Source organism: Salvelinus alpinus, chromosome 9, assembly GCF_045679555.1.
Source record: "Salvelinus alpinus chromosome 9, SLU_Salpinus.1, whole genome shotgun sequence".
NCBI classification, from domain to species: domain Eukaryota; kingdom Metazoa; phylum Chordata; class Actinopteri; order Salmoniformes; family Salmonidae; genus Salvelinus; species Salvelinus alpinus.
Window position 1 is genome coordinate 14,192,080 of NC_092094.1, and position 144,179 is coordinate 14,336,258.

The following is a 144,179-nucleotide window of genomic DNA, read 5'->3' on the forward strand; positions in this document are numbered from 1 at the left end:
CCGTCACATTGGAATCCCCCTCCTCCCACCGGCTTAAACTTTTAGAGCTTAATTATTGCCAGCTACATTTGGAAATCCCCACATTTTACTAGCTCGTTCCGTATAATACCCGAGTTCTTCCTTTTGGTGAACAGTGGAGTTTTGTCCTCCGCCCAAATCTAATAGGATCACTTACAGACAATTGAAGCCATGCCAGGAGCATCATGACTCGTTTAAGGAAGACATTCCAGCTGCCAACCTCCAGGCCAGCAGGCAGTAATTCAATATGATGTACTTTTGGGCACAGTAAAGCTGGATAAAGGTGCTTAACATAGCCCAAGAGGTACAGTAGTTAAGGCAACAGCAGCCCAATGTTTTAAGTGTTGTTCTACTGCCCTGTAAATATGTTGTTCACCTGCATTCGATGGCAGGTTATCTTCCTCATTGTGGTTTTAGAGACATGTGTAATACGGTTTATGTATGAACTCCTATTTGAATATTTATGAAATGCACATTCTTATAATTGGCAACACGTTTCTTTTTCTTTTGACTCCAGACCTACTGTATTCGCTGCACTAAACGGATGTGGGTGGAGCAATACCTACTTATGGGTGCAAATAAAAAACACTCACAAAAGCTCAGACGAATGCCAAGAGGCTGACATACATTTTTAATAAAGTAAGTGATACTAGTAAGAGTAGTGTGTAGGTTTCTCTGTTCTTAGAAGTGGTCCCATGTGTACTGTACATAACAATAAGGTGGAAATGGTAACTTATGACATGCTCTGAATTATTGATTTCATGTATGGTATGTAACAATTGTTTGCCTGCTGCCATCCCGGAAATAGGTATTTTATATGACAGATATATTTCAATGTAACATATTGAAATAGCTTGATTCAATCTAATATTCATGATGAACTTTCTCTAATACCTCATGTTCCAAACTCTATTTTCATATTGTGGCAGGAGGTTCTTCACTTAATGAACCTATGCATCTGTCGACAGGGCACAATCCTGTACATCTATTTCTGATTAGGAGGGCTATAATCCTGTTAGATTTGTGCCAGCACTGCTGCTAGGCTGGACAACCAGGCGCCACCATGAAGTGGAGGTGGCAGTGCTGGGAACGAGGCTAAGAAACACACCAGCTACGTAAATCAAGGCAAATTGTCTAATCTGTATAAGCATTGTAGAGAAAAGCTGAGAGAACTAAGAGAAGACTGAATCCTAAAATGCGCGTAACTCTAATGTTTGCACCATTTTCCCCCAATGTCCTGCATAATATACACAAAAGTCAGATACAACACAATATATTCCTAAATTGTCCAATGTAGCCATTTTTACCTTAATATCAAATCACTTCTGGGTAACAATTAAGTACCTTACTGCGATTGTTTTCAATTAAAATGGTCAAAAATAAACAAAAATATGCTAGGACTGTCTGGGAGTGGTCTGAGAGAGTGGCCTAATTGAAGGAGCCTAATAGGGGGATGTGTAACCTGAAAATGAGCTGTAATTGGCAGAGAGCAGACTCACTTTTTTACTGGTCTATTAACTTATACCAGGCGGTCCAAAAACACCAGCCAGCCAAACAAGCTGAAATTTCAGGCGGCCTTTTCAAACTGCTACTGCACTAAAAGTGCATTATCATAATTTTCACAATTTCACAGTATTATTCCAACCTCATAGTGTGGAAATATATATAAAACACAGCAAAATCATGTTTTTGACATGACTGCTCCTTTAAGCAATGAATTGGCAATGTAAGACCTCACACTTCATCCCTTTGCCAAGCATGCATTGCAAAATCAGTGTGTATGCTTTTATGACAAAACCAATTAAGCAATATTTATCGGCGGCCTGGATAGATTGTACAAGGGTGTGCACTCTTGATTGCATGTTCATTGATATTTTTTGCCAGTTTATTCTTTGTATTAGGATTAAGTAAGATATAATAATTGGGTCGCTTATAAAAAATCCCGCTACGATGATCCATTCAACAGGCAAAGTGTCAATAGAGGACTAAGATCGAATCTTATTAAGCTGGCTCTGACACTCGACGGATGTGGCAGGACTTGCAAACTATCACGGATTACAAAGGGAAACCCAGCTGTGAGCTGTCCAGCAATCCGAGCCTACCAGACGAGCTTAATGACTTCAATGCTCGCTTCAAGCATGAGACCACCAGCTGTTCCGGATGACACAAGACAGCGGGGCCAGACGGAATACCAGGACGCATACTCAGAGCATGCGCTGAACAGCTGGCAAGTGTCTTCACTGACATTTTTAACCTATCCCTGACTCGGACTGTAATACCGACTTGTTTCAAGCAGACCACCATAGTCCCTGTGCCCAAGAACGCCAAGGTAACCTGTGGCCGCACATGATTCCAACACCATTATCAAGTTGCTGACGATACAACGTTGGTAGGAGTGAGCACCGATGACGATGTGGCAGCTAATATAGAGGAGGTCAGAGACCTGGTAGTGTAGTGCCAGTCAACCAACCTCTCCCTCAATGTCAGAAAGACAAAGGAGCTGATCGTGGACTACAGGCAATGGAGAGGCAAGCACGCCCACATCCGCATCGATGGGGCTTTAGTGGAGCGGGTTGAGTACTTCAAGTTCCTCAGTGTCCACATCACTAAGGAATTAACATGGTCCACACACCCACACAGTTGTGAACAGCGCCTCTTCCCCCGCAGGAGGCTGAACAGATTTGGTATGGGTCCTCAGATCCTCAAAGAGTTTTACAGCTGCACCATTGAAAGCATATTGACTGGCTGCATCATCGCTTGGCGCTGAGGCCGAGCTCCCTGCCTTTCAGGACCTCTATACAAAATTGTCAAAGACTCCAGCCACCCAAGTCATATACTGTTCTCTCTGCTACCGCAAGGGAAGCGGTAGCAGTGCACTAAGTCTGGAACCAACAGGACCCTGAACAGCTTCTAACCCCAAGCCATAAGACTGCTAAACAAGACTGCTAAATAGCTAATCAAATGGCTACCCGGACTACCTGCACTGACCTTTTTGTGCACTACCTCCAGGGGTTTCTTACCGGTACTGGACACCCAAGTGCACGCAAGCATTTTATTTATACTACTAAATTTACAGGGTAGTCTACTCTGCTGACATGGACAAACAGATCAATAAAAACAATGTTGTCTGATCCATTTAATTGGGCTACATAAAGGCGAGACATAATGGTGAAATAGCCAATCGTTTTACCGGTACTGCGTTCCCCCGCTATTTATTTTGATGGGAGGCCATACCTGACCGTACAGCCTTACTTTCACCCCTGACTAACTCTCTTGCACTGACTCTATGCACACACACTGGACTCTACCCACACACTCATACATACTTACACGGACACCCCAACACACACATGCACACACACAACATACATCCACACACACACACACACACTTTCACACTCACCACACATGCTGCTACTGTCTACTGTCTATCCTGTTGCCTAGTGACTTTACCCCTACTATATGTACAGTACATAGCTAACTCAATTACCTAATATCACTGCACATCGACTCATACTGGTGTTCCCTGTATACAGCCATGTTATTTGTACTCGTTATTGCTATTCGTTATAGACTCGTGTCACTCTTTCTATTTTAATTTTTATCTTTAACTCTGCATTGTTGGAACAGCCTATAAGTAAGCATTTCATTTTTAGTCTACACCTGTTCTTTACAAAGCATGTGACAAATAAAATGTGATTTGATTTGATTTGGTAATTGCATTTTGTAAGATCATTTGTTCCATATCTTCAACGCACACACGCACACACACACACATTTTTTTATTTATTTGTATTTTATTTGATTTATTTCACCTTTATTTAACCAGGTAGGCTAGTTGAGAACAAGTTCTCATTTACAACTGCGAGCTGGCCAAGAATAAAGCAAAGCAGTGCGACACAAACAACAACACAGAGTTACACATGGAACAAACAAGCGAACAGTCAATAACACAATAGAAAAAAAGAAAGTCTATATACAGTGTGTGCAGATGGCGTGAGGAGGTAAGGCAATAAATAGGCCATAGTAGCGAAGTAATTACAATTTAGCATTTTTTTATTGATACCCAATGGTAGAAAGGAACCCCACAAGTGCCAGTAAAAGAATGGAACAGCCTACAAGAACCTGACAATGTATGGTAGATTGTGTGAAGGCTAGAGACCTGTGGGGTTTAAGTCCTGCATATAGCTCAGTTCACAAGAATAATGTAATGAGGAAAGCATGCAGTCAGAAAGATGTTTTGTAATTTTAATGACACTATATATGCAAAGTATGTGGACACCCCTTCAAATGAGTGGGTTCCACTATTTCAACCACACCCATTGCTGACAGGTGTATAAAAGGTGTATACATTCGAGCACATAGCCATGCAATCTCCATAGACAAACATTGGCAGTAGAATGACCTTACTGAAGAGCTCAGTGACTTTCAATGTGGCACCGTCACAGGATTCCACCTTTCCAACAAGTCAGTTCGTAAAATTTCTGCCCTGCTAGAGCTGCTCCGGTCAACTGTAAGAGCTGTTATTGTGAAGTGAAAAGTCTAGGAGCAACAACGGCTCAGCCATGAAGTGGTAGGTGTAGCGCATAAAAATTGTCTATCCTCGGTTGCAACATTGACTATCAAGTTCCAAACTGCCTCTGGATGCAATGTCAGCACAAGAACTGTTCGTCGGGCGCATCATGAAAGGGGTATCCATGTCTGAGCAACCGCACACAAGCCTAAGATCACCATGCGCAATGCCAAGCGTCGGCTGGTGTGGTGTAACGCTCCGCTGGCCATTGGACTCTGGAGCAGTAGAAACGCGTTCTCTGAAATTATGAATCACGCTTCACCATCTGGCAGTCCGACCGGCGAATCTGGGCTTGGCGGATGTCAGCAAAACGCTACCTGCACGAATGCATAGTGCCAGCTGTAAAGTTTGCTTGAGGAGGAATAATGGTCTGGGTTTGTTTTTCATGGTTCAGGCCCCTTAGTTCCAGAGAAGGGAAATCTTAACGCTACAGCCTTCAATGACATATCAGATAATTCTGTGCTTCCAACTTTGTGGCGACAGTTTGGGGAAAGCCAATACAACGAGGTCAATCCAAATATTGTTTGTTGAGATCAGTGTGGAATAACTTGACTGGCCTGAACAGAGCCCTGACCTCAACCCCATCAAACACTTTTGGGATGAATTGGAACGCAGACTGCGAGCCAGGCCTAATCGCCCAACATCATTGCCTTTTCTCACTCATGCTCTTGTGGCTGAATGGAAGCAAGTCCCCCCAGCAATGTTCCAACATCTAGCGGAAAGCCTTCCCAGAAGAGTGGAGGTTGTTATAGCAGCAAACGGGTACCAACGACCATGTGTCCACATACTCTTGGTCATGTAGTGTATCTGTAGGCCCCCGTCTCTCAGGAAATTAGCCTCTGCATGTACAGGTTAATTTACAGTAATAGATCCTGCTCCCTGCTGGCTGCATTTCCTCCCTTACTGGTTCCTATTAGCTTAAAAAATGCAAAACTACAGGAGTAGGTCATAAAGCCTCAGGAAGCAGTAGCTTCTTTAGGAAAGGCAAAACATGACTGAGGAATGTGTGCGCTGTAGGCCAAAAAAAGACAAGTCTACTGATTGCAAACCTTGAGTCGCTAACTTCTCAGGTTGCAGGATGAATCATGTATCTTTTTTGCGGGGTCCAGTGACGTCAAGTGCAAACTTCAAGGATCCACATTGAATTTAGAAATTTGACACAGCCGCCCTCAACAGCCACATCCAATTTGCTGGGATGTTTGTATTTTCTGGAAACAATATAATCATAGTTCTTTTAGAAGATTTTACCTACCTACTTGGGTCTGTCAGAAACCCCTAAATGTTTTTGTTGCTGTTGTTTTATGCGGTCAATGTCAAGAGTAGATATCAGATGCCAGTGCTAGTAGGGCCTGCCTTTTGGGATGTTTGATTAGCTCTATTGATATAATTATTGTGACCTGACTAACTTTGCTTTGTTACATATCTTCACGTTATGCCCTATGAATCAACTTTAGTTTAGTTTAGCCTTGTGATACTGGAGGCCTATGCAGGCACAAAATCAGACGAGTCAAGAGACTTTCTAAAAATACAATTGTGCATTTGTCTTGAGACAGAGATGAAAGGTTTTGCAGACTCTCGGATGTCACACTAGATTTTGGAATCAGGGACAAAATATTCCATTGCATCCAAGAGCGCTTGTTTGATAAGTAACCTTGCCTAAGAACTGAAGACGCGCGCTAACGCAAACTCGCGCCTATTCATACAGGAGAGCCAAATTCAAATAAACATTGGCACAATAAGCATTGACACAATACGTTCCATTATTCGTTGAATATGATTCCCTTTTCCTTTGAAGATGAATGGTTTGGTCCATGGTCCATTTTCACCAACAATAAGGCAAAGTATATCGAATGCATATGTTTTGGATACTGGAGACTGTGACAGAAACCAACTGATCTGTCATCAAAAAGCCCCCCACCCTGTCAAACTGCAGTCAAGCATCATGTCACCAGAATAAGACCCTCAATATTTATTGGAAAGGAGCATCAAGATCACCGTGCACCTTCACCGCCCTGTGAATTTCATCATCATTTATTTCATCTGTATCCTAATAAACTATGTGGTTTCCCGAGTCATAGTGGGAGGAGCAAACACCATATCATCACGTGACTCCATTTTTACTTGGATATGATGGTTATTATATCAATATTTGTGCATGATGTCGCTTCTACCGCCATTTCTTGCATAATTAATTTTACTGACACAAAAATATTTTTTGCCATTTATACAATTTTACCAAAACTTCTTGTTTCCATTACAGCTGTCATGACTTTTTTGAATATGGTATGACTTTACTCGTATAAAAACTATGGATGAAAACGTGGATTATGTCTTCATTATAAGCTAATATAGTTTTGATAAATCTGTACAGTATGTATGATTACTGCATCATAATGCAATATATCAGCACAGATATCCTATTTAATCATAATTCATGTAAAAATCATGGCATGATTCTGTATGTGATTCTATCCCTATCAGTTTTAAATAAAGCGAGCTTATTCCTATGGTTTACGACTGAACTGCTGACAAGGTAGGCCCACTGAATGATGTGTGTCTTGATAAATCCCTGGTTTTCATCCTCCTAACTGTTCCTAAAACCTAATACATTTAGCTAGGCTCATAGGCCCCAAGCAGAGTTGATGGTGCTAGTAGATAAATCCTTTCAAATCCAACCTTCTTCCTGCAGCTTAGAAAACATGGAAAGCATGAAAGAAAGTCTTAAATACCTGTGAAGATTGAGGGATGTGACCTGAATGGGCTACATGTTGTAACAAATACTGACATCAACTCATTAATACTTTTCAATGATATTAAACAAGAGTGGCACTTTTCTTTTCTAAACATCCAATATTTTGTGACGTCTCATGTAAAAACAGAGATTTGTGAAGAACACTTGTCATGACATAATGCCAACTCAGTGGCTTTGTGGTTAGAGTGTCTGCCCTGTGATTAGAAGGTTGGGAGTTTGATCCATAGCCAAGTCATACTAAAGACTGTAAAAATGGGTCCTAATATGTCTCTTCCTGGCACTCAGCAAAAGGAGATGGATTGGGGGTGTACTTGAACATCATGCTACAGTTGTGTCAAGTTGGCAAGATATCCTTTGGGTGGTGGACCATTCTTGATTTGAAATAGGCTCTGGCTTGTACAATGCTATTTACTTACTTTACTTGTCATAACATAAGGCATATATAGTATATCAAGTTTATTGATGACACATGTATTAGTTAACCAATCCCCTTCCATCTTGTTAGGCTCAGTTCTAAAACATATACAAAGGTCATTTGGAAGAGTAAAGTAAAACGGTATAAGAACTCAGCTGTACAAAATAAGCTGCAATGATAAAATCCCCAATGGAATGTTTAGAGCAGTGTTTATTATGGCTGGATTCAACCCTTATCGCAGAAGATCCACGTTAAAACATTTCATTTCTGATTGAGCTGACATATGCAGCGTTTACCATGAATGCAGTCTGTGCGAACGTGGGAACATTGCATTTGTATTTCGAGCTATAACGCGGATCTTCCGCAATACTTCTGCGATACGGATTGAATCCCGTCCTTAATCCTGGTCCTGGGGACCCAAAGAGGTGCACATTTTTGTTTTTACCTTAGCACTACCCACCTGATTCAAATCATCAAAGCTTGATGATGATGATGATGATGATGATGGATGGATACTTGTGATGATGATCAAAGTTGGATGATGATAATGGATACATCTGTCTTCAAGTCACGTAAAGGGCTCAGATTGGTGCACCTAAAATGTGCCGAGTATTAATGTCGAACATTGACTTGACATTTGGGTAGAGGATACAAATCCTGAAATCTTGGTATTGTTAGAAACTTGTCTAAATTATTTGATCGCTGATAATGACAGCTAAATTCTTATAATGTATTTACATGTTATAAGATAAAAAGTGGGTGGAGTGTCCATCTACACTAATTGTACAAAACAAGCTCTTTCCATGACGTAGACTGACCAGGTGAATCCAGGTGAAAGCTATGATCCCTTATTCATGTAACCTGTTAAATCCACTTCAATCAGTATAGATGAAGTGAAGGAGACAGGTTAAAGAAGGATTTCTAAGCCTTGGGGCAGTTGAGGCATGGATCGTGTACGTGTGCCATTCAGAGGGTGAATGAGCAAGACAAAAGATTTAAGTGCCTTTGAACAGGGTATGGTAGTAGGTGCCAGGCGCACCAGTTTGAGTGTGTCAAGAACTGCAACGTTTCTGGATTTTTCACGCTCAACAGTTTCTCGTGTGAATCAACAATGGTCCACCACCCAAAGGACATCAAGCCAACTTGACACAACTGAGGGAAGCATTGGAGTCAACATGGGCCAGCATGCCTCTGGAACGCTATCGACACTTTGTAGAGTCCATGCCCTGACAAATTAAGGCTGTTCTTGGAGCAACAGGGCGTGCAACTCAATAGTAGGAAGATGTTCCTAATGTTTTGTACACTCAGTGTGTTTTATATAATGTTGAGAAAACATCCCATTAAAGAGGACTGAACTGGCTGATTTAGCCTCGGTTTCAATTATCCTCAATGAGAAATGCGACTGAACGAGATTTGGGACAGTATTTTCTTTTAATTTTCTCATTAAATGCTTTCAATATTTGTATACGAAATCTTACAATTTATAGTTGGTTTGATGTTTTAATATTGTCCCATGTACATTGTGTAATTTACTGATCGTCCCTAACTAGCCCCATAGGGATATCCAAAGTCAAACCAAATTTACCACGGGCATTACGATCGGGTTGCTTGCAGCTGTGCTCCGAAATCATATCAAAGTTTATTGGTGGCGTACCCAGTTTAGCAGGTGTTATAGTGGGTGCAGCGAAATGCTTATGTTACTAGCTCCTAACAATGCAATAGAATGTCAAACAAGTACACAAATAATTAAAACGTTAAAAAATATATAATAATACAAAAGAAACAAGAAATCAAGAACGGTGGGACGAATCCAATTAACAACCCAAATAACACTGTAGCAGTTGTCAAAATGCAATCTACACATATGTACACCGGGAGAATTTACACAAGATATACAAAGAATGATAGGTACAGCTACAGTATGTCAAGAATCCAGTATATAAATAAATATGCAGTGTGTATAAACAGTGTAACTAAAATACAATGTACAGTAGTAGAAATATTAGAAACAGCTTTGTCGGGGATTCAGTATTTCAATACACAATGTGAAACAGGAAGTGTCCAGTAGTTTCTATTATATGTGACATGTCTCTATTATATATGACACGAGCATCGGCTGTGTGTGTGTGTGTGTGTGTGTATGTTAGTGTGTTTGTGATTATGAGGTGTGTGTGTGTGTGTGTGATAGCTTGTGTGTTCTGTGTGAGTGAGTGTGTATCACCTGGCTAGTGATGGCTGTTGAAAAGTCCGATGGCCTGATAATAGAAGCTGTTTTTTTGTCTCTCTGTCTTGGCTCTGATGAACCTGTACTGTCTCCGTCTGTCAGACAGTAGCCGAGTGAACAGTCCGTGGATCAAGTTATTGAGGTCCTTAATGATGTTCTTGGCCTTCCTTTGACATGAGTGCTGTAGATGTCTTGGAGGGCAGGCAGAGTGCCCCTGGTGATGCATTGGGCTAATGGCACCACCCTCTGGACAGCCATGCGGTTGATGGCGGTGCAGTTGCCGTACCAGGCGGTGATGCAGCCCGACAGAATGCGCTCAATGGTGCATCTGTAGACGTTTGTGAGGGTCTTAGGGGCCATGCTGAATTTCTTCAGCCACCTAAGGTTGTAGAGGCGCTGTTGCGCCTTCTTCACCACGGTGTCAGTGTGGCGAGACCATTACAGGTCCTCAGTGATGTGCACGTAGAGGAAGCTTTTGACCCTATCCAACTCGGCCCGTCGATGAGGTCCACTGTGGTCCACAATAAGCTCCTTTGTTTTGTTGATGTTGAAGGAGAGGTTATTTTCCTGGCACCACTCTGCCAGTGCTCTAACCTCCTCACTGTCATGTCGTCAGCAAACTTGATGATTGAGTTATGAAGTCATGGGTGAACAGGAAATACAGGAGTGGGCTGAGCACACACCCCTGGTGGGCCCCCGTGTTGAGGATCAGTGTGGCGGAGGTGTTGTTGCCTACCCTCATCACCTGGGGTCGGCCTGTCAGGAAATCTAGGATCCAGTTGCACAGGGAGGAGTTCAGACCCAGGGCCCTGAGCTTAGTGACGAGTTTGGATGGGAACTATGGTGTTAAAAGCTGAGCTGTAGTCAACAAACAGCATTCTCACGTAGGTATTCCTCTTGTCCAGGTGAGATAGGGCGGTATGCAGTGCAACGCCGATTGCGTCGTACGTGGATCTGTTGGAGTGGTATGCAAATTGTAGTGGGTCCGGGTGTTGGGTACGGTGGAGGTGATATGGTCCTTGACTTTCAAATAACATCATGATGACAGACGTGCATGCTACAAGGTGATAGTCATTCAGTTCAGTTACCTTAGCTTGCTTGGGTACAGGAATAATGGTGGCCATCTTGAAGCAAGTGGGGACGACAGACTGGGATAGTAATAGGTTGAAAATGCCCATAAAGGAAAAAGAGGACCGAGCACGCCCCCATTCTCATCGACGGGGATGTAGTGGAGCAGGTTGAGAGCTTCAAGTTCCTTGGTTTCGACATCACCAACAAACTAACATGGTCCAAGCACACCAAGACAGTTGTGAAGAGGGCACGACAAAACCTATTCCCCCTCAGGAGACTGAAAAGATTTGGCATGGGTCCTCAGATCCTCAAAAAGTTCTATAGCTGCACCATCGAGAGCATCCTGACTGGTTGCATCACTGCCTGGTATGGCAACTGCTCGGCCTCCGACTGCAAGGCACTACAGAGGGTACATCACTGGGGCCAACTTCCTGCCATCCAGGACCTCTATACCAGGCGGTGTCAGAGGAAGGCCCTAAAAATAGTCAAAGACTCCAACCACCCTAGTCATAGACTGTTCTCTCTGCTACCGCAAGGCAAGCGGTACCGGAGTGCCAAGTCTATGTCCAAGAGACTTCTAAACAGCTTCTACCCCCAAGCCATAAGACTCATGAACATCTAATCAAATGGCTACCCAGACTATTTGCATTGCCCCCCCCCCCCCCCCCCTCTTTACACCACTGATACTCTCTGTTGTTATTGTCACTTTAATAATTCTACCTACATGTACATATTACCTCAATTACCTCGACTAACCGGTGCCCCCGCACATTGACTCTGTACCGGTACCCCTGTGTGTATAGTCTCACTATTGTTATTTTACTGCTTCTCTTTAACTTTGATTTCTTATTCTTAATCATATCTTTTTTAACTGCATTGTTGGTTAGGGGATCGTAAGTAAGCATTTCACTGTTGTAATCGGCGCTTGTGACTAATAAAATTAGATTTGAAACACTCCAGCCAGCCGGTTTGCACATGGTCTGAGAACGCGGCTTGGGATGCCGCCCGGGCCAACAGCCTTTCGAGGGTTAACACGGTTGAAGGTCCTACTCACGTCGGCTACAGAGATCGGAAGCCCACAGCCCTCGTGGGCAGCAGGGGCCCACTTGTAGCTGAATGCATTGCTTATACCGCCCCAAAAACATTGCCATTCCCATGCTGTTTCATTCTGTGTATCGCATTAAATATTTACATAAACGTCTGTGTGTGCAGCATTGTGGTATTTCTGTGTTGACAGTTGCAATGGTGAGATTAACAAGCAAAAAAATAACAATAACATTGAAATCTGAAGTTTATTTTGAAATTGGAAATCCCAGAACTTTTATTTTGGCATGGCAAAGCGAGCCTCTTATTTTGATCTCGGAAATTGCAGGACTTTTATTTTGGCATGACATATCGGGGGACTCTGATTTTGAAGTATGTTCAGAGTTGCATCCATCATCCAGACAGATCAAATCAAATGTTATTGTTACATACACATGGTTAGCAGATGTTATTTAGAGTGTAGAGAAACGCTTATGCTTCTAGAGCCGACAGTGCAGCAGTATCTAACAGATAATATCTAATAATTCCACAACAAAACCTAATACACACAATCTAGTAAAGGAATGGGATGAGAATATATAGGTATAAAATATATGGATGAGCAGTGACAGAGCGGCTAAGATGCAATAGATACTAAAGAATAGATAGTGAAGGATACAGTATACAGTATATACATGAGATGAGTAATGTGAGATATGTAAACATTCTTAAAGTGGCATTATTATAAGTGACTAGTGTTCCATTTATTAAAGTGGCCAATGATATCAAGTCTGTGTGTAGGCAACAGCCTCTCTGTGCTAGTGGTGGCTGTTTAACAATCTGATGGCCTTGATATAGAAGCTGTTTTTCAATCTCTCTGTCCCAGCGTTGATACACCTGTACTGACATCGCCTTCTGGATGGAAGCGGGGTGATCAGGTAGTGGCTCGGGTGGTTATTGTCCTTGATGATCTTTTTTGCCTTCCTGTGACATCGGGTGTTGTAGGTGTCCTGGAGGGCAGGTAGTTTGCCCCTAGTGATGCGTTGTGCAGATCACACTACCCTCTGGAGAGCCTTGCAGTTGTGGGCGGTGCAGTTGCCGTTCCAGGCGGTGATACAGCCCGACAGGATGCTCTCAATTGTGCACCTATAAAAGTTTTAGATGACAAGTCACATTTTTTCAGCCTCCTGAGGTTGAAGAGGCGCTGTTGCGCCTTCTTCACCACACTGTCTGTGTGCGTGGAACATTTCAGTTTGTCGGTGATATGTACACAGAGGAACTTCTCCGCTCCTGTCCTGTTGATGTGGATAGGGAAATACAGAATAGTTTACCTTTGTTGTACCACAATTATAGACGCTATCCCTTTGCTGTTTCCTGAAGTCCACGATCATCTATTTTGTTTTGCTGACATTGAGGGAGAGGTTATTTTCCTGTCACCACACTCCAAGGGCCCTCACCTCCTCCCTGTAGGCCGTCTCGTCGTTGTTGGTAATGAAGCCTACCACTGTAGTGTCGTCTGCAAACTTGATGATTGAGTTGGAGGCTGGCATTGGCCATGCAGTCATGGGTGAACAGGGAGTACAGGAGAGGGCTGAGAATGCACCCTTGTGGGGCCCCAGTGATGAGGATCAGCGGAGTGGAGATGTTGTTTCCTACCTTCACTAACTGGGGGCTGCCCGTCAGGAAGTCCAGGACACAAATGCACAAGGCGGGGTCGAGACCCAGTGTCTCGAGCTTAATGATGAGTTTGGAGGGTACTATGGTGTTGAATGCTGAGCTGTAGTCAATGAACAGCATTCTTACATAGGTATTCCTCTTGCCCAGATGGGATAGGGCAGTGTGATAGCGATTGCATTGTCTATGGACCTATTGGGGCGGTAAGCAAATTGGAGTGGGTCTAGGTTATCAGGTAGGGTGGAGGTGATATGATCCTTGACTATTCTCTCAAAGCACTTCATGATGACGGAAGTGGGTGCTACGGGGCGATAGTCATTTAGTTCAGTTACCTTTGCCTTATGGAGGTCATGTTTCCCGTCGCCTTGCCATGATTAAATGCGGTGGTACGTGCTTTCAGTTTTGCACGAATGCTTCCATCAATCCACGGTTTCTGGTTAGGGAAGATTTTAACAGTGACAGTGGGTACAACATCTCCTATACACTTCCTTTTTAAACTCGCTCACCGAGTCAGCGTATACGTCAATGTTATTGTCTGAGGCTATCCAGAACATATCCCAGTCCACGTGATCGAAGCAATCTTGAAGTGTGTAATCCAATTGGTCAGACCAGCATTGGATAGACCTAAGCATGGGCACTTCCTGTTTTAGTTTCTGCTTATAGGAGGGGAGCAACAAGATGGAGTCATGGTCAGATATGCCGAAGGGAGGGCGGGGTAGGGCCTTGTATGTATTGCGGATGTTAGAGTAGCAGTGGTCGAGTGTGTTACTCGCTCGTGTACTGCAATCGACATGCTGATAGAATTTAGGTAGCCTTGTTCTCAGATTAGCTTTGTTAAAATCCCCAGCTACAATAAATGCAACCTCAGGATATATGGTTTCCAGTTTGCATAAAGTCCAGTGAAGTTCCTTGACGGCTGTCTTGGTATCCGCTTGCGCAGTGGTGTGGACTCGAGTCACATAACTTGGACTCGAATCAGATTCGAGTCACAAATATGATGACTTGCAATTCGACTTTGACATTAACCCCAATGACTCGTGACTTAACTTGAACCTGAGCCTTTTGACTCGACCTGACTTGATACCCTCCCCAAGCCCAAATATAAAACATTATGCTATTCTGGATGCTCGATGTAACGCTGAGCCGGATGCTGAATGTATCTGAGCTGGATGCTGGATATAGGTCTGAGCTGGATGCTGGATGTAACTCTGAGCCAGATGCTGGATGTAACTCTGAGCCTGATGCTGGATGTAACTCTGAGCTGGATGCTGGATGTAAATCTGGATTTAACTCTGAGCTGGATGCTGGATGTAACTCTGAGCCGGATGCCGGATGTAACTCTGAGCCTGATGCTGGATGTAACTCTGAGCAAGATACTGGATGTAACTCTGAGCAAGATACTGGATGTAACTCTGAGCAAGATGCTGGATGTAACTCTGAGCAAGATACTGGATGTAACTCTGAGCAAGATACCGGATGTAACTCTGAGCAAGATACTGGATGTAACTCTGAGCAAGATACCGGATGTAACGCTGAGCAAGATGCCGGATGTAACTCTGAGCCGGATGCCGGATGTAACTCTGAGCTGGATGCCGGATGTAACTCTGGATTTAACTCTGAGCTGGATGCCAGATGTAACTCTGAGCCGTTTGCCGGATGTAACTCTGAGCCGGATGCTGGATGTAACTCTGAGCTGGATGTAACTCTGAGCAAGATACTGGATGTAACTCTGAGCAAGATACTGGATGTAACTCTGAGCAAGATACTGGATGTAACTCTGAACAAGATACTGGATGTAACTCTGAGCAAGATGCTGGATGTAACTCTGAGCAAGATGCTGGATGTAACTCTGAGCCAGATGCTGGATGTAACTCTGAGCCAGATGCTGGATGTAACTCTGAGCAAGATGCTGGATGTAACTCTGAGCCAGATGCTGGATGTAACTCTGAGCCGGATGCCGGATGTAACGCTGAGCCGGATGTAACGCTGAGCCGGATGCCGGATGTAACTCTGAGCTGGATGCCGGATGTAACTCTGAGCTGGATGCCGGATGTAACTCTGAGCCAGATGCTCGATGTAACGCTGAGCCGGATGCTGAATGTATCTGAGCCAGATGCTCGATGTAACGCTGAGCCGGATGCTGAATGTATCTGAGCTGGATGCTGGATATAGGTCTGAGCTGGATGTAACTCTGAGCTGGATGTAACTCTGAGCAAGATACTGGATGTAACTCTGAGCAAGATACTGGATGTAACTCTGAGCAAGATACTGGATGTAACTCTGAACAAGATACTGGATGTAACTCTGAGCAAGATGCTGGATGTAACTCTGAGCCAGATGCTGGATGTAACTCTGAGCCTGATGCTGGATGTAACTCTGAGCCTGATGCTGGATTTAACTCTGAGGCTGATGCTGGATGTAACTTTGCGCCAGATGCTGGATGTAACGCTGAGCCGGATGCTGAATGTATCTGAGCTGGATGCTTGATGTAACGCTGAGCCGGATGCTGAATGTATCTGAGCCGGATGCAACTCTGAGCTGGATGCAGGATGTAACTCTGAGCTGGATGCTGGATGTAACTCTGAGCTGAATGTTGGATGTAACTCTGAGCTGAATGTTGGATGTAACTCTGGATTTAACTCTGAGCCGGATGCTGGATGTAACTCTGAGCTGTACAAGGCTCTATGTGATCTCTAGTCTGCTTTAAGTGATTTTGAAAAAACTATTATTGACTTTAAATTAGTATTGAACGTGGGAAAAACGAAGTATATGTTGTTTTCCGGACCGCATAAAAAAATGACACAAACTATGGTGCACTGAGATTGTGTCCATGCTTACAAATAACTGGGCATCTGGATAGACAACGGGCTGTCTTTTAGAAGGCATATTGATGAGTTAGTGAAGAAATTAAGAATAAAAACGGGCTTCTTCTATATAAATATGTCCTGCCACTCATTTAACCGTAGAAAGAAGGTCATTCAATCGACGTTCCAGCCGGTTCTAGACTATGGTGACATCATCTATATGAATGCAGATGCCGCTTCATTAAAGCCATTAGATGCAGTTCACCATAGCACTCTTCGTTTTATTACGGGCGACAAATTCAGTACACATCATTGCATTCTTTACCAAAAAGTAGGCTGGCCCTCTTTGAAGTCATATGTTGATCATCATCAAGCTGGTATGGTATCCAAATGGTATCCATCATCATCATCATCATCGTCATCAAGCTTTGATGATTTGAATCAGGTGTGTAGTGCTAAGGGTCCCCAGGAACAGGGTTGAGAAGCACTATTTAGAAGAATAGCCCTTTATCAGCGAAGTTGATCAATTGCAGAAATAATGTGCAATGTCAAGCTGACTAGTACATATAATATACACACTAGCATATTACTAAGTATACATCACTTAATACTATGTAGTGAACGAGTTTGGATATTGGGAGAGTTTCTTTTTTTTTGTGTTTCAGGTTCAACAAGCTTCAGTTAGTTGGCGGACGCCTTCTTTTCACAAAGATTTTGTTGATAAGGCACATTCATCTTTGAGGTATATGACAACAAACATAACAAAATGAAATTGACAAAGGACCAGTCTTGACTTAAATATGTAATTCATATGCATTTACGAATTCTCCTTCGCTTCCAGTGTAATGGAATGTAATTGCATTCGATTTTGACAAATAAGAGAGAAGAGCACCAGGTGTGGGACAGTTCCAAGTCTGTACCCACCTCCCTGTGTTATGATGCCATTGGCAGTAAAGCCACAGCTGCTGGCAGACTCAGTCTAAAAGTGTGGTGGAGAATGCTAATGGTGCTAACAGTGTGCTAATCACAAGTTCTTTGTTCTTTATTCTTCAGATCTCCATTAGTTGGCACCTTAGCCACCGCTAGTCTACCTGGGGTCCAGTTAAGACTGGAGACATTCTTATGTTCTAAGTTCTGGAGACTTGTAAGACGGAAGGAAAGGCAGGTACTGGAAGAACTTGAACCTCTGTAAACAGTTAGTACAAAAAGGTATATCGTAGCAGGACCGGTCTGTCATCATTGTGCTGCCTTCCTCTGTCACCTTCTTACGCCAACTTTTAATGCCCCTCTCTTTTTCGGTGCCTGTAAAAATTAAAATGATTGAAACCTCCTCATGAATCCATGTGAATCCAATTGTGGCCATAACCTGACTGTGAAATCAGTGTCTGGATGAGCGTTTAAGCTTGCACATGTGGAATGTATATACTGTATATGTATATGAATATGAATATACTGAATGTATATGTATGTACTGTTGTTGTATTGGCTCACCTGGAATCGTATTGTCCAATACAAATCCAAAGAACCCACCGATGAACATGTGCGTAGTGAAGAGAACAACTATAACTTGGTCCAGTTCTTTTACCCCTGTGAATACAAATACAGTGGGGAGAACAAGTATTTGATACACTGCCGATTTTGCAGGTTTTCCTACTTACAAAGCATGTAGAGGTCTGTAATTTTTATCATAGGTACACTTCAACTATGAGAGACGGAATCTAAAACAAAAATCCAGAAAATCACATTGTATGATTTTTAAGTAATTAATTTGCATTTTATTGCATGACATAAGTATTTGATACATCAGAAAAGCAGAACTTAATATTTGGTACAGAAACCTTTGTTTGCAATTACAGAGATCATACGTTTCCTGTAGTTCTTGACTAGGTTTGCACACACTGCAGCAGGGATTTTGGCCCACTCCTCCCTACAGATCTTCTCCAGATCCTTCAGGTTTCGGGGCTGTCGCTGGGCAATACGGACTTTCAGCTCCCTCCAAAGATTTTCTATTGGGTTCAGGTCTGGAGACTGGCTAGGCCACTCCAGGACCTTGAGATGCTTCTTACGGAGCCACTCCTTAGTTGCCATGGCTGTGTGCTTCGTGTCGTTGTCATGCTGGAAGACCCAGCCACGACCCATCTTCAATGCTCTTACTGAGGGAAGGAGGTTGTTGGCCAAGATCTCGCGATACATGGCCCCATCCATCCTCCCCTCAATACGGTGCAGTCGTCCTGTCCCCTTTGCAGAAAAGCATCCCCAAAGAACGATGTTTCCACCTCCATGCTTCACGGTTGGGATGGTGTTCTTGGGGTTGTACTCATCCTTCTTCTTCCTCCAAACACGGCGAGTGGAGTTTAGACCAAAAAGCTCTATTTTTGTCTCATCAGACCACATGACCTTCTCCCATTCCTCCTCTGGATCATCCAGATGGTCATTGGCAAACTTCAGACAGGCCTGTACATGCACTGGCTTAAGCAGGGGGACCTTGCGTGCGCTGCAGGATTTTAATCCATGACGGCGTAGTGTGTTACTAATGGTTTTCTTTGAGACTGTGGTCCCAGCTCTCTTCAGGTCATTGACCAGGTCCCGCCGTGTAGTTCTGGGCTGATCCCTCACCTTCCTCATGATCATTGATGCCCCACGAGGTGAAATCTTGCATGGAGCCCCAGACCGAGGGTGATTGACCGTCATCTTGAACTTCTTCCATTTTCTAATAATTGCGCCAACAGTTGTTTCCTTCTCACCAAGCTGCTTGCCTATTGTCCTGTAGCCCATCCCAGCCTTGTGCAGGTCTACAATTTTATCCCTGATGTCCTTACACAGCTCTCTGGTCTTGGCCATTGTGGAGAGGTTGGAATCTGTTTGATTGTGTGTGGACAGGTGTCTTTTATACAGGTAACGAGTTCAAACAGGTGCAGTTAATACAGGTAATGAGTGGAGAACAGGAGGGCTTCTTAAAGAAAAACTAACAGGTCTGTGAGAGCCGGAATTCTTACTGGTTGGTAGGTGATCAAATACTTATGTCATGCAATAAAATGCAAATTAATTATTTAAAAATCATACAATGTGATTTTCTGGATTTTTGTTTTAGATTCCGTCTCTCACAGTTGAAGTGTACCTATGATAAAAATTACAGACCTCTACATGCTTTGTAAGTAGGAAAACCTGCAAAATCGGCAGTGTATCAAATACTTGTTCTCCCCACTGTATATGGTTATCTACAGTAGAAATACAGTACAAACCAGCTATGTTTCACCTGTCATTGCATGGTTCTCCGCCTTTTCTGGTTTCAATAGATGATTTTGGTACAAGAGAACCAGGATATTGCTTCGGGGGCATTTGTGCCTTACCTGGAAATCAATCTAGCAGAATGTCTAATGTGGACAACATGTACAGTGCCTTCAGAAAGTATTCACACCCCTTGAATTTACAGCCTGAATTTCAAATTGATTAAATTGAGATGTGGTGTCACTGGACTACACACAATACCCCATAACGTAAAAGTGTAATTATGTTTTCAGAAATGTTTACAAAACAATTAAATGAAAGCTGAAATGTGTTGAATCATAAGTATTCAACCCCTTTCTTATGGCAAGCCTAAATAAGTACAGGAGTAAACATTTGCTTAACAAGTCACATAAGTTGCATGGACTGACTGTGTGCAATAAAACTGTCTTAACATGATTTTTGAATGACTACCTAATCTCTGTACCCCACACATACAACTATCTGTAAGGTCCCTCAGTTGAGCAGTGAAATTCAAATACAGATTCAACCACAAAGACCAGGGAGGTTTTCCAATGTCTCGCAAAGAAGGGCACCTATTGGTAGATGGGTAAAAATAAATAGAGAAAACATGGAATATTCATTTGAGCATGGTGAAGTTATTACTTACCCGTTGGATGGTGTATCAACACACTCAGTTACTACAAAGATACAGGCGCCTTTCCTAACTCAGTTGTCGGAGAGGAAGGAAACCACTCAGGGATTTTAAAACTGTTACAGAGTTTATGGCTGTGATGGAGAAAACTGAGGATGGATCAACAACATTGTGGTTACTCCACAATACTAACCTAAATGACAGAGTAAAAAGATGGAAGCCTGTACAGAATAAAAATATTCCTAAACATGCATCTTGTTTGCAATAAGGCACTAAAGTAAAACTGAAAAACATGTGGCAAAGAAATGAACTTTATGTCCTGAATACATATAATTGTGTTTGGGGCAAATCCAACACAACACATCCCTGAGTACCACTCCTGATATTCTCAAGCATGGTGGTGGCTGCATCATCTTATGGGTATGCTTGTCATTGGCAAGGACTAGAGAGTTTTGTAGGATAAAAAGAAAAAGAATAGAGCTAAGCATAGGTAAAATCCTAGAGGAAAACCTGATTCAGTCTGCTTTCCAATAGACACCGGGAGACAAATTCACCTTTAGCCAGACAATAACCTAAAACACAAGGCCAAATATACACTGGAGTTGCTTACCAACATGACATTGAATGTTCCTGAGTGACCTAGTTACAGTTTTTACTTAAATCGGCTAGAAAACCTATGGCAAGACTTCGCTGTCTAGCAATGATCAACAACCAACTTGACAGAGCTTGAAGAAGTATTTTAAGAATAATGTGTAAATATTGTACAATCCCGGTTTGCAAAGCTCTTAGAGACATATCTAGAAAGACTCACAGCTGAAATTGTTGCCAAAGGTAATTCTAATGTATTGACTCATGGATGTGAATACTTCTCTATTTAATTTTCAAAAGATTTGCTACAAAAAACATTTTGGGTTATTGAGTGTAGATTAGTGAGAAAAAAACACATCAAAACAGACCTGTACAGTAAACAATAATCCGGGAAGGTGGTGAGGCATCAGTCAATAGTTCAGATACACGGCTTAGCTCCTGTAATTCCCAGGGGTGTACTTTGTGCATGTAACAAGATCCTGTATAATAACCACCATGTTTAACCAATGCAGCAGCTGTGCTGTAAGAATCCTAACAGGAAGGGGAAGGGGGAGGGAGGTGAGGACAGGTGAAGTCAATAAGTAGCCCTAGTAAGCCGGCTGGTTGTCGTAGCCGACTGTCCAGGTGGAGCCTAAACCGAGTCATCTGCCAGATTTTTGTCACGCAGTGACACTGAGGTTGGCCAAGAGGATTTGGAGGTAAGCAGTCCTGACCTGATGAAATCAGACAAGACTGGTGCGTATGTGTGTCATCGCATACAGTTAGCTTATCCCATATATTTATCCCATATACTACAGTGATAAGATGGCGCCAAAGAGGATGGCTGACGTTTTTACATGCCCGTAACGAATTATGCTATTTTGTTCTTTTTTTTTGCGATGTTTGTAACTTATTTTTTAACTTATTTTGTATATAATGTTGCTGCTACCGTCTCTTATGACCGAAAATAACTTCTTGACATCAGAACAGCGATTACTCACCACGAACTGGAAGAAGCTTTTTCCTTTAACGAGTCCGATGAGAAAGATATACTGCTTTCCCTCGAACAGGCCCAGATCCCTGTCATTTGCGTGAAGAAAAGACGGAGGAAAAGAGGACGCCGATCGGGCTGCCTTTTGAGAATCAGTAGGCGAGCGAGTAAACTCCCACTGCTATCAATTCTACTTGCTAACATGCAATCATTGGAAAATAAAATTGATGACCTACAATTACGATTATCCTAAAAACGGGACATTAAGAACTGTAATATCTTATGAACGACGACACGGATAATATAGAGCTGGAGGGATTTTCAATGCACCGGCAGAACAGAGAATCTCTGGTAAGACGAGAGATGGAGGTTTTTTGTCTTTTTGTCAATAACAGCTGGTGCACGATGTCTAATATTAAAGATATCTTGAGGTATTGCTCGACTGAGGTAGAGACATTAATGTCACGTTCCTGACCTTTATTTCCTTATTTCCTTTAAATTAACGTTAATTTTAAAAATCTAACACAGCGGTTGCATTAATAACTAATGCATCTTTCATTTGCTGTCCAACCTGTATTTTTTAGTCAAGTTTACGATTATTTATCGATTAGATTAGGTGCCTCTCCAAGATGGCGCCGGCCAGAATGCCTGAAATGTTGCTACTGATCACATTGTATAACCACGATTTGTGCTGCTAAATATGCAAATTTTCGAACAAAACCTATATGCATTGTGTAATATGATGTTACAGGACTGTCATCTGATGAAGTTTATCAAGGTTAGTCAAATTATATATCTTTGCTGGATTGTTACGATCGCTAACCTTTGCTGCTGGTAAATGCGGTTGTGTTTCTGGCTATTGTGGTAAGCTAATATAATGCTATATTGTGTTTTCGCTGTAAAACACTTAAAAAATCTGACATATTGGCTGGATTCACAAGATGTTAGGCTTTCATTTGCTGTACGCTGTGTATTTTTCAGAAATGATTTATGATGAGTAATTAGGTATTTGACGTTGGTCTCTGTAATTATTCTGGCTGCATCGACGCTATTTCAGATTGCAGCTGCAATGTAGAACTGTGATTTATACCTGAAATATGCAAATTTTTCTAACAAAACATATGCTATACCATAAATATGTTATCAGACTGTCATCTGATGAAGTTATTTCTTGGTTAGTGACTATTTATATCTTTATTTGGTCGAAATTGTGATAGCTACCTATGCAGGAAAAAAATTGTGGGAAAAAAAAGTTGTGTCTTTTGCTATCGTGGTTAGCTAATAGATTTACATATTGTGTCTTCCCTGTAAAACATTTTAAAAATCAGAAATGATGGCTGGATTCACAAGATCTGTATCTTTCATCTGGTGTCTTGGACTTGTGATTTAGATGCTAGTATTTACTTGTGGCGCTATGCTAGGCTATGCTAGTCAGCTTTTTTTACTGATGGGGGTGCTCCCGGATCCGGGATGCGTAGCAAGTAGAAGTTAAACATGTTGAACACTGGCCGCGCTGCGTTTTGGTCCTCTCCTTCATCCCAGGAAGAAAGCCGTTACAGAAATACCCACCAAACTCGGACCAAGCAGCGTGGTAAGCGGCAGCAGCAGCAGCAGGAGCAGCGAAGTCAGGAGGAATGGACTTGGGAAGACGTGTTGGACGGAAAGGGTTGCTACACATGGGAGGAGATCCTGGCTGGAAGGGATCTCCTTCCATGGGAACAGGTGGAGGCAGCTAGGAGAGCGGAGGCAGCTGCGAGAGGGAACCGGTGTCTCGAGGGAACACGACTGGCCAGGAAGCCCGCGGAAGAGCGCACGGTGTCTCCTGTACGTGTGCTTAGCCCGGTGCGGTACATTCCAGCTCCACGTATCGGCCGGGCTAGAGTGGGCATCGAGCCAGGTGCCATGAAGCCGGCTCAACATATCTGGTCTCCAGTGCGTCTACTCGGGCCGGTGTACATGGCACCAGCCTTACGCATGGTGTCCCTATTCCACCTCGCCGCACTGGCCTGGCTACGGGGAGCATTCAACCAGGTAAGGTTGGGCTTCAACCAGGTAAGGTAAGAGCTCCTGTACGCCTTCACGGTCCGGTATATCCGGCGCCACCTCCTCGCCCCAGCCCAGTACCACCAGTGCCTACACCACGCACCAGGCTTCCTGTGCGTCTCCAGAGCCCTGTTCCTCCTCCACGCACTCACCCTGTGGTGCGTGTCTCCAGCCCGGTACCACCAGTTCCGGCACCACGCACCAAGCCTCCTGTGCGTCTCCAGAGGCCAGAGTCTGCTGTCTGCCCAGCGCCACCTGCGCTGCCTGTCTGCCCAGCGCCGCCTGCGCTGCCTGTCTGCCCAGCGTCGCCTGCGCTGCCTGTCTGCCCAGCGCCGCCTGCGCTGCCCGTCTGCCCAGCACCGTCTGAACTGCCCGTCTGCCCAGCGCCATCTGGGCTGCCCGTCTGTCCTGAGCCTTCAGAGCCGCCCGTCTGTCCTGAGCCTTCAAAGCCGCCCGTCTGTCCTGAGCCTTCAGAGCCGTCCGTCAGTCAGGAGCCGCTAGAGCCGTCCGTCAGTCAGAAGCCGCTAGAGCCGTCCGTCAGTCAGGAGCCGCCAGAGTCGCCCGCCAGTCAGGAGCCGCCAGAGCCGCCCGCCAGGCAGGAGCCGCCAGAGCCGTCCGCCAGACAGGAGCTGCCAGAGCCGTCCGCCAGACAGGAGCTGCCAGAGCCGCCCGCCAGACAAGAGCTGCCAGAGCCGTCAGTCAGCCAGGACCTGCCAGAGCCGTCAGCCAGCCAGGAGCTGCCAGAGCCGTCAGTCAGCCAGGAGCCGTCAGTCAGCCGGGAGCTGCCAGAGCCGCCCGCCAGACAGGAGCTGCCAGAGCCGTCCGCCAGACAGGAGCTGCCAGAGCCGTCAGTCAGCCTGGACCTGCCAGAGCCGTCAGTCAACCAGGACCTGCTAGAGCCGTCAGTCAGCCAGGACCTGCCAGAGCCGTCAGTCAGCCAGGAGCGGCCAGAGCCGTCAGCCAGCCAGGAGCTGCCAGAGCCGTCAGCCAGCCAGGACCTGCCGGAGCCGTCAGTCAGCCAGGACCTGCCAGAGTCGTCAGTCAGCCAGGAGCTGCCAGAGCTGCCTGTCACGCCGGCGATGCCGGAATTGCTCCTCAGTCCGGTATTGCTCCTCAGTCCGGAGCTGCCCCTCAGCCCGGAGCTGCCCCTCAGTCCGGAGCTGCCCCTCAGTCCGGTGCTGCCCCTCAGTCCGGTGCCGCCCCTCAGTTCGGTGCTGCCCCTCAGTCCGGTGCTGCCCCTCCGTCCAGAGGCGCCCATCAGTCTAGTGGGGTTAATTTGGAGGGTCGCCGTTAAGAGGAGGCCATGGAAGCGGGGATTAACTATGGTGGGGTGGGGGCCACGTCCAGCGCCAGAGCCGCCACCATGGACAGATGCCCACCCAGACCCTCCCCTATAGGTTCAGGTTTTGGGGGGGGGGGGGGGGGGGTGTACTGTCACGTTCCTAACCTTATTTCCTTTGTTTAGTCTTTGTTTAGTTGGTCAGGACGTGAGCTGGGTGGGCATTCTATGTTTTGTGTTTCTATGTTGGGTTTGTTGTTTGGCCTAATATGGTTCTCAATCAGAGGCAGGTGTTTGTCATTGTCTCTGATTTCGGAACCATATTAAGGTAGCCTGTTCACTGTTTGTTTGTGGGTGATTGTTTCTGTCTTTGTGTTCTGCACCAGATAGGACTGTTTTCGGTTTTCACATTTATTGTTTTGTAGCTTGTAGTGTTCACGTTATTATTCTTTATTAAACATGTTGAACACTGGCCGTGCTGCGTTTTGGTCCTCTCCTTCATCCCAGGAAGAAAGCCGTTACAATTAAGCTGACCATAATCTGACCATAATTCTGTCCTCCTGATTCCTGCTTACAAGCAAAAACTAAAGCAGGAAGTACCAGTGACTTGCTCAATACGGAAGTGGTCAGATGACGTGAATGCTACGCTACAGGACAGTTTTGCTAGCACAGTCTGGAATACGTTCTGGGATTCATCCAATGGCATTGAGGAGTATACCATCTCAGTCATCAATAAACGCATCAACGACATCGTCCCCACAGTGACCGTATGTACATATCTCAAACAGAAGCCATGGATTGCAGGCAACATCCGCATTGAGCTAAAGGCAAGAGCTGCAGCTTTCAAGGAGCGGGACACTATTCCAGATGCCTATAGGAAATCCCTCTATGCCCTCAGACAAACCATCAAACAAGCAAAGCGTCAATACAGGATTAAGATTGAATCCCACTACACCGGCTCTGATGCTTGTCGGATGTGGCTGGGCTTGAGAAATATTATGGACTACAAAGGGAAATGCAGACACGAGCTGCCCAGTGATGCGAGCCTACCAGATGAGCTAAATGCCTTTTATGCTCGCTTTGAGGCAAGCAACACTGAAGCATGTACGAGAGCACCAGCTGTTCTGGATGACTGTGTGATAACGCTCTCGGTAGCTGATGTGAGCCAGACCTTTGAACAGGTCAACATTCACAAAGCCGCTGGGCCAGATGTATTTTTTTTTTCAACCTCTCACTGACTGAGTCTGTAATACCTACATGTTTCAAGCAGACCACCATAGTACCTGTGCCCAAGGAAGCAAAGGCCACCTGCCTAAATGATTACCGCCCCGTAGCCATGAAGTGCTTTGAAAGGCTGGTCATAGCTCACATCAACAGCATCGTCCTGGATACCCTAGACCCACTCCAATTCGCATACCGCCCCAACAGATCCACAGATGACGCAATCTCAATTGCACTCCACACTGCCCATTCCCAACAGGACAAAAGGAAGACCTATGTGAGAATGCTGTTCATTGACTACAGCTCAGCGTTAAACACCGGCATCTGACCATAAGGTGCTACAGAGGGTAATGCGTACAGCCCAGTACATCACTGGGGCCAAGCTTCCTGCAATCCAGGACCTATATAATAGGCAGTGTCAGAGCAAAGCCCATAAAATTGTCAGAGACTCCAGTCACCCAAGTCATAGACTGTTGTCACGATCGTCTTTATGTGGAAGAGAGGACCAAGGCGCAGCGTGATACGAATACATCTTCCTTTTTATTGTGAGAAGATGAACACGAAACGAAACACTTTTACAAACTAACAAAAACAACAAACGACCGTGAAGCTACAAAACGAAAGTGCAGACACAAGCTACTAACGTTTAGACATAGACAATTACCCACAACCTGTCTAATGCCTATGGCTGCCTTAAATATGGCTCCCAATCAGAGACAACGATAGACAGCTGTCTCTGATTGAGAACCACTCAGGCAACCATAGACATACCTAGACACCTACACTGAACACAACCCCATAAACTCTACCAAAACCCCCTAGACACTACAAACACCCTCGACTAGACAAAAACACACAAACATCCCCCCATGTCACACCCTGACCTAACTAAAATAATAAAGAAAACAAAGATAACTAAGGCCAGGGCGTGACAACTGTTTTAACTGCTACCGCATGGCAAGCGGTACCGGAGCGTCAAGTCTAGGACCAAAAGGGTCCTTAACAGCTACTACAGCCAAGCCATAAGACTGCTGAACAATTAATCAAATGGCCACCGGACTATTACATTGACACCCCCCCCCATTTGTTTTGTACACTGCTGCTACTCTCTGTTTATTATCTATGCATATTCACTTCACCCCTACCTACATGTACAAATTACCTCAACTAACCTGTACCCCCCCACATTGACTCTGTACCGGTACCCCCTGTATATAGCCTCATTATTGTTATGTTATTGTGTTACTTGTTATTATTTTTTACTTTAGTTTATTGGTAAATATTTTCTGAACTCTTCTTGAACTGCACTGTTGATTAAGGGCTTGTAAGTAAGCATTTCACGGTAAGGTCTACACTTGTTGTAGTCGGCACATGTGACAAGTAAAGGTTGATTTGATTTGATGTGACATAATCACCTGTGTCAATGATGCCTGGGTTTGAGTGGAACCAGGTAGGCAGCACCAGGCCGCTGAAGGTTGAGAAGCCCAAGATGAGTAAGTTCCTGGAGGAGTTCAGGTCCACGTACTGTGGGGAGCAGAGGAACCCATTAGAATTGTATCTATTTCAACTTTAAGTTATGTTCTTGAGAAAAAACATATTCTCTTAAGCAATAACGACTTGACCAAGACTTCTGTCTGATTTTACATCAGTCTTATCCTGGCTTCCTGATCATTTCACCACTCTACTGAATTAGTGGCGGGTCAGCGTCTCCGGTACCACTTGCTGTGCGGTAGCAGAGAGAACAGTCTATGACTTTGGAGGCAGTGATGCAACCAGTCAGGATGCTCTCGATGGTGCAGCTGTATAACTTTTGAGGATCTGGGGACCCATGCCAAATCTCCTAAGGGGGAAAGGGTGTTGTCTTGCCCTCTTCACGACTGTCTTGGTGTGTTTGGACCATGATAGATCGTAGGTGACACCAAGGAACTTGAAACTCTCGACCCGCTCCACTACAGCCCCGTTGATGTTAATGGGGGCCTGTTCGGCCCACCTTTTCCTGTAGTCCACGATCAGTTCCTTTGTCTTGCTCACATTGAGGGAGAAGTTGTTGTCCATGCACAACACTGCCAGGTCTCTGACCTCCTCCCTATAGGCTGTCTCGTCATTTTTGGTGATCTGGCCTACCACTGTTGTGTCATCAGCAAACTTAATGATGGTGTTGGAGTCATGTTTGGCCATGCAGTTGTGAGTAAAAAGGGAGTACAGGAGGGGACTAAGCATGCACTCCTGAGGGGCCCCAGTGTTGAGGATCAGCGTGGCAGATGTGTTGATGCCTACCCTTACCACCTGGGGGCGGCCCGTCAAGAAGTCCAGGATCCAGTTGCAGAGAGAGGTGTTTAGTCCCATGTTACTTAGCTTAGTGATGAGCTTTGTGGGCACTATGGTGTTGAACGCTGAGCTGTAGTCAACAAAATTCTCACATAGGTGTTCCTTTTGTCGAGGTGTGGAAGGCTAGTATGGAGTGCGATTGAGAATGCGTCATCTGTGGATCTGTTGGGGCGGTATGCAAATTTCAGTGGGTCTAGGGTTTCCAGCATAATGTTGTTGATGTGAGACATGACCAGCCTTTCAAAGCACTTCATGGCTACCGACGTGAGTGCTACGGGGCGGTAATTCTTTAGGCAGTTTACCTTCACTTTATTGAGCACAGGGACTATGGTGGTCTGTTTGAATCTTAGTCCTGTATTTACGCTTTGCCTATTTGATTGTTCGTCTGAGGGCATAGAGGGATTTCTTATAAGCGTCCGGATTAGTGTCCCGCTCCTCTAGCCTTTAGCTCAGTGTGGACGTTGCCTGTAATCCATAGCTTCTGGTTGGGATATGTACGTACGGTCACTGTGGGGATGACGTCGTCAATGCACTTATTGATGAAGCCGGTGACTAAGGTGGTATACTCCTCAATGCCATTGGGTGAATCCTGGAACATATCACAGTCTGTGCTAGCAAAACAGTTCTGTAGCATAGCATCCACTTCATCTGACCACTTCCGTATAGAGCAAGTCACTGGTACTTATGGTCAGATTTGCCAAAAGGAGTTTTTTATCCTCTGGTTCCACATGTGACATGTTTGTAGAAATGAGGTAAAACGGATTTAAATTTGCCTGCATTAAAGTCCCCGGCCACTAGGAGCACCGCTTCTGTATGAGCATTTTCTTGTTTGCTTATGGCTTTATATACTGTAGCTTGTGGTGAAGAAGGCGCAACAGCGGCTCTTCAACCTCAGGAGGCTGAAGACATTTGTCTTGGCCCCTAAGACCCTCACAAACTTTTACAGATGCACCGCTGAGAGCATCCTGTTGGGCTGTATCCCCGCCTGGTATGGCAACTGCACCATCCACAATCGCAGGGTTCTCGAGAGGGTAGTGCGGTCTGCCCAAAGAATAACAGGACATCTACAGCACCCGGTGTTACGGGAAGACCAAGAAGATCATCAAAGACCTCAGCCACCCGAGCAACGGCCTGTTCATCCCGCTACCATCTAGAAGGCGAGATCAGAACAGGTGCATCAAAGTTGGGACAAAGAGACAGCTTCTATCTCCAGGCCATCAAACTGTTAAATAGTCATCCCTACCCAGCCTCTTCCCAGTACCCTGCCCTGAACTTTCGTCACTGTCACTAGCTGTCTACCATCCGGTTACTCTACCATCCACCTTAGAGATTACTGCACTATGTACATAGTCATGGAACACTGGTCACTTTAATAATGCTTACATACTGTGTTGCCCAATTCATATGTATATACTGTATTAAATTCCAGGCCTAGCTTGTTGAACTATTGTTGTGCATATACTCCTCTTCTGATATACTACATATTCTATCCATATATTGCCCAAATTGTCTATACATCCCATATACACCATATGACTAAAAGTATGTTGACACCGGCTCGTCAAACATCTCATTCCAAAATCCCCACTTTGCTTCTATAACAGCCTCCACACTTCTGGGAAGGCCTTCCACTAGATGTTGGAACATTACTGCGGGGACTTGCTTCCATTCAGCCACTAGAGCCTTAGTGAGGTCTGGCACTGATGTTGGGCGATTAGTCCTGGCTTGCAGTCTGCATTCCAATTCATCACAAAGGTGTTCGATGGGGTTAAGGTCAGAGCTCTGTGTAGGCCAGTCAAGTTCTTCCACACCAATCTCGACAAACCATTTCTGTATGAACCTCACTTTGTGTATGGGGGCATGGTCATGCTGAAACAGGAAATGGCCTTCCCCAAACTCACAGTTGTAAGATAGCATTCTCCTGGCATCTGCTAAACCCAGATTCGTCCGTCAGACTGCCAGATGGTGAAGCGTGATTCATCACTCCAGAGAATGCGTTTCCACTGCTCCAGAGTCCAATGCTTGGCAAGCTTTACACCACTCCAGCCGACACTTGGCATTGCGCATGGTGATCTTAGGCTTGTGTGCGGCTGCTCCGCCATGGAAACCCATTTCATGAAGCTCCCGACAAACAGTTATTTGCTGATGTTGCTTCTCCAGGCAGTTTGTTATTGTGAAGTGTAAAGTCTAGGAGCAACAACGGCTCAGTCGCGAAGTGGTAGGCCACACAAGCTCACAGAACAGGACTGCCGAATGCTGAAGCACGTTGCCCGTATAAATCATCTGTCCTTGGTTGCAACACTCACTACCGAGTCAGTACTACCCAGGTTCAAACTCATCAGGTCATAACGGCTTACAACTGGATCCTGGATCATAAAAATATAATTTATGTTTTCTTGGAAAGACTCAATACAAGTCCATAAGCTTTGTGTCACAGACAGTACAGAAAGTTTTGAGGAACCACTGCTCCAGTTTGCCTTATAGCAGCCACGCAGCTTGACAGCAAGTGCACAGCAGCCCCAGACCCCTGTACAGGTGCTATTGCTTTATCAGTGCTTCGTGGATGAGCTGATTAGAATAATGGTTAGAAAATGCTTCAGTGTAAGAGGCTGATCTCCCTAACCTCCCTTGCCAGCAGCATACCACCCTGCATACCGCTGCCGGCTTGCCTCTGAAGCTAAGCAGAGTTGGTCCTGGATGGGAAACCAGATGCTGCTGGAAGTGGTATTGGAGGGCCAGTAGGTGGCACTCTTCCCTCTGATCTAAGGAGATCCCAGGGCAGTGAAAGGGACATTGCCCTGTGTAGGGTGCCATCTTTCGGATGGGATATTACACGGGTGTCCTGACTCTCTGTGGTCACTAAAGATCTCATGGCACTTAACATAAGAGTCCTGGCAAAACTCCTTACCTGGCCCCATTCCATCATGGCCACCTAATCCTCCTTCCTAATTGGCATATGTCACTGCTCACCTCTCCTGCTGATGTGTGGTGAGGGTTCTGGCACAATAATGGTTGCCATGAGGTGAGTAATACAAGAATTTAAAAAAAATTCAAATAAGTTAGGTTTCAAAATTATTGGCACCCCTAAAGATTATTATAAATGAAATCAAACAAAATAAAATCTGCATTAAAATTCTACTTTTTTAAGTAGCTTAAAGAAGCTTAAGGGACTCTATTGTGGCCTTCCATGGCTTCCTGTTTCACTGGGGAATAAAAATGAGGTAACACACATGTAAAGTCCCTTTGTCATTCATCACCATTGAAAAAGGCAAAGAACTCATAAATGAAAAGAAGGAAGTCACCCCCCTCCACAGACAACATATAATTATGAACACATAAGTTATGGCAAAAACATTAGAATTACAGGACGCCACTGCCTGACAAAGGACAGAAGTCTAATAGAGATTTATGATACATAATGATATTTTAGGCATAAACATATATCTATGCAGGTGTATTTTATCCTTGATGATACTTTATCAATACACAGATATATGTGCAGTAGATGTTTGAAATGATTGATCTTAATAGAACTTCAGTCAACCCATTTTTCTATAACATTTTTTTTACCTGAAGGTTGGAGATTCCCACAGCTGCAATCATTCCAAACATGACAAGGAACATGCCTCCGATGACCGGGTCTGGGATGGTGATGAAAACGGCCCCGAACTTCCCAAAGAGTCCTAGGATAATCATCAGGAGACCAGCGGTCTGAAGGACCAGTCTGCTGCCAACCTGGCATGATGGGCACAACGAAGAGGGCACAGCATTACAAGTCATTAATCATTAAGGTATGTGGGCTATCAGTCATGCTATCTGTGGCAGGCTGACAGGATGGCAGCCTTATTTGGGCCCTGAAACATCATGGGAACGCAACTCAGAACTGTCAGGAATTTCAGACCAAAATTCAACAAGCAAGCCAAGAAAAGCTTAGATAGTCCTGTATGTTTTATCAGCCTCATGTATTTGCTATAGGAGGCTTTACAATAATGTCACCATCACATTCCTATACTGAAGGTGGCCCAAAATAGTCTATGGAGGACATACTTTAGTTATGCCCAGTGCTGCAATGTTCTGGCTATAGGATGTGGTGCCGTTCCCGCTGCCCCACAGCGCTGCCAGGATGCAGCCAATGCCCTCCACAGCGATACCCCTGTTGATTGCGTGGGTGGGCGGAGGAGGGGCACCGGACAGACGGGCACAGGCGTAGTAGTCCCCAATGGACTCCATGGTGGAGGCAAGGACGCCAGCCATCATGCCCAACACCGAGGACACACTCACTGTGGGCATGCCCCATTGTCCTAAAGGGACAGAGAGTAGACAGATTATCACACACACATTCAAGTGCACACACATACACACACAAAATATATATGTTTTCAAGCACATACTGTACATGTCCTTTTAATTAAAATTATTTGGTGACAATGACAGAAAGATTACAGTTGTCTACAGTTTTTTAGAGACTTTCAACATTGTAATGTATTCTTTGACAGGTACAAATGCTAGAGGTGAACTGGGAGAGATAAAGTATGAATTCCTTACTCTTTAAAAGGAGGTTGTGTGGTTTGCTCACAAATTCTTTGAGGCTGGGACACATAAACATATACTGCATGCTAATTAAACTGTGTAATCAACTGCCAAATGATGAAAACAAAATAATTAGTTGTTCTATTCAAAAAGGTTGTGGTAGGCGACAAATAGTTTATTTTTGTTCCTTCCAATACTTTCATAACATTTGTATCACTTGTAGTTGCAGGAATGCCAGTTTAATGAGCTAGGTTATCTTGTTTGGCAGGTTCTAGGTTTGCGTCCAAAAGGGCACCCTATTCCCTACATGGTGCCCTACTTTTGACCAGAGCACTAAGGGCCCTTGTCAAAATTAGTGCAGTATGTAAGGTAAAGGGTAACATTTGGGACACACCCTAGATGAAAGAGGCTGCCTCCAGTAGGTGAACTGACAGACAAGCCTCAATTACCTACCCTATTTTATGCATCAATTTCTCACAGTGTCACCGCAGAATTTTTCCTCTCCAGAAGTCAAAGTGTTTTTGACACACTGGGTTGCTCCACCTGCTCAGCATCATTCTGTTTCTCCAAACGTCAAATTTTGACGTTGCTCCAATCGTGAAATGTAAAAGTTAAGTTTTAAGGTTTAGGATATTGTTAAAACTTTAAGATTAGGCATTCATCCCAATGGTTAAAGTAAGGGTTAAAGGCCCAGTGCAGTCAAAAACATGATTTCCCATATTTACACACTAGGAGGTTGGAAGAATAATGTGAAATTGTGAAAATTTTAGTGTACGAGGTATTTTTGCTTCGTTTTGACCATTTTAATTTAAACAGTCACAGGAAAATACTTAATTTTATATTGAGATTAAAATTAGACCTTGAAGGTTTGGGATATATATATTGTGATATCCCAGGAGGTCTACCCCGGGGGATGGTAATAGAGGGGAGGTACGTGAGGTGACGTTGACTCTCTCTGCTGGGAATACAGGAGCTGGGCACCCCGACACGGACAACTCTAAGTGGAGGTAATTAGAAGAAATTCCCACCAGCCGTGGAAAACCTAAGTGATTTTCTTTGTTATGTTTATTTTCTGTCTTAGTAAAGTTGTTTTTGCGGACTTAAACCTCCCTGTTTCTGTGTCAATCTCTGCACGCTCAACCAAACACCCCACGGTTTACCACATTTGGTGGAGAATGCGGGCATCTCAGTAGCTTTGGGTGCCGTGGGGTCGAGTGTATGGAGATTACCATGGAGGAGCTGGTGGCTCAGTTCATTCTCAGCCAGCAGAAGCAACAGGCTCTCCAGGAGCAAGCACTGGAGGAGCAGCACCAACAAAACCTCAGACTGGTAGCGGAGGTAGCCCAGTTGAAGGTTGGGAGGGCTCAGGAGTCTGGCCCGAATCAGTTCCTGGTTCAGTTAAGGGAGGAAGATGACGTGGAGTCGTATTTGTGCACCTTCGAGAGGACGGCCCAGAGGGTAGGATGGCCCCAGTCCCAGTGGGCCAGCCTGTTGGCACCCTATCTCTCTGGGAAGGCACAGAAGGCCTACTTTGATTTGAACAGGCCACGAATTATGAGGGACTCAAATGGGAGATACTGAGCCGTTATGGGTTCAATCTCGCACGCCGTGTACAACTGGTCCACGACTGGGCCTTTGACCCCACCCTTTCCCCCCGTGCTCAGATGAGCGACCTGGTGCGCCTGACCAAGGGCTGGCTACTGATGGAAGTACCGTCCCTCCCGATGCTTGACAAGCTCGTCCTGGATAAATACCTTCGGGCCCTGCCATATGAGATGAAGAAGACGGGGAGCATGCAGAACCCACAGAGTCTGGAGGAATTGCTGACCGTGGTGGAAATTCCCCAGATCTCCCAGGACCGGCTGAGAGGGGCCCGAGTGGAGAGAGGAGACGCGGCGAGGGGGACAAACAACACAGAGAGAGGTGAGGGGCTGAAGGGGGCCCGGACGGAACCAGCCGAGGCTGTGAAGTGGGAGGGTGACCCAAACCGATGACGTCAGTGGCTGCTGGACCCAGATCAGAGACGCTGCTATGAGTGCGGTGAGCCGGGAGGAGGCCATGCCCTCCGCATCCCCCAGCTCTGGGGTAACCCGGATGGCGAGTTACGTCACCTCCTGTTGGGCGCACACCGAGACGGCCCCTCCAATGGTTCCTGTACGAATCGATGGCATCGACACCAGCGCTCTGCTGGACTCCGGCAGCATGGTGACCCTGGCCCACCCGCAGTGGCTCACACGAGAGGGGAAGGAGGAACCGGGGGACGAGGAGAGGACGGTGTCCTGTGTACACGGGGGCACGCAGAGGTACCCAACGATGCCAGTGAGGATAACCACCCCAATGGGGGAGTGCCAGATGCGCGTGGGAGCTGCTCCTAACCTACCCGTGTCCATTCTCCTCGGTCGAGACCGCCCTCTCTTCTAGGCCCTGTGGAGGAGGGACCTGGGGAGGCGAGCATGGGAGGTTGGAAGAAAAGGAAAAAGGATGGTGGCCTGTGCAACCCACCCCCGAATCGAGAGGTGTCCACTGGGCCCGAGTCGGACCCGGAGGAGGGAGACGACCCGTTCCGGCAAGCGAGCCACCGTGCGAGGAAGACCTCGGGCTCCCCTTTATGGAGGACATCCCGACACTGGAATCCTCACGGGTCAGTTCGGGACGGCCCAGTTAGAAGACCCCAATCTCCAGAACACTAGGGGCCAGGTCATTGCGGTGGATGGCGTACTGTTACCTGGGGTAAATGATTGGCACTACCCCCACTTCGCAATCAAGCATCATTTATTGTATCAGGTAGTAAAGCATAATGGGGAGACAAAAGCCTTGTTACTCATACCCAGCCAGTATGTTAGGACTGTGTTGCATCTTGCCCACACCCACCTGCTTGGGGCACATCTGGGGATGGAGAAAACCAGGGAGCGGATCGGGAACCGGTTCCACTGGCCCGGAGTCAAGTGCGCCATGGAGGACTACTGCCGTAGTTGACCGGAGTGCCAGATCACAGCTCCTAGGGTGCTTTATCGAAACCCTTTGGTTCCCTTGCCCATTAAAGGAGTGCCAGTCGAGCGGGTGGCAATGGATGGAGACCGCGAGGGGACACCAATACATCCTGGTCATCGTGGATTACGTCACCCGGTATCCTGAGGCAATCGCGCTACACACGACGACAGCAAAATGTATCGCCCGGGAGTGCTTCCATTTATTTAGCCGGGTGGGTATTCTGCGGGAAATCCTGACGAACCAGGGCACCGCGTTCATGTCTCGGGTGATGAAAGATGTCTGCAATCTGTTACGAATAAAACAGGTGAGGACCAGTGTGTACCATCTACAAACGGACGGGCTGGTGGAACGTTTCAATAAGACCCTAAAACAGATGCTGAAGAAGGTCATCGAGAGAGACGGGAGGAACTGGGACCAGCTGCTGCCCCACCTGATGTTGTCAGTGTGCGAGGTACCCCAAGCATCCACGAGGTTCTCCCCCTTTGAGCTCCTGTATGGCCGTTGGCCCCGCGGGCTGCTGGACCTAGCCAAGGAGGTCTGGGAAGAGCAGCCGACCCCCCTTCGCAGCATAGTAGAACATGTGGAGGAGATGAGGGAGAGGATGACGGCGATTTGGCCAGCGGTGAGAGAGCACATGGCCCAGGCGCAATGTGCCCAGGAGCATGTCTACAACCGGGGGGCCCAACCACAAGAGTTCCAACCGGGTGAAAAGATCTTGGTGCTGATCCATACAACGGAGAGTAAATTCCAGGCTACGTGGCATGGGCCTTATGACATCGTTGAGCGGGTAAGCGACGTCAACTATAAGGTCCGCCAACCGGGGCGGAGAAAACCTCTCCAGCTTTACCAGGTGAATTTACTGAAGAAATGGCACGCACGCGGGGCGCTGTGCGTAGTGTGGACCCGGCCACAGCAGGGCCCGCCCTCAGTCGAAGTTGCAATGGGGGAAGACCTCAGCCCGACCCAACGACAAGAGCTCAGAGAGTCCAGCGTAATACGGCCGTGTTCTCCGAGGTGCCGAGGCGCATGGATCTCGTGGAACATCATATCCACACCCATCCAGGAGAAAAAGTGCGTAAACGGCCATACCAGATACCAGAAGCCCGGAGGGTGGCGGTCCAGTGGGAATTGGCGACAATGCTAGAAATGGGGGTACTGGAGGAGTCACACCGTGAGTGGTCTAGCCCCATAGTGCTGGTTCCGAAACCGCCGCTTCTGTAATGACTTCCGGGGCCTGAACGAGATCAGTAATTTCAATGCCTAACCCATGGTGGACGAATTGATCGACCGCTTGGGGATGGCGAGATACGTCGGCACCTTGGACTTGACGTAGGGGTACTGGCAGGTGCCACTGGCAGGTGTCACTGGCAGCGGCCTCCCGGGAGAAGATTTCTCCACCCCGGGGGGGCTATACCACTACCGGGTTCTGCCTTTCGGGCTCCACAGGGCACCAATGACCTTTCAGCGACTCATGGACCGCGTCCTGCGTCCTGTGCACAGTGACAGTTGGGAGTCACATCTTTGTTGGTTACAGGCCGTGGTGGATGCACTAAGGGATGCGGGTCTGACCGCGAACCCCCACAAGTGCAAGCTGGGCTACGCCGAGGCGGAGTACCTGGACTATCAGATCGGGAGGGGAAATGTGAAACCCCAAGAAAAAAAAAACGCTGCCATTAGGGGATGGCCGGACCCCCGAATAAAGAGGCAGGTGAAGTCATTCCAGTCCAGACAGACGCGGCTGACACAGGGGTAGGGGCCGTTTTGTCCCAAGAGCAGGAAGGCGAGGAGCACCCCATCATGTATGTCAGCAGGAAACTCCTCCAGAGGGAGAAGAAATACTCGATTGTCGAGAAGGAGTGCCTCGCTGTGAAGTGGGCACTGGACACCCTCAAGTATTACCTCCTCGGGAGGAAGTTCACCCTGATTACTGACTATGCCCCCCATGTGTGGATGGCAAGAGGTAAGGACACGAATGACCGTGTCACCCGCTGGTTCCTGTCCTTACAGCGATTCTCTTTCTCTGTCATCCACAGGTCGGGGGCCCAGCACGGCAATGCAGACGCCCTATCCCAGAGGGATGCAAACCTAGCCCTTAGCATGCCTCCCTCCCAGTCAGGGCTAAGGGGGATGTGTGGTATCACAGGAGGTCTACCCCGGGGGATGGTAATAGAGGGGAGGTACGTGAGGCGACGTTGGCTCCCTCTGCTGGGAATACGGGAGCTGGGCAACCCAACACGGACAGCTCTAAGTGGAGATAGAGGAAAGTGCCAACCAGCCGTGGAGGCCAAATAAAAGGAGCACGGTGGCACACCACGAGAGAGAACGGGGAGAGACCGACACCAAGCCACAGTAGAGAAGAAGGACCGTGCCAAACCTAAGTGATTTTCTTTGTTATGTTTATTTTCTGTCTTAGTAAAGTTGTTTTTGCGGACTAAAACCTCCCTATCTCTGTGTCAATCTCTGCACGCTCAACCCAACACCTCACGGTTTACATATATATTTAATGAGTGTTCACCAATGGAAATGAACATGCAACCTTCTGATCGGGAGTAATGGGATTATGCCAGGGGAGAAGGACTGCTTCCTCTCATGAAACCCACGGAAGTTCAAGGTCGACCGTGTAACTGCAGGCATTGTTAGCAGAAAACAGGATCCGCCATTATACAGTGCCTTCAGAAAGTATTCATACCCCTTGACTTATTCCACATTTTGTTGTGTTACAGGCTGAATTCAAAATGGATGAAATATTTTTTTTGAAATATCAGCCATCTACACACAATATGTTCAACACCGTAGTGCCCACGAAGCTCATCACTAAGCTAAGGAACATGGGATTTAACACCTCTCTCTGCAACTGGATCCTGGACTTCTTGACGGGCCGCCCCCAGGTGGTAAGGGTAGGCAACAACATGTCTGCAACACTGATCCTTAACACTGGGGCTCCTCAGGGGTGTGTACTTAGTCCCCTCCTGTACTCCCTGTTCATCCACGACTGCGTGGCCAAACACGACTCCAACACCATCATTAAGTTTGCTGACGACACAAAAGTGGTAGGCCTGATCACCGACAACGATGAGACAGCCTATAGTGACAAGGTCAGGGAACTGGCAGTGTTGTGCCAGGACAACAACCTCTCCCTCAATGTGAGCAAGACAAAGGAGCTGACCGTGGACTACTGGAAAAGGCTGGCCGAACAGGCCCCCATTAACAACAACGGGGCTGTAGTGGAGCGGGTCGAGAGTTTCAAGTTCCTTGGTGTCACCTACGATCTATCATGGTCCAAACACACCAAGACAGTCGTGAAGAGGGCACGACAAAACCTTTTCCCCCTCAAGAGACTGAAAAGATTTGGCATGGGTCCCCAGTTCCTCAATTTTCTACAGCCGCACCATCGAGAGCATCCTGACCGGTTGCATCACCGCCTTGTATGGCAACTGCTCGGCATCTGACCGTAAGGCGCTACAGAGGGTAGTGCATACGGCCCAGTACATCACTGGGGCCAAGCTTCCTGCCATCCAGGACCTATACAATAGGCGGTGTCAGAGGAAAGCCCATAAAATTGTCAGAGATTCCAGTCACCTAAGTTAAAGACTATTTTCTCTTCTACCACAATCATGGTACCAATAACTGATTCTAATACAACATATGTATGTCCTTGAATTCATTATTTTAAAATCGCACACAGAAGAAGTTATAAGGATAATTTAGTTGCTAATGGCAGCCTACAGTACTCCGGTCAGCCTTCAACTTGAGTTAATGAGAGGGGGCAGCACTAAACTAGCCTGCAACAACATTTCCTGGAGTATCTCAAACTGCGCATGTTATGTCTCCATCAGATGCCATCTTAACCGACTTAATTTGGCTTCAATGCGCTATGGAGTCTTCACATAGGAATGAATGGTGTCACATGATCAATGTCTTTGTTCATCCATTCGCGAGCCATATTCAGTCAATGGATTACGCCTATCCTCTACCCCCGTCCATAACGCCCTAGAAAAACCCAAGCCTACTCAATGGTAATAGTGCTTTTCTGCTGTTTTGTTTTACATTGTATTGTTTTTTGTGTTACTGGGATTAGGGAAGTATTGGGAATGAAACCCTGTTCTCAATGGGTTTTCCCTGAATAAAGAAAGAATACAAAATACAAAATAAAATAATAAAGGATATTGCTCCATCTCACCTGGATATGGGACGTGGAACCATGGTGCGCTGGTGACAGCATCCAGGTTCACGTCAGTCCTTGCTGTGTAGCCATACTGGTCCGGCTGAGAGGGAAGGGCTTCAAAGATGGTCAGCAAAAAGCAGACCAACCAGGCACCACACATCCCAAACAAAGCCTGTGGATGAACAGAAAGGAGAAATGTATTGTTTAGTTTAAACTTTGCTTTGACATATTGTTTAGTTTAGACATCTCATTAAGACATAATTTAGACATATCATTTAGAAACATCGGTTAGTTTAGACATCTTTATGAGACATATAATTAAAAAATACAATTTAGTTACATTGTTTAGACATATCTGTCACGACTTGCGCCGAAGTCGGCTCCTCTTCTTGTTCGGGCAGCGTTCGGCGGTCGACGTCACCCGCTATCTAGCCATCGCCGCTCCATTTTTCATGTATCCATTTGTTTTGTCTTGTTCCCTTCACACCTGATTTTCATTCCCCAATCAATCCATATGTATTTATTCCTCTGTTCCCCATCATGTCTTTGTGTAGGATTGTTTGTGTTACGTGTATTTTGATATTGTGGATATTGTTATTACTTTTTGTCTATGTTCCATGTTTGGGCACATTTTATGTTACTTTGTGCTGTCATTTTGGACCGGAATAAAAAGTGCGCCTGTTCACTACACTCTGCTCTCCTGCACCTGACTTTGCCTCCAATACACACTCCTAACAATATAATTTAGTATAGATGTCGTTTAGACATCGGTTAGAGACATATAGTATTTTCTGCTGCTACTTTGTGGCATGTTTTTGTTTGTATTCATTGTGTCATTTCCATCAGACGTCAAGTTGAAATGTTAATGGTAGGTATCCATGCAGACAGGTGACAACTCTTAAGTGCTGCTAGAATGTAAATGTAAGGTGTGTGCTTGTCTTGATATACTGTATCTCTTCCACATTATCACAAGTGAACTCCAGAAGTTCCCTAGCTGCAGGGTGGAACATCCTCATTCTGATACTAAACTCGAGGCCTGTTTAGCTCTCTTACATCTCTGCTTTTTGTTGTGATGTTGACACCTGAGTGCCACTTCCCCAACTGGCAAAATTTGTGTTCTATAGAGGTGCATCAAGGAGTAGATTGTGGTGTGCAAATAAGAATGACTAAACCCTGCTGTGAACTACTTTTCATCTATGGTTTAGCTTTATTTCTATCCCAACATTTTTTAACTTGCCTTTGGCATAGACTGTCCATTAATCATCACTCCCAAATGAATGTATTGCTACTAAATTGGTGTTAAAAGAGAAGGCACTGAGAGTGACTTTCTTATTATGCTTGGCTCCAAAAGTGTTCTGTTCCTGTAGCGCACAGTGGGCCAGTTTCCTGGACCCAGATAAAATGTAGTCCTGGACTAAACAACAAGCTCTCACATCAGAATCAGACATTCATCCATGTTTCTCAAACGGCAAATTTAGACGTTCTTCAAAAACGTCAAATTTCGAAGTGTTTAGGGTTAAGTTTAGGCATTAACTCCACATTTTTAAGGTTAGGGTTACATTTAGTCATTAACACCTATATCTTAAGGTTTTAAATCAGAATGGTTAAGGTAAGGGTTAAGGTTTAGGATAGGCTTAAACCAAAACTAGAAAAAACTGCTTTCTATCGCTGGATTTGAACATGCAACTTTTAGCACCAGAGGTAGATGCTTACGCCCATCCGCCATGTCCTAGTAAAACCGAAACCTGCAGTGGTCTAAGAAGCTGTGCCACTGGAGATTCTGGATTCTAGTCCAGGCTCTGTCGCAGCTGGCCGTGACCGGGAGACCCATGGGGGGCGCACAATTGGCAAAGCGTCGTCCGGGTTAGGGGAGGGTTTGGCCCTGTGGTGGGCCCGGCGCAGTGCACGTTGACACGGTGCACGTTGATACGGTGTTTCCTCTGACACATTGGTGCGGCTGACTTCCGGGTTAAGTGGGCATTGTGTCAAGAAGCAGTGCGGCTTTGTTGGATTGTGTTTCGGAGGACGCACGGCGCTCAACCTACGTCTCTCCCGAGTCCGTACGGTAAGATATTTGTAGTTTAAGTATACATTTAATTTAGAACAATAGAGTTTTTATGGTAACAGATGTATGAATGGTAACAATGTTCATACATTTTCTTATAAGAAACACATTTTCTTTAAACAGAAGTTGTATACTGTAGGTGTTTATGCAAGGGCTACGAAGGGCTACGAAGGGCTACGAAGGGCTACGAAGGGCTACGACGGGCTACGACGGGTCACAAAGTACACGCAGAGTCTGTGCCTGAAACGTTGTAACGTGTGCAGAATTAAAGTGTGGTTTATAAAACGGTGATGTACTGTATATATGAAGCGAGTATCTTTCAGCACAGAAAACAGGTATAGTAACTTACTGAAAACAGCTTAAAGAGAGGATACTGGAACACTTCCCACTTCTTATCCTTGTAAGCAATCAAAGGAACTTCAACTTTGCTCAGGTACTGAGAAAACAGAAGGATGAGGCACACTGTCCTGTGGGAAGGAAAGACAAACACAAGGATTCTCACGCACATTGGACCACTTTAAGCCAGTGGTTTCTAACCCAGGGCCACAATAACTTACAGATTTGGGTAATTTAGCAGACACTCTTATCCAGAAGGATTGCAGTAGCAATCGGGGTAAAGTGTCTTGCTCAAGGGCACATCAACAGATTTTTCATCTAATCAGCTCGGGGATTCAAACCAGCGACCTTTCGGTTACTGGTCCAACACTCTTAACTGCTAGTGTAACAGTATAACTTTAAACCGTCCCCTCGCCCCGACCCGGGCGCGAACCAGGGACCTTCTGCACACATCAACAACGGTCGCCCACGAAGCATCGTTACCCATCGCTCCACAAAAGCCACGGCTCTTGCAGAGCAAGGGGAAACCCTACTTCAGGTCTCAGAGCAAGTGACGTAACCGATTGAAATGCTATTAGCGCGTACCCGCTAACTAGCTAGCCATTTCACATCCGTTACACTCACCCCCCTTTCAACCTCCTCCTTTTCCGCAGCAACCAGTGATCCGGGTCAACAGCATCAATGTAACAGTATAACTTTACGTCGTCCCCTCGCCCCGACACGGGCGCGAACCAGGGACCCTCTGCACACATCAACAACGGTCGCCCACGAAGCATCGTTACCCATCGCTCCACAAAGGCCACGGCTCTTGCAGAGCAAGGGGAAACCCTACTTCAGGTCTCAGAGCAAGTGACGTAACCGATTGAAATGCTATTAGCGCGTACCCGCTAACTAGCTAGCCATTTCACATCCGTTACACTAGGTTACCTGCCGCCCCCATATATAGACTTGACATGTTTTCATACACATCAACTTGGAGTGAATTAGCTCAAGGAATAACATGTCATTACATGCGGTTTTGCGATTGTGATCCCACCCTTTATTTAAGACGTTAAGACGTTGCTTAAAGCTCACAACAAAAGGGAGATTACGGCTAATCCTGGGTGATAAAACTAACTGAAAATTCATAGTGTATTAAAGATAAACCCCAGAAAATATTATGCCAATCAAATGCATGTTATCTTATGTAATTGTGAGATACTGATGGTAACTATTTGTAGTTTGATAACAGCGCTCAACTGAGTGCTAACCTGTTCACTAAGCATCCCAAATGGCACCCTATTCCCTATGCGGTGCACGGGCAAAAGTAGGGCACTATATAGGGAATAGGGTGTCATTTGGGGCATATTTCCTAACACTACACTGCCTGGCCTTGGGTGTTATCGGTGCCGTCTAATATTGTGACAGCTGTATGAAGCCGGTCAAGGGTGTTCCCCACGATGCAGATCCTCTCTTCAACTCCCAGCACTGTTTCCAGGAATAAAGCCTATCTAATTCACTATCAACACGTCCAACCATGCAACCACAGGTTTCACCTCCATAGCAAACATTCCCAGAACACAGGCTAGGTCTGTGACCCCTATTTTATTTATTTACCTTTATTTCAACAGGGAAGTCATATTGAGACTAAAGTCTCTTTTTAAAAATGAGCACTGGCCTGCACATTACAAAACAAGTACATCAATAGGCAAGTATAGATAAACATAAATATACACAATATACATATTAACATACAAAACACAGTCAATTAAAACAAACACATTCTTCATTATAAAAATCAGTCAATTGTCAGAATTTCCCTAGGGACACCGAAGCATCCAGTCAAAACGCACTGTATTTGGAGATTATTCCAAACATAGGGTACAAGGAAATTAAAAGCTGATTTACCTAACTCTCTAGACACTCCTGTGAATGGGTTTGATAACTTGTAATTTGATGTTAGGTAAGTCGGAAGTTTGTGGAGCAGAGCTTTGTAAACAAAAAGAGCGTGTGACTTTAAAGCGGTCCAGCCAACCTTTGGTAAAGAATGCAGTGATGAGTAATTAAAATATCTCCTGTGATAAAACAAAGGACGCTATGATAAACAGCATCCAGGGGTTTGAGAGTAGTGGCAGCTTTGCATCAGAGATTTGACAGTTTTCCAGAATTTAGATGGATTCCCCTTACTACCAGAAAGAATGGTTGCATAATCATTTCCCCAGCATGAATGGGCACTTGACAGAGGTTCCAAGGAAGGGTGTGGATGCCTGTCTGCCGGCAGTGGAGGCAGGTGAAGGAAATGAGGATGGCTGGAATGGAATGAATGGAACAGTATCGAATGTAGACGTTGGTCTAGAAGCTCAGTGGTCACTTTTGCAGCTTCCATTCATAAACCGGCACTATCTGGCACAACAACGACAACAGTGGCCTCCTCGTGACTCGGCTAAGACCCTGAGCATGCAGGAGGACTCAAGATGGTAGGAGAGAGAGAGGAAAAGGGCACTAGGCTGTGGGATGTGGCTGATTAGTAGCCAGACATGGAGACAGGAGCCCACAAGATTCTCTCACCGTAATGAATTTAGTTATGACATTATCCAGAGACGCCCACCCGCCCGCCCCTCTGTAAATAGAGACACATTTCACAGGGGTAAGAGTTGAAGGAGAGGCTGAGCGAGGGGTGCAGTGAGTTGGCTGGTGACAGTTCTGTCTGCAGGGCACTTTTTAAGATCTGAGGTGGTTGGAGCTTTGTCAGATTAACCGGTAGGGAGCAGATGTCGTCCATTCGCTGGGCAAAGAGCCTGTTCAGACGGGCATTTAGTACAACACAGATCAATAAATCGGAAACATTTACTTAAATTGTCATTTGGGGATCAGAGTTGAATAGCATGACTACTGAAGTCGGGACTGAAGTTGCGTGACTTGAATCAGAACCAACTATTGTGACACATAGCCTGAACATTGGGTCAATTGAAGCTGTGTCTCCTGGGAAAATCTTTTTTTTTCTCTCCTTGCTTACTGTGAGTTACCTCTTAGAAGAGACTGTCACATGTTCTACTGGCTTGTTTGTTAGACCACGCTGATCATATGTGACTCATTTTAGGAAACTACTTCACAGGAGAGGCATTTGGAAGAAAACATTTGTTTATCAAAATGCGTGTTTTGGCAGAAATGCCTTCTGGAACATGTGCCTTAATAACAAACTTGTATGCCATCTGTAAATACTGTGGTAAACCACGGGGTGTTGGATTTGAGCGCACAGGGATGGACACAGAGACAGGGAGATTCTAGTCAGAAAGCACGCCTTCTGACTTGAATCTCAACATAAAACATACATTTCAACATAAAATAAACGTAACAACAAAATAACTTTCTGGGCCACCTCCTCGTATTCGGTTCCGTGCCCCGGGGGCTTTGTTCCCATCTCTTGGCTCACTTCCATCTCCTACGGTGTGCCACGGTGCTTCCTATATGTGGCCTGCACTGCTGGTTGGCACTCTCCCCTAATTGCCCCTAATTTGTGCCATCAGCTTTATGGTTCCCAGCCCAGGTACTCCAAGTAGAGGGAGCCAACGTCGTGGCACGTACCTCCCCTCTATCACCAACCTCCTGGGTAAACCTGATCTACCACCTCACGTCTATTTGCGTCTCTCCCGGATGGAAACTACAAGTGCAATGGCTGCTCTCAATGCAATGGTACTTACAAATGTAGATCCTTCAAACACCCCCAAACAGGGAAACAGATCCCAATCAAAGGCGTTATCACGTGCTCCACTAAGGCAGTTATTTATCTTATACCTTGTTCTTGTGGTAAAAATGATGTGGGTAAAACAAAGTGCAAATTAAAAGTACAAATCTCTTAGTATCGCAGCACCAAAAACCGACTACCTAGTTGCGGCCCATTTTTTGGAAGCGAACCACTCGATTCCGTCCCTACGTTATATCGGGATCGAACATGTCAACCTACCTAGGAGAAGGGGTGACCTCGACAATTTATTGTTAAAACGAGAGGCTGCCTGGATCTTTAATTTAAAGACCCTTGCTCTCTTCGGTCTCAACGTAGACTTTGATCTGAAGCCATTCTTGTGATTATTGTGATTTTCTATTCATTGTAATTGTTTGTAGGCCTATGTAGCCAAATTGTATCTATGATCGTATACTATCCATTCATGTTTTTTGTATGTTCTGTTTATATTTGAGAATTAACCAATGATATCAGGCCACGCCCGGCCATGATTGCAGACACCTGTGTATGTCCTTTGACACTATTTAAACTAGTGACCTGCAGTGTTTGTCATTATACTGTACCCTGATGAAGACTGCTTGTCTGTAGAAATGTTGGTTATTAGGTTATTCAATTATTGCATCTGAGCTCCTAGAGTGTGCGGCTCTCCTTTTCTTTTTTGAGTGTTCTACTCTACTAACCAGCACCTCACCTTACAGGTGTGCATTTCTTTCGCCTCCAGACCTCCCGGGATACCACAATATTAATAAAATTGTTAAATTATGAGCCTAGTTTTTATTTTTTTGGTTTTATTTCTTTTTCTTTTTCTAATTTTTTTATTTAATATAATTTTTAATTTTATTATTATTATTATTTTTTTTATATATATATATTTTTTTTTCGGGGGGTGGATCAGCTTAATATTGCGGAAAGAATGTTGTTTCCAATGTAATTGTCTGCATCATTTCCAATCCCCCATATTTTTTTGGGTAAATATATATATCCATTCACGTATGCATACATATACACATATATACATACACATACCTACATAGACATACATACTTTTTTTAAAGAGTATACCTTTATTATTATTACCTGCAAACCCTACCACCGATCCCCCAATTGGAGTAAACTGATAAACATTTCTGTTTTTACCTTCAATTTATACATCTTATACACATTTACAGACACAGTCTACTTTATAATAGTTCTCTCTTGTTTGTTCTTAGTCCTTCCTCTATTTCTGTTGTCCATCCAGTTTGATTTCCACTTGTAACTGTGCTATTTCACAATAGCTCCGCACCTATACACATTTCACAGATCCCGTATGCCCTACATTGTTTATCTTGTTATTAGTCCCACCCTTCAGCTCCACTCAACCTTTCCCATCTATCTTCCAACATCATCCATTTCGGATTTTTATTTGCCATATATTTTTCAGCTGTGCTGTGATGCTTCACAAAAGATTTGAATCTTCCTATTCTCATAGCTTCCACGGATTGTAAATTAAAAATAAACATTTTTGCTAAAATAATTATTATATTATTGATTGATTGACTATGGCTTTTCAAATCCCCCAGTATTGCTATCTGTAGCGTTAGTTCTACGCAAATGTTGCAATTCTTCAACCATTCCTGGACCTGTGACCAAAAACGAGCTACATGCGGACAATACCAAAATAAATGGTCTAATGACTCTGCCTCCTCACAGCAGAATCTACAGAGCTGAGAAGATTGTATCCCCCATATATATAACATTCTATTAGTTGCAAGAATTTTGTACAATAATTTAAATTGAAAAATTCGAAGTTTTGAATCCGGCGTTGTTTTGCGTATCAATTCATAAACCATGTGCCATGGAATGGGTACATCGAAAATCTCTTCCCAACTATTTTGCAATTTATATGGCACAGCTGTAAGTTTTTTGGTCCTTAAATGAAATTGGTATATGTTTTTATTTATCACACTTTTCTTTAACCATTTATGTTCTTTAATATAAGGCCGACATACAAGTTCCTTACTTTTATCCCCTTCCACCTGCCTCTTCCATTTTTGTGGTAATGCTGCAATTAATTGGTTGTAATTTTGGGTAGAGCAGACATTTCCATATGTCTGTGTTAGCTGCATGTGTGACATTACTCCACCAGTCCTATTTATGATATCATTCACAAAAATTATACCTTTTTTAAACATTTCTTCGATAAATACAGTTTTTTTATCAATTACTATATTTGAATTTAACCACAAGATTTGTTGTACTATTTGTTCCGTCCTTTCAGGTGGATTAAACTGAAATTGCAACCAACTTTCTAAGGCTTGTTTAAAAAATAAAGATATTTTGGAGATTATTTCCTTTTCAAGCAACCGAAAGTGAGCAGGTGTAATCTGAATAAAGGGAAAAAGGCCCTTCTTGAACATAGGATGAGACATTCGTACCAATCTACTAGAGAACCAGTTTGGATTTAAGTATAACTTTTGTATGACTGATGCCTTTAGTGAGAGGTCTAATGCTTTAATATTTAATAATTTCTGCCCTCCGAATTCATATTCGTTATATAAATAGGCCCTTTTAATTTTATCTGGCTTGCCGTTCCAAATAAAATTGAATATTTTTTGTTCATATAATTTAAAAAGCAGGTCACTAGGTGTAGGCAAAACCATAAGCAAATAGGTAAACTGTGATATGATTAAAGAGTTAATCAGGGTGATTTTCCCACAAATAGACAGGTATTTTCCTTTCCATGGTAGCAAGATCTTATCTATTTTTGCTAACTTTCTATAAAGATTTATTGGCGTGAGATCATTTCTTTCTTTTGGGATTTGTATACCGAGTATGTCCACATCAGCGTCAGACCATTTAATTGGTAAACTACATGGCAATGTAAAATGTGTATTTTTTAGTGATCCAATACGTAATATGATACATTTATCATAATTTGGTTTTAATCCAGAGAGGATAGCAAATGTATCTAGATCCTCTAAGAGGCCGTGGAGAGATTCTAGTTGTGGTTTTAAAAGAAAACATGAATCATCAGCGTACAATGACACCTTAGTTTTTAGGCCCTGGATTTCTAATCCCTTAATATTAATGTTTGATCTAATTTTAACAGCTAACATTTCGATGGCAATAATAAATAGATATGCCGATAGTGGACAACCTTGTTTTACTCCTCTAGATAGTTTAAAACTTTCTGAGATGTAGCCATTATTTACTATTTTACACCTAGGGTTACTATACATAATTTTTACCCATTTTATAAGAGATTCCCCAAAATTGAAATATTCTAGGCATTTATATATAAACTCCAGTCGTACTTTATCAAAAGCCTTTTCAAAATCAGCTATGAAAACCAGGCCTGGTGTCCCCGATATTTCATAGTGTTCTATTGTTTCCAGTACTTGCCTTATATTATCTCCAATGTATCGTCCATGTAAAAAACCTGTCTGATTAGGATGAATAATATCTGACAAAACTTTTTTTATTCTATGCGCCAAGCATTTTGCTAGGATTTTTGCATCACAACACTGAAGTGTAAGAGGTCTCCAATTTTTTAAATGGACTGGATCTTTATATATACCACTTGGGTCCTGTTTCAGTAATAATGATATCACACCTTCTTGTTGCGTGTCTGATAATCTATCATTTATATAGGAGTGGTTAAAACAAGCTAATAGTGGTCCTTTGAGTATATAATTTTTTTTTTGTATACTTCCACTGGTATGCCATCCAGTCCTGGAGTTTTCCCATCCTTAAAGGCCCCAATTGCATCAAGTAGTTCCTCCTCTGTAATTAGGCCTTCACATGAGTCTTTCTGTACAGATGTTAATTTTACATTATTATTAGGGAAAAAATCCATACAATTAGTTTCAGTTAGTGGAGATGGAGGAGCCTGAAACGAAAATATATTCTTAAAGTACTTTACTTCCTCTTTCAAAATATCATTTGGTGAATCATGCGTGACTCCATCATTTGTAACAAGTTTTAATACGTTTTTTTTGGTAGCATTTCTATATTGAAGGTTGAAAAAGAATTTGGTGCATTTTTCCCCATATTCCATCCAGTTAGCTTTATTTTTGTAATATATTACACTGGATCTTTCTTGAATAAGTTCCTCCATTTCTTTTTGTTTTTCCTCTAACTTATTCTGTGCCTCTATGGTACCGTTTTTATTGTTATCTAACTGTACTGTTAGTCCTTCAATTTCCTTTGTTAATATGGACTCTTTTGATCGAAATTGCTTTTGTTTTATAGATGAGTACTGAATTGCATGGCCTCTAAAGGCACACTTAAAAGTGTCCCATACAATATGGGGATCTGCTGTTATGTCTAAAAAAGTCAGTTATAAATTCTTCTGTCCTAGTTCTAAACAATTTATCATCTAGTAGGCTTTGATTAAATTTCCAATATCCTCGCCCACGTGGAAATTCTGTAAGAGTAATATATATGCCAATTATGTGATGGTCCGACCGCATTCTGTCCCCTATCAAACACTTTTTAACTTTTGGTGCCAGAGAGAATGATATAAGAAAGTAGTCAAGGCGACTAGCTTGATTAAGCCTCCGCCATGTATATCTCACTAGGTCAGGGTATTTAAGTCTCCATATATCCACTAATTCCAATATATCCATGACATTCCTGATTTCCTTAAGTGCCTGAGGGTGATAGTTTGTAGTGTGATTTGCTTTCCGGTCCATAGAGGTATTTAAGACCGTATTAAAATCTCCCACTATAATAATAGAGTCTAGTGTTGCTTGTAGAGTTGATACATTCTTATATATATTGTCAAAGAAGCTTGGATCATCATTATTCGGACCGTATAGGTTAATAAGCCATATATGTTTATTGTCCAATAACATATTTAAAATAATCCATCTACCTTGAGGATCTGTTTGGACAAGTTGCACATTTGGATCAAAGTTATTATTAATTAAAACCATCACCCCTTTTGAATTTCTTTGCCCATGGGAGAAATATATTTCGCCCCCCAGTTCTTTTTCCACAAAACTTCATCTAAAACTGTTGAATGGGTTTCCTGTAAACAGTAGATATTATAATCCTTCTCTTTTAGCCAGGTAAATACTGATCGTCTTTTCTTATTATCTGCTAAGCCATTACAATTGTAACTGGCTATACTTATTTCACCACTTACCATAATGAGACACACCTTTCAATTATTTTTATCAAAATATATGTTTGTAAACGTCCTATTAAAAAGTAACATAATGATTGAGTGTCTATATAGTTGTACCATGACATTTGCATCTCCACTAAGCAAACCTCCAATTGGTCCCCACTATTCCACCCGCCAAAAGCCCCCATCTCGAGTTGGGTTGTCATCCCAATGCCCGGCAGACCACCCCCGACCCCCCGCATCGCACAGCCCCGGACCGACTGGGATCCATCCTTCGAAAAGTGCACACAGCACCATCCACCGAACCGAAGCAGATCCATTGCCAAATGCATTTCCATCGCCCTCACCTCGATTTTTATTACATATTGCTGTGAATCATCCTCTATAGTCCCTAACATCTTTTACTTCTTCCTTCGCAACAGTTGTGGGATACACACATACACCCACACACATTCAGCCCTTACCCCCACACAACCATAAGCTCACCCTCTCAACAATTGCACCATCCCAGAGCCCAACTCAAGATGGGTCATGATTTACAAATGTACTTGCAGTTGCAGCTGCATGAGAAGGCCTGCAAGACCGCGCAAAAAATGAGCATAAATGTAGAGATTTATTTACCATTGTCACATCCTAGATGATGGAGGTCAAATGTACACCTTCTTCCTGAAACACCCACAATACGGTCATCCATTTTGACCATGTTCCCAAGCCTCTCCATGCAGTCCGATTGGTTTCGTGCCACCAGGGCCACAATAATATACCCCCTCTCTGAATGTCCGAGTGTGACCCCCTCCCCATGGGTTACTGCAGCTAGTGTTGCCAGCACTGCCACTGCCTGGGTGGGGGCACCCCACCGGAATCCCCACCGGCTAGGTACAAGGTCATCAAGGTTCTCATTAGCAGCTTTGAGAATTTCCTTGTTTATTATGCTCTCCCTTTAGGGGGCTTTGGCTTTGCAGGACCAACCCTGCCAAGCAGGCTCAGAATCTTGAGGGGGCAGTGCTGCTCTTGGTCCCTGACCTCATTTTGGCTGCATACAGACCGCATACAGCATGCACATAAAACAGTTAGGGACTTCTCCTTAGTATCTGGGCTATTCATGTGGGTGTCTAGGGTATAGGGCCATGGACCGTACCATTAAAATAGGATAATAAATAATTAGATATAATTTATTTTAAAAATGTAGTTCCCCATGATAGGACAATAAATAAATAAGACGTGTAATTCATTATAAAAGTATATCCATCATCTGAACAACATTGAAAGCCCTCTCATACCCGGCCCACAGCAATACACTGGCTCTGGGATATGCAACTATTTCATTACTCACTCACTCAACTTTTCAAACATAACAAATAAAAATAAACACACACCACACCATCCACACATACTGTGCCTTCTGTTTACTTAGTTTTTATCTTCACTATATAGAAATAGTGCTTGTGTTCAATTAGTTATATGTGAAGATTTATAGAAAAGCTATATTTTGTATTGTATTGTTACAATCAGTAACCGGGCTTGAATTGTGTTTATTTTCCTCATCTATGAGAACTTTGTAATTTTTAAAATAACCATGGAGTAATCTTTGTGTCTCTGAACAACTGGTTATCAATATATAGTTTATCAACGACGAGAGCTACTCGTTTCGCTTTTAATCTATTTTCTTTGAAAATTGGATACAGAACTTTGCGCCGTTCTGCAATTTCTTTCGGAAACTGATCATTCATGCCAATTTTGGTCCCAGCAAGTCTTTTACCCAGGCTTTTAACCATTATTTTATCTTTAAATGAAGCAAATTTGGCAACGATTGGGCGTTCGTACCTCTGCCCTCTCTGTCCGAGGCGGTGTACACGTTCAAGTTGGATCTTATCGATAACTTTGCGCGGTATCTGAAGAGCTGCAAAAAGGAACTCTCTAACTACAGATTCAGGAACCTCTCCTTCTTTCTCTTGGATACCTGTAAGTACCAAATTCTCTCTCATGGATCTAGTTTGTATGTCCAGTAAGCATTCCTTCAGAACGTTGTTCTCCTTTTTAAATTCATTCATTTCGGTTTCAATCTTATTGACCGTCCCTTTTAGCGCGTGTGTTTCCTTCTCCAAAGCCGCAGCTTTTTCATCACTCATCTCTAGGCTTGCCTTCAACTCTTTTATATCTTTACTAACTAATTCAAGTATACCCAGTTTGTCATTTATTGATTTTAACAGATCGGTTTCGACCTTTACCATTGCCGGTGTTGAGAATATTAGATCATCCGTGTCGGTTGAGGAGTCACGTTTTCGTTTCTGATTCGGTTCCCCTGTCTTATTCTCCGTCATGTTTGGGTGTTGCTTGTTTTCGTAATATTTGTCGATAAATGTCTCTAGTCTTAGGATTTGTTTTGTGTTATTATCCAGATTGAAGGTTATCACCCACCAGATTATTTAGTGCTAATATTTTAGTCTAATTTAGCAGATATTTCGAATATTATGTTTTATCTTGAGGTGCTCTACATAACTTCGTTCAGTCCGCCATTACCTTTACGTTACCTTTACGTCCGCCTTCTACTTTAATTATGAGCCTAGTTGGTTTAGCCACGAAAAAAGTCAGGAACCTTCACCCTAGCCATACATGATTGGCTGAGATAATGGATGGACTGGACATGCAGGGAGATGAGTTCAGATTGGTCTGCCATGTCTATAACATGAGCTGCTCAGTATGTGTAGGTAATCCTTTCTAACGCATCTTTTTTAAAGATATCACGAAGATCTACAAAAAAACACCTGTCTCCGGATTATATTTACGAACTAAGGGCAACCATGGCATCCGTAACAGAGAGGGAGAAGCGTTCATCCATGTATACAGGTAAGAGAGTCTAGCTAGCTACATTTTCAGATATTATACGTTACTAATTTTGCCAGAAAGTCATTTTCTTTGCAAGTTAAGGCGTACTGTTAGCTAGCTAGCTAAAGTTAACTGGCTGGCTGGCTGGCTGGCTCGCTAGCTAACGTTACGTGTATGATCTGTGTAGTAATATTATTCGTATCTCAGAGACATTTGCATTACTAGTTATAGCCTAATGTTAGCTAGCTAGCTAACATTGAACCTAGTTGGTTAGCTTTAGCTACCTGTAGATTCATGCATGGTAGTAACGTTATGAGTTGGGATTATGGCTCATTGTCTAGCTAGCTACATGTCTAAATAAAAGACTCCACTATGCAAAGAACCATTTCACTGTACAGTTTACACCGTCTGTATCCTGTGCATGTTACAAATAAACGTTGATTTCATTTGATATAGTGTGTGTTTGTCTGGAGAAATAAATGAAAGGTTCCAGCGCTGTAGGAGCTGTATCTATTATGCTTTGTTTCCGGGCAAACCGGATCACTCAGAGTTCCAATGCGGCAATTGTTTGACGCTGAGGATTATATGCTTGAGGTGGCTTCCTTGATAACGCAGGTCGCCAGCCTACAAAACAAATTGGAGAAAACACAGAGTGGAATGTTTACCTTTTCTACGATGGTGCCTGGACGGCGTTCACGCTTGTTGGATGCATCTCCGTCTTGTTGTTTGTCGTTACCCAACTGGTCGGTTTTGCAGAGTCGAAGGAGCACAGCAAGAGGCGCATGACAATCAATGATGGTCGCATGTCACGAGCCATGGAAGACGAAAACAGAGGCCTACACTCCAAACGAGAGGCCCGGAGCGGATACACACAACTAATATTTTTGCCGTCCTGGAGCCTGATCTTCCTGCACCTTCGTCACTGGGGGTACCTGTGTCTGTGGCCGCAGTTCCTACTCCTACGATTTCGATGTCGGCGTCAGCAATCTTCCATCCCTGCTCTGGATCGAGCGGGCTTCTCCATCTGTCAGAGGCCTGCACCAGGTGCCTGGAGCAATGGGCTCAGGTTATCCTGCCTCTCGCCCGTCCATAAAGGGTTCTCCGAATCCTGTGAAGCGCGGATTTCCTTGTCCTTCTCGCCAGCTGTTATTTTGTGCAGCTCTATGGTAAGAAATGTGACCGTTCCTGGTGCAAAAACAATGTCATATCCCGGAGCTTGAGTAAATTACATTACTAAGCTGCTCTTGAATGTACCACGTCACGACTTGGAAATCAATTCTATTGTAGTCCATGTGGGTTTTAATGACATTATAAAGGGCAGCTCTGAACAGTTGAAACTGGATATGACTCTCTGTTACTGTAGACACTAATAAAAGACCCATTATATCTGGCCCTGTGCCTTCTCTGAATCGTGGCATTGAACGCTTTAGCGAGATTCTTTCTCTTCCCAACTGGCTGCGTGATTATTGCAGCTCCATGGGTGTAACTTTTGTTGACAATTTTGATACCTTTTGGAAACAAAACACATCTTATAAGTAGTTTGGGATCCACCCAAATCATTTGGGTGCCTGGATCCTTTCACAGCATTATAGACACAATGAATGATCAATGACCCGAGCCCAGCTCAGTTAATCCCTATCATTGTGACACTGAGTTGTCATGAATTTTCAGCAAATGTACATTATACCATGGGCGTTGGTAGACACAATGTAAGTAACCTAATTTATGCCCCTCTAACTGCCCTGAATGCCTTTGCTGATCCTACAGCTATTGTATGCAGTAATCATGTGCCTATGAACCAGAGTAATACTGTTAGCACTGAGGTGGTGTGCCCTAGTAGGAAGTCCACTGTGTGCAGCTCACCCTGCACGAACATAAATAACATGAACATATCTACATCTGCTAAGCTTCCCAGTAAAGCAATGAAAACAAGCAAGCATCCCAGAAGAAAAGTGTGCAAAATAGCCCACATTAACATAGCTTAAGAAACAAGGTTCATTAAATCAATTATTTCCTAGTAACAGATGAAATTCATATTCTGACTATCTCTGAAACTCACTTAGATAATACCTTTGATACAGTGGTAGCAATACATGTTTATAAGATCTACAGAAATGCCAAAGGTGGAGGTGTGGCCATTTATATTCAGAACCACATTCCTGTAAAGCTTAGAGAGGATTTCATGTTAAATACTGTTGAAGTAATATGGGTCCAAGTTTATCTACCTCGCCTAAACCCATTCTGGTGGGAACCTGCTATAGACCACCAAGTGCTAACAGTCAGAATCTGGATAAAATGTGTGAAATGCTTGATAATGTATGTGATATCAACAGAGAGGTATATTTGCTGGGTAATGTAAATATTGACTGGTTTTCATCAAGCTGCCCACTCAAGAGAAAGCTTCAAACTGTAACCAGTGCCTGCAACCTGGTTCAGGTTATCAGTCAACCTACCAGGGTAGTTACAAATAGCACAGGAATGAAATCATCAACATGTATTGATCACATCTTTACTAATGCTGCAGAAATTTGCTTGAAAGCAGTGTCCAGGTCCATCGGATGTAGTGATCACAATATAGTAGCCATATCTAGGAAAAATACAATTCCAAAGGCTGGGTCTAATATAGTCTATAAGAGATCATACAATACGTTTTGTAATGATTCCCATGTTGTTTGTCAAGAATATCTGTTGGTCTGTTGTGTGTAATGAGGAGCAAACAGACGCTGCACTTGACACATTTATGAAATTGCTTATTCCAGTTATGCACCCATTAAGAAAATGACTGTAAAAACTGTTACATCTCCATGGATTGATGAGGAATTTAAAAATTGTATGGCTGAGAGGGATGAGGCAAAAGGAATGGCAAATAAGTCTGGCTGCACAATGGATTGGCAAACGGAATGCAAATTGAGAAATCATGTGACTAAACTAAATAAAAAGAAGAAGAAACTACACTATGAAACAAAGATAAATTACATAAAGAATGATAGTAAAACACGTTGGAGCACCTTACATGAAATTTGGGGAAAAAAGGCAAACTCAGCTCCATTATTCATTGTATCAAATGGCTCATTCGTCACAAAACCGACTACATTAATGATTTTTTCATTGTCAAGATTAGCAAATTTAGGCATGACATGCCAGCAATGAACGCTGACACTACACATCCAAGTATATCTGACCAAATTATGAAAGACAAGCATTGAAAATTTGAATTGCGTAAAGTGAGTGTGGAAGAGGTGAAAAAATTATTGTTGTCTATCAACAATGACAAGCCACCGGGGTCTGACAACTTGGATGGGAATTTACTGAGGAAAATAGCGGACGATATTGCCACTCCTGTTTGCCATATTTTCAATTTAAGCCTACTAGAGAGTGTGTGCCCTCAGGCCTGGAGGGAAGTAAAAGTAATTCCGCTACCTAAGAATAGTAAAGCCCCATTTACTGGCTCAAATAGCCGACCAATCAGCCTGTTACCAACCCTTAGTAAACGTTTGGAAAAAATTGTGTTTGAGCAGATAAAATGCTATTTTACAGTAAACAAATGTCCTTCCGTTTCAGCATGCTTATACGGAAGGACATTCAACAAGCACAGCACTTACACAAATTACTGATGATTGGCTAGAGAAATTGAAGACAAAAAGATTGTGGGGCTGTTTTGTTAGACTTCAGTATGGCTTTTGACATGAATTGATCATAGTCTGCTGATGGAAAAGCGTATGTGTTATGGCTTTACACCGCCTGCTATATTCTGGATAGATAGTTACCCGTCTAAAAAAACACAGATGGTGTTCTTTAATGGAAGCCTCTCCAACCTCTCCAGGTAGAATCAGGAATTCCCCAGTGCAGCTGTCTAGGCCCCTTACTTTTTTCAATCTTTGAGTAAAGCCAGTGTGTCTATGAATGCGTATGACTGAACATTATACATTTCAGCTACTACAGCGACTGAAATGACTGCAACACATAATTAACAAAGAGCTGCAGTTAGTATCAGAATGGGTGGCAAGGAATAAGTTAGTTCTAATTGTTTCTGAAACTAAAAGCATTGTATTTGGGAAAAATCATTCACTAAACCCTAAATCTCAACTAAATCTTGTAATAAATCATGTGGAAATTGAGCAAGTTGAGGTGACTAAACTGCTTGGAGTAACCCTGGATTGTAAACGGTCATGGTCAAATATTGATACAACAGTAGCTAAGATGGGGAGAAGTCTGTCCATAATAAAGCGATGCTCTGCCTTCTTAACAGCACTATCAACAAGGCAGGTCGTACAGGCCCTAGTTTGGTCGCACTTGGACTACTGTTCAGTCATGTGGTCCGGTGCCACAAAAAGGGAGTTAGGAAAATTGCAATTGGCTCAGAACAGGACACCACGGCTGGCCTTTGGATGTACACAGAGAGCTAAAATTAATTATATGCATGTCAATCTATCCTGGCTCCAAGTGGTGGAGAGATTGACTTCATCACTACTTGTATTTATGAGAGGTATTGACATGTTGAGTGCACCGAGCTGTCTGTTTGAACTACTGGTGCACAACTCGGACACCCATGCATAGCCTACAAGACATGCCACAAGAGGTCTCTTCACAGTCCCCAAGTCCAGAACAGACTATGGGAGGCGCACAGTACTACATAGAGCTATGACTACATGGAACTCTATTCCACATCAAGTAACTGATGCAAGCAGTACATTTTGATTTAAAAAAACAGATAAAAATACACCTTATGGAACAGCGGGGACTGTGAAGCAACACAAACATAGCCATAGACACATGCATACACACACACGATAACATGCGCACTATACACACATGTACACATGGATTTTGTATTGTAGATATGTGGTATTGGTGGACTAGGGGCCTGAGGGCACACAGTGTTGTGAAACCTGTGAATTTATTTGAATGTTTTTGTAACGTCTGCTTCCAACTCACACCCTCAAACACGTAGATCCCCTGAACGCAGGTCACTTTCCAGCCCACTTTCCAGCTCACACTCTCAAACACCTAGATCCCCTGAACGCAGCTCACTCTCCAGATCCCAATCACCTGAATTCTAATCACCTGTTCACACACCTGTATGTCATTATCACACACTATTTAGTTCAGTTCTTTGCACCCCATCACTGAGGTAGTGTTTGTTTTGTGACACACGTCTTTCAGAGCTCTGGTTTTCCTGTGATTTACGTCGCCTGTGTATGATAGTTTTTACCTCTTCCCTGTACTTTAGCTTATTGGATTTCCTGTTATCTTCCTATTGCCTGATCTCCCGGACTACATTACTAGCCTTTTCCCTGCCTGTACTGTTGCCCTTTTGGACCCCCTGTGTATGACCTTCTGCCTGGCCCTGGACCCAGCTACCTGCCTCCTCCTGTGGTCCTTTGCAATAAACACCTGCTGCGCCCTTTGCTTGAAACCAGCTCTCTGTCTCCCCTCGTGTTCATTATAGTTTTTAAAATTGTATAACTGCCCTAATTTTGCCTTGGCAGCAGCAAATGGAGATCCATAATAAATACAAATACCAGAGACGGTAATGTGAAGAACAACATGACCTGCATCAAAGTCAAATTAGGATATAACGTTAGGCCAACGAGACAGTGTCCAAGTTCTAAAATTCTATAGTAGAATGCCCTGCTTATATTTTGTCACAGTCACAACCGTAAGCTATTTTCTCGCCATTAACTTGTAAATAACGATCTTGTGAGTTTATTTTCCTGTAATAATGAATACAAATGAGCTAAAGTTAAGACATTGTCAGCTATATGATATAGCTATTATTTGAACTGGCTATCCAGCTAACTTAACGTTGGCTAGCTAACTTAACGTTGGCTAGCTAACTTAACGTTGGCTAGCTAACTTAACGTTGGCTAGCTAACTTAACGTTGGTTAGCTAACTTAACGTTGGCTAGCTAACTTAACGTTGGCTAGCTAACTTAACGTTGGCTAGCTAACTTAACGTTGGTTAGCTAGCTAACAAGCTAGAAATAAACCAAAACATTGTTTAGAAAGTTGCTTTCAGTTGCCTGGTTTGCTAGATTTACATAATACTAAATACATTTTTAAACGGATGGGTTTATTGGTGTTAAAATACACCAGTTATGCAATTTTGGAAAACCAGGCTGCTGATGTCATGCAGCGTGTAGTTTTTGTGTATAATTTTTCATAACGACAAGTTTGATGTCAATTTAATTTTTATTTTACCTTTATTTAACTAGGCAAGTCAGTTAAGAATGCATTGTTATTTAACAATGACGGCATACATCAGCCAAACCCTCCCCTAACCCGGAAGATGCTGAGTCAGTTGTGCGCCGCCTTATGGGACTCCCGATCACAGCCAGTTGTAATACAGTCCGGGATCAAACCAGGGTCTGTACTGACACCTCTAGCACTGAGATGCCCTGCCTTAGACAGCTGCGCCACTCGGAAGCCCTAAAAACATTAATGATGTCACTGAGACAACTGTGTACAGACATGTCGATAGACAAAGTATAAACCATTCTTGAAAGCTTTGGTTGTTTAGTGTCACACCCTGACACTTCAAATCGAATCAAATTGTATTTGTCACTCACATGGTTAGCGAGTGTAGCAAAATGCTTGTGCTTCTAGTTCCGACCATGCAGTAATATCTTACAAGTAATCTAACAATTTCACAACAACTACCTTATACACACAAGTGTAAAGGAATGAATAAGAATATGTACATAAAAATATATGGATGAGCGATGGCCGAACGGCATAGGCAAGATGCAGTGGATGGTATAGAGTACAGTAAATACATATGAGATGAGTAATGTAGGGTACGAAAACATTATATTAAGTGCCATTGTTTTAAGTGGCTAGTGATACACTTATTACATAACATTTTTAATTATTAAAATGGCTAGAGATTTGAGTCAGTATGTTGGCAGCAGCCACACATACTGAGATAGAAGCTGTTTTTGAGATAGAAGCTGTTTTTCGGTGACCAGCTTTCATGCACCTGTACTGACCTCGCCTCGAACAGGCAGTGGCTCGGGTGGTTGTTGTCCTTGATGCACTTTTTGGCCTTCCTGTGACATCGGGTGGTGTAGGTGTCCTGGAGGGCAGGTAGTTTGCCCCCGGTGATGCGTTGTGCAGACCTCACTACCCTCTGGAGAGCCTTACGGTTGTGGGCGGAGCAGGTGCCGTACCAGGCGGTGATACAGCCCGACAGGATGCTCTCGATTGTGCATCTGTAAAAGTTTGTGAGTGTTTTTGGTGACGAGCCAAATTTCTTCAGCCTCCTGAGGCGCTGTTGCACTGCCTTCACCATGCTGTCTGTGTGAGTGGATCATTTCAGTTTGTCCGTGATGTGTACGCCGAGGAACTTAAAACTTTCCACCTTCTCCACTACTGTCCCGTCGATGTGGATAGGGGGCTGCTCCCTCTGCTGTTTCCTGAAGTCCATGATCGTCTCCATTGATTTGTTGACATTGAGTGTGAGGTTATTTTCCTGACACGACACTCCGAGGGCATTCACCTCCTCCCTGTAGGCTGTTTCGTCATTGTTGGTAATCAAGCCTACCACTGTATTGTTGTCTGCAAACTTGATGATTGAGTTGGAGGCGTGCATGGCCACGCAGTCATGGGTGAACAGGGAGTACAGGAGATGGCTGAGAACGCACCCTTGTGGGCCCCAGTGTTGAGGATCAGCGGGGTGGAGATGTTGTTTTCTACCCTCACCACCTGGGGGCGGCCCGTCAGGAAGTCCAGGACCCAGTTGCACAGGGCGGGGTCGAGACCCAGGGTCTCAAGCTTAATGACGAGTTTGGAGGGTCCTATGGTGTTAAATGCTGAGCTGTAGTCGATGAACACCATTCTTACATAGGTATTCCTCTTGTTCAGATGGGTTAGGGCAGTGTGCAGTGTGATTGCGATTGTGTTGTCTGTGAACCTATTGGGGCGGTAAGCAAATTGGAGTGGGTCTAGGGTGTCAGGTAGGGTGGAGGTGATATGGTCCTTGACTAGTCTCTCAAAGCACTTCCTGATGACGGAAGTCATTTAGTTCAGTTACCTTAGCTTTCTTGGGAACAGGAACCATGGTGGCCCTCTTGAAGCATGTTGGAACAGCAGACTGGGATAAGGATTGATTGAATATGTCCGTAAACACACCAGCCAGCTGGTCTGCGCATACTCTGTGGACGCGGCTAGGGATGCCGTCTGGGTCGGCAGCCTTGCGAGGGTTAACACGTTTAAATATTTCACTCGCGGTGAAGGAGAGCTCGCAGGTTTTGGTAGCGGGCCGTGTCGGTGGCACTGTATTGTCCTCAAAGCGAGCAAAGAAGTTGTTTAGTTTCTCTGAGAGTAAGACATTGGGGTTCGCGACGGGGCTGGTTTTCTTTTTGTAGTCCGTGGTTGACTGTAGACCCTGCCACATACCTCTCGTGTCTGAGCCGTTGAATTGCGACTCTTCTTTGTCTTTATATTGATACTTAGCTTGTTTGATTGCCTTGCGGAGGGAATAGCTACTCTGTTTGTATTCGGTCATGTTTCCGGTCGCCTTGCCCTGATTAAAAGCAGTGGTTCGCGCTTTCAGTTTTGCGCGAATGCTGCCATCAATCTATGATTTCTGTTTGGAGAAGGTTTTAATAGTCGCTTTGGGTGCAACATCACCAATGCACTTGCTAATAAACTCGCTCATCGAATCAGCGTATTCATCAATGTTATTGTCCGACGCTATGCGGGACATATCCCAGTCCACGTGATCGAAGCAATCTTGAAGCATGGAATCCGATTGGTCGGACCAGCGTTGAACAGACCTGAGCACGGGCGTTTCCTGTTATAGTTTCTGTCTATAGGCTGGGAGCAGCAAAATGGAGTCATGGTTAGATTTTCCGAAAGGAGGGTTGGGGAGGGCTTTGTATGCGTCGCAGAAGTTAGAGTAACAATGATCCAGGGTTTTGCCAGCCCGGGTCGCGCATTCAATATGCTGATAAAATTTAGGGAGCCTTGTTTTCAGATTAGCCTTGTTAAAATCCCCAGCTACAATAAATGCAGCCTCGGGATATGTGGTTTCCAGTTTACATAGATTTTGTTTCCACCCCCCTCCAGGTGTCGCCCATCTTCCCCATTATCCCCAGTGCATTTATACCTGTGTTCTCTGTTTGTCTGTTGCCAGTTCATTTTGTTTCATGAAACCTACCAGCGGTTATCCCCTTGCTCCTGTCTGTTCTAGTTCCTGTTTTTCTCGGTTTTGATCATTCTGTTTACTTACTGACTTTATTGTCCCCATGGGGAAATTTTGTTGCAGTGTCATGTACACATTTAAAGTTAAATACAAATCAATATCGACAATACAACTTCCATAACAGTTACATACCAATAAAAACAAATATATAATTATAATAAAGAAAGAAATAAAACTTTTTTTTTTAAAGCCTGCTGGCCTTACGGAGTAGATAGGAACATTAGCCCGAGCTATTTAGGAGGGATATCACACCTGGCACAAATTATTGTCTAGTTGTGTTTTTCCTGCTGAGGGGTGCCCTATACCTGCACCCAGAGGGGAGTAGTTCAAAGTCAAGGTACATGGGGTGGCTTGGGTCTAAAATTATTTTGTGAGCCTTACGGAGGGCCCTGACCTTAAAGATCTCATCCAGGCCTGACTGTTTAACTCCTAGTACCTTGCGGAGGGCCCTGACCTTAAAGATCTCATCCAGGCCTGACTGTCCAATTACCTTGCTTGCTGTGGTAATAATCCTTCTCAACATATTTCTCTGGCTGACAGTGGCATTGCCAAACCAACAAACAATACAAAAGTTAACACAGCACCCTACAAAGTCATCTAGGACCGGGCCATGATGTTCCTCATCATCATGCAACAGGCTGATCAAGGCAGTGTCATCAGCGAACTTAAGAGGTGTCTGTCAGTATGGGAACTAGTACAACTATTAGTGTACAATATGTACAGGAGTGGGGACAAAACACATCCCTGAGGAGAGCATGTGTTGGTATTGCGTATATCCGACACGTGGGGACCTATTTTGACTCGCTGTGACCTCTGGCTCAGGAAGTCCAACCGCCACAAAACCAGCCCCCCATCTATGGAGAAGTCCCAAATGAGTCTCTGTGCCAGAATGTTAGGCTGGATTTTGTTGAAAGCAGAAGAAAAGTCAACAAACAGAACCCTGACATGGGATTTGGCACCCTCTAGATGTCTATAGACCATGTTAAGGAGGGTAAGAATGGCATCATCAACTCCTCTGCTAGGCTGATAGGCAAACTGAAATGGGTCGAGAAGCTTCTGGGTGACACTGAGAATATGACTTTTCACAATTTTCTCAAGGCATATCATTACTAAGGATGTCAAGGCGACAGGGCGGTAGTCATTCAGCACAGAGGGATTAGATGCTTTAGGAATTGGTATAATTATTGAGTTTTTCCACAATACTGGCACGTGTTGCTGGTTCTGTACTTTGCCGCACCACACTAGATTATTGACCCCTGCCTGCTCTGATCCTGAGACTGTCTGCTGTTCTGGATCTTTTGCACCCTATCTGGATTACCGACCTCTGCCTGCCCTTGACCTGTCGTTTTGCCTGCCCCTGTACTAGTAATAAACAGTTGTTACTTCGACACTGTCTGCATCTGGGTCTTACCTGAAACGTGATAGTTTAGTACACTACCGTACTCACTCTGTTTTGCACATGGCCTTATATGTGAAAGAGATGGGTGGGGTTAAGGCTTAAGAGGGTGGGAACGATGCTGAATGGGTGTAGACAAAGCTCTCCAGTAGGTGTACTCAAAAATTCACAGGCAATTTTCTCAAAGTTTATCAACTTTTCAAGCAGAATTACTTTCTCATTGTTCCTCAACTGTAGTGTATGATATAAAATTTTCTAGCTCTGAGTCTCTACTTTTATCCAATGTAAAAAGCACAATAAAAAAAATTGCAACATAAGACAGAATCGAGCCGATCGGTCACATATTTGGTTTTGCATTCAAAAGGCTACAAAAACAGAGCGTCTATAGACCTACAAGAAGGCTTGGTCATTGTCAGGCCCCTCTTATTATTAATGGTTTGCTCGCCTCAAGGTTCCATTGGTCACAGAACAAGTGTCAAATTATCTGAACATTGAGTGCTGTGGCGCCAAGTGAAGCCTCGAGCAACCTGTTCAAAACCTCTGCACTCCTCCATTGAATATACAACAACAGTGAAAGTTAGTTTTGACAGGAATATTGCAAAATGCCTTTTACTCACAGGGCAGCTATTCCCCAGTGGGCCCCAGATTTCTTCCCGGCTTCTATGAAGAGTGAGAGGCCAATGAGGTTGATGGTGGGAGCGATGGCCAGGGGCCCGATAAACTTCAGCACCAGACCCACTAGACCTGACAAGCCCAGTACCAGTTGGAGCAGGGAAGACACCAAGATGGCCCCCTGGATCTGTGAATGACAAGGCAAAGAGATTAGCATGAGACTGGATTAGCTTTATTCTCTGGAAGCTAATGTATTTCCTATGTAAGAGGGTTGGTTATGTTTCCACTTGCCACTGCAGAAATAAACTTAGTGTACAAAACATTGGAAACACCTGCTCTTTCCATGACATAGACTGGCCAGGTGAATCCAGGTGAAAGCTATGATCCCTTATTGATGTCACTTATTAATCAACTTCAATCAATGTAGATGAAGCGAAGCAGACAGGTTAAATAAAGATTTTTAAGCCTTGAGACAATTGCGAAATGGATGGTGTACAGTATGTGTGCCATTCAGAGAGTGAATGGACAAGACAACATATTTAGGTGCCTTTGAACGGGGTATGGTACTAGGTGCCAGGCGCACTGGTTCGAATGTGTGAAGAACTGAAAAGCTGCTGAGTTTTTCCAGCGCAACAGTTTCCTGTTTGTATCAAGTATGGCCCACCACCCACTGGACATTGAGCCAACTTGACACAACTGTGGGAAGCATTGGAGTTAACATGGGCCAGCATCCCTGTGAAACGTTTTCGCCATTGGTCATGCTTACAGATAGGGGGCGATTGCAAGCTTCAATTTATCCCAGTCTGATATTGACATGCAAGTGGTAGGTCACGTTCTAAAATCGTGCATTCTAATTACGTATTTACAATGTATACGAGTTCACTATGTACATGTCCTGATGTATATACAGTGCCTTCAGAAAGTATTCCCACCCCTTTACTTTTTCCACATTTTGTTGTGTTGTTACAGCCTGAATTTCTATTGTATTGAGATTTTGTGTCGTCGATCTACACGTCGATCTACACACAATAATGTCAACGTGGAATTTTGTTAGTATAATTTTTTTTTATTAATACAAAATTAAAAGCTGAAATTTCTTGAGTCAATAAGTATTGAATCCCTTTTTCATGGTAAGCCTAAATAAGTTGAGGAGTAAAAATGTGCTTAACAAATCACATGATAAGTTGCATGAACTCATTCCGTGTTCAATAATAGTGGTTAAGATGATTTTTGAATAACTACCCCATCTTTGTACCCCACACATACAATTATCTGTAAGGTCCCTCAATCAAGTAGTGAATTTCAAGCACAGATTCAACAACAAAGACCAGGGAGGTTTTTCAATGCCTCGCAAAGAAGGGCACCGATTGGTAGATGTGTTAAAAAAATGTAAAGAATAAGTAGACGCTGAATGTCCCTTTGAGCATGGTGAAGTTATTAATTAGGCCTTGGATGGTGTATCAATACGGGGCGGCAGGTAGCCTAGTGGTTAGAGCTTTGGACTAGTAACCGAAATGTTGCAAGATCAAATCCCTGAGCCGACAAGTTAAAAATTTGTCGTTCTGCCCCTGAACAAGGCAGTTAACCCACTGTTCCTAGGATGTCATTGTAAATAAGAATTTGTTCTTAACTGACTTGCCTAGTTAAATATAAAATAAATACACCTAGTCACTACAAAGATACAGGTGTCCTTCCTATCTCAGTTGTCAAAGAGGAAGTAAACTGCTTTGGGATTTGACCAATGTGGATTTTAAAATAGTTACAGAGTTTAATGGTTGTAATATGAGAAAACTGAGGATGGATCAACAACATTGTAGTTACTCCACAATACTAACATAAATGACAGAGTGAAAAGAAGGAAGCATATACAGTACATTCTGTTTGCAACAAGGCACTTAAGCAATACTGAACAAAATATTGTGCAAAGAAATTAACTTTTTGTCCTGAATATGAAGTGTTATGTTTGGGGCAAATCCAACACAACAAATCACTGAGTACCACTCTTCATATTTTCAAGCATAGTGCTGGCTGCATTATGTTATTGGTATGCCTGTCATCGGCAAGGACTAAGGAGTTTTTTTAGGATAAAAAGAAAAAGGAATACAGGTATAAGTACAGGCAAAATCCCAGAGGAAAACCTGGTTCAGTCTGCTTTCTAACAAATTAACACTGGAGTTGCTTACCAAGACAACATTGATACCGGAGCGCCAAGTCTAGGACCAAAAGGCTCCTTAACAGCTTCTACCCCCAAGCCACAAGACTGCTGAACAATTCATAAAATGGCCACCGGACTATTACAGTTTTGTATACTGCTGTTACTCGCTGTTTATTATCTATGCATAGTCACTTCACCCCTACCTACATGTACAAATTACCTCTAACCTGTACCCCCGCACACTGACTCGGTACCAGTACCCCCTGTATATGTTCTCATTGTTGTTAGGTTATTGTGTTACTTTTATAATTTTTTACTTGAGTTTATTTGGTAAGTATTTTCTTAACTCTTCTTCAACTGCACTGTTGGTTAAGGGCTTGTAAGTAAGCATTTCACAGTAAGGTTTACACTTGTTGTATTCGGTGCATTGTGACAAATAAAGTTGGATTTTATTTGCTTTGATTTGATTTGAATGTTCCTGAGTGACCTAGTTACAGTTTTGACTTAATTCGGTTGTGGCAAGAATTGAAAATGGCTGTCTAGAAATGGTCAACAATCAACTTGACAGAGCTTGAAGGATAAGAAATAATGGGCAAATATAGTACAATCTAGGTGTGCAAGGCTCTTACCCCAAAAGACTAACAGCAGAAATCAACACCGAAGGTGCTTCTATAAAGTATTGACTCAGGGGTCTTAATAATTATGTAAATGAGCTATTTATTTATTAAATTATCTAGAAATGTTCAAACATTTTTAAAAACGTGTTTTCACTTTGTCATTATGGGGTATTGTGTGTAGATGAGTGAGAATTATTATTTTTTCAATCCATTTTGAATTCAGGCTGTAACACAACAAAATGTGGAATAAGTCAAGGGGTACTGTATGAATACTTTCTGAAGGCTTCGGAAATTATTCAGACCCCTTGACTTTTTCCACATATTGTTAGGTTACAACCTTATTCTAAAATTGATTAAACAGTTTTTTGTCCTCATCGATCTAAACTCAGCAAAAAAAGAAACGTCCCTTTTTCAGGTCCTTGACTTTCAAAAATAATTTGTAAAAATCTAAATAACTTCAGAGATTTTCAGTGTAAAGAGTTTAAACACGGTTTCCCATGCTTGTTCAATGAACCATAAACAATTATTGAACATGCACCTGTGGAACGGCGGTTAAGACACTAACAGCTTACAGACGGTAGGCATTTAAGGGCACAGTTATGAAAACTTAGCACACTAAAGAGGCCTTTCAACTGACTCTGAAAAACACCAAAAGAAAGATGCCCAGGGTCCCTGCTCATCTGTGTGAACGTGCCTTAGGCATGCTGCAAGGAGGCATGAGGACTGCAGATGTGGCCAGGGCAATAAATGGCAATGTCCATACTGTGAGACGCCTGAGACAGCGCTACAGGGAGACAGGACGGACAGCTGATCGTCCTCGCAGTGGCAGACCACGTGTAACACCACCTGCACAGGATTGGTACATCCAAACATCACACCTGCGGGACAGGTACAGGATGGCAACAACAACTGCCCTCCATCAGTGCTCAGACTGTCCGCAATAGGCTGAGAGAGGCTGGACTGAGGGCTTGTAGGCAACAACGTCGCCTATGGGTACAAAACCACCGTTGCTGGACCAGACAGGACTGGCAAAAAGTGCTCTTCACTGACGAGTTGCGGTTTTGTCTCACCAGGGGTGATGGTAAACAAATTCTCTGTAAACAAATTAACAATAGACTTTCAGCATACTTATTGAGAAGGGCACTCAACATGTACTGCACTGACACAAATAACTGATGATTGGTTGAAAGAAATTGATAATAATAAGATTGTGGGAGCTGTACTGTTAGATTTCAGTGCAGCCTTTGATATTATTGACCATAACCTGTTGTTGAAAAAACGTATGTGTCATGGCTTTTCAACCTCTGCCATGTCGTGGATTCAGAGCAATCTATCTAATAGAACTCAGAGGGTTTTCTTTAATGGAAGCTTCTCTAATGTCAAACATGTAAAGTGTGGTGTACCGCAGGGCAGCTCTCTAGGGCCTCTACTCTTTTATTTGTTTACCAATGACCTGACACTGGCATTAAACAAAGCATGTGTGTCCATGTATGCTGATGAGTCAACCATATACACATCAGCAACCACAGCTAATGAAGTCACTGAAACCCTTAACAAAGAGTTGCAGTCTGTTTTAGAATGGGTGGCCAGTAATAAACAGGTCCTGAACATCTCTTAAACTAAGGCCATTGTATTTGGTACAAATCATTCCTTAAGTTCTAGATCTCAGCTGAATCTGCTAATGAATGGTGTGGCTGTTGACCAGGTTGAGGAGACTAAATTACTTGGCGTTACCTTAGATTGTAAACTGTCATGGTCAAAACAAATAGATTAAATGGTTGTAAAGATGGCGAGAGGTCTGGCCGTAATAAAGAGATGCTCTGCAGGCTCTAGTTTTGTCTAATCTAGATTATTGTCCAGTCGTGTGGTCCAGTGCTGCAAGGAAAGACCTAGTTAAGCTGCAGCTGGCCCAGAACAGAGCGGCACATTTTGCTCTTAATTGTAATCAGAGAGCTGATATAAATACTATGCATGACAGTCTCTCTTGGCTAAGAGTTGAGGAGAGACTGACTGCATCACTTCTTCTTTTTATAAGAAACAGTAATGTGTTGAAAATCCCAAATTGTTTGCATAGTCAACTTACACACAGCTATGACACACACAATTCTCCCACCAGACATACCACCAGGGGTATTTTCACAGTCCCCACATCCAGAACACATTCAAGAAAGCGTACAGTATTATATAGAGCCCTTTTTGCATGGAACTTCCTTCCATCTTATATTGCTCAAATAAAAAGAAAACCTGGTTTCAAAAAACAGATAAAGCAACACCTCGCGGCACAAAGCTTCTCTCTTATTTGACCTAGATAGTTTGTGTGTCTACATTGATATGTAGGCTACGTGTGCCTTTAAAAAAATGTAAGTAGTTCTGTCCTTGAGCTCTTCTTGACAATTGATGTTCTGTATTATGTCATTCTGTATTATATTTCATGTTTTGTGTGGACCCCAGGAAGAGTAGCTGCTGCTATTGCAACAGCTAATGGGGATCCTAATAAAATACCAAAATACCAAATACCAAAACTCCCTGCTAATGCACAGTTATTTCCATGCTAACAGACTAATCATGAATCTACAACATACTGTTATCTAATGTGCCTCCTTGTGTCTATCGTCAGGTGTTTACATTTATTGTATTTTGTCATTGTTATGACATTTGATTACAAAATACCCAGTCTTATATTGACATGCATGCGACGAATCACGAATCTACAGCCATCAACATCCTGTTGTCCTGCACATCTACAGTGCATTCAGAAAGTATTCAGACCCCTTGACTTTTTCCACATTTTATTAAGTCACAACCTTATTCTAAATGGGTTTTTTTTAACTCAACAATCTACACACAATATCCCATAATGACAAAGCGAAAACAGGTTTTTAGAAATGTTTGCAAATGTATAAAAAAAAATAGATACCTTATTTACATAAGTATTCAGACCCTTTGCTATGAGCCTCGAAATTGACCTCAGGTGCATCCTGTTTCCATTGATCATCCTTGAGATGTTTCTACAACTTGATTGGAGTCCACCTGCGGTAAATTAAATTGATTGGACATGATTTGGAAAGGCACACACCTGTCTATATAAGGTCCCATGATTGACAGTGCATGTCAGAGAAAAAACCAAGCTCCGAGGTCAAAGGAATTGTCTGTAGAGCTCTGAGACAGAATTATGTCGAGGCACAGATCTGGGGAAGGGTACCAAAAAAGGTCCGTAAGTACACATTCTCCCCAATTTTAATCTTGTCTCATCGCTGCAAATCCCCAACAGGCTCGGGAGGCAAAGGTCGAGTCATGAGTCCTCCGAAACATGACCCGCCAAGCCACGCTTCTTAAAACACGCTCGCTTAACCCAGATGCCAGCCGCACCAATGTGTCGGAGGAAACACCTTTCAACTGACGACCGTGGTCAGCCTGCAGGCACCTGGCCCGCCACAAGGAGTCGCTACAGCGCGATGAGCCAAGTAAAGCTCCCCGTCCAAACCCTCTCCTAACCTGGCCACCTAAAGGACTCTCAGACCATGAGAAACTTGGTCTGATGAAACCAAGATTGAACTCTTTGGCCTGAATGCCAAGCGTCCCGTCTGGAGGAAACCTGGCACCATCCTTACGGTGAAGCATGATGGTGGAAGCATCATGCTGTTGGAATGTTTTTCAGTGGCAGGGTCTGGGAGACTAGTCAGAATCGAGGGAAAGATGAACGGAGGAGAGAGATCCTTGATGAAAACAGAGAGATCCTTGATGAAAACCTGCTCCAGAGCACTCAGGACATCAGACTGGGGCGAAGTTTCACCATCCAACAGGACAACGACCCTAAGCACACAGCCAAGACAACGCAGGAGTGGCTTCAGGACAAGTTTCTGAATGTCCTTGAGTGGCCCAGCCAGAGCCCAGACTTGAACACGATCAAACATCTCTGGAGAGACATGAAAATAGCTGTGCACCCTTGCTCCCCATCCAACCTGATAGAGCTTGAGAGGATCTGCAGAGAAGAATGGGAGAAACTTCCCAAATACAGGTGTGCCAAGCTTGTAGCTTCATACCCAAGACTCAAGACTGTAATCGCTACCAAAAGGTGCTTCAACAAAGTACTGAATAAAGGGTCTGAATACTTGTGATATTACTTTTTTTTTATATATATTTGAAACATTTCCCTTTGTCATTATGGGGAATTGTGAGTAGATTGATGAAGAAAAACAACGATTTAATACATTTCAGTATAACGCTGTAACGTAACAAAATGTTGAAATAGTCAAGGGGTCCGAGTACATTCCGAATGCACTGTAATGTTCTTCTATTGTCAGAATAAATACCAAGCAACTGGGGCTGCTGGCTGGGCATTCCTTTCTTTAAAAACACAACGCAAGGGTTACGAAGTACGATAACATCTGTTACACCTATTAAAATCAATCAATATTCCCTATGAACATCCATCAACATTCACTATAAACATCTATCAACACGTTTTAGGGTGAACGTTTTAGGTTGAATGTTTTAGGGTGTGTTGTGAATTGTAAAACAAAAAAACACATAAAACCTGTCTTGTCAATGTGTAAAGATGTATTGGGTGGAATTACTGTCCAGACTTGTCTTCGCTAAACTACCAATGTTTTCAATCAAATATTTTGGGTGAAGCAGTAAACACACAGCACGCAGGCAATGAATTGCAAACTATTTAAGGTAATTAATCTTACCTAAGCCTTAACATTGTCGGTGTCAAGTATATTTGCAAGGGCCTCCCTTGAGGACTAGGTGTAGTTTCTAATGACTTTTAAGGCTTATTTAAGAGGCAGTGACTCATACCTGATGAGGGCTAAAATATCTGAAATGCTCTGTGACAAGTGCAGCTGAGGATACATATAGAATTCTTAAAGTCTTACAGTCAGAAGTGTAAGCAGGTAAACTAAAGAAACTCAGTGAAAGAAAATACAGTTTGATTTAGAGTCCTGGGTTTCTTGGATATGAGTCATTTCAGACAGTTGGTTAGCTTTTTAGCACTCACTATTGGATATAGACACAGTACATACAGAGTTGTAGTGGGGGATATACCCAGGTATATTAAGATGTACAGTATACCCCCAAAAATGTAATTGGGCATTGCATATACTCATACTCATATTCTTAATCTCCACTGATGCGTATAAAAGTAGTATAGCAGAGGTATACGCCGTATCAATTATGTAATTCAATAGAGAAATAATGTACAAAGTAGCCTACACAATCGCAAAGCATGTGAACTATCTCGATCCCTCTGATGTCAACAACTACAGACCAGTATCCCTTCTTTCTTTTCTCTCCAAAACTCTTGAACGTGCCGTCCTTGGCCAGCTCTCCTGCTATCTCTCTCAGAATGACCTTCTTGATCCAAATCAGTCAGGTTTCAAGACTAGTCATTCAACTGAGACTGCTCTTCTCTGTGTCACGGAGGCGCTCCGCACTGCTAAAGCTAACTCTCTCTCCTCTGCTCTCATCCTTCTAGACCTATCGGCTGCCTTTGATACTGTGAACCATCAGATCCTCCTCTCCACCCTCTCCGAGCTGGGCATCTCCGGCGCGGCCCACGCTTGGATTGCGTCCTACCTGACAGGTCGCTCCTACCAGGTGGCGTGGCGAGAATCTGTCTCCGCACCACGTGCTCTCACCACTGGTGTCCCCCAGGGCTCTGTTCTAGGCCCTCTCCTATTCTCGCTATACACCAAGTCACTTGGCTCTGTCATATCCTCACATGGTCTCTCCTATCATTGCTATGCAGACGACACACAATTAATCTTCTCCTTTCCCCCCTCTGATAACCAGGTGGTGAATCGCATCTCTGCATGTCTGGCAGACATATCAGTGTGGATGACGGATCACCACCTCAAGCTGAACCTCGGCAAGACGGAGCTGCTCTTCCTCCCGGGGAAGGACTGCCCGTTCCATGATCTCGCCATCACGGTTGACAACTCCATTGTGTCCTCCTCCCAGAGTGCTAAGAACCTTGGCGTGATCCTGGACAACACCCTGTCGTTCTCAACTAACATCAAGGCGGTGACCCGTTCCTGTAGGTTCATGCTCTACAACATTCGCAGAGTACGACCCTGCCTCACGCAGGAAGCGGCGCAGGTCCTAATCCAGGCACTTGTCATCTCCCGTCTGGATTACTGCAACTCGCTGTTGGCTGGGCTCCCTGCCTGTGCCATTAAACCCCTACAACTCATCCAGAATGCCGCAGCCCGTCTGGTGTTCAACTTTCCCAAGTTCTCTCACGTCACCCCGCTCCTCCGCTCTCTCCACTGGCTTCCAGTTGAAGCTCGCATCCGTTACAAGACCATGGTGCTTGCCTACGGAGCTGTGAGGGGAACGGCACCTCCGTACCTTCAGGCTCTGATCAGGCCCTACACCCAAACAAGGGCACTGCGTTCATCCACCTCTGGCCTGCTCGCCTCCCTACCTCTGAGGAAGTACAGTTCCCGCTCAGCCCAGTCAAAACTGTTCGCTGCTCTGGCACCCCAATGGTGGAACAAACTCCCTCACGACGCTAGGTCAGCGGAGTCAATCACCACCTTCCGGAGACACCTGAAACCCCACCTCTTTAAGGAATACCTAGGATAGGATAAAGTAATCCTTCTAACCCCCCCCCCTTAAAAGAGTTAGATGCACTATTGTAAAGTGGTTGTTCCACTGGATATCATAAGGTGAATGCACCAATTTGTAAGTCGCTCTGGATAAGAGCGTCTGCTAAATGACTTAAATGTAAATGTAAAACTATATTCACATGCACCAGGCACACATAGCTAGTTTCACCGGAATATCAGGCAGCAAGAGCCTGCAGCTCTCAACTGGTTGTGGCATGAGGCAGCTCACAGAATTGAACGGCTAGGTAGGGTAGGAAAGACGTTTCAACTTATGATATCTACCAGTAAATGCTAACTAAGGCAACAATGGGTATGCAAACCAGGTATTAAAAAAGTTTGGTCTGAAGTATTCGTTAAATCTTTGCCATGCGCAATTCAGTCATCATGCACTGTAAAAAAAATATAGTTTCAACTAATTATTATTAAGTAACTTGTTCCACAGCCCAGCCTACTTAACTTTTCGGTCCAAGTGTTACCATTGTTGGCACAAACTTAGCTCCAACTTGAGAAAACGTAGGCAAAAATTCAGTCAACTTAAAATGATGTGTTTGCTCAACTTGTCTCATATGCTCATTCAACTAGAAATTATAATTTGTGAATCTTACCTACAAAAGGCTGTGGAATTAGTTACAAACACACACAATGCTTTTAACATATAATGTTTTCAACATACATATTTGACACACGTTGACGTACATGATTACATTGTGCATGTTCATTTACACACTAACTATTATTCATTATGTCGTCACCTGGGATTTGAACTTCGATCCTCCAGCTACACCACCATGTCTGTGTCAATTATCAGTTCATCGGACTATTCTCTCATCATTGATTTGATTTACACGACCTATTTCAGCAATTGTAGTTTTTTAGTTATAGTTGTCTAATGTTGGTGGGTCATATTACTCTGTTTAATTTGTACTCCTTAATCACAATGATAAATAAAATAGTTTATCTTGAGTGTATTTTTAACAGAGCTGAGATTTACTTTGCTGTGCAAAGTGTAGTAATACAGGTGAAATCAGTCATTGACACAGACATGGTGGTGTAGCAGGAAGATTGGACTGCTGTGAACCAAGAGGTTGTGAGTTCAAATCCCAGGTGAGGACATGTTGAACATGAATTACTGTATAAATGAACATGCACAATGTAATCATGTAAGTTGAAAGTATTGTATGTTATTAATAGCACTGTGTGTGTAACTACTTCTGCAGCCATTTTTAGGTAAGATGCTCAGATAATCATTTCGAGTTAAATGAACATATGAGACAATTTGAGCAAACACATCATTTTAAGTCGACAGATTCTTTGCCTATGTTTTCTCAAGTTGGAGCTAAGTTTAGGACATATTTGTTTAGGTAACACTTGGACCAAAAAGTTGAGTAAACAAAAAAAAAGCCTGTGGAACCAGTTACTTAATAATAATTAGTTGAAACAACTACATTGTTTTTTTACATTGTTTTTTTTACATTGGGTGCTGTTTGAGTGAACATTTCTGAAGGCTTTACCCAAAAATCTTCCCAATTAATTATTGGCTGCAAAGTATGATATCATGATGATTTGTATCAATCGGGAGGGCATTTGTTTAGCCAATTCTGCATTAAATGTCGGCTGCAAAGTAAGCCTACCTGGCAGAATGATATCATGATGATTTGTATCAATCGGGAGGCCATTTGTTTAGCCAATTCTGCATTAAATGGCGGCTGCGAAGTAAGCCTACCTGGCAGAATGATATCATGATGATTTGTATCAATCGGGAGGCCATTTGTTTAGCAAATTCTGCCATCCCATGTAGCCAAGGTGGAAAAATCTGCCTTTCTGGCCCTGAGCAAAGGCAGTTAACCCCAACAACAACTGGTCCCCGGGCGCCGATTGTGTTGATTAAAGAAGCCCCCCCACCGCTCTGATTCAGGGGTTGTATTAATTAATGCGGAACACACATTTCGGTTGGCTGCATTCAGTTATGCAAATGACTATGTACCCCCTTTCCTGACATTGTACAGTTCAGAAACATCGCTAGCCAAACAATATTTTGCTAGGTGCACAATTTAATGAAAGTGCACCCAACTATTTTATTTTACTAGGCAAGTCAGTTAAGAACAAATTCTTATTTACAATGATGGCCTACCCCAGCCAAACCAATTGGGCCCAGCCAAACCCACGCTGGGCCACGCCAGCCAAACCCACGCTGGGCCACGCTGGGCCAATTGTGCGCTGCCCTATGGGACACACAATCACACCCAGTTGTGAAACAGCCTGGAATCAAACCAGGGTATGTAGTGATGCCTCTAGCACTGAGATGAAGTGCCTTAGACCGCTGCACCACTCAGGAGCCTCAGTTTGAGACAGTTGACAATTTCATGCATGGAGAGACATAACATATTCTAATAAGTCATAAGTCAAACCATTATACCTGGATGCTGGATGTAAAGTGCTATCGACACTTAGTACAATTGATTTAGTGTCCTGAGTGGTATGGACATGAGTTCAGACAGTGTGTTAGCAATATATCACTTACTCCCGACAATTATTTTTTTTACATTTAGTCTTGAGTTATACTGCTATGTGATATTAGTTCAGGAGGTTTTTTGTATATCACTTGTTGGATCTAGACCGCAAACATACCTCTCTCATGCGTGACTTCCACACCTCATCAGAGTCTATTAGCAGGGAGCCAGTGGCATTTTGAAGCTGCTGGGACATGGCACTAGGGTCAGGGCACTGCCACTTAGGCAGAGCAAGTATGGCCAGGGTGGGGGTGATGAAGCTAAAGGTACCCCCCTGGAGGATTGGCAACCTGTGGAAAGAAAGAGGCAACCAGTAGCATGCATGGGTTAAGGATGGAATGGTCTGGTTCATCTACCAGTGGTCTGCCTGGTAGCAAATAAGATTTAAGATTAGAAGAGTACAACTACCCTGGACTCTTTTAGATGAGTTTAGCTAACCTTTGACCTAAAGGTGTATAGATGCAGATTGTCAAAGAAGCTCAAGTTCACTCGATCACGACATACCCAATATTATCCCAATGTCATCTCAATGGCCACGGAATGATTCCTGATATCTGGAGCCAAGAAAGGATGTATAGTAACGATAAGCTTCCTTGAAATGGGTAGGTGGTTGGGTAGCTGGTTGGGTAGCTGGTTGGGTAGCTACTGTAGGTGCCTATTTGCCTGATTTATTCCAGTGGATGCATCCCTGGTCTAGTAGTTTTAGCCTTATACAACCAACCCATTTTGGTCTTACAACAGTTGAGATACACTGAGTGTACAAAACATTAAGAACACCTGCTCTTTCCATGAAAGACTGACCAGGTGAATCGAGGTGAAAGCAATGATCCCTTATTGATGTAACTTGTTAAATCCACTTCAATCAGTGTAGATGAAGGGGAGGAGACAGGTTAAAGAAGGATTTTTAAGCCTTGACACACAATTGAGACATGGATTGTGTATGTGTGTCATTCAAAGGGTGAATGGGCAAGACAAGTATTGAAGTGCTTTTAGTAAGTTCCAGGCGCACTGGTTTGTATCAAGAACTGCAATGCCATACTAAGAAGGTGTTCCTAATGTTTAGTATACTCAGTGCATATTCAGTGTCATTACCGTATACTACTAGAGGGTACACGTATTAGTTCAAACCAGCTTAAATAAATAAGGTTGCTATTATGTTATGTTTATGATACATAACTGCTGGGCTGTGATAGACTCATCTGGGTGATTGTCTAGTCTTATAATATAATATATATTATGTAATTCCATACTGACCAATCCTGCATCTGCACCTGGGCTCTTCAGCTCTAACTCATGGAAACTCAACATAAGGCTTTGGACAGGAATCATTCTTAAACTGTGGTAGGCCCAGGTCCTAACCCTGTCCTCACTATACTGTACATTAGGGCATTAAGCTGTCTGGAACTTTACTTTACTTAGAACTGGAGACAGATATTTCCAAAAGGATTACCTAGATGGAAATAAACTCAGCAAAAAAAGAAACGTCCCTTTTTCAGGACCCTGTCTTTCAAAGATAACTTCACAGATCTTCATTGAAAAGGGTTTAAACACTGTTTCCCATGCTTGTTCAATGAACAATAAACAATTAATGAACATGCACCTGTGGAACAGTCATGAAGACACTGACAGCTTACAGACGGTAGGCATTTAAGGTCACAGTTATGAAAACTTAGGACACTAAAGAGGCCTTTCCACTGACTCTGAAAAACACCAAAAGAAAGATGCCCAGGTTCCCTGCTCATCTGCGTGAAAGGGCAATAAATTGCAATGTCCATACTGTGAGACGCCTAAGACAGAGCTACAGGGAGACAGGACGGACAGCTGATCGTCCTCGCATGGGCAAACCATGTGCAACAACACCTGCACAGGATCGGTACATCCAAACATCACACCTGCAGGACAGGTACAGGATGGCAACAACAACTGCCCGAGTTACACCAGGAATGCACAATCCCTCTATCAGTACTCAGACTTTCCGCAAAAGGCTGAGAGAGGCTGGACTGAGGGCTTGTAGGCCTGTTGTAAGGCAGGTCCTCACCAGACATCACCGGCAACAACATCGCCTAAGGGCACAAACCCACCGTCGCGGGACCAGACAGGACTGGCAAAAGTGCTCTTCAATGACAAGTCACAGTTTTGTCTCACCTGGGGTGATGGTCGAAGTCGCATAGATCATTGAAGGAATGAGCGTTACACCGAGGCCTGTACAGTACTGTGGAGCGGGATCGATTTGGAGGTTCAGGGTCCGTCATGGTCTGGGGCGGTGTGTCACAGCATCATCGGACTGAGATTGTTGTCATTGCAGACAATCTCAATGCTGTGCGTTACAGGGAAGACATCCTCCTCCCTAATGTGGTACCCTTGCTGCAGGCTCATCCTGACATGACCCTCCAGCATGACAATGCCACCAGCCATACTGCTCGTTCTGTGTGTGATTTCCTGCAAGACAGGAATATCAATGTTCTGCCAAGGCCAGCGAAGAGCCCGGATCTCAATCCCATTGAGCACATCTGGGACCTGTTAGATCAGAGGGTGAGGGCTAGGGCCATTCCCCCAAGAAATGTCCGGGAACTTGCTGGTGCCTTGGTGGAAGAGTGGGGTAACATCTCACAGCAAGAACTGGTCAATCTGGTGCAGTCCATGAGGAGGAGATGCACTGCAGTACTTAATGCAGCTGGTGGCCACACCAGATACTGACTGGTCCTTTTGATTTAAACACCCCCTTTGTTCAGGGACACGTTGTTCCATTTCTGTTAGTCACATGTCTGTGGAACTTGTTCAGTTTATGTCTCAGTTGTTGAATCTTGTTGTGTTCTTACAAATATTTACACATGTTAAGTTTGCTGAAAATGAACGCAGTTGACAGTGAGAGGACATTTATTTTTTTGCTGAGTTTAGAGAAGGTTTTTTGTTAAGTTCAGATCGCTGTTTGGGTTCAGATGTCTGTTTGGTTTCAGATCTCTGTTTGGATTCAGATGTGTGCACGATTGCGTGTCTACCCAAGCATGCATGTACATCTAAAGTAGGCTCCTACATGTGTTTGCATTTATACATCCTTGTGCCTATACACTGAGGCCTATACACTGAGGCCTATACACTGGCCTATACACACTCGGGAGCCCGAGTGGTGCAGCGGTTTTGTACAATCAGTGTATACATAAGTCGGAAGTGTACATACATCTTTGCCAAATACATTTAAAATAAATTTTTCACAATTCCTGACATTTAATCCTAGTAAAAATTCCCTGTTTTAGGTCAGTTAGGATCACCACTTTATTTTAAGAATGTGAAATGTCAGAATAGAATAAGTTGAGAAAATGATTTATTTCAGCTTTTATTTCTTTCATCACATTCCCAGTGGGTCAGAAGTTTACATGCACTCAATAGTATTTGGTAGCATTGCCTTTAAATTGTTTAACTTGGGTCAAACGTTTCAGGTAGCCTTCCACAAGCTTCCCACGATAAGTTGGGTGAATTTTGGCCCATTCCTCCTGACAGAGCTGGTGTAACTGAGTCAGGGTTGTAGCCCTCCTTGCTCGCACACGCTATTTCAGTTCTGCCCACAAGTTTTCTATAGGATTGAGTTCAGGGCTTTGTGATGGCCACTCCAATACCTTGATTTTGTTGTCCTTAAGCCATTTTGCCACAACTTTGGAAGTATGCTTTGGGTCATTGTTCATTTGGAAGACCCATTTGCGACCAAGCTTTAACTTCCTAACTGATGTCTTGAGATGTTGCTTCAATATATCCACATAATTTCCTGCCTCATGATGCCAGCTATTTTGTGAAGTGCACCAGTCCCTCCTGCAGCAAAGCACCATCACAACATGATGCTGCTACCCCCGTGCTTCACGGTTGGGATGATGTTCTTCGGCTTGCAAGCCTCCCCCTTTTTCCTCCAAACATAACGATGGTCATTATGGCCAAACACCTTTATTTTGTTTCATCAGACCAGAGGACATTTCTCCAAAAAGTACAATCTTTGTCCCCATGTGCAGTTGCAAACTGTAGTCTGGCTTTTTATGACGGTTTTGGAGCAGTGGCTTCTTCCTTGCTGAGCGGCCTTTCAGGTTATGTCGATATAGGACTCGTTTTACTGTGGAGATAGATACTTTTGTACCTGTTTCCTCCACCATCTTCACAAGGTCCTTTGCTGTTGTTCTGAGATTGATTTACACTTTTCGCACTAAAGTACATTCATCTCTAGGAGACAGAACGCGTCTCCTTCCTGAGTGGTATGACGGCTGCATGGTCACATGGTGTTTATACTTGCATTCTATTGTTTGTACAGATGAACGTGGTACCTTCAGGCGTTTCGAAATTACTCCCAAGGATGAACCAGACTTGTGGAGGTCAACAATTTTTTTCTGAAGTCTTGGCTGATTTCTTTTGATTTTCCCATGATGTCAAGCAAAGAGGCACTGAGTTTGAAGGTAGGCCTTGAAATACATCCACAGGTATACCTCCAATTGACTCAAATTATGTCAATTAGCCTATCAGAAGCTTCTAAAGCCATGACATCATTTTCTGGAATTTTCCAAGCTGTTTAAAGGCACAGTCAACTTAGTGTATGTACTGTAAACTTCTGACCCACTGGAATTGTGATACAGTGAATTATAAGTGAAATAATCAATCTGTAAACATTTGTTGGAAAAATTACTTGTGTCATGCACAAAGTAGATGTCCTAACCGACTTGCCAAAACTATAGTTTGTTAACAAGAAATTTGTGGAGTGGTTGAAAAATGAGTTTTAATGACTCTAACCTAAGTGTATGTAAACTTCTGACTTCAACTGTATGTGTGTGCCCTTATGTGAAAGATAAGCTATTAAGGAAATGCCAAGAGGACTATCTACCTGGTTCCGATAGTGGTCTGAAGCAATGTGCACACACCCGACACAAAGAATATGGTGGAGATGAGTAGGCTCTTGGCGGCGTTGTTGTTTCCAATACAGAGAGGCTCGGCCAGGATCAGAGGCACTGCAATTATGCCACCGAATGCCAGAATATAATGCTGTTGACAGAAGCAGAAGAAAGACCGAAAGGCATGACCATGAAATGTCATGGTTCGAATCACAGTATATTGTAAACAGATAATCGTAACAACAGAACAACACATTGACATACCTGTCATGACTTGATATCACACACAAATACAAATGTCAGAACAAACTGTTCTAATACTATTATGATTAGGCTACATTCACCTTTACTATTTTCCCCATTCTTTTTCAGTCCAAACTTTTAAAGGGATAGTGAATAAGCCCTTTTTCTACCTAACCAAAGTCAGAGTAACTCATGGATAACATTTATATGTTTGTGGTACGTGTAGCCTTCCAGCTGTTGCGCTCAAGCTAGTTAGCGATGGCTCACAACACTACCTCCAACTTCCTTCAAACTGCACTCAGAGACATAAAAATGGTATCCATAAGTTCATCTGACTCTGGGTAAGTAGAAAAAGGGCTTCATTGCCTAAATCTATCACTATCCCTTTAATGCTCTTCACAGGTTTTGGTTTAGCCTAGATCTCCCTTGGCCCAGGCCAAAACCACATTTCACGCATAACTTTCGCATAATGCATTAATTGAAGTTGGATAACACCAACATTGGCCCAGGTCTTAGCTGGCCCTCCTCTTTTCAGTGCTAGCCTTAATCACCCTAAACACCCGCCTGACCTTACAAACACATTGTTGAAATCAGCAGTGTGAAAACATATTTGCTGAATGACTTCTATAGGATATGCATTTAACTGTCCCCTCAGCTCCTCTGTTACTTTCTTTGACATGTTAGCCCTGGGCTTTCAGCATGCAGGTGTGCAAATGCTTGTGTTATACTGTTATCGCTCACATATGAGTGAGAATGACTAACAAATCAATGGGGGCCCCCTGGAGGTTAGGGCCCTGCGTGCCCAGTTGGTATTTGGCCATGGTTAATACAAGTTTAGATAGCTGGCTAGACTAACTACCAATCTAAAAATTGTTAGCTGACATGACTAATTGAGTCTGTCAGTGACTGACATAACAAGGCAAAACTGCTGATGCACAACCAAATTTTGAAATTGCACCTATTCTTACTGCCAAGAGACCCCAACTGGGGCCCTAAGCGACCGATTATGTCTCTTATGCCTGGAACTGGATAGTCCAGTGTTGACACAGTGCAGTGGGAAAATACCCTATTAGTCGATAATGACATTTGGTTTAAAGGGATAGACCAGGATATTGGCAATGAAGCTACTTTAACAGCAACAACAACAATTTAAGCACAAAATAAGTTGTTCAATTACTAATAGGCCTACAAATAATATAACTACCGCTACCATTAATAATATAAGGTACTACAGACATACAGTGGGGTCCAAACTTATTGACACACTTGATAAAGATGATCAAAAATGATGTATAAAATAAGTCATTCAAATACTGAGCTATATTGTATGCTAAAAATATATATTATTTTATACTAATATAATAGCTCAGAGAGTCATATTTCTTTTATCAAAAAGGTAGGGTTCAAAATGATTGACACCCCTGTTTTCAATACCTATCAATGTCTCACCTTGCGGGGATAACGACACTGATACTTTTTCTAAAATGTTTGATGTTGGAGAACACATTGGGAGGGATCTTAGACCATTTCTCCATACATAAACCTTCCAGATCCTTGATATCGTTTGTCTGTGCTTATGGACTGCCCTCTTCAATTCAATGGGTTTAAAGCCCGACAACTGAGATGGCCATTGCAAAATTATAATTTTGTTGTCAATTAATAATTTATTTGTGGATTTTGATGTGTGTTTGGTGTTATTGTCATGCTGGATGATACTGTTCACTTACTGTCAAGTTTCAGCCTCCTGGCAGAGGCAACCAGGTCTTTGGTTAAAATGTCCTGATACTGGATAAAGGTCATTGATGCGGTTGACCTTAATAAGGGCCCAAGGACTAGTGTAAGCAAAATAGCCCCATAACATCAAATATCCACCACCATATTTTACAGTAGGTACGGGGTAATTTTTTGCTAATGCATTCTCATTTCGATGCCAAACCCGCCGCTGGTGTGCATAGCCAAAGAGCTCTATTTTCATGCTGTCCAACAAATGTAAACACCTGGACTTCACTAAACGGCATTGGCACTTGGATTGGAACCGGTGCTTTGGTCAGATGACATGAAAATAGAGCTCTTTGGCCACGCACACCAGTTTTGAGTTTGGGGTCGAAATGAGAAAGTATACGTGGGAAATGGAACCCTATTCCCTACATAGTGCACAGCTTTTGACCAGAGCCCTATAGGCACTCGTCACAAGTAGTGTACTAAAAAAGGAATAGGGTGCCACTTGGGCGTTATGGGTCCTGGTTAAAATTAGTACACTACATAGGAAATAGGGTGCAATTTCAGGCCCAATGGGTCCTGGTCAAATGTAGTGCACTACATAGGGAATAGGGTGCCATTTTAGACACAGCCCAGGACCCTCATGGTTTGCTAGATCCACTTCCTCCTTTATGTTTGTGTCTATCTTTTGAATAATCTCTGAAGGCCTTGTGCACAGTGCCTTCAGAAAGTATTCAGACCCCTTGACTTTTTCCATGTTATTACATTACAGCTTTATTCTAAAATTAATTAAATCGTTTTATTTACTCATCAACCTACACACAATACCCCATATTGACAAAGCAAAAACTGTTTTTTTTTAACATTTTTGAAATATCACATTTAAATAAGTATTCAGACCCTTAACTCAGTACTTTGTTGAAGCACTTTCAGCAGCGATTACAGCATTGAGTCTTCTTGGGTATGACGCTACAAGCTTGGCACACCTGTATTTGGGGAGTTTCTCCCATTATTCTCTGCAGATCCTCTCAAGCTCTATAAGCTTGGATGGGGAGCGTTGCTGCACAGATATTTTCATGTCTCTCCAGAGATGTTAGATCGTGTTCAAGTCCGGGCTCTGGCTGGGCCACTCAAGGACATTCAGAGACTTGTCCCGAAGCCACTCCTGCGTTGTCTTGGCTGTGTGCTTAGGGTCGTTGTCCTGTTGAAAGGTGAACCTTCGCCCCAGTCTGAGGTCCTGAGTGCTCTGGAGCAGGTTTTCATCAAGGATCTTTCTGTACTTTGCTCCGTTCATCTTTGCCTTGATCCTGACTAGTCTCCCAGTCCCTGCCGATGGCATCCGTTTGGCTATTCTACCATAAAGGCCTGATTGGGGGAGTACTGCAGAGATGGTTGTCCTTCCTTCTCCCATCTCCACAGAGGAACTCTAGAGCTCTGTCAGAGTGACCATCGGGTTCTTGGTCACCTCCCTGACCAAGGCCCTTCTCCCCCGATTGCTCAGTTTGGCCGGGCGGCCAGCTCTAGGAAGAGTCTTGGTGGTTCCAAACTTCTTTCATTTAAGAATGATGGATGCCACTGTGTTCTTGGGGACTTTCAATGCTGCAGAAATGTTTTGGTACCCTTCCCCAGAACTGTGCTTCAACACAATCCTGTCTCGGAGCTCTACAGACAATTCCTTCAACCTCATGACTTGGTTTTTGCTCTTACATGCCCTGTTAACTGTGGGACCTTATATACCTTGTTAGCTTGGGGATTCGATCTTTTGGTTACTGGCCCAACGCTCTAACCACTACACTAGGTTACCTAGACAGGTGTGTGCCTTTCTAAATCATGTCCAATCAGTTGAATTTACCACAGGTGGACTCCAATTAAGTTGTAGAAACATCTCAAGGATGATCAATGGAAACAGGATGCACCTGAGCTCAATTTTGAGTCTCATAGCAAAGGGTCTGAATACTTATGTAAATAAGGTATCTATTTTTTATTTTTAATACATTTGTCACTTTGTCATTATGGGATATTGTGTGTATATTGCTGAGGATTTAATGTAAGGTAACAAAATGTGATAAAGTCAAGGGGTCTGATTACTTTCCGAGGGCACTATATACTATATATCCTGACCTTATGGTGAGCCTTTGAGCTTATGCATCCTTGATGTCTGCTCAGGTCTTCCAGAAAGAGCTGTTCGATGCTATACACCAGAACTTCATGTTAAAGGGTCTGTCCAACCTCCTCATTATGGGAAATGTAACCCTATCTGTCCCAAGACCCAAGTAAATATCTGCTTTTCATTTATCGACTAATATTTATATTTAGCCTCACAACTAAGTATTTTACAATTTTATTTTCAGGACAACCAGGGCTACAGGTAGAACACAGACCCATTTGATACAAACAGTTGCATTAATGAGTGTTATTGACAACTTCAATTTAACTAATAGGGTCGTCAAAAACAAAAACCTGATAAAACAATGATTTTATATGAATGCTGTAAGTCTGGGATGGGCGACTGGCGGCACCTCTTTTGTAGGCCTGCAAACCAATATTTTTTTGGGGGGGGGACTCAGTTGGCCTAAATTTATTGTTCAGAGTTAAAATAATAGAATACCCAAGGTGCAATTTCGAAATTTGTTTGTGCATCAGCAGTCACTCAATAGGCCCATGTCAGCTAAATTATTTTAGATAGAGGCCAGCTATCTGAAATTGTAGTAAGCATAACCAAATTACCGACTGGGGTGGGGCCCATTGATCATCAGTTGTCATATTAAAAACTGTAAACATTTGCCTCCACCCTATGGCAAAATGTGTAGAATTGAAGGAAATAGTGGCCCCACCCCATAAAAAGTTTCCCCTCCCGGCTGTAAGTACAGAAATTGTTTGCTCTGTGGGAAAATCATATCCAGTGACAACTGTGTGAAGTTTTGAGTTTTTGACAGCAACTATGTGAGCTTTATACAGTATTATAGACACTATGTCCTGGGATTTCCTTTGTTCTTCTGTGTTGAAGAACCTCTTAACTTCCAACGACTATTGTGTAACTTGTGAGCGTCATAGAGAAAAACATGTTACACGTGCGTGTTCATGAGAGTCTTGGGTTTTCATGGATACAGTGCTGTGAAAAAGTATTTGCCCCATTCAGATTTTCTCTGTTTTTGCATATTTTTATGATAATAAATGTTGTCAGATCTTCAACCAAAACCTAATATTAGATCAAAGGAACCTGAGTTTACAAATAACAACAACAAGAAATGTATATATTTTTTAATTTAATTAACAAAGTTATGGAACACTCAATTCCTCTGGGTGAAAAATGAATTGCCCCCATACACTCAATAACCGGTTGTACCACCTTTAGCTGCAATGACTCCAACCAAATGCTTCCTGTAGTTGTTGATCAGTCTCTCACATCACTGTGGAGGAATTTTGGCCCACTCTTGCATGTAGAACTGCTTTAACTCAGCGACATTTGTGGGGTTTCAAGCATGAACTGCTCGTTTCAAGTCCTGCCACAACATCTCAATTGGGATTAGGTCTGAACTTTGACTAGGCCATTCCAAAACTTCAAATGTGTTGCTTTTTAAACATTTTCATGTAGACTTGATTGTGTGTTTTTAATCATTGTTTTGCTGCATGACCCAGCTGCGCTTCAGCTCCAGCTCACAAACGGATGGCCTGAAATCCTCCTCTAGAATTCAATGATACAGAGCAGAATTCGTGGTTCTTCTATTAAGGCAAGTTGTCCAGGTCCTGAGGCAGCAAAGCATCCCCAAACCATCACAGTACCACCACCATGCTTGACCGTTGGTATGAGGTTCTTACTTTGGAATGCAGTGTTTGGTTTTCGCCAGACATAATGGGACCTATCTCGTCCAAAAAGTTGACTCAAGATTGCAAAAAAATGCCTGGAAGCACCTGGATGATCATCAAGACTCTTGGAAGAATGTTCTATGGACAGGTGAGTCGAAAGTATAACTTTTTGGACGACATGTTTGCAGCTCAAACCATTCTGACTACAGACGTTTTTGTAAAAGATAACCGGCCCCGGGCTTCTTCGGGGTCCACCCTTGTCTCACAAACACCGGATGCAGAAGAAATAGACTAATCCAATGGTACATTAATTAAGATATGGGCTGTTTCCTGTCCATTATGTTTTGTACCTTTGAGGAATGGTGACATCAAATATGGGGTGACTTTGAAGTGAGTAAGGAAAGACAGAGCAGGAGTGGCATGAGATGGTGACCAGCATGCAGAACTATTTCCAAGAAATGCTAGATGGGAAATGGTTATAGGTGGGAGACTTAACTGTAGACTAAGATATATTTATACAGGGGAAGAGGGAGTAGGTAAAGGATGTACATTTACATTTTAGTCATTTAGCAGACGATCTTATCCAGAGCAACTTACAGTTAGTGTATTCATCTTAAAGTAGCTTGGTGAGACAATCACATATTACAGTCGTAGTAAGTACATGTTTCCTCAATAAAGAAGATGTCTGGTTCACAGCAGGTTTCGGGTCCATCCCATTTAAATTCAGTCAATTCAGGAAGTAAATTGACATTCCAATTCCAATTTTCCTTGAATCTTCTTAATTTTCAATTGGAAGGGGGATTTCAGTTCACTTCCTGAATTAACTAAATTAAAATGAAATTGAGCCCAACCCTGGTGGTTAACACTGGGTACAACCTGCACTGTGTTGTTCCCTTACCTGGAAGCCCAGCAGGATGCAGAGATACCATGGTGGCCTATCATTGATGGAGTAGACCAGGTCCAGGCCTTTGTTCTGGTCCTCCAGACCTTCTTCCAGGCCCTCCGTGTGAACCACATCCATGTCAATCCTCTCTGACTGATCACTGTCTGGGCCCTGTGGAGGAAAACTGTCTTTAGAGGGGAAGTTGAAATTTGCCTATATGGCCTATATACCACAGCTAGGGGTTGTTCTTACGCACAATGCAACGCGGAGTGCCTGGACACAGCCCTTAACTGTGGTATATTGGCCATATATCACAAACCCCCTCGGTGCCTTATTGCTATTATAAACTGGTTACCAATGTAATTAGAGCAGTAAAAATACATGTTTTGTCATACCCGTGGTATACCTGATATACTGTACCACGGCTGTCAGCCAATCAGCATTCAGGGCTCGAACCACCCAGTTTATAATCTTACATATACCATTTCCTGGAGAAAAAAAGTTAACGAGAAAAGTATAGTACTCTTCAAAGACTAAGAATAATTTTTAAAGTAAAACATATTATATCTCAAGATACAGTTTTTAGTGGTTTTCTGAGAAAAACAGAACAGAAACAGTCCAACTACAACCACACAGGATTGTGTTACCTCCCTTTAACATTCTTCTCTGATGTCAAATTCATTCTAAAAGAACAGTATGCCAAAGACTAAAAGAGAAAACAAGAAACAGCTGCCTGTGAAGGAAGTCTAAGTGGTATTCCTACCATTCCAGGAGATTTATATTTTACCACAAGGAAAAAGGGTATGTCTAATATGTGCTAGTGCTACTGTGTAACGGCCACAGTGCTTGTTCAATCATTGAAATGACCCATAGGAATCCATATCCATGTCACCATTATGGCCTGAGCTATGGAGTCCATCTTCTGTCCCATGCACCCTGCGACCGTGAAAGGGAAATCTATACTGAGTCTGATGGGAGCATGTGATTGGCGATATGGTAGAAAATGGCACGGGTGTGGGCAGCTAGTAATCCATTCTGACGGTAAACAAGGCCATATACCCCACTGACGCTACTTAAAACCAGTCAGTGTCCTAAAGATAAAGAGGTCAGGTACATGTTAACACGTATCCCACAAGATGTATTACCTTCCCTATGCTCTGTGTGTTCTTCCGCAATGTTTTAACCAATTCACTATGGATTAAATCTTGTTTAAAAAGGGTGATTGCTTTGTTGACTGAGCTCAAGTAACGTTAGCAATGTTTAATCGGGCAAGAAGTTGATTTGACCAATTATACAGTAGCAGGTATAGATATTCCTTGCATTCTAGAGACACGCACATGATAACGCTTATGTTCAGTCATACACCTTATTTGTGTCTACAAACACCTGTATCTACAAACACCTGTTACATCTTCTTTTGTAACTATTGCTGACCTTCATCATGATGCCTAATCTCTCATTGAGGTAAGGTGAATGATATGTGTGGTATGAATACATTTTCACTGGCAAGAGGTGGAGAGGAAGCAGGTGCTGTATTGAGGAAAAAGGTTCAAGCAGAAATGGATAGCAATGTGTTCAACAGGTACAGAAATCTTACAACTGTCACAAAAAAAGCCTTAAAATCACTCTGTAAGCCTTCAATCTGAGAACAGTACCTCCGATGCCTCATCACATGAACACAGTCAAAGAATTCAACAGGATTTCTCAGAACCAATCCACGTGTCTTTGCTTGTTTGAGCCACAAAAGGTAGACTTATCCAACAGCTGGTTTCAGCGGGAAGTGCTTAGGCTACCATCTGCTAATCCTTTGCTGCCACCTAATGGATTTCCCCTCCACCTTCCTTTAAATGTGGATCTCCAGGGACATTGATATAAATGTTCTAATAGCTTAGTTGAAGGAAGCTTTTCACTGCATGTGGGTGTGTAGCCTACTGCACAGCATGACACGAGCATAATGACCCTCTAATCTTGAATCATAACCATATGCCTTCCCACTAGAACTTCCTTCACTTCCCTCATTCCATTTTAGAAGTATAAGACTCCAGAGTCTTGGCAATCAGTTACTAATTTGCCACCTTACTAACACAACCAACTGTGGCTTTTCAACAACCTCAACAACCATATATGGGCAAATTACACTACATGACCAAAAGTATGTGGACACCTGCTCGTTGCACATCTCATTCCAAAACCACGGGCATTAATATGAAGTTGGTCCCCCCTTTGCTGCTATAACAGCCTTCACTCTTCTGGGAAGGCTTTCCACTAGATGTTGGAACATTACTGCGGGGACTTGATTCCATTCAGCCACAAGAGCATTAGCGAGGTCGGGCAATGGTGTTGGCCGATTAGGCCAGGCTCACAGGTGTTCGATGGGGTTGTGGTCAGGGCTCTGTGCAGGCCAATCAAGTTCTTCCAAACCGATCTCAACAAATAATTTCGGTATGGACCTCACTTTATGCACCGGGGCATTGTCATGCTGAAAAAGGAAAGGGCCTACCACAAACTGTTGCCACAAAGTTGGAAGCACAGAATCGTCTAGAATGTCATTGTATGCTGTAGCGTTAAGATTTCCCTTCACTGGAACTAAGGGGCCTAGCCTGAACCATGAAAAACAGCCCCAGACCATTATTCCTCCTGGCACTATGCATTGGGGCAGGTAGCGTTTCCTAGCATCCTCCAAACCCAGATTTGTCTGTCGGACTGCCAGATGGTGAAGAGTGATTCATTACTCCAGAGAACACGTTTCCACTGCTCCAGAGTCCAATGGCGGTGAGCTTTACACCACTCCAGCCAACGCTTGCCATTGCGCATGGTGATCTTAGGCTTGTGTGCAGATGCTCGGCCATGGACACCCATTTCATGAAGCTCCCGATAAACAGTTCTTTACCTGACATTGATTCCAGAGGCAGTTTGGAACTCGGTAGTGAGTGTTGCAACCGAGGACAGATGATTTTTACGCGCTATGCGCTTCAGCACTCGGTGGTCCCGTTCTGTGAGCTTGTGTGGCCTACCACTTCGGGGCTGAGCCGTTGTTGCTCCTAGACTCTTCCAGTTCACAATAACAGCACTTACATTTGACCGTGGCAGCTCTAGCAGGGAAGAAATTTGACGAACCTCCTTGTTGGAAAGGTGGCATCCTATGACGGTGCCACGTTGAAAGTCACTGAGCTCTTCAGTAAGGCCATTCTACTGCCGATATATGTCTTTGGAGATTGCATGGCTGTGTGCGCAATGTTATACACCTGTCAGCAATGGGTGTGGCGGAAATAGCCGAATCCACTCATTTGAAGGGGTGTCCAAATACTTTTGTATATATACAGTGGGGCAAAAAAGTATTTAGTCAGCCACCAATTGTGCAAGTTCTCCAACTTAAAAAGATGAGAGAGGCCTGTAATTTTCATCATAGGTACACTTCAACTATGACAGACAAAATGAGAAAAAAATTCCAGAAAATCACATTGTAGGATTTTTTATGAATTTATTTGCAAATTATGGTGGAAAATAAGTATTTGGTCACCTACAAACAAGCAATATTTCTGGCTCTCACAGACCTGTAACTTCTTCTTTAAGAGGCTCCTCTGTCCTCCACTCGTTACCTGTATTAATGGCACCTGTTTGAACTTGTTATCAGTATAAAAGACACCTGTCCACAACCTCAAACAGTCACACTCCAAACTCCAATATGGCCAAGACCAAAGAGCTGTCAAAGGACACCAGAAACAAAATTGTAGACCTGCGCCAGGCTGGGAAGACTGAATCTGCAATAGGTAAGCAGCTTGGTTTGAAGAAATCAACTGTGGGAGCAATTATTAGGAAATGGAAGACATACAAGACCACTGATAATCTCCCTCGATCTGGGGCTCCACGCAAGATCTCACCCCGTGGGGTCAAAATGATCACAAAATCATGAAAATTACAGGCCTCTCTCATCTTTTTAAGTGGGAGAACTTGCACAATTGGTTGCTGACTAAATACTTTTTTGCCCCACTGTAGTGTATTATGGATATTTCTCTTTTTTAAGTAGACAACATCACTTCCATTTCTGAGCATAGTATTTAGTGCAGAACAGATGTGGAATGCAACAGTTACATGAATGTTTAATGCATCATGCTGTTGCTGAATTGATACTGAATACACCATATTTGTTATTTCAAAACTTGGGGACTCGGAGTCTGTCCCCCGGACCATTTGGCTCTAAATGCTGGGATCGATCTCGGACACACAAACTGTTGGTTCAGATACACCTTCCACTTGTTGTCATGAAGTCGGAAAAACATTCCAAACCTTAATTTAAACATAATCTCCAGACAGTCATGGACTCTAGTCATGGTCTCAATGTTTATCTTCTACACTTGTGAGACATTTTTACTCTGTGAGATTTTGATCCTGGTAAAAAATATTTCTTCCAGTCTTTATCTGGTCAAAATACAGCAACAACAAAAGTAATTGTTGAAAATACTGCAGTGGAGACACAGTGTAGGAATTAGAAAACATTCTTCAACGTATATATTTCTTTATGTTTTTTACTTAGATGATTGTATAATAATGTGCTATTCATTTGATTGATTGAGCTGATTTGATTTGACCATTTTAATGTGTGGTACCTGGTCTTAGGGTTATTGACTATGGGATTTGCCTGTTCTTGGCATTTTCCCAACTCAATGTGCTGGGAAAATGCCACGACACGAAGAAAGATGTATAACACTGCAGTTTAGTCCACCACAGTTGAATGCATTATATTGAATTAGCAATTAAATAAACGCATACATTTATCATGAACGTTTGCTTTGGCTCAGCCAATTGTTGCTATTTAGATTTTGTGCAGGCAGCTGTTGTTTTAGTTGTTAGGTTGAGGAGAAATATGCTTGGGGGGGTGAAAATAAATAAAGTCTCAATCCAGCTGTGTACACTAAGCGCTCCATTCAGTCTGAAATAAATAGAAATTGTAATTCAGCAACATTTACTTTGGCTCCATAACTATAATGCATTATTAAGCTATTACAAAACATTTTAAGACTTGTTTGTCATAAGTACGCACAGTACAACCCATTTATTATGTCCTATTATCATCTTATAATTAAGCAATAAGGCCCGAGGGATGTGGTATATGGCCAATATACCATGACTAAGGGCTGTTCTTACGCACAATGCAACGTGGAGTGCCTGGACACAGCCCTTAGCCGTGGAATATTGGCCATATACCACATATACCACAATAGCCTTATTGCTATTATAAACTGGTTACCAACATAATTAGAGCAGTAAAAATAAATGTTTTGTCATCGACGCCTTTGTAGCCTGAATGGAGAAGCTTTTATGTACGAACCGGTCCACAGGGGATACCAGTGTATAGCCGGCTGCATGTATTGCCTTTGGACGGTAAGATGAAACAATTCAATATCGCAAGCTGCCGGCCTTAGGGTTAATTATAAGGATGATTATAAACTGGGTGGTTCGAGACCTGAATGCTGATTGGCTGACAGCTACTAGCATGGTGGTGGAAAATGGTGTTTCATAAAGAAAGTATGCATATTTTCCCAGTTTTTCCCTTCTTCTCGCCATTACATTGAGTAAAGGCAATTAACTCCTTTGCAGCCTGAATGGAGAAGGTTTTATGTACGAAACGGTTCACGGAGGATACCAGTGTATAGCCGGCTGCATGCATTAGCTTTGTACGGTAAGATGAAACGACTCAATATCGCTATCTGATGGCCTTTTGTGTACCTTCTAATCATCCTTATTATCATCGTAATTCATCCTGGTTAACTGCTTTTCCAAGTCAGTTTTCTAGACATTGATTACCATTAAGGCTTTGCAGTGGGAGAGAGAACTTACGCATATAAATAAATAAAAAGGCCAATTGTATGGAGAGAATATTGAAATAATTCCTTAGGAGTCAAACACATAGTTTATAGGTTAGAACTGTGTTATTACCATTTTAATGTCATTTCTTGTCATTTCTATATATATATTGGTTTTGGATTGCATGACTGTATTTGATAACAACATATCTATGCTACATGCTGTGGTATCAAACAATGTCTTCCATTGAGCTACCCAGTCTGTTCAGTATGCTCTGGGAAAATTACATTCCACAGTAGCTTAAAGTCAGCTCTAGTTTCTAAGATGAATAACTCAGCCCTTTGTTTTCCTCCTGCACAGAAGTAAACCAGCATGAATGCAGTGGGGAAAAGTTCCCACATCCCACTAAAATAGTGTTCAATTGAGACCCAACATCATGAAATCTAGCTTAAGAAACCAAAGATTTCAAGGAACCAATGAACACTGAACTAAATGAATTCACATACATTTGAGAGTCTGTGATACTTAAGGCAGTGTGATTTGGCAGTGCTTCGGTTGTTTTGACAGAGTGACGCAGCACTTACCCCAAAGGCAGGGTTGACCGACCCCTGATCGCTCAATCCTATCTCAACTTTCGGGTCCTGGGTAAGATGCATGCTGGTGCGTAGGCACAGAGACAGTGGTGGCTGGACGCTGAGGCTCACAGGGACCCCTCAAACTTCTCCACACGCTACACACTCACTGGGAAAACTCTGAGAAACACTGGACCTTAGGAAAGCATGAAGAGTCCCGTCATGTTGTCAAGGGAACCACAGTTGAATCACTAGCAAAACGTTGTTGTATAATCCCTCCAAACTATTTGTTGTTTTAGCCCCTGACCTTTTGTCATGTGTCTATCGTGATGTTGTAATGGGTAATATTTGATATATATGCACATTATATACACCTCACATGTGCCTCGTAATAAGACTATTCAATGAATATGTTAACAAAGTCTGACTCCATCAGATGATCTAGCATTATGCAAGAGACTGTAGTTCAGTTACAGTAATAGGCCATCAAGAAATGTCTGAGAATGGAATTCTAAATACAAGTTTATTTAATTAATTTGTAAATTGAATGATTACATTTACAAGGCATAAAGCTTAAGTTACAAAGCATTAACAAGCATTACTAAGCATTATTCTAAGCATGACCAGAGTGGGAGAGAGACAAAGAAACCATGGCTTGAGCCATGGCCCATAGCTCAAGGGAGAGAGAGAAAGAAACCATGGCCCATAGCTCAAGGGAGAGAGAGAAAGAAACCATGGCCCATAGCTCATGGGAGAGGGAGAAAGAAAGCATGGCCCATAGCTCATGGGAGAGAGAGAAAGAAACCATGGCCCATGGCTCATGGGAGAGGGAGAAAGAAAGCATGGCCCATAGCTCATGGGAGAGGGAGAAAGAAAGCATGGCCCATAGCTCATGGGAGAGGGAGAAAGAAAGCATGGCCCATAGCTCAAGGGAGAGGGAGAAAGAAAGCATGGCCCATAGCTCAAGGGAGAGGGAGAAAGAAAGCATGGCCCATAGCTCATGGGAGAGGGAGAAAGAAAGAAAAAAAGACTATCTCACCACAGCAGTTCAGGAACAAAAAAAGAGAAAGATACAATGAATCTGAGACCCCTTTATAACATCGGAGTTGTTGACCAATAGCATTACTGCAAAGTTAACCTCCAATCAGATATGAGACATACAGACCTGTAAGGACAACATAACCTCTGCTACCCAGAGGTGTTACAATGGGGGCTGGTGAGATCAACACTGAGGAATCCTTGCACACAGTTGATAAGAGCCACTTCGGGGGCTGGGCTGTGTGATATATCTGCAGACCAAACCCCTTCCTTTAATTCATTGATGTGAGATGATGATACACTATACACAGGCACATGCTAACACATGCCGGCGAGCACACACACACACACACACACATGCACACAAGACAAGCAGGAGCACACACACAGTCTTGTACAACTAACTTTGTGGGGACACACAATTCAGTCCCATATAAAAACCTATTTTTCCTAACCCTTAACCCGTACCCTGAACCTAAACCGTACCCTAAACTTAACTCTAACCGGAAAACCTTAACCCTAACCCTAAACCTAACCCTAGCTCCTAAACCTAACCCTAAAACTAACCCTAGCTCCTAACCCTAATTCTAACCCAACCCTAATTCTAACCCTAACACCAATTCTAACCCTAACACTAATTCTAACCCTAACACTAATTCTAACTCAACCCTAATTCTAACCCTAACACTAATTCTAACCCAACCCTAATTCTAACCCCAACACTAATTCTAACCCTAACACTAATTCTAACCCTAAACCCACTAGAAATAGTATTTGATCTTGTCCCCAGTTGGTCACATTTTTGATTGTTTATTATTCTTTAGTTACACACGATCACACACACCATACTGTACACACATTGAAATAACATTGAACTATTTGCATGGACTCTCTCCACACACACACACACACACACACACACACACCCCACACACACAGAGACACATACACACACCACACACAAACCACACATCACACACACACACCACACACACACACACACCACACAATCAGCATTGCTCTTACTACTTACTATGTATTTTAAGCTGTTCAACCAAGTCACACACACACACACACGATAACATACGCACTATACATACACATGGATTTAGTACTGTAGATACGTGGTAGTGGTGGAGTAGGGGCCTGAGGGCACACAGTGTGTTGTGAAATCTGTGATGTATTGTAATGTTTTAACATTGTATAAACTGACTTAGTTTTGCTGGACCCCAGGAAGAGTAGATGCTGCTTTGGCAGCTAATGGGGATCCATAATAAGTACAAATACAAATACTATCAAGTCACCAATTTGATAGTGTCACTAACCAAGCCACGACCGCCACCAGCCTCTGGAATGCCCTCCCAGACCACCTGAAGGCACCACAGACTCTGGGCTCCTTTTCAACGGGCCTAAAGACTTTTCAATTTAGGAAGGCTTTCTGTTGATATCTGTGCTCCTTGGTGTCCTCGTCCCTTGTAGCGTCAGCTGGGCTCTTTGCGTCAGTTGCCGTGTGCGTCAGTTGCGTCCATTTATTTTCAATTGGGTTTTTATTTTTTATTTTCTGCACTTTGAGATTATTCGGTATAATGAAAAGCGCTTTACAAATGTTACACATGTTTTTTTATTACTATCCACTTTAGCATTTTTGTAGTATTTACTGTATATTCGTATTGTGTATACATTTCCAACATAAATATTTGTTCCTACTTTGTATTACAGTTTTATAAGGTTTATTACACTGTTTAGGAGAGCTTGCAAGTAAGCATTTCACTGTACTGTTTACATCCTGTATCCTGTGCATGTGACGAACAAACTTTGATTTCCTAATAAAATGTTGTATTTGGCTAAAATGACAGTATTGGTTGGTGAATCTCATTCCTTCTTCCTGCATTAAGTTATCACCAAAACATTTCCAATAAACAGCAAAGGACTTGGTCTGTATCTCAGAGAGAAAAAAACCTTGACAGTATACAGTTCTCTGGTGTAGAAATTGAGTAACGTTCGTTGTATGATCATTTATCACATGCAATGTCCATTTACTGTTTTAGTAGCTAGGTTTCCATCCAATTGGCGAAAGGTTTTCATGCGAATTTTCTAAAATCCCCAGAAACAACATACGTAAATGTTCCCACCAGTGGTGTGTTTCCACCAAACAGACTGTCACGTTCTGACCTTAGTTTCTTTTTTATGTCTTTGTGTTAGGTTGGTGAGGGCGTGAGTTGGGGTGGGCAGTCTATGTTCTTCTTTCTATGTTGTTTGTTTTCTATGTGTTTGGCTTGGTGTGGTTCCCAATCAGAGGCAGCTGTTTATCGTTGTCTCTGATTGGGAGCCATATTTAGGTAGCCTGTTTTCCATTGTGTGTTGTGGGTGGTTGTTTTCTGTTTAGTGTATGTTCACCTGGCAGAACTGTTTCATTTTCGTTTTTCCTCGTTGTTGTTTTGTGTAGTGTTCAGTTTTAATTAAATATGACGAACACTAACCACGCTGCATTTTGGTCCTCTTCTCCTTCCACCAACGAGAATCGTTACAGAACCACCCACCAACAAAGGACCAAGCAGCGTGGGAACACGGACTCCTGGACATGGGAGGGAATTCTGGACGGAAAAGGACCCTGGGCACAGCCGGGGGAATATCGCCGCCCCAAAGAAGAGCTGGAGGCAGCTAGAGCGGAGCGGCGCCACTACGAGGAATTGGCGCGAGGTAACGGGCACGAGAGGCAGCCCCAGAATTTTTTGGGGGGAGGCACACGGGTTGATTGGCGGACTCAGGTAGGAGACCTGAGTCAACTCCCCGTGCTTACCGTGGCGAGAGAGTGACTGGGCAGGCACCGTGTTATGCGGAGAAGCGCAAGGTGTCCCCAGTACACACGCATAGCCCGGTGCGCTGTATCACAGGTCCTCGAATCGACCGGGCTAGAGTGGGCATCGAGCCAGGAGGGATGATGCCGGCTCAGCGCATCTGGTCTCCAGTGCGTCTCCTCGGCCCGGGGTATACTTCACCAGCCCTACGCACGGTGTCTCCAGTTCGACAGCACAGCCCAGTGCGGCCTATTCCAACTCCCCGCACTTGCCGGGCTACAGGGGGGATCCAGCCAGGACGAGTGGTGCTAGCTCTGCGCTCGAGACCTCCAGTGCGCCTCCACGGTCCAGTGCATCCGGTGCCTCGGCCAAGGACAAGGCCTCCTGCATGTCTCCCCAGCCTGGTGAGTTCTGTGTCTGTGCTAAGCACTAACCCTCCTGCATGTCTCCCCAGCCTGGTGAGTCCTGTGCCTTCTCCCAGAGCCAGGCCTCCTGTGTGTCTCTCCACTCCAGTGGTGATCCATGGCAAGAAGCCTCCAGTGATAATCCATGGCAAGAAGCCTCCAGTGATGATCCATGGCACGAAGCCTCCAGTGATGATCCATGGCACGAAGCCTCCAGTGATAATCCATGGCAAGAAGCCTCCAGTGATAATCCATGGCACGAAGCCTCCAGTGATGATCCATGGCAAGAGGCCTCCTGTGAGGATCCATGGCACGATGCCTCCAGTGAGGATCCATGGCACGAAGCCTCCTGTGAGGATCCATGGCACGAAGCCTCCAGTGAGGATCCATGGCATGAGGCCTCCAACGAAGGACGTCAGTCCGGAGCCTCCAGCGATGCCCTCTAGTCCGGAGCCTCCAGCGACGCCCTCTAGTCCGGAGCCTCCAGCGACGCCCTCTAGTCCGGAGCCTCCAGCGTCGCCCTCTAGTCCGGAGCCTCCAGCGACGCCCTCTAGTCCGGAGCCTCCAGCGACGCCCTCTAGTCCGGAGCCTCCAGCGACGCCCTCTAGTCCGGAGCAGCCGGAGTCTCCCTCCTGTCCAGAGCAGCCGGAGTCTCCCGTCAGTCAGGAGCTGCCGGAGCCACCCTTCACTCTGGTGCTGCCGGAGTTTCCCGCGCTGCTGGAGTCTCCCGCGCTGCCGGAGTCTCCCGCCTGTCCGGCGCTGCCGGAGTCTCCCATCTATTCGGGGCCCGCTGCAAGGGTCCCCAGTCCAAGGTTGGCGGCGAGGGTTGCCACTCCAAAGGCGCCACTTAAGCGGGCAAAGACTATGGTGGAGTGGGGTCCACGTCCTGCGCCAGAGCCGCCACCGCGGACAGACGCCCACCCAGACCCTCCCCTATAGGTTCAGGTTTTGCGGCCGGAGTCCGCACCTTTGGGGGGGGGTACTGTCACGTTCTGACCTTAGTTTATATTTTTTATGTCTTTATGTTAGGTTGGTCAGGGCGTGAGTTGGGGTGGGCAGTCTATGTTCTTTTTTCTAGGTTGTTTGTTTTCTATGTGTTTGGCCTGGTGTGGTTCCCAATCAGAGGCAGCTGTTTATCGTTGTCTCTGATTGGGAGCCATATTTAGGTAGCCTGTTTTCCATTGTGTGTTGTGGGTGGTTGTTTTATGTTTAGTGTATGTTCACCTGGCAGAACTGTTTCATTTTCATTTTTTCTTCGTTGTTGTTTTGTGTAGTGTTCAGTTTTAATTAAATATGACGAACACTAACCACGCTGCATTTTGGTCCTCTTCTCCTTCCACCAACGAGAATCGTTACAGAACCACCCACCAACAAAGGACCAAGCAGCGTGGGAACACGGACTCCTGGACATGGGAGGGAATTCTGGACGGAAAAGGACCCTGGGCACAGCCGGGGGAATATCGCCGCCCCAAAGAAGAGCTGGAGGCAGCTAGAGCGGAGCGGCGCCACTACGAGGAATTGGCGCGAGGTAACGGGCACGAGAGGCAGCCCCAGAATTTTTTGGGGGGAGGCACACGGGTTGATTGGCGGACTCAGGTAGGAGACCTGAGTCAACTCCCCGTGCTTACCGTGGCGAGAGAGTGACTGGGCAGGCACCGTGTTATGCGGAGAAGCGCAAGGTGTCCCCAGTACACACGCATAGCCCGGTGCGCTGTATCACAGGTCCTCGAATCGACCGGGCTAGAGTGGGCATCGAGCCAGGAGGGATGATGCCGGCTCAGCGCATCTGGTCTCCAGTGCGTCTCCTCGGCCCGGGGTATACTTCACCAGCCCTACGCACGGTGTCTCCAGTTCGACAGCACAGCCCAGTGCGGCCTATTCCAACTCCCCGCACTTGCCGGGCTACAGGGGGGATCCAGCCAGGACGAGTGGTGCTAGCTCTGCGCTCGAGACCTCCAGTGCGCCTCCACGGTCCAGTGCATCCGGTGCCTCGGCCAAGGACAAGGCCTCCTGCATGTCTCCCCAGCCTGGTGAGTTCTGTGTCTGTGCTAAGCACTAACCCTCCTGCATGTCTCCCCAGCCTGGTGAGTCCTGTGCCTTCTCCCAGAGCCAGGCCTCCTGTGTGTCTCTCCACTCCAGTGGTGATCCATGGCAAGAAGCCTCCAGTGATAATCCATGGCAAGAAGCCTCCAGTGATGATCCATGGCACGAAGCCTCCAGTGATGATCCATGGCACGAAGCCTCCAGTGATAATCCATGGCAAGAAGCCTCCAGTGATAATCCATGGCACGAAGCCTCCAGTGATGATCCATGGCAAGAGGCCTCCTGTGAGGATCCATGGCACGATGCCTCCAGTGAGGATCCATGGCACGAAGCCTCCTGTGAGGATCCATGGCACGAAGCCTCCAGTGAGGATCCATGGCATGAGGCCTCCAACGAAGGACGTCAGTCCGGAGCCTCCAGCGATGCCCTCTAGTCCGGAGCCTCCAGCGACGCCCTCTAGTCCGGAGCCTCCAGCGACGCCCTCTAGTCCGGAGCCTCCAGCGACGCCCTCTAGTCCGGAGCCTCCAGCGTCGCCCTCTAGTCCGGAGCCTCCAGCGACGCCCTCTAGTCCGGAGCCTCCAGCGACGCCCTCTAGTCCGGAGCCTCCAGCGACGCCCTCTAGTCCGGAGCAGCCGGAGTCTCCCTCCTGTCCAGAGCAGCCGGAGTCTCCCGTCAGTCAGGAGCTGCCGGAGCCACCCTTCACTCTGGTGCTGCCGGAGTTTCCCGCGCTGCTGGAGTCTCCCGCGCTGCCGGAGTCTCCCGCCTGTCCGGCGCTGCCGGAGTCTCCCATCTATTCGGGGCCCGCTGCAAGGGTCCCCAGTCCAAGGTTGGCGGCGAGGGTTGCCACTCCAAAGGCGCCACTTAAGCGGGCAAAGACTATGGTGGAGTGGGGTCCACGTCCTGCGCCAGAGCCGCCACCGCGGACAGACGCCCACCCAGACCCTCCCCTATAGGTTCAGGTTTTGCGGCCGGAGTCCGCACCTTTGGGGGGGGGTACTGTCACGTTCTGACCTTAGTTTATATTTTTTATGTCTTTATGTTAGGTTGGTCAGGGCGTGAGTTGGGGTGGGCAGTCTATGTTCTTTTTTCTAGGTTGTTTGTTTTCTATGTGTTTGGCCTGGTGTGGTTCCCAATCAGAGGCAGCTGTTTATCGTTGTCTCTGATTGGGAGCCATATTTAGGTAGCCTGTTTTCCATTGTGTGTTGTGGGTGGTTGTTTTCTGTTTAGTGTATGTTCACCTGGCAGAACTGTTTCATTTTCATTTTTTCTTCGTTGTTGTTTTGTGTAGTGTTCAGTTTTAATTAAATATGACGAACACTAACCACGCTGCATTTTGGTCCTCTTCTCCTTCCACCAACGAGAATCGTACACAGACTTGTTGCAGATAAAAATCAGTGCGTTATGACGAAATGTACACAAGATTTTTCTTTTTCGCTTACGTTTTCATGTACCGAATAAAAATCTAAAGTTCAATGTGTTTCATTCGCTTTTTCAACTCCACCGATAGTTATGTCACAAAAACTCTCCTTACCAGATTGGCACAGATGCAGAGACTATATTTTGGGGGAGATGCCATCCCCTTTTGTTTTTTACATAAATTACATTCTGTCAAGATTTCATACATATTGAAGACTCAACATGTCCCACATGCTCTTTTCCACTGGTGTTCTTCTTTGGACATACAGGGAAAAATACATATAGAAAGTCTACACCTCCTTAGATTTCTTCACATTTTATTGTGTTACAAAGTGAGTAATTTAGGTCATTATTGTGGAGTTACTACAATGTTGTTGATCCATCCTCAGTTTTCTCCGATCACAGCCATTGAACTTTGTAGCTATTTTAAAATCACCAATGGCCTCATGGTGACATCCTTAAGCAGCTTCCTGTCTTGCATTTTTGATGTGTCTGGGTGGTTTAATACATCATCCCCAGCATAATTATTAACTTGGCCATGCTTAAATATATATTCAATATATGATTTGTTATTGTTACCCATCTACCAATCACTGCCCTTCTTTATAAGGCTTTCGAAAATCTCCCCTGTCTTTGTAGTTGAATCTGTCCTTGAAATTCAATACTTGACTGAGGGACCATACATATGTTGTATGTCTGTGGGACAGAGGAAGGAAGGGGTAGCAATTAAAAAATCATGTCAACCCCTATTATTTCACACAGAGAGAACTTACTATGTGATTTGTTAAGCCAAATGTGACTTCTGAACTCATTTAGGCTTGCCTAAACAAAGAAGGTGAACACTTTAAGATATGCCTAAACAAAGAAGGTGAACACTTTAAGATATGCCTAAACAAAGAAGGTGAACACTTTAAGATATGCCTAAACAAAGAAGGTGAACACTTTAAGATATGCCTAAACAAAGAAGGTGAACACTTTAAGATATGCCTAAACAAAGAAGGTGAACACTTTAAGATATGCCAAAACAAAGAAGGTGAATACTTTAAGATATGCCAAAACAAAGAAGGTGAACACTTTAAGATATGCCTAAACAAAGAAGGTGAACACTTTAAGATATGCCTAAACAAAGAAGGTCAACACTTATGCAACGACTATATTTTAGATAAACCATTTTTATTCATCTGTAATATTCACTTTGACATTACGGGATATTTTGTTAGATCAATGACAAAACATTACAATAAATCTATTTGAATCCCACTTTGTAACACAACAAAAAACAGTTCAAGGGGATGTAGACATTCTGTAGGCATACATGTTACTGACATAGGCATACATGTTACAGGCATATGTTTATACATTCATGCATGTCAAGCAAGAGACAAAGAGCATTAAGTAGGGAATACAAAGTCACTGAGATCAAGGTCTCTTTTACAGATGAGTCCTGAATTACATAAATTACAGAAAATACACATATCAAAATATAAATACAGAATTCAAGCAGAAAGAAAGACCCAGTAACAAAAAGAAACACCTTCACCAGTAATAAAAACAAACACCTTCACCAGTAATAAAAACAAACACCTTCATCAGTAATAAAAACAAACACCTTCATCAGTAATAAAAACAAACACCTTCATCAGTAATAAAAACAAACACCTTCACCAGTAATAAAAACAAAAACCTTCACCAGTAATAAAAACAAACACCTTCATCAGTAATAAAAACAAACACCTTCACCAGTAATAAAAACAAACACCTTCACCAGTAATAAAAACAAACACCTTCATCAGTAATAAAAACAAACACCTTCATCAGTAATACAAACAAACACCTTCATCAGTAATAAAAACAAACACCTTCACCAGTAATAAAAAGAAACACCTTCACCAGTAATAAAAACAAACACCTTCACCAGTAATAAAAACAAACACCTTCACCAGTAATAAAAACAAACACCTTCATCAGTAATAAAAACAAACACCTTCATCAGTAATAAAAACAAACACCTTCACCAGTAATAAAAACAAACACCTTCATCAGTAATAAAAACAAACACCTTCATCAGTAATAAAAACAAACACCTTCATCAGTAATAAAAACAAACACCTTCATCAGTAATAAAAACAAATACCTTCACCAGTAATAAAAATAAACACCTTCATCAGTAATAAAAACAAACACCTTCATCAGTAATAAAAACAAACACCTTCATCAGTAATAAAAACAAACAACTTCATCAGTAATAAAAAGAAACACCTTCACCAGTAATAAAAAGAAACACCTTCACCAGTAATAAAAACAAACACCTTCATCAGTAATAAAAACAAACACCTTCATCAGTAATAAGGTCCTCAATCAGCTCTCTGAATTTCCCTAGAGGCACCACAACATCACATTTAACAACTGAATAATCTGCTTCCTACTATTTATCGAGAGGCGAGACCAATTTCTATAGAAGAAGCCCATTTTTATTCTCAACTAACTCATCAATATGCTTTTTAAAAGACAGCTTTTTATCTATCCAGATGCCCAGATATTTGTAAGCACGGACACGATCAATATGGACACCAACCAAAGTACATATGCTTAAATCATCCGACTTGTTTTTTTGCGCTCTAGAGAACAACATATACTTAGTTTTACCTGAATTTAGTACTAATTCCAGGTCAATAAAGGTTTTCTATTTTACAATGCATGTCACACCTATGAAAAATGGATCCAATAAAATGACACTACATATTGTTGTTAAATTGTTATTTCAACTGATCTCCCAAGATTACAGAATTGACTTTGAATTGACCCCAACCCAGTTGAAGTATATCAGTCTGATGTTCATCAAATGGGTAACAACATAATTTGAGCTCACACAAAATATATTGATTTAAAATAGAGCCTAGGCAATGTCAACTTAGCCCTAGCGCTTTGCCTTGGTTTCCAGAAGTTGTCCTCTCTGTTCTGTTGTCTATTGACATTTGGAATAAACACATAGTTTTTACTTTGAAATGTTAACGATCAATGATGATCTATCATATCAGTTGTTACTTCTGGGTATTATTCTGACTTAAGATCTGCGCAAACAGCTTGAGACTTTGGCGTTAATTGATCCTGGACATCAAGCCAGTTTCAAGGTTTGGCCTTAAGATACTAAACATAAAATATACTACAATCACCAGTTCTCTAAATAGGCTGGCTTTCCCAGTAAGTACATCCTCTCCTCTTTGCTTTCCTCCAAACCTCCATGACCCAAAAACACACGTTCCTCCCTCGTGGTTCTCTAGTCACGGATGCTCAAGTATCAGACACGCTTTAGAGAGACATGGATATTAGACAAAGGACTGAGAAACACTATGCATGTGTTCCAAATGGAACCCTATTCACTATATGCAATAGTGCACTACTTTTGACCAGGCCCCATAGGGCTTTGGTCAAAAGTAGTGCACTATGTAGGGAAATGGGTGGCATTTGGGATGTAGCCTAGATCTAGTATGTTCCACATACCAAAGTTGTACGCACTTACTTGAAAAGGGGATGTAAAATCCCTTCACTGCCATGTTAAGATATAGATTGGTGGTCATTGTTCTGAGCTGTGTCGGAAAATTGAGATTAGATCTAGTGAATCATATGAAACTCTCACATGTTTTGGAGAGCCACACAGATGTGAATAGGTACCGTTCAGATGTCTGGAATAGTTGTTTATTAAAACATTACAACATAATCATTCAAGCATGTGTATGTTGTCTCGTATGGCTCAGTTGGTAGAGCATGGCGCATGCAACATTAGCAGAGTTGGAAATGAACACCCGCCACCAGCCAAATGAGGATCGTTTTTTAAATTGGTGGTAAGAACTCCTATTTCACCAGCCATGTTGGTGGGTGGTCACACAGAGCATTTGGGAACAGTTTTTTATTTTCCAAAGGTCACATGTAGAATTTGAGAGTGTGTGTACAGTCAGCAAGCAGTTTAGCAGATACACCGTCAGTCCCCAGTGACAATAAATTAATAAAACCAAAAGCTTACTTTGGCTTGGAAGAGTTCCAGTGTTGGATAGCCATAGCCAGCTAGCTAACATAGTATCCCTCTCTGTTTGAGTCTAGAATTTGAATAATTAATGCTATAGGTTCGTAATTTATGAAAATGAACCATGTGTCAACGTCACAATGTTGCGCAACCACAATATTTTCCCTTACAATATTAATCGGACTAAATTGGAGCACATAATAGCTGCATTAACCATCATTTTCTCATCTCACTTTAATGGGAATGTGGTAGGAGATCTTTTTCACCATTTTTAATGACTTCATGCTTAGCCTGACCAATCAGGTTCGCTCCAGCTGTCCTTGTCATGCGCGCTCCTCGTGTCTTGATAGAATAAAAGTCTTCATTCTCTTCACAAACGGAAAACTCATCATGCTTATCACATTTCCATGGCATAAGGTAATTGACCACCAGAATAATAAAGATAAAAACATAAACGCAACATGCAACAATTTCAAAGATTTTACTGAGTTATAGTACATATAAGGAAATCAGTCAATTTAAATAAATTCATTAGGTCCTAATCTATGGATTTCACATGACTGGGAAAACAGATACACATCTTTTAAAAAATGTAGGGCCGTGGATCAGAAAACCAGTCAGTATCTGATGTGACCAAACAAAAAACAAATCAAGCAACACCTCACGGCACAACGCTTCTCCCCCATGTGACCTACTTGTTGTGTTTATGTACTGACATGTATGTGGAACTGATGCACACACACACTACATGTTCATGTTTTTAAATGTATGTAAATTGTAAAGTCCTTTGTATGTAATGTCTTTTTCGTTATATGTCGGACCCCAGTAAGACTAGCTGTTGCCATTGGTGTCGGCTAATTGGGATCCTAATACATCAAATGAAATTTGTCTCATGCAGATCTTTCGCGTAGAGTTAATCAGGCTGTTACTTGTGGCCTGTGGAATGTTGTCCCAGTCCTCTTCAACGGCTGTGAGAAGATGCTGGATATTGGCAGGAACTGGAACGCGCTGTCGTACATGTCGATCCAGAGCATCCCAAGCAGGCCCCATGGGTGACATGTCTGGTGAGTATGCAGGTCATGGAAGAACAGGGACATTTTCAGCTTCCAGATCATTGTACAGATCATTGTGTTATGGGGCCACGCATTATCATGCTGAAACATGAGGTGTTGGCAGTGGATGAATGGCACTATAATGGGCCTCAGGATCTCATCATAGTATCTCTGTGCATTCAAGTTGCCATTGATAAAATTAAATTGTGTTCGTTGTCAATAGTTTATGCCTACCCATAACATAGCCCCACCGCTACCATAGGGAACTCAGTTCATAAAGTTGACATCAACAAACTGCTCGCCCATAAAACGCCATACACGCTGTCTGCCATCTGCCGGTACAGTTGAAACCAGAATTCATCCATAAAGAGTGTTCATTTATACAGATATACATTCAATAAGGCCTTGAACACTCTTGCCTACATCTAGCTAATCTAGGGTGTAATCATTACTCTAACAGTTGCAAACGAGAGTTTCTATTGGACAAATTCAGATATGTTCATCCCTGTTTCGTTCCATTTGCTTACGTTTAAGAAACGTTTTTCAACAGAATCGTCAGAATGAATACAACCCTGATCACACGCAAACACAGTTCACTTTCATAGCAGCCACATACAAACAGCACGATCACTTTGTTCATTGTATGATTCCTTCTCGCATCTACGCGCTCTCTTCCTCTCACCTTTACCCTTTGCTTGTTGACTTCAGTGTGCAACATATCAGCTGTCTGTGACCAGGCGAAAAAAACTTTCCAAGCCAAACCTTCATATCATAAGCGCTAACCGCTACACACAGCCTATATTGTCGTCACCATATTAGATAACGTCATAGTCAACATAGCTAATAGAGCTAACGTCATAGTAAACCCTCTACAATCATGCAGTAGAGTGAGTGTACAGTCATCAAGCAGTTTAGCAGATACACCGTTGGGCCCCAGTGACAATAAATTAATAAAACAAAAAGCTTACTTTGGTTTGGAAGAGTTCCAGTGTTGGCTAACCATAGCCAGCTAGCTAACATAGTATCGCTCTCTGTTTGTAGGCTAAACTATTCACTATTTTGGCGGCACGGAACCTAGAGGTTAGAGTGTTGGGCCAGTAACCGAATCCCTGAGCTGACAAGGTAAAAATCTGTCGTTCTGCCCCAGAACAAGGTAGTTAAAACCTCTCTGGGATAGCGGGACGGTAGCGTCCCACCTGGCCAATAGCCAGGGAAAATGTAGAGCGCCAAATTTAAAAGAATTATATAAAATCAAACTTTCATTAAATCACACATATAAGATACCAAATTAAAGCTACACTCGTTGTGAATCCAGCCAACATGTCAGATTTCAAAAAGGCTTTTCGGCGAAAGCATAAGATGCTATTATCTGATGATAGCACAATGTCAACAAAGAGAGTGTAGCATATTTCAACCATGCCGGCGCTACTCAAAACGCAGATATAAAATATAAAACATGCATTACCTTTGACGAGATTCTTTTGTTGGCACTCCAATATGTCCCATAAACATCACAAATGGTCCTTTTGTTCGATTAATTCCGTCCATATATATCCAAATTGTCCATTTATTTGGCGCCGTTGATCCAGAAAAAAACAGCTTCCAATTTGCGCAAAGTCACTACAAAATATCTCAAAAATTACCTCTAAACTTTGCCAAAACATTTCAAAGTACTTTTGTAATACAACTTAAGGTATTTGTAAACGTTAATAATCGATCAAATTGAAGACGGGTCTATCTGTTTTCAATACAGGAGATCAACAAACAAACGCTACATTTTTTAGTCTTGCGCAACTCTCAAACAGTACACATGACGTTACTCTACTTCCTGATGGCCTTCTTCTTCATTGCACAAATGATTAACCTCAACCTATTTCCTAAGACTGGTGACATCCAGTGGAAGCAGTAGGAACTGAGAACAGAGTGATTAGAAATCTGGCTTTCCAATGAAATCTCATTGAACAGACAGTGACTTAAAAAAATAAAAATAAAATTATGGTTATTCCTCTGGGTTTTGCCTGCTACATCAGTTCTGTTATACTTACAAATATGATTCAAACAGTTTTAGAAACTTCAGAGTGTTTTCTATCCAAATATACTAATAATATGCATATCTTATATTCTGGGGATGAGTAGAAGGAAGTTGAAATTGGGCACGCTATTTTTCCCAAAGTGAAAACTCTGCCCCCTATCCTAGAGAAGTTTTAACCCACTGTTCCCCTGTAGGCCGTCATTGTAAATAAGAATTTGTTCTTAACTGACTTGCCTCCAAATTAGGAACGTGCTGACTTCACTACGTCATTCAAGCTTCTGAGTTATCTGAGATGTTTTTTTTTTCCTTCGATTTTTTTAGAGGGTATATCAGCTTCAATATTCCATCAATCCCAAATATTGTATTTTGTAAATATATACAGTACCAGTCCAAAGTCATTTCCACCGGTTTAATGTCCATTGCTCGTGTTTATTGGCCCAAGCAAGTCTCTTCTTCTTGTTGGTGTCCTTTAGTAGTGGTTTCTTTGCAGCAATTCGACCATGAAGGCCTGATTCACACAGTCTCCTCTGAACAGTTGATGTTGAGATGTGTCTGTTACTTGAACTCACTGAAGCATTTATTTGGGCTGCAATCTGAGGTGTAGTTAACTCTAATAAACGTATCCTCTGCAGCAGAGGTAACTCTGGGTCTTCCTTCCTGTGGCGGTCCTCATGAGAGCCAGTTTCATAATAGCGCTTGATGGTTTTTGCGGCTGCGCTTGACAAAAGTTCTTGAAATTTTCCAGATTGACTGACCTTCATGTCTTAAAGTAATGAAGGACTGTCGTTTATCTTTGCTTATTTTAGCTGTTCTTGCCATAATATGCACTTGGTCTTTTACTTAATAGGGCAATCTTCTGTATACTACCCCTACCTTGTAAACACACAACTGATTGGCTCAAACGCATTAAGAAGGGAAGAAATTCCACAAATTAACTTTTAACAAGTGTCATGACGTTCCCTTGGGGGGAGGATCATAGGCGGCCCACCCTCTCTCTCTGTCCCAATTCAATTAAACTCAATTCAAGGGGCTTTATTGGCATGGGAAACATATGTTAACATTGCCAAAGCAATTACACTCACAGAAGTTCCAAAATAATAAAGACATTATAAATGTCATATTATGTATATATACAGTGTTGTAATGATGTACAAATGGTTAAAGTACAAAAGGGAAAATAAATAAGCATAAATACGGGTTGTATTTACAATGGTGTTTGCTCTTCACTGGTTGACCTTTTCTTGTGGCAACAGGTCACAAATCCAGCTGCTGTGATGGCACACTGTTGTATTTCACCCAGGAGATATGGGAGTTGATCAAAATCGGGTTTGTTTTCGAATTCTTTGTGAATCTGTGTAATCTGAGGGAAATATGTGTCTCTAATATGGTCATACATTGGGCAGGAGGTTAGGAAGTGCAGCTCAGTTTCCACCTCATTTTGTGGGCAGTGTGCACATAGCCTGTCTTCTCTTGAGAGCCAGGTCTGCCTACGGTGGCCTTTCTCAATAGCAAGGCCATGCTCACTGAGTCTGTACATAGTCAAAGCTATCCTTAAGTCTGGGTCAGTCACAGTGGTCAGGTATTCTGCCACTGTGTACTCTCTGTTTAGGGCCAAATAGCAATTTATGTTTGCTCTGTTTTTTTTTTGTTAATTCTTTACAATGTGTTAAGTAATTATCTTTTTGTTTCCTTGTGATTTGGTTGGGTCTAATTGTGTTGCTGTCCTGGGGCTCTGTGACGTGTGTTTGTGTTTGTGAACAGAGCCCCAGGACCAGCTTACTTAGGGGACTCTTCTCCAGGTTCATCTCTCTGTAGGTGATGGCTTTGTTATAGAAGGTTTGGGAATCGCTTCCTTTTAGGTGGTTGTAGAATTGAACGGCTCTTTTCTGGATTTTTATAATTAGCAGGTATCGGCCTAATTCTGCTCTGCATGCATTATTTGGTGTTCTATGTTGTACACGGAAGATATTTTTTGCAGAATTCTGCATGTCTCTCTCGCCACAGTTTTATGACTTCATGACAGGTCGTAAATTCCTAACAGAAACTTTCTTCACTGGACATGCAGTATTGAGAGAGGATTTACTCTGTAGAACAAAGTCATTCCTCCCATCAAAACTTTAAAATAAAGAGGTTGAATAATGAAACAGTATTTCTGTATTCCAATCAGTTGGAGTGGTCCGTGGATATTTGAAGAACAATCCTGTCGAATTTGTTCAGAATTTGTGATGTAACTAAAGACGTTAGGACAACATAACACATTGTCACGGCCGTCGTTGAAGGAAGACCACGGTATAGCGTGGTTAGCGTACATAATCCTTTTTAATAGAAAAATGACGGCAACAAAACTAAACTAAACAACCGTGAAGCTTAAGGGCTATGTGCCACAAAAAAAGTTAACACTGAAAGGAGGGAAAAGGGCTACCTAAGTATGGTTCCCAATCAGAGACAACGATAGACAGCTGTCCCTGATTGAGAACCATACCCGGCCAAAACATAGAAATACAAAATCATAGAAAACAAAAACATAGAATGCGCACCCCAAATCACACCCTGACCAAACCAAATAGAGACATAAAAAGGCTATAAGGTCAGGGCGTGACACACATCCAAATGTGGGAGAACGTATATGATTAAATATGAAACTATTTATGAGAAGATGTAATGTGATGTTAGCCTTCTAAATGAGAGAATAGTTTTTCATATGAATTCTTAACCAAGTCAGTGGCCACGCACACGTGAGCATGGACATTGCATTGGCGTCATGGAATGCCCCTTTTCCCAGAAGTGCATAAAACCCACTTCCGACAAAATGTACATTAGACCAGAAAGCATGGAGCTGTGGCTACATGTTGAAATGGTTGACAATTTAAATACAGACCAGTTACGTGCAGCGCCAGCTGAATACGTTACATATGGTTAAGAAATCTATCACTCTATAGACCAATATACAAACGACGTGAACCGGACGTTATGAATGATTAAGTAATCTACAAAACTGAAGACTACACAGGAACATTCAGCTGTTTAAGTACTTTAGTCTAGTAAAGCGACCAATCGAACGACTGAATTTACCTCTTGGGGATGTTATTCGAAAACATAATGTTAACTTTCACTGCTATGCGGATGACACACAGCTGTACATTTCAATGAAACATAGTGAAGCCCCAAAATTGCCCTCGCTAGAAGCCTGTGTTTCAGACATAAGGAAGTGGATGGCTGCAAACTTTCTACTTTTAAACTCGGACAAAACAGAGATGCTTGTTCTAGGTCCCAAGAAACAAAGAGATCTTCTGTTAAATCTGACAATTAATCTTTATGGTTGTAAAGTCGTCTCAAATAAAACTGTGAAGGACCTCGGCGTTACTCTTGACCCTGATCTCTCTTTTGACGATCATATCAAGACTGTTTCAAGGACAGCTTTTTTCCATCTACGTAACATTGCAAAAATCAGAAATTTTCTGTCCAAAAATGATGCAGAAAAATTTATCCATGCATTTGTTACTTCTAGGTTAGACTACTGCAATGCTCTACTTTCCGGCTACCCGGATAAAGCACTAAATAAACTTCAGTTAGTGCTAAATACGGCTGCTAGAATCCTGACTAGAACCAAGAAATTTGATCATATTACTCCAGTGCTAGCTTCCCTACACTGGCTTCCTGTTAAGGCAAGGGCTGATTTCAAGGTTTTACTGTTAACCTATAAAGCGTTACATGGGCTTGCTCCTACCTATCTTTCCGAGTTGGTCCTGCCGTACATACCTATACGTACGCTACGGTCACAAGACGCAGGCCTCCTAATTGTCCCTAGAATTTCTAAGCAAACAGCGGGAGGCAGGGCTTTCTCCTATAGATCTCCATTTTTATGGAACGGTCTGCCTACCCATGTGAGAGACGCAGACTCGGTCTCAACCTTTAAGTCTTTACTGAAGACTTATCTCTTCAGTAGGTCATATGATTGAGTGTAGTCTGGCCCAGGAGTGTGAAGGTGAACGGAAAGGCTCTGGAGCAACGAACTGCCCTTGCTGTCTCTGCCTGGCCGGTTCCCCTCTCTCCACTGGGATTCTCTGCCTCTAACCCTATTACAGGGGCTGAGTCACTGGCTTACTGGTGCTCTTTCATGCCGTCCCTGGGAGGGGTGCGTCACTTGAGTGGGTTGAGTTACTGACGTGATCTTCCTGTCTGGGTTGGCGCCCCCCCTTGGTTTGTGCTGTGGTGGAGATCTTTGTGGGCTATACTCGGCCTTGTGTCAGGATTGTAAGTTGGTGGTTGAAGATATCCCTCTAGTGGTGTGGGGGCTGTGCTTTGGCAAAGTGGGTGGGGTTATATCCTTCCTGTTTGGCCCTGTCCGGGGGTTTCTTCTGATGGGGCCACAGTGTCTCCTGACCCCTCCTGTCTCAGCCTCCAGTATTTATGCTGCAGTAGTTTATGTGTCGGGGGGCTAGGGTCAGTTGGTTATACCTGGAGTACTTCTCCTATCTTATCCAGTGTCCTGTGTGAATTTAAGTATGCTCTCTCTAATTCTCTCGTTCTCTCTTTCTTTCTCTCTCTCGGAGAACCTGAGCCCTAGGACCATACGTCACGGCAAACCGGGCATGATGATTCCTTGCTGTCCCCAGTCCGCCTGGCCTTGCTGCTATTCCAGTTTCAGCTGTTCTGCCTGCGGTTATGGAACCCCTACCTGTCCCAGACCTGCTGTTTTCAACTCTTAATGATCGGCTATGAAAAGCCAACTGATATTTATTCCTGATTATTATTTGACCATGCTTGTCATTTATGAACATTTTGAAAATCTTGGCTCTCTCTAATTCTCTCCTTCTCTCTTTCTTTCTCTCTCTCGGAGGACCTGAGCCCTAGGACCATACGTCACGGCAAACCGGGCATGATGACTCCTTGCTGTCCCCAGTCCACCTGGCCTTGCTGCTATTCCAGTTTCAACTGTTCTGCCTGCGGTTATGGAACCGCCACCTGTCCCAGACCTGCTATTTTCAACTCTTAATGATCGGCTATGAAAAGCCAACTGAAAATTATTCATGATTATTATTTGACCATGCTTGTCACTTATGAACATTTTGAACATCTTGGCATAGTTCTGTTATAATCTCCACCCGGCACAGCCAGAAGAGGACTGGCCACCCCTCATAGCCTGGTTCCTCTCTAGGTTTCTTTCTAGGTTTTGGCCTTTCTAGGGAGTTTTTCCTAGCCACCGTGCTTCTACACCTGCATTGCTTGCTGTTTGGGGTTTTAGGCTGGGTTTCTGTACATTTACATTTACATTTAAGTCATTTAGCAGACGCTCTTATCCAGAGCGACTTACAAATTGGTGCATTCACCTTATGATATCCAGTGGAACAACCACTTTACAATAGTGCATCTAACTCTTTTAAGGGGGGGGGGGGTTAGAAGGATTACTTTATCCTATCCTAGGTATTCCTTAAAGAGGTGGGGTTTCAGGTGTCTCCGGAAGGTGGTGATTGACTCCGCTGACCTGGCGTCGTGAGGGAGTTTGTTCCACCATTGGGGTGCCAGAGCAGCGAACAGTTTTGACTGGGCTGAGCGGGAACTGTACTTCCTCAGAGGTAGGGAGGCAAGCAGGCCAGAGGTGGATGAACGCAGTGCCCTTGTTTGGGTGTAGGGCCTGATCAGAGCCTGAAGGTACGGAGGTGCCGTTCCCCTCACAGCTCCGTAGGCAAGCACCATGGTCTTGTAGCGGATGCGAGCTTCAACTGGAAGCCAGTGGAGAGAGCGGAGGAGCGGGGTGACGTGAGAGAACTTGGGAAAGTTGAACACCAGACGGGCTGCGGCGTTCTGGATGAGTTGTAGGGGTTTAATGGCACAGGCAGGGAGCCCAGCCAACAGCGAGTTGCAGTAATCCAGACGGGAGATGACAAGTGCCTGGATTAGGACCTGCGCCGCTTCCTGCGTGAGGCAGGGTCGTACTCTGCGAATGTTGTAGAGCATGAACCTACAGGAACGGGTCACCGCCTTGATGTTAGTTGAGAACGACAGGGTGTTGTCCAGGATCACGCCAAGGTTCTTAGCACTCTGGGAGGAGGACACAATGGAGTTGTCAACCGTGATGGCGAGATCATGGAACGGGCAGTCCTTCCCCGGGAGGAAGAGCAGCTCCGTCTTGCCGAGGTTCAGCTTGAGGTGGTGATCCGTCATCCACACTGATATGTCTGCCAGACATGCAGAGATGCGATTCACCACCTGGTTATCAGAGGGGGGAAAGGAGAAGATTAATTGTGTGTCGTCTGCATAGCAATGATAGGAGAGACCATGTGAGGATATGACAGAGCCAAGTGACTTGGTGTATAGCGAGAATAGGAGAGGGCCTAGAACAGAGCCCTGGGGGACACCAGTGGTGAGAGCACGTGGTGCGGAGACAGATTCTCGCCACGCCACCTGGTAGGAGCGACCTGTCAGGTAGGACGCAATCCAAGCGTGGGCCGCGCCGGAGATGCCCAGCTCGGAGAGGGTGGAGAGGAGGATCTGATGGTTCACAGTATCAAAGGCAGCCGATAGGTCTAGAAGGATGAGAGCAGAGGAGAGAGAGTTAGCTTTAGCAGTGCGGAGCGCCTCCGTGACACAGAGAAGAGCAGTCTCAGTTGAATGACTAGTCTTGAAACCTGACTGATTTGGATCAAGAAGGTCATTCTGAGAGAGATAGCAGGAGAGCTGGCCAAGGACGGCACGTTCAAGAGTTTTGGAGAGAAAAGAAAGAAGGGATACTGGTCTGTAGTTGTTGACATCGGAGGGATCGAGTGTAGGTTTTTTCAGAAGGGGTGCAACTCTCGCTCTCTTGAAGACGGAAGGGACGTAGCCAGCGGTCAAGGATGAGTTGATGAGCGAGGTGAGGTAAGGGAGAAGGTCTCCGGAAATGGTCTGGAGAAGAGAGGAGGGGATAGGGTCAAGCGGGCAGGTTGTTGGGCGGCCGGCCGTCACAAGACGCGAGATTTCATCTGGAGAGAGAGGGGAGAAAGAGGTCAAAGCACAGGGTAGGGCAGTGTGAGCAGAACCAGCGGTGTCGTTTGACTTAGCAAACGAGGATCGGATGTCGTCGACCTTCTTTTCAAAATGGTTGACGAAGTCATCAGCAGAGAGGGAGGAGGGGGGAGGAGGGGGAGGAGGATTCAGGAGGGAGGAGAAGGTGGCAAAGAGCTTCCTAGGGTTAGAGGCAGATGCTTGGAATTTAGAGTGGTAGAAATTGGCTTTAGCAGCAGAGACAGAAGAGGAGAATGTAGAGAGGAGGGAGTGAAAGGATGCCAGGTCCGCAGGGAGCCGAGTTTTCCTCCATTTCCGCTCGGCTGCCCGGAGCCCTGTTCTGTGAGCTCGCAATGAGTCGTCGAGCCACGGAGCAGGAGGGGAGGACCGAGCCGGCCTGGAGGATAGGGGACATAGAGAGTCAAAGGATGCAGAAAGGGAGGAGAGGAGGGTTGAGGAGGCAGAATCAGGAGATAGGTTGGAGAAGGTTTGAGCAGAGGGAAGAGATGATAGGATGGAAGAGGAGAGAGTAGCGGGGGAGAGAGAGCGAAGGTTGGGACGGCGCGATACCATCCGAGTAGGGGCAGTGTGGGAAGTGTTGGATGAGAGCGAGAGGGAAAAGGATACAAGGTAGTGGTCGGAGACTTGGAGGGGAGTTGCAATGAGATTAGTGGAAGAACAGCATCTAGTAAAGATAAGGTCAAGCGTATTGCCTGCCTTGTGAGTAGGGGGGGAAGGTGAGAGGGTGAGGTCAAAAGAGGAGAGGAGTGGAAAGAAGGAGGCAGAGAGGAATGAGTCAAAGGTAGACGTGGGGAGGTTAAAGTCACCCAGAACTGTGAGAGGTGAGCCATCCTCAGGAAAGGAACTTATCAGGGCGTCAAGCTCATTGATGAACTCTCCAAGGGAACCTGGAGGGCGATAAATGATAAGGATGTTAAGCTTGAAAGGGCTGGTAACTGTGACAGCATGGAATTCAAAGGAGGCGATAGACAGATGGGTCAGGGGAGAAAGAGAGAATGTCCACTTGGGAGAGATGAGGATCCCAGTGCCACCACCCCGCTGACCAGAAGCTCTCGGGGTGTGCGAGAACACGTGGGCAGACGAGGAGAGAGCAGTAGGAGTAGCAGTGTTATCAGTGGTAATCCATGTTTCCGTCAGTGCCAAGAAGTCGAGGGACTGGAGGGAAGCATAGGCTGAGATGAACTCTGCCTTGTTGGCCGCAGATCGGCAGTTCCAGAGGCTGCCTGAGACCTGGAACTCCACGTGGGTCGTGCGCGCTGGGACCACCAGGTTAGAGTAGCAGCGGCCACGCGGTGTGAAGCGTTTGTATGGTCTGTGCAGAGAGGAGAGAACAGGGATAGACAGACACATAGTTGACAGGCTACAGAAGAGGCTACGCTAATGCAAAGGAGATTGGAATGACAAGTGGACTACACGTCTCGAATGTTCAGAAAGTTAAGCTTACGTTGCAAAAAATCTTATTGACTAAAATGATATAGTACTGCTGGCTGGTGAAATAGGCTAGCTAGCAGTGGCTGCGTTGTTGACTTTGTTTGAAAGTGTAGCTGGCTAGGTAACCTCTAACTGGCTAGGTAACCTCGACAATTACTCTAGACTACACAATTATCTTGGATACAAAGACGGCTATGTAGCCAGCTAAGATCAAACAAATCAAACTGTTGTACTGTAATGAAATGAAATGTAATACTACCTGTAATACTACCTGTGGAGCAAAGCGGAATGCAACTACTCGCTCCAAACCAAACCGGAAGTGCGTATCGTAGAGGGAGAGGCAATAGAAGTGTTGTTTCTTGTATTATTGTCTTTTGTGTCTTTAGAGGACTGCTTCACCTTAATGTCCCCTTTCCCTTTTCTTCTGTCCTTATTTTGTCCCACTTTGTCCCTTCTTTGTCCCTTCTTCTCTTCTGCCAACTGTACAGCACTTCGAGATATTAGCTGATGTACGAAGGGCTATATAAAATAAACTTGATTTGATTTGAATAGTACTCTGAAAGTTCCATTCTGGAGAACATTTCCCTGTCAAACGACCATTGGTACATCTGGCGTATCCAATTTAACAGACAGTACCAGAGACTTCTGATGAACTACTGTGTGATTATTTAGTTAGTTAGTAAATAAATAATTAAGCCAATTGGTATATCGCTGATTCATCCTTTATGCTAGGGTTCGTGCAGATATTCAAGTGTTTGCAATGTTCAGAACATGACTGATGAGGTAATAATACATTAACAAGTGACTGTAATCGATAAGATATGAAAATATCTGAAGATAGTTCAAATCTGGAAATATTAACTCTTTAAACAACATTTTCCCGTGGTGCCCCGACCTCCTAGTTAACTAATGTTTACATTATTAGTTTAATCATGTAATAATTACACCTAGAGAATTGATTTGACAATATAACAGTCTTCACATTAATGAGACAATGCACACCTGTATCTGGTGTGGCCATTAAGGGCACTTGCTTGAGACAATGTACTACTGTTAATTGAAATGCATTCCAGGTGACTACCTCATGAAGCTGGATGAGAGAATGCCAAGAGTGTGCAAAGCTGTCATCAAGGCAAAGGGTGGCTACATTGAAGAATCTCAAATATAAAATGTACTTTGATTTGTTTAACACTTTTTTGGTTACTACATGATTCCATATTTCAAAGTTTTGATATCTTCACTATTTACTTTTTTGAACCTTTATTTAACCAGGTAGGCCAGTTGAGAACAAGTTCTCATTTACAACTGTGACCTGGCCAAGATAAAGCAAAGCAGTGCGACAAAAACAACACAGAGCTACACATGGGATTAACAAACATACAGTCAATAACACAATAGAAAAATCTGTAAACAGTGTGTGCAAATGAAGTAAGCAGGTAAGGCAATAAATAGGCCAATAGTGGCGAAGTAATTACAATTTAGAAATTTACACTGGAGTGATAGATGTGCAGATGAGGATGTGCAAGTAGAAATAATGGTGTGCAAAAGAGCAGAAAAAAACCAAATATGGGGATGAGGTAGGTAGTTGGTTGGATGGGCTATTTACAGATGGGCTGTGTACAGCTGCAGCGATGAGTAAGCTGCTCTGACAGATGACGCTTAAAGTTAGTGAGGGAGATAAAATTCTCAAATTTCAGTGATTTTTACAATTAGTTCCAGTCATTGGCAGCAGAGAACTGGAAGGAAAGGCGGCCAAAGGCTTTGGGGATGACCAGTGAAATATACCTGCTGGAGCGCGTGCTACGGGTGGGTGTGCTATGGTGACCAGTGAGCTAAGGTAATGCGGAGCTTTACCTAGCAAAGACTTATAGGTGACCTGGAGCAGTGGGTTTGGCGACGAATATGTAGCGGGGAAAATTATTCCGTAATGTGCAAAATAGTCAAAATAAAGAAAAACCCTTGAATGAGTAGGTAAGTCCAAGCTTCTGACTGGTACTAAACTCAGCAAAAAAAAAGAAACGTTCCTTTTTCAGGACCCTGTCTTTCAAAGATAATTCGTAAAATCCAAATAACTTCACAGATCTTCATTGTAAAGGGTTTAAACATTGTTTCCCATGCTTGTTCAATGAACCATAAACAATTAATGAACATGCACCTGTGGAACGGTCGTTAAGACACTAACAGCTTACAAACGGCAGGCAATTAAGGTCACAGTTATGAAAACTTAGGACACTAAAGAGGCCTTTCTACTGACTCTGAAAAACACCAAAAGAAAGATGCCCAGGGTCCCTGCTCATCTGCGTGAACGTGCCTTAGACATGCTGCAAGGAGGCATGAGGACTGCAGATGTGGCCAGGGCAATAAATTGCTACGTCCATACTGTGAGACGCCTAAGACAGTGCTACAGGGAGACAGGACAGACAGCTGATCGTCCTCGCAGTGGCAGACCACGTGTAACAACACCTGCACAGGATTGGTACATCAGAACATCAAACCTACGGGACAGATACAGGAGGGCAACAACAACTGCCCGAGTTACACCAGGAACACACAATCCCTCCATCAGTTCCCAGACTGTCCACAATAGGCTGATAGAGGCTGGACTGAGGGCTTGTAGGCCTGTTGTAAGGTCCTCACCAGACATCACCGGCAACAACGTCGCCTGTTAGTCACAAACCCACCATCGCTGGACCAGAGAGGACTGTCAAAAATTCTCTTCACTGACGAGTCGCAGTTTTGTCTCACTAGGGGTGATGGTCGGATTCGCGTTTATCGTCGAAGGAATGAGCGTTACACCGAGGCCTGTACTCTGGAGCGGGATCGATTTGGAGGTGCTGTGTCACAGCATAATCGGATTGAGCTTGTTGTCATTGCAGGCAATCTCAACTCTGTGCGTTACAGGGAAGACATCCTCCTCCCTCATGTGGTACCATTCCTGCAGGCTCATCCTGACACGACCCTCCAGCATGACAATGCCACCAGCCATACTGCTCGTTCTGTGTGTGATTTCCTGCAAGACAGTGTTCTGAATGTCAGTGTTCTGCCATGTCCAGCGAAGAGCCCAGATCTAAATCCCATTGAGCACGTCTGGGACCTGTTTTATCGGAGGGTGAGGGCTAGGGCCATTCCCCCAAGAAATGTCCGGGAACTTGCAGGTGCCTTGGTGGAGGAGTGGGATAACATCTCACAGCAAGAACTGGCAAATCTGGTGCAGTCCATGAGGAGGAGATACACTGCAGTACTTAATGCAGCTGGTGGCCACACCAGATACTTACTGTTACTTTTGATTTTGACCCCCCACTTTGTTCAGGGACACATTATTTAATTTCTGTTAGGCACATGTCTGTGGAACTTGTTCAGTTTATGTCTCAGTTGTTGAATCTTGTTATGTTCTTACAAATATTTACAGATGTTAAGTTTGCTGAAAATTAACGCAGTTGACAGTGAGATTCTTTTTTTACTGAGTTAATGTATAATATATTTTCCTTCATTATTTCCCCCTAACCCTACCACCCTTCCCCTAATATGAGTAAACTAATGGACAACGACCCTTAGGCTTGAAAGTACTCACACAGTCTATATCAGAGGTCTGCAAACCTTTTCTAAGATGAGAGCTACGTTTAAAAAAGAAAACATGTCGTGAGCTACACATTTTTTCCTAGCTGTCAAATAGGCACATTCTTCTCTTCTCCTCTCCTCTGCAACTCTTCCCCATTGGAGGAAAAATAAACGTATAGGAACAACAACTTCTCGGTGGTCTAAGGCCCTGCATCGCAGTGCTAGCTGTGCCACTAGAGATCCTGGGTTGAGTCCAGGCTCTGTCTCGGTGGTCTAAGGCCCTGCATCGCAGTGCTAGCTGTGCCACTAGAGATCCTGGTTTGAGTCCAGGCTCTGTCTCGGTGGTCTAAGGCCCTGCATCGCAGTGCTAGCTGTGCCACTAGAGATCCTGGGTTGAGTCCAGGCTCTGTCTCGGTGGTCTAAGGCCCTGCATCGCAGTGCTAGCTGTGCCACTAGAGATCCTGGGTTGAGTCCAGGCTCTGTCTCGGTGGTCTAAGGCCCTGCATCGCAGTGCTAGCTGTGCCACTAGAGATCCTGGTTTGAGTCCAGGCTCTGTCTCGGTGGTCTAAGGCCCTGCATCGCAGTGCTAGCTGTGCTACTAGAGATCCTGGGTTGAGTCCAGGCTCTGTCTCGGTGGTCTAAGGCCCTGCATCGCAGTGCTAGCTGTGCTACTAGAGATCCTGGGTTGAGTCCAGGCTCTGTCTCGGTGGTCTAAGGCCCTGCATCGCAGTGCTAGCTGTGCCACTAGAGATCCTGGTTTGAGTCCAGGCTCTGTCTCGGTGGTCTAAGGCCCTGCATCGCAGTGCTAGCTGTGCCACTAGAGATCCTGGGTTGAGTCCAGACATAACTTTGCCGTTGTTATGTTGAATTTGTGAATTTTGTCTCTTGTATAAGAAATTCTATACATTAGTTTATACTGGATTAAGCGTACATTTTTGTTAACTGTAATTTTGTTAGTTATGCTCCAACTTTCCCTCCATCTTGTGCCAACATCAGTTATTTTTAAATATTGGGTTCAATAGCTTATATTTGCTTATATTTGCTCTCTGCAAGGTCTTTAGTGTACAGGAAAAAGTAGTACACTATGTTTTCTGTGACAAAGTGCGTCTAGGTGGTAGGTGTAGGAGTCAGGCGCAGGAGAGCAGGGATGTCTGAGAAGCGTGTATTTTTAATAAGAAAGTCCACCAACACAGGAATGGCACAATCAAAAGGTACAACGCCCTCGACCACAGAGAACCCGTGCACAAACAAAGTTCCGACACTCATATACTTCAGAACCCGTGAAAACAAATAACTGTAATACCGAACCGAGCACCTCACAATAAAAGACTAATCCCACACAAACTTAGGCAGGCAACAGGTTACCATTATACACACAGAAATTAACGCAAATGAAACCAGGTGTGAAAAAGAACCAAAGACAAAACAAACAGAAAAGGAAAAAGGGATCGGTGATGGCTAGTAGACCAGCGACGCTGACCGCCGAGCGCCGCCCGAACAGGGAGAGGAGCTACCTTCGGTAGAAGTCGTGACAGTTTTCTGTGAATATACCTGGTAAAAAAATGGTTAATAAACAACTCTAAGGGGGCCCTATAAAATCTGTGATTTTTTTTTCTCCCAAATTATGTTTTATATTTTCCTAAATTATTATATTTTTCCTGGTTTTAGATGCTGTTGTTTTTCACTCTCAAAATGACAATTGTTCATAGAGAAAAAACACAATTGGATGTTCTAAGCCCATGTCAAACATTAAATCACATCAGAAGACCATTTGTTTTAGGTCTGGAACAAATGTAATATATTTTAAAAATGGTGTAATTCCCCTTTAATTGCGCATCTGTACCTTTAATTATGCGTCTAGCAAGTGAGGAATGTAAGTGATGAATGTGCCGTCTGACGTGCCGGTCTAGCAATTGTTCTGTCCTGCTGCTGCTCATTTCATGGCGAAGTTAGCAAATAACAGACGCAAATGATATACTTACTCACAGTGCTTGACTTGGGCCGAAGCTGTCCAGAACACCGTACCAGCACTTGGGGAATTGTGTACCAGCTCCTCTATAAAAAGAAAGTAGCCTAGATTGGCCCAGATTCACATACCGAGGCAAAAAAGGTTGATCAAAGCGTAATAAAGGCGGACTCTTCATTGAATCGCAAGGAGAGTGGGCATTACTTTTCTGATTCCGCATTGTTCAAAGGTATTTGCCGCTAGTCTGTGAATCTGTAAATGACAGTAGGAAAATGTGACAGCCTGAATGGCATGATGCACTGTTCCAAGTTGTCAAAAGAGTGTTTGTAAGTTCATGAAAAGTCATGGAAATTAGTTTCATACTTGTTGTTAATGCAATTCATGAAAGCACACTTTTAAAGATGATCAATCAATTAAAAAACTACGTCAGCTATCGGAATGACCCTTCAGTGTATGTCTGTGGTGCTGTGTGTGTGCCAGTGCAAGTGGGCCGTTGCCCAAGGAGAGAGAGCAACATTTATGCAGCATGTTTAAAATAATGACAGATACGACTAACCAGGGGCGGAGCCAGAGGGGTGTCCGGGGTGGCACTGCACACCCCTGACATCTGATTGGCCACCCCAAAATGTAATTCGCTACTGGCAGTTTGATGCTGATTGACATCTCATTTCACCTCTTGTTGAAAGAAGCATTTATTTAGACGTTTTCAAATCGAGGACGAGGAAGAGAGAATATTAACGTTGGTTGTGAGATACAGAAGAATAAAAAGAACATACAGAAGAAGAGAGAATATTTCCACAGCTCCACGAGCTCTTTTCGCGATTGGCGAAAGCATCACATTTGAAGTTTTAAGGTTTAGCATCGGGTTTAGATTTCCTGAACAACTTTTACGAAAGTTGAGTCGCTGTGTAAGTTAACGTTAGACCTTTGGCTCCATTAACAGACAGTTCATCAGAAAAGAGAGATTGGTTCCCAATTTAGCCTAACAATATGTTTACATCTGTGCTAGTAATACACACATATACAGTGCAGTGTCGTAAGTTACAGGATACAAATGTTTAGCTAATGTGGGGTAACTAGTAGGCTACAGCTGTCAGTGTTCTGCAAGTTAACATTCAGCCATTTGAAATCCATTAACTCAGTTAGATTTTCGTACTTGAACTCAAAACGAACAATTGTTATTATCAATCTGTTAACGTTACTCAAAAGACTACCACAATTTGCAGATAGCCTGTTTGCTATGGTAAAGATGTAAGAACTTATAGCTAGCTAAGTTACTTACTGCAGAGTAGGGCTAGCCATGATTTAACTAGTAACTTAGGCTGGTAGTTGATTTTAAGGTACAGTTATGATAATGGAGATTTGTAATTAAGATTGAGATTGGGCTAAAATGTGGGTCATTGGATGCTTAGATGTAACCATAGACTGTCTTATTTTTGCATAGGGTCAATTAAACATGAAAAGAAAGGGAGAGATATACTTATTTTTAAAGAAGCACAAACAGGCAGATCAGGTGCAAACAGACCCCAGCCCTTGCATCACCACCAGACCCCAGAGCAGCTCCATACCTGAGGCTAGTCAGAGTCTGTGTGGTCAGACTCTGAAGAGCATTATGGCCTTTCTCTTGCATTTCAAAGATGATGATACAAAAAAACGGTAGTTTTTTTCTTTGTATTATCTTTTACCATATCTAATGTGTTATATTCTCCTACATTAATTTCACAATACCACAAACTTCAAAGTGTATCCTTTCAAATGGTATCAAGAATATGCATATCCTTGTTACAGGTCCTGCGCTACAGGCAGTTAGATTTGGGAATGTCATTTTAGGCGAAATTTAAAAATAAAAAAATAAAAAAGGGGGGGGGGGGGCGAATCCTTAAGAAACAGTAGCCATGTAATTGCGACAGCGTTAAAAATATTCTAAAAATAGCCTAATTGACAAATAACTTGCTGTGCATAGATCTCCCCCAAAACATGAATAGTTGAGCCTTCTATATAAACATGTCTAGTTAGATACCTTGCTTTGATGTAGCCCACCTTATCCATTTGATCCCTGATTTATTGAAGGAGGGAATAATTGTATGTTGACAACATGTGACTAACACTTTAGTTCTATGTGGGGGGCTAAGTGCCTTGATCAAGGGCACAACGGCAGGAGGTGGTAGCAGTTTTCCAGTGTCACTAATGGTTACTTGTCATGTAAGCTAGAATAATAGTCATGAAAATTTGATTTAAAGTCATGAAGAAGTCATGGAAAATGTGTATAAATCATACAGTGAATAATCAGAGGTCTCTATCGCATAATGTCATTTGTGAATTTTGGTTAACATAATGTTGTCTAATGGACCGACTTGGAAAAAGACAGCTCCTGCTCTTCTTCCATCCCAAGTCAAGCACTGCTCATTATATACTTCTGTCAGGTAAGCCTACTCTGCGGTTAACATTTAATTAAGAAGGTTTAAGGGAAAGTATTTCTGTCAACCCACAAGTCGGTTATAACATCAACTGGCTACACACAGAGTGATAGACAAACGCACGTGCCACATCCAGACAGGGGCAATACTGATGGAAATGAATTGCTAGATTTTGTGTTATGTTTGGCTTTTTAAACCAATTGTGGCTAACCAGGGTTGGGATAATGTGAACGTTGCGTTGATTAGATAGTAGCTGTGAGCTTGCGGAATCTGATGCCTGTGAGATTTGTTTATGGCAGTTTGTGGTGGAACACGTGAAAATTGCATGTACTTTCAGAATTGTTTGGCGAGCTACTCATAGGTGGGCTGTGAGCTACTGGTAGCTGGCGATCGACCTGTTGGAGACCCTTGGTCTATATAAACCATCTTCAAGGAAAATAAACACGCAAAATGCTTAAAAAGTAGTGAGCTGTTGTAACGGCTGTCGTAGTCGTTCTCCTCCTCAGACGAGGAGGAGCATGGATCGGACCAAGATGCAGAGTAGTTAGTGTTCATTATTTAATGAAAAATCAACAAAACACTTCAAAATACAAAACCAACAAACGTGACAAACCCGAAACAGTCCTGTGTGGCCCAAACACAGTCACAGGAACAAACACCCACAAAACACAAGTGAAACCCAGGCTGCCTAAGTATGATTCTCAATCAGGGACAACGATTGACAGCTGTCTCTGATTGAGAATCATACCAGGCCGAACACCAAATCCCAACATAGAAAATCAACCATAGACCAACCCACCCAACTCACGCCCTGACCAACTAAAATAAATACAAGACAAAGGAAAACAGGTCAGGAACGTGACAGCTGTTTAATAATTTAATCAGGCCAAGGACAGTCCATTGACATATACTGTATACAAAAAATGGCCAAAGTATGTGAACACCTGCTCATTGAACATCTCATTCCAAAATCATGGGCATTAATATGGAGTTGGTCCCCCTTTGCTGCTATAACATCCTCCACTCTTCTGGGAAGGCTTCCCACTAGATGTTGGAACATTGCTGCGGGGACTTGCTTCCATTCAGCCACAAGAGCATTAGCGAGGTCGGGCACTGATGTTGGGCGATTAGGCCTGGCTCACTGTTGGCATTCCAATTCATCCCAAAGGTGTTCGATGGGGTTGAGGTCAGGGTTCTGTGCAGGCCAGTCAAGTTCTTCCACACCGATCTCGACAAATCATTTCTGTATGGACCTTGCTTTGAGCACCGGGGCATTGTCATGCTGAAACAGAAAAGGCCTTCCTCAAACTGTAGCCACAAAGTTGGAAGCACAGAATCATCTAGAATGTCATTGTATGCTGTAGTGTTAAGATTTCCCTTCACTGAAACTAAGGGACCTATCCCGAATAAGGAAAAGCAGCCCCAGACCATTAATCCTCTTCCACCAAACTTTACAGTTGGCACTATGCATTGAGGCAGAAAGCATTCTTCTGGCATCTGACAAAGCCAGATTAGTCCGTCGGACTGCCAGATGGTGAAGCGTAATTCATCACTCCAGAGAACGTGTTTGCACTACTCCAGAGTCCAATGGCGGGGAGCTTTACACCACTCCAGCCGACGCTTGGCATTGGCTCCTCAGTAAGGCCATTCTACTGCCAATGTTTGTCTATGGAGATTGCATGGCTTAGTGCTCAATTTTGTACACCTGTCAGCAACGGGTGTGGCTGAAGTAGCCGAATCCACTAATTTGAAGGGGTGTCCACATACTCTTGAATATTCAGTGTATCAAAGAAAAAAGGAATGTCTGCAACTCTGGCATGCTCCCGTGGTGATTTAATGCACAAAAAAGACAACGATCTTCATCAGGTCAAAATCACAAAGGGACTATATTTACGTTTTAAACGCACATGCTCGCTTACTGCTGAAAAAGCCACTAGTTTCTACAGAACCTCTGAGGGCCACTAGTATCACCATAGAATAATACAATAAGGTGCTACCATATCTCCATTCCTCTAGATGGAAGCATAGTCTAAATCCTGAAGTGAAATGTGGACTCAGTCTTGTATTTTTCACACCAGTGATGAGAAACCAGCTCATATCGAGGATGGCCATTTATAACAAATGCTATGTTTCTGTGGGTGAAATCACACAAAACATGTACAAAATTCACTTTCAGTTATGTCATTGTTTGCTCATTAGACTACTTGATTCCTGTTAGTGAAGGTTTCAGAACAAATTCATTTTTAAGAAGAAGAAGATGACTGTATTTAAATGTTATATTCAAGACACGCACTTTATAGAGAGAATACACTCTGACCTGTTAATTCTCCATGTCTTTGACATCAGAGGAAGGCCAATAAGGTTGTGACAGACTAAAGGAACAGATAAGGACAAGTTTCAGATTGACGCTTCCATTCTGTCTGGTTCCCAAATGGCACCCTGTTCCCTATTTAGAGCACTACTTTTGACCAAGGCCCATAGGATTTAGGGTGCCATTTGGAATGGAGCCTTTCTACGCCTTTCATCAGCAGAGACGAACATAGTGTCCTAGCCTGGCCCTCTGTTGGAAAGTGGGTGGTATAGAAACTCAGTTCAGGGCTGGTCCCTGTCTGCTTGAGCAGCTGAGCTCTGTCTCCTGTCTGGTCTCCTAGTGGAGAAGGTTATTAACAGCCATATGGGAGCGCTATGGGTATGCTATGGGTATGGGTGAAAACACACAAACTGTCCACAGTCAATGATTTGTGTCACGAATGTTGTTGAAAAGACAAAGAAACATGCGTGCAGTACACACACACACACACACACACACACACACACACACACACACACACACACACACACACACACACACACACACACACACACACACACACACACACACACACACACACACACACACACACACACACACACACACACACAAGATTCTGAGAACAGAATATCCTCAGCTGTAACCTATGCACTCAGAAAACACCCACACAAACTGGCAAGAGTTACTAATTTCGCAAGACACTTAGCTACAATTACCATCACTAGAAATGGGATTTTCCAATATTTAGGATCTTTGAAATCATGTCTTAGATGGATATTGTTAACAAGGAACCTTATAGACTCATGCTTGTCTTGGCCCATGATGTGAAATGAAGTGATGTAATTTAATTAATCTTTAACATCACATTTCTCACTGCTGGAAATTACAGACATGTTGTTAAAGACCTTATTGGATTAACTAAAAACCCTAATACATAAGAGTAAGAATGTAAAGTAAAACTCTTTCAACAAATGTCTCTGTATGTTACATGCTATTGCAGTACTTAGGCCTAACTCAATGTAATCCACCCCTAGTCTAGCAGATTTACTGTACATGGGCCCCAGATAATTATGTTATGTCGTTGAGAAAAGTAGGGTACCACTTTCACAGCGGCCCTTGTACATGATTCCTCTACATGGGTACACTCTTAGAATTTGTTTTGCTATCTAGAACCTAAAAGGGTTCTTCGGCTGTCCCCGTAGGATAACCCTTTGAATAACTATTTTGGGCTCCAGGTAGAACCCTTTTGAGTTCCATGTAGAACCCTTTCCACAGAGGGTTCTACCTGGAACCCTAAAAAGGGTTCTCACATGGAGACAGCCAGACAACCCTTTTGGAACCCTTTTTTCTACAAGTGTCACGAGGCAAACATGCGTAGTGATGAATTCTAAAAGAAATATGAGGAGAGGAAGACGGAGGAGGCAGCAGAAGGAGGGGTGAGAAGGAAGATGGGAATAAGGTGGGCTGATAATGGAAATAGCAGAGGAGAGGTTCCCTGAGATTGTTCCTGAAGGATTATGTGGTAGGACTGTGAGAGGATATAGAAAGGCAGAAAGGGTTCTATGGTAAATCACGGATAGACCAGGTTTTACCATCTTGGGTTTTAACAATTTTTTGATGGGATTGATGCCTGTCCCAATTCATTCAATTACAGGAGATGAAATGAAACCCTAACCCTTACCTTTGCTTCATGTCCACACCCCGGTTAAACCTTAACCCAAGCCTCAGCCCTAACCTTAATCCTAACCCTAACCCTAATCCAATGAAAAACTTGAAAAGGCCTATTTACAGGACTAGCTCTCAAAGGTACACCTGCATACCAATGAAACAGAACATATAACAAAGAGACATGTAAACCTTTGATTTATGAAGAGGACAATAATCCTGCAGCAACAGGAAAAATTAATTATTATGTGGATTATAATTAATGGACATTTTTGTTGTGGATGATACATATTTCTCTAGGGCAAATCAAGTCGGAAACACACTACAATTTGCATTTCCTGCTGCAAAAGTTGTCTGCGACAAGAGAGTGATCAAATTAAGATAGCAGATCTGTACCATAAAGACACTGCAAATATCAAACCTTTAAATCATTCTACCTCCACATGCACCTGCTACCCATTTGAAACGGGTTCTATGTAGCATAGTACTACATAGAACCGAGACAGACACTCAGCATGATACAAAAAGTAAACAGGCCAAATATATGTCCAGTAAATATCAAACAGATGTAGCTTACTAAGGCTGTGTTTACACAGGCAGACCAATTCTAATCTTTTTTCCACAGATCTTTTTCAGAGCTGATTTGATTGGTCAATAGACCAATTAGTGAAAATAAGATCAGAATTGGGCTGCCTGTGTAAAACACCCATATAAAGTGTGTGTGTGTGTGTGTGTGTTATTTGAGCTTTTCTCAGGCTCCACAAGCACAGGAAGTAAAGAGGTGATTGAATGTCAGATCCCCTGTGGACATGCAGTCTTACAGGCATCATGGTGCGTGACTGTTTTGGTTTGTAATTTCGTAATTTTGACAGCCTAATTTTCAGAAAATAGTGTAGAAAGCCAGGCATTGTGTAGACCTACTGTGTAGACATACTTTGAAGACTTTGTAGACCAGTGCTGACACGTTCACTCTAACAAACCAGGTCGATCAGCTTCCTGCTTCCTGTAGAGCCCAGTCAATAGACACACAAAGACAGACAGACAGACAGACACATACACACATGCTGACACAGACACACAATCAACGTCCACTGTGTTCTGACACTCTCTATCTCTCTCTCTCTCTCAATTCAATTCAATGGGCTTTATAGGCATGGGAAACATGTGTTTACATTGCCAAAGCAAGTGAAATGGATAAACAAAAGTGAGAAAAAAAATATTACACTCACACAAGTTCCAAAATAATAAAGACATTTCAAATGTCATGTAATGTCTATATACAGTGCTTACAATGTGCAAATAAAAGGGAAAGCAAATAAATATGGCTTGTATTTACAATGGTGTTTGTTCTTCACTGGTTGCCCTTTTCTTGTCACAAATCCTGCTGTTGTGATTGCACACTGTGGTATTTCACCCAAAAGATATTGGAGTTTATCAAAGTTGAATTTGTTTTCAAATTATTTGTGCGTCTGTGTAATCTGAGGGAAATGTGTGTCTCTAATATGGTCATACATTTGGCAGGAGGTTAGGAAGTGCAGCTCAGTTTCCACCTCATTTTGTGGGCAGTGTGCACATAGTCTGTCTTCTCTTGAGAGCCAGGTCTGCTTACAGCAACATTTCTCAATAGTAAGGCTATTCTCACTGAGTCTGTACATAGTCACAGCTTTCCTTCATTTTGGGTCAGTCACAGTGGTCAGGTATTTTGCCACTGTGTACTCTCTGTTTTAGGGCCAAGTAGCATTCTAGTTTCCTATTTTTTTTTGTTAATTCTTTCTAATGTGTCAAGTAATTATCTTGTTGTTTTCTCGTGATTTGGTTGGGTCTAATTGTGTTGCTGTCCTAGGGCTCTGTGGGGTCCGTTTTTGTTTGCATGCAGAGCAGAATTAGGCCGATACCCGCTAATGATCAAAATCTAAAAAAGCGACGTTAAATTTTACAAACACCTAAAAGGAAGAGATTCCCAAACCTTCCATAACAAAGCCATCACCTACAGAGAGATGAACCTGGTGAAGAGTCCCCTAAGCAAGCTGGTCCTGGGGCTCTGTTCACATTATTTGGGGTTTTACGTTGTACACAGAGGATATTTTTGCAGAATTCTGCATGCAGAGTCTCAATTTGGTGTTTTCCCCATTTTGTGAATTCTTGGTTGGTGAGCGGACCCCAGACCTCACAACCATAAAGGGCAATGGGTTCCATAACTGATTCAAGTTATCAGGAATCAAGGTAAGACCCAGATGCAGACCGTGTCGAAGTAACAATGTTTATTACAGCAACAGGGGCAAAGGAATAGGGCAGCAGGCAGGCTCAGGGTCAGGTCAGGCAGAGGTCGGCATCCAGAGGTTGGGCAAAGGTACAGGACGGCAGGCAGGCTCAGGGGCAGGCAGAGTGGTCCGGCGGGTGGGTACAGGGTCAGGACAGGCAAGGGTCAAAAACCAGGAGGACGAGAAAAGAGAGACTGGTGAAAAGCAGGAGCTGAGACAAAAACACTGGTTGGCTTAACAAACAAGACGAACTGCCAACATACAAACAGAGACACAGGTATAAATACACATGGGATGATGGGGACTATTACTGCATTGTCGGAACTAGAAGCACAAGCATTTCGCTACACTCGCATTAACATCTGCTAGCCATGTGTGTGACAAATCAAATTTGTTTTGATTTGGAAGATGGGCAACACCTTGAGGGGGGTGGAGACAATCACAAAGACTGGTAAAACAGATCAGGGTGTGACAAGTATTTTTAGCCAGATCCTAATTGGTATGTCCAGTTTTATGTTCCTTAGATGGCATAGAAGGCCCTTCTTGCCTTGTCTGTCAGACCGTTTACAGCTTTATGGAAGTTACCTGTGGTGCTGATGTTTAGGCCAAGGTATGTATCGTTTTTTGTGTGCTCTAGGGCAACCGTGTCTAGATGGAATTTGTAATTGTGGTCTTGACAATTTTTGTCTTACTGAGATTTACTGTCAGGTCCCAGGTCTGACTAAATCTATGCAGAAGATCTAGGTGCTGCTGTAGGGCCTCCTTGGTTGGGGAGAGAAGCACCAGATCATCAGCAAATAGTAGACATTTGATTTCAGATTCTAGTAGGGTGAAGCCGGGTGCTGCAGACTGTTTTAGTGCCCTTGCCAATTCGTTGATATATACATTACCAGCTAAATGTTTGGACACACCTACTCATTCAAGGGTTTTTCTTTATTTTACAATTTTCTACATTGTAGAACACATCTACATTGTTCATTAGTGAAGACATCAAAACTGTTAAATAACACATATGGAGTCATGTAGTAAGCATGATCCCAGGTGAGTAGGCACCCAACTCACCCAGAGCTTCCTGTTTCGCACATGTGTGTATATATAACATTTCCTGAGTTTTCCCCGCATTCCCAGCATAAGGCGCTAGTAGATTCAGGTGCAGCTGGGAACTTTATTGATCGTTCATTTGCAATTAGATTAGGGATCCCTATTGTTCCTGTTGATGTGCCCTTCCCTGTACATGCCTTAGATAGTCATCCTTTAGGGTCGGGACTGATCAGTGAGGTCACAGCTCCACTATGTCTGATAACGCAGGGGGATCATAAGGAGAGAATTAGTCTCTTTCTGATCGATTCACCTGCGTTTCCTGTGGTGTTGGGGCATCCCTGTGGTGTTGGGGCATCATGATCCCACTATTTCGTGCAAACAGGGGGCTCTCAAGGGATGGTCACGTCAGTGCTCAGGGAGGTGTGTAGGTGTTTCCATAGGTGCAACTACGGTGGAGAGTCCAAACCAGGTCTCCACCATGCACATCCCCCCTGAATATGCCGATTTGGCTCTCGCCTTCTGTAAAAAGAAGCACCAGATCATCTCGTGCTTCTGTAAAAAGAAGGCGACTCAATTACCACCCTATTGACGGGGGGATTGTGCGATAAATCTCCTGGTAGATGCAGCACTTCCCAGGAGTCACGTGTATCCTTTGTCACAGGAGGAGACGGTGGCTATGGAAACATATGTCTCCGAATCTCTGGGACAGGGATACATTCGGCCTTCCACTTCACCTGCCTCCTCGAGTTTCTTTTTTGTGAAGAAGAAGGATGGAGGTTTACACCCGTGTATTGACTATCGAGGTATAAATCAGATCACAGTGAAGTACAGTTACCCGCTGCCTCTCATAGCCAGTGTGACAGAGGCATTGCACGGGGCGCGCTTCTTCACAAAATTGGATCTCAGGAGTGCTTACAACCTGGTGCGTATCCGGGAGGGGGATGAGTGGAAGACGGCATTTAGTACCACCTCTGGGCACTATAAGTACCTTGTCATGCCGTACGGGTTGATGAATGCTCCATCAGTCTTTCAATCCTTTGTAGACGAGATTTTCAGGGACCTGCACGGGCGGGGTGTAGTGGTGTATATAGATGACATTCTAATATACTCCACTACACGTGTCGAGCATGTGTCCCTGGTGCGCAAGGTGCTTGGGTCGACTGTTGGAGCATGACCTGTACGTCAAGGCTGAGAAATGTATGTTCTTCAAATAGTCCGTCTCCTTCCTAGGGTACCGCCTGTCCGCGACAGGGGTGGAGATGGAGAAGGACCGCATTTCAGCCGTGTGTAACTGGCCGACTCCAACCACGGTAAAGGAGGTGCAGCGGTTCTTATGGTTTGCCAACTACTACAGGAGGTTTATCCGGGGCTTTGGTCAGGTGGCGGCTCCCATTACCTCATTGCTAAAGGGGGGACCGGTGCGACTGCAGTGGTCAGCTAGGGCGGACAGGGCTTTTGGTCACCTGAAGGCTCTGTTCACCTCGGCTCCCCTGCTGGCTCATCCTGATCCCTCTTTGACATTTATAGTAGAGGTGGACGCGTCCGAGGCTGGGATAGGAGCTGTGCTGTCTCAGCGCTCGGGTACACCACCAAAGCTCCGCCCCTGTGCTTTTTTTCGAGGAAGCTCAGCACGGCGGAGCGAAACTATGATGTGGGTGATCGGGAGCTGTTGGCTGTTGTCAAGGCTCTGAAGGCGTGGAGGCATTGGCTTGAGGGGGCTAAACACCCTTTCCTCATTTGGACTGACCACCGCAATCTGGAGTACATCCGGGCGGCGAGGAGACTGAACCCTCGTCAGGCAAGGTGGGCCATGTTTTTCACCCATTTTGTTTTCACCTTTTCCTACAGACCAGGTTCCCAGAACGCTAAGGCAGGCACACTGTCCCGGATGTATGACACAGAGGAGCGGTCCACGGATCCCACTCCCATACTTCCGGCTTCTTGCCTGGTGGCACCGGTGGTATGGGAGGTGGATGCGGACATCGAGCGGGCATTACGTACAGAGCCCACTCCCAACCAGTGTCCAGTTGGGCGTCTGTACGTTCCGTATGATGTCCTCAATCGTTTGATCTGTTGGGCTCACACTTCACCCTCCTCTGGTCATCCTGGCATCGGTCGGACAGTGCGCTGTCTTTGTGGGAAGTACTGGTGGCCCACTTTAGCTAAGGACGTGAGGGTTTATGTTTCCTCCTGCTCGGTGTGCGCCCAGTGCAAGGCACCTAGACACCTGCCCAGAGGGAAATTACAACCCCTACCCGTTCCACAGCGGGCGTGGTCAAACCTATTGGTGGATTTCGTAACGGATCTTCCTCCATCACAGGGTAACACCACGATCCTGGTTGTTGTGGATCGGTTTTCTAAGTCCTGCCGTCTCCTTTCTTTGCCCGGTCTCCCTACGGCTCTACAGACTGCGGAGACCCTGTTCACCCACGTCTTCCGGCACTACGGGGTGCCTGAGGATATAGTTTCTGATCGGGGTCTCCAGTTCACGTCTAGGGTCTGGAGGGCATTTATGGAAAGCCTGGGGGTCTCGGTCAGTCTCACCTCAGGTTTTCACCCCGAGAGTAACGGGCAGGTGGAGAGAGTTAACCAGGATGTGGGTAGGTTTCTGCGGTCCTATTGCCAGGACCGGCCGGGGGAGTGGGCGGCTTTCATCCCCTGGGCAGAGATGGCCCAAAACTCCCTCCGCCACTCCTCCACTAACCTATCTCCTTTTCAATGTGTACTAGGTTATCAGCCGGTCCTGGCACCGTGGCATCAGAGCCAGATTGAAGCACCTGCGGTGGAAGAATGGTTTCGGCGCTCGGAAGAAACATGGGACGCTGCCCATGTGCGCCTGCAACGGGCCATCAGGCGGCAGAAGGCGAGCGCCTGATGGCCCGTATGCACCCGAAACCTACCCCTTCGCCTGCCCTGCCGGAAGCTGGGTCCGTGGTTTGTGGGGCCATTTAAAGTCCTGAGGAGACTGAACGAGGTTTGTTATAGGTTACAGCTCCCTCCTGATTACCTTATTAACCCCTCGTTCCATGTGTCTCTCCTCAGGCCGTCTGAGGTGTGGGAGGTTCCTCCACCCCCTCTGGACATCGAGGGGAACCCGGTGTATACTGTGCGAGCCATCATGGACTCAAGGCGTTGGGCGAGGGGCCTTCAGTACCTCGTGGAGTGGGAGGGATACGGTCCGGAGGAGAGATGCTGGGTGCCTGTGGAGGACATCCTGGATCCTTCTTTACTGCAGGAATTTCACCGTCTCCACCCGGATTGTCCTGCGCCTCGTCCTCCGGGTCGTCCCCGAGGCCGGTGTCTGCGCACTGCTGGAGCCGCGCGTCAAGGGGGGGGTACTGTCACGACTTCCGCCGAAGTTGGTGCCTCTCCTTGTTCGGGCGGCGTTTGGCAGTCGACGTCACCTGCTTTCTAGCCTCCACCGATCGACATTTCTTTTTCCATTTGTTTTGTCTTGATTTTACACACCTGGTTCCCATTACGTTTTCATTATTTCCCTATTTAACTCTCTTTAGCCATCATGGTTTTGTGCGTGTTTATTGTTGTCAGTTGTCTCGTTTATGTGATTCTGGATTTTCGTTCTCCTTGTTGGAAGATTATTTTTGAGTAAAGTTACTATTATTACTCATCTCTGTGTCCTGCCCCTGACTCCGCCTTACCCACATCACCTAGACTCTGACATAAACAAATCACAATGTATTTTATATTTTAGAATCTTCAAAGTAGCTACCCTTTGCCTTGACAACAGCTTTGCACACTCTTGGCATTCTCTCAACCAGCTCCATGAGGTAGTCACCTGGAATGCATTTCAATTAACAGGTGTGCCGTAAAAGTGAATTTGTCAAATTTCTTTCCTTAATGCGTTTGAGGCAATCAGTTGTGTTGTGACAAGGTAGGGGTGGTATACAGAAGATAGCCCTATTTTGTAAAAGACCAAGTCCATATTATGGCAAGAACAGCTCAAATAAGCAAAGAGAAACGACAATCCATCATTACTTTAAGACATGAAGGTCAATCAATACAGAACATTTCAAGAACTTTGAAAGTTTCTTCAAGTGCAGTCGCAAAAAAAATCAAGTGCTGTGATGAAACTGGCTCTCACGAGGACCGCCACAGGAAAGGAAGACCCAGTGTACCTCTGCTGCAGAAGATTAGCTCATTAGAGTTACCAGCCTCAGAAATTTCAGCCCAAATAAATGCTTCATGGAGTTCAAGTAACAGACACATCTCAAAATCAACTGTTCAGAGGATATTGCATGAATGAGGCCTTCATGGTCAAATTACTGCAAAGAAACCACTACTAAATTATACCAATAAGAAGAAGAGACTTGCTTAGAAACATGAGCAATGGACATTAGACCAGTGGAAATCTGTCCTTTGGTCTGATGAGTCCAAATTAGAGATTTTTGGTTCCAACAGCTATGTCTTTGTGAGATGCAGAGTACGTTCCCACCGTGAAGCATGGAGGAGGAGATGTGGGGGTGCTTTGCTAGTGATACTGTCAGTGATTTATTTCGAATTCAAGGCACACTTAACCAGCATGGATGCCACATTATTCTGCAGCGATATGCCATCCCATCTGGTTTGCGCTTAGTGGGACTATCATTTGTTTTTCAACAGGACAATGACCCAACACACCTCCAGGCTGTGTAAGGGCTATTTGACCAATAAGGAGAGTGATGGAGTGCTGCATCAGATGACCTGGCCTTCACAATGACCCGACCTTAACCCAATTGAGGTGGTTAGGGATGAGTTGGACCGTAGAGTGAAGGAAAAGATGCCAACAGGTGCTCAGCATATGTGGGAACTCCTTCAAGAATGTTGGAAAAGCATTCCAGGTGATGCTGGTTGAAAGAATGCCAAGGGTGTGTAAAGCTGTCATCAAGGCAAAGGGTGGCAACTTTGAAGAATCTCAAATATACACTGCTCAAAAAAATAAAGGGAACACTTAAACAACACAATGTAACTCCAAGTCAATCACACTTCTGTGAAATCAAACTGTCCACTTAGGAAGCAACACTGATTGACAATAAATTTCACATGCTGTTGTGCAAATGGAATAGACAAAAGGTGGAAATTATAGGCAATTAGTAAGACACCCCCAAAAAAGGAATTGTTCTGCAGGTGGTGACCACAGACCACTTCTCAGTTCCTATGCTTCCTGGCTGATGTTTTGGTCACTTTTGAATGCTGGCGGTGCTTTCACTCTAGTGGTAGCATGAGACGGAGTCTACAACCCACACAAGTGGCTCAGGTAGTGCAGTTCATCCAGGATGGCACATCAATGCGAGCTGTGGCAAAAAGGTTTGCTGTGTCTGTCAGCGTAGTGTCCAGAGCATGGAGGCGCTACCAGGAGACAGGCCAGTACATCAGGAGACGTGGAGGAGGCCGTAGGAGGGCAACAACCCAGCAGCAGGACCGCTACCTCCGCCTTTGTGCAAGGAGGTGCACTGCCAGAGCCCTGCAAAATGACCTCCAGCAGGCCACAAATGTGCATGTGTCAGCATATGGTCTCACAAGGGGTCTGAGGATCTCATCTCGGTACCTAATGGCAGTCAGGCTACCTCTGGCGAGCACATGGAGGGCTGTGCGGCCCCACAAAGAAATGCCACCCCACACCATGACTGACCCACCGCCAAACCGGTCATGCTGGAGGATGTTGCAGGCAGCAGAACGTTCTCCACGGCGTCTCCAGACTCTATCAGGTCTGTCACATGTGCTCATGTGCTCAGTGTGAACCTGCTTTCATCTGTGAAGAGCACAGGGCGCCAGTGGCGAATTTGCCAATCTTGGTGTTCTCTGGCAAATGCCAAACGTCCTGCACGGTGTTGGGCTGTAAGCACAACCCCCACCTGTGGACGTCGGGCCCTCATACCACCCTCATGGAGTCTGTTTCTGACCGTTTGAGCAGACACATGCACATTTGTGGCCTGCTGGAGGTAATTTTGCAGGGCTCTGGCAGTGCACCTCCTTGCACAAAGGCGGAGGTAGCGGTCCTGCTGCTGGGTTGTTGCCCTCCTCCACGTCTCCTGATGTACTGGCCTGTCTCCTGGTAGCGCCTCCATGCTCTGGACACTACGCTGACAGACACAGCAAACCTTTTTGCCACAGCTCGCATTGATGTGCCATCCTGGATGAACTGCACTACCTGAGCCACTTGTGTGGGTTGTAGACTCCGTCTCATGCTACCACTAGAGTGAAAGCACTGCCAGCATTCAAAAGTGACCAAAACATCAGCCAGGAAGCATAGGAACTGAGAAGTGGTCTGTGGTCACCACCTGCAGAACCACTCCTTTATTGGGGGTGTCTTGCTAATTGCCTATAATTTCCACCTTTTGTCTATTCAATTTGCACAACAGCATGTGAAATTTATTGTCAATCAGTGTTGCTTCCTAAGTGGACAGTTTGATTTCACAGAAGTGTGATTGACTTGGAGTTACATTGTGTTGTTTAAGTGTTCCCTTTATTTTTTTGAGCAGTGTATTTTGATTTGTTAAAAAAATGGTTGCTACATGATTCCATATGTGTTATTTCATAGTTGTGATGTCTTCACTATTATTTTACAATGTAGAAAATAGTAAAAAATAAAGAAAAACCCTTTAATGAGTAGGTGTGTCCAAACTTTTGACTGGTACTGTATGTTGAAGAGAGTGGGCCTTAAGCTGCATCCCAGTCTCACCCCACGGTCCTGTGGAAAGAAATGTGTGTGTTTTTTGCTAATTTTAACCGCACACTTGTTGTTGGTGTACATGGATTTCATGATGTTGTATGATTTTCCCCCAACACCCCTTTCCATCAATTTGTATAGCAGACCCTATTGCCAAATAGAGTCAATAGCTTTTTTTGAAGTCAGCAAAGCATGAGAAGACTTTGCCTTTGTTTTTTTACATTTGTTTTTATTTTCACCTTTATTTAATCAGGTAGGTGTTGGTTTGTTTGTTTGTCAACTAGGGTGTGCAGGGTGAATACGTGGTCTGTCATACAGCAATTTGGTAAAAAGCCAATTTGACATTTGCTCAATACATTGTTTTCGCTGAGCAAATGTACAAGTCTGCTGTTAATGATAATGCAGAGGATTTTCCCAAGGTTGCTGTTGACGCAGATCCCACAGTAGTTATTGGGGTCAAATTTGTATCCACTTGTGTGGATTGGGGTGATCAGTCCTTGGTTCCATATATTGGGGAAGATGCCAGAGCTGAGGATGATATTAAAGAGTTTAATATTATGGGCTGTATATATTAATTTGTGGACTGTATATTTTATCATTTCATGTAGGATACCATCAACACCACAGGCCTTTTAGGGTTGGAGGGTTTGTATTTTGTCCTGTAGTTCATTCAATGTGATTGGAGAATCCAGTGGGTTCTGGTAGTCTTTAATAGCTGATTCTAAGATTTCTAATTGATCATGTATATGTTTTTGCTGTTGTTATTTGTTATAGAGACAAAAAGATTGGAGAAGGGGTTTATCCACACATCTCTGTTTTGGATAGATAACTCTTCATGTGGTTGTTTGTTTAGTGTGTTCCAATTTTCTCAGAAGTGGTTAGATTCTCTTAAATTACATTGAGCTGATTTCTTTTGTCCTCTTCTTTCTTTATCCGTAGTGTATTTCTATATTGTTTTAGTGATTCACCATAGTGAAGGCGTAGACCCAGGTTTTCTGGGTCTCTATGTTTTTGGTTGGATAGGTTTCTCAATTTCTTTCTTAGGTTTTTGCATTCTTCATCAAACCATTTGTCATTGTTGTTAGTTTTCTTAGGTGCTCTGCTTGGAATTTTTAGATTTGATAGGGAAGCTGAAAGGTCAAAAATACTGGTTAGGCTTTCTACTGCCAAGGTTTCAAATTCACTATTACAGTGAAATGTTTTGTCCAGGAAGTTGTCTAAAAGGGATTGAATTTGTTGTTGCCAAATAGTTTTTTGGTAGGTTTCTACACTACTTTTCTTCCAGCTAGTGTATTTTTTTAATATTGTGCAGTTTCTTTGGCTTTGATGCCTCATGATTGAGTATTTCACTGTTCAGGTAGACTGTGACCTTGCTGTGATCTGATAGGGGTGTTAATGGGCTGCCTGAGAATGCTCTGAGAGACTCTGGGTCGAGGTCAGTGATAAAGTAATCTACAGTACTACTGCCAAGGGATTCTCTCTCTCACTCTCTCACTCGCTCACTCGCTCACTCACTCACTCACTCACTCACTGACTCACTCACTCACTCACTCACTCACTCACTCACTCACTCATTCTCTCACTCACTCACTCACTCACTCACTCACTCTCTCTCACACTCTCTCTCTCACTCTCTCACTCTCACTCTCTCAGCTCACTCTCTCAGCTCACTCTCTCAGCTCACTCTCTCAGCTCACTCTCACTCTCTCAGCTCACTCTCTCAGCTCACTCTCTCAGCTCACTCTCTCAGCTCACTCTCAGCTCACTTACCCACTTTCAGCGACCTACTACTACCGTGGGTATGTGACAAAGAAAACAACAAAAACTAAATCCTATGGATCCTGTAGTTGCGCGGTAGTATTCAAACTTTGTCCGCAGGGACCCCATTTATTCCACCAGAATTTCTGAGGACTTTTTGTTATTCTTCTTATTTGCCTACCGCACTGCAAGAACAAAAGAGTGATCAAATGTAGCTCTTACATCTGTAAGAAAACAGGCCACTGGAAGGTACCATTATATTATAGGGGAATCCTTCCTCTAATACTTTACTGGTAGAGATCATTATTTCAGTGCTGTGTGCTATACGAAGTGTATATTATATTTATATCCACAAATATTCCACATTTTGGTTCAATAATTTGGTCTGTGTTCTCCCAGTTTCACACTCCTCAGAGCCATTTATTGTACTGTATAGATGTCGTGTATTTCTAGACCATATTGCACACGAAGGGATGATAAGGATGAAAGTCTATTTCCCTCTAGTTCTACAGATTCTCTCTTCTCATTTCCATCTTGCACCCCGCATAGTCTTTTCATAACAAGCAACTGCAAAGGAAAAATGCATTGCATCCACTTATTCAAGCATATTGCCATAAATGTGCAAGCCTCTTTCTCTCTCTATCTCCATCATTCTCTATGATGACTGATTTCTTAATGAGCGTATGAGCACATTAACTCAAACAAAGCATTTCTCTGTTTATCCTGAGTCCTGGTGTCGCTCTTACTCTTTCCCGTCTGGTTTTTCGTCAATGAACACATGAGTCCATTCATTTGAATAGCATAGAAGAGAATGGCATTTCATTTGAATATCATAGAAGAGACTGACAATCTATTTCTTCCCTCTTCTACATCCCTTTCCTCCCTCTCCTCTCTCCTTCTTCGCTCCTCCTTTTCTCACCTCTTTCTCAGCTGATATGAACACCTTCAAATGCATTTCACAGAATATTTATCCTCTACACATCTCTGTGCATGTACCTTTGCAACTTGTTTACACAAAATTATCTTCCTCTCTTTCTCTGTCTATATACTCTATATTTCTCTCCCTCTTTCTCTCCCTCTTTCTTTCCCTCTCGCTCTCTTCGGTCATCCTTCCTCCCACCCGGCTGATGTTTTGCTGAATGAATGCTGACATCGTGTGAATCCTTCCCCGGTGGTGCCACAGCTGTATCCCTCACTCCCCTGATAGAGGGATGATGATGTTATGGAGGGGGAAGATGGGAGGATGACAGAGGAGAGAGAGGTGGGGTGAGGGGGGTTTGGTCATTACCGTTGTCATGTCATGAACCAGCCAGAAACATCCGGATCGCCCTGTCTCACACACACACACACGCACACACACTACCAAGGGATTACAGCCCATAATCTGCACGGCAACAGCCCCCTCACCGCTCCATACTGAGCTGATGGGAGAAAAGAAGGGAGGGGGAAGTAAAGAGAGAGCAAACATGGGGGAGGGAGTGAGGTGAGGCAGAGAGAGACAACATTAAGAATGGCTGCAGATTCATTCAGATGCCCTGTCGGCCAGCGGGCAGCAAGATCACCCTGTTACGTGAGTGAGGGTATGAATGAACGAGGGAGGGAGAAGAGAGGAGAAGGAATACGCTATGGTCTCCGCTAGCCTTCTTCCGTCCATCATCACACAGTACAGCCAGTCACCGTGGTCA

At 43.8% G+C, this 144,179-nt stretch overlaps 1 protein-coding gene across 1 annotated transcript; it reads right to left on the minus strand.

The window, feature by feature from the left end:
* Positions 1–17,338: 17,338 nt before the first annotated feature.
* On the minus strand, positions 17,339–95,810 carry LOC139584352 (solute carrier family 23 member 2). The gene is made up of 12 exons (XM_071416072.1): positions 95,623–95,810; positions 89,249–89,404; positions 82,575–82,732; positions 77,838–78,009; positions 65,829–66,010; positions 42,964–43,081; positions 40,565–40,721; positions 32,911–33,164; positions 32,434–32,598; positions 27,951–28,059; positions 18,046–18,141; positions 17,339–17,856 (listed from the first exon to the last, which is right to left on the minus strand). The coding sequence occupies exons 1-12, from the start codon at positions 95,692–95,694 to the stop codon at positions 17,675–17,677; spliced, it is 1,821 nt and encodes a 606-aa protein (XP_071272173.1). The 5' UTR covers positions 95,695–95,810; the 3' UTR covers positions 17,339–17,674.
* Between the last annotated feature and the right edge of the window lie 48,369 nt (positions 95,811–144,179).

Bases quoted from the DNA above. Each gene is read 5' to 3' on its own strand.
- LOC139584352 (XM_071416072.1), bottom strand. From the start codon at position 95,694: ATGCATCTTACCCAGGACCCGAAAGTTGAGATAGGATTGAGCGATCAG. The intron at 33,165-40,564 runs GTGAGATGGAGC...CTGTCCCTTTAG, and splicing joins GTTCCACGTCCCATATCCAG to GACAATGGGGCATGCCCACA. The intron at 32,599-32,910 runs GTATGTCCTCCA...CCATCATGCCAG, and splicing joins CAGCACTGGGCATAACTAAA to GTTGGCAGCAGACTGGTCCT.